Genomic DNA, 144179 nt, shown 5'->3' on the forward strand with positions numbered 1-144179 from the left:
TCACATGGGGCAAATTTAATCTCTAACAACAACACATGTCTGGAGACTTTCAAGAGTGCAAAACTGAGTTTTAAAAAAACAAATCACAACAATGCTATATGTACCAGCTTTCCCTCCATGACCTGCCCCAATTTCTTGTATTCCCTGAATACCTAATGTCCAGAGGAAATAACACCATCTCAAATGAGTTAAGTCTTAAAAATGGATGTTTAACTAAACCCCAAACTACCCCTGAAATTCACTGCCAAGTTTTTGAAAGCTGTGTCAATTCTCATTAGTGATTATGTCTGTCTCCATGAGACTACCATTAGAGTTAACCACTGTGGCTAATTATGTTCTAGGAAAATAACAAGATCATTAATTATTAAATTGAACCATGCATTTGGGTCCTAACTGATGTTAACTCAACTTGTTTGGAAAACAATAGCTTTGATAGAGGCATTTTCACAGGAGTATTTACACTGCCACTCTGAGCAGGATAAAGTGGTTCGATGACTGAATGAATGAATGAATAAATGATCTGTCTTATTTGCCATGTACTATGATGGGATGATACGTTTGCCTGATTGAGGTAATAAGTAAGTTACAATTTTACAGTCAACTGTAAACTTTGTCAGCACTCCAGATGGACCATTTATTGTTGCACATCTTAATACTTAAATATTCTTAATATTCTTCACTTAAATATTAATATGAAAAAAACAACAACAACATACATTTATCTCATTTTCAGCTTTTTCTCATTTCTTTTCTATTTTCTGGTCCAGACAGATTATTTTTATTTTAAAGTCATAAGGTACATCCCAAACCACATACTACTGCACTGAATCGTATATTTAAATAGTACCTATAATAACACAACAAGGTTAGACATACTTCTGTGATATAAAGACATAGATAATTAGTCACAGTCTTATATTTCTCACTAGAACTACTTTTCAAACTTTATTGGGAACATGTACTATATGGCCATTCCAAAACAATGTGTTTAAAATGTAGTTGGTAACCCCTTTGCTGCTATAACAGCCTCCACTCTTTTGGGAAAGTTTCCACTAGATTTTGGAATGTGGCTGTGAGGAGTTGAGCCCATTCAGCCACAAGAGCATAAGTGAGATTGGAGCCGTGATGTTGGGCAAGAAGGCCTGGCACTATTTCAATTGATCCCAAATGTGTTCAGTGGGTTTGAGGTCAGGGTTCTGTGCAGGCCACTTTATGTACCTTGCATTGTACACAGGGGCATTGTCATGCTTGACCATGTATGAGCTAGGCTTCTTCCAGTGAAGGTAAATCTTACAACTTACAAAGATATTCTAGACAACTGTGTCCCTCAAACTTTGTGGCAGAAGCTTTGGGAGGGTTCACACATGGATGTCAGGTGTCCACATAATTTTGGCTATACAGTATAGTGTATGATCATAGGCCACTGTTTATTGGGAGTTCCCTGATGGTTGCAGGGCCCTAAAGTGCTATGCCATGGGACTATAACACTTATTGTGAAGAATAGCCCTTGAACTATAGGCTGTTTTAATGTTTACTTCTTTGTTTGAGTGTTTTAGTGTTTATAAACACCACTTTAGCAACTCTAGGAATACATTTCTGAACACCTTCTTGTGTATAAATGAAGGAGATACCATGTTGACATATTTGTTTATTTATTGTGGTATATTTTACATTTTCAAAGGGTAAAAATAAACCTGAAAATATTAACCCATTTATTCAATAAAATTAACACAGCATTTTTGTAAAAATGAAACCATCCTTTGGGTTGAAAAACAACCAATTTTGGGGTTAAAATTAACAAACTTGATGGGTTAGTTTAGCCCAAAATGTGTTATGTCCTATATTTACCCAGCCGTTGGGCTAAAAATAACCCAATTTGGGTTGTTTTTAACCCACTGTTTTTTTAGAATGTAGGCAACAAAATGTTCGCTAACAGAAAGTTCCCTGTTGCCTCGCATTCTATTGTCAATTTATTAGTGAGACACCTGTGCTAAAGGAGAGATATTAATGGAGAGGTATTAAAGGCTTTTGCACACAGTCAATAAAGGTTGGAAACATGTCAACATTTTTGTTTTCCTGTCGATCATCACACCAAAGATCCAATTTGCCACTGACTGCACAGACTTTGCAAGCAGCAAGATATTTGCATCTCTCTCTTGCATCGATGTATTGAGTAAGCTAATTTGTAAATTTAAGCTAATTTCAAATTTATTCAACCCCCTGAATAGAATCCTTCACAACAGCACAAATATGCAAAACAGGTGTTGACAAGTGCTTCATTTGTTGCACCAGGTGTGCTTGAGCTGGAACACATGAAATACCTGAACTGGCTAAGGGCTGACAATGAATGAAATACCTGGACAGGGCAGAAAAAGGAAATTATCAATGGCTGCAACCAGATTTCTGAGATGGCAAGTTGTGAAAAACCCTCGAGTGACTGCAAAAGACCTGCAGCAACACTTGGATTTTTTCAACACTGCAGTGATTTACATCCTCTCCAAGAATCCATGGTCCACATTATAAAAACCCTTAGTCAACTGTACTTCGGCTCAGAAGACAAGTATCAGAGAATGGAGACATGTTCCCTGACCATCTTAGACTTTCAAAATGACTCCTATACAGTACCCAATACAAGCCTTCATTTCACGTTCCTCCAAGACACAAGGCAGATTGCTTACAGCAACCTGTATCTGGCCCTAAATGCTGTAGGTGTGGTGGACCCAGAAACACAACAACAGATAAGAGCTGGTGGACAGAGCAGGTGCTGACCCTAAAGACAAACAAAAGCTGTATTACCCTCTGTCTATTTGGGCATCTGTCTGTACAAGCATGCTGGGACAAACCTCTATTGTCACTCTTCAGATTACCACCACATATGAGGTGCCCATCAAGCAATAAGCAAACAGCGTCTCCATAGAGTAACAGCAACTGGTTGAGAAGGAGGTCAAGGCTATATAACATCTCAAAGGGCTTACCCTGTCGTACTTCTACCCCTAAAAGGAGGCAGTACCTGGTTATGCATTGAGTACACCAAACATAACATCAAAACCCACCCAGATGGCAATCCAATACCACAGGAACAGGAAATTTTAGAGACAATGCACAGAGCTACAATTTTTAGTAAACCTGAGGTCCGGAGTAGCTACTGACAAGTGGAACTAGAACCTGACAGTATGCAGAAGACAGATTTTACAACCTGCTTTGGATAATTTGAGTTCTGGGTTCTTCTGTTTGGCCTCAAAAATGCAGCTGCTACTTTCCAGAGAATTATGGAGGTCATCATTTCAAAGATCAAAGGCAAATGTTAAGGCAAATGCTCTCTGGAAACTTTATTCCAGTGAAAGCTCAGATACCATATTTCAACTTGTCTAATTCTACACTTATCTACGTTTTCTGTGTATCCCACTCATCTCAAGGATCTCAGGACAGCTCTCTGATGTTATGGCTACATATGCATCGTGTGGGTGGAGTATTCTGTCCATGAAACATTTAAACATTGCTCCTAACAACCCAAACAGAATGGTGACCAATTGGTTTAACCCAAATGGAGTGGAAAAGGCCTTTTTTTTTAGATATTGGAGTCAAGGTAATCTGCCAATACCCTTTGGTTAAGGTCAGTGTTGAATAAAAGCTTGTCCATCTCGGGAACCACCATTACCAGAGTCACAGGAACTGTCTCATAGTCAACTTCTCCAAATCGTTATGTGACCTCAAAGGGTCCTTGTTACTTTGCGAGTAATTTAGAGCTTGATGAGGTAATGGAAAAATGAGCACTTTATCTCCCAGTGCAAATTCCCATAGCTGAGTACCCCGTCCTACAGTGAGGACTGTCATTCATGGCCTGATGCAAATTCTCCTGTGTTAGGTGACTTTAAGGTGTGGAGTTTTTCTCTCAGGTTCAGAATGTACTGAATTTTGATTTTGCTGTTAGAATCTAATGATGTTGAAGGCACCACAAGGCTGGCACCCATACAATAATTTGAATGGGGAAAACCCTGTGGAGGCTTGCAGGACCTCTCATATTGCAAACAGAGGCTACTTATCCCAATTCCGAGCATCATTGTGAACGAAGTTACAAATCATAGTTTTATATCATATTACTCTCTTCGTCCAGCCCATCCTTATGCTGATGGTAAACACTAGTGCAAATCAATTTAATTCCTAATAATTCATACAAAGGGTGTGTGACATTGTGTGACATAAAGGACATGCCCTGGTCAGTCAGGATCTCTTACAGGATCATGACTCAGGAGGCAACACAGAAGAGTGCCTCCACAATGCTGCATGCTGAGATGTTGTGGAGAGGCAAGAATTCTCTGTATCGTGTTGCGTAGTCCAGTGAAACTGACATAAAGTGATGTAGTTCATTCAAATGGCTTCCATGACGTTATGCTTATCCTGGAAATGCCTGGCAATTTGCCTGGGCTTTGCTGAAGTCCTGTGTTGAGAGAGAGGGAACTGGGGAAGACATCAGAGAATGAGGAGGGGGGGGAGGGGCTGGACCTGGGTCCACCACCATGTGATCCTCTGCCATCTGAACAGCTTCATCCAGGGATGCAGGCCTGTGGCACTGGACCCACCCCACCATTCCTGTCAGGAGTTGAATGATGAATTGCTCCAGTACAACAAGCTCAATGATCTGGTCTCTGTCCTGCTCCTCCACCATCAACCTAGTTGGTGCCAACTTCTGGGTGCTGCAGCAAACAGAAGCATTCATGGTGCTCATCTGGCATTCAGCTGGCCTGCTGCTGGACTGCCCTCTTGACTTTGGAAAACTCCAGTTGTGTCCGTGACAGCAGCTGCTGGGTTACAAGCTGGGCTTCCCCAATAGCAAATGGATGAGCACAACTTCCTCTGGCCATTCCCATCTTGGTGAGTGTCAGGGGTGGAATGGTGCCAGGGGACACAGCTAGAGATGTGGTGGGCTGCAGCAGCTTCTGGAGTGCCCATCACCTCTCTGCCTTATTCTGCTTGAGGGCTTCGAAGCACAGCAGTTGCTTGTTATGTAGGTCAAAAAGTGCTTGGTGTTGGATTTGACAGCTGATTGTAAGGTACTTTAGGATCTCGCTGAGTGGGGACACTTCCATGGATTTGTCCGAGTCTTCCAAAATCCCAGTTTTCAGCCACTGTAGTACCCAGTGTGTGAGGGTGCTCATGTTCGTTCACACCATGCTTTTCAGCACACTTTCAAAAACTCACTTCATTCAAGTTCAAGCAAAAAAAAGTGTATCTGTGTGAGTGTGTGTAATTGTGTGTGTGTGTGTGTGTGTGTGTGTTGCATGCTCTGCCAGTTCAGTCTCTCAGTCTTTCTATGATTGCAGCCATCACTGAAAGCACAAAGTAACACAAATGAGTAGACTGACGGTAACAAGACACAAGTGAGAATCATCACCTTACATGCTGGTTCCACGTCCCTCCTCTCTGTCCACAGCTGATGTTCGACCATGCCCCAGCTGTCATACAGGCCTTCTCCATACTGCCTCACTTATGTTCAAGAGAACATTTTCTCATAATCCCATGGTTATCCCTGGCTAGGTACCCATAATCCCACTGTTTCCTGGACTAATAGAGAATACTGGAGTACTTATTTCCTTGTCTTTACACTCAGATTGACAGCGTTAATGCTAAGATGTTTCCCTACCCAAACCAGATCTCAATCTAGGAAATGTCTTTAATAAGTCTAAGGCCTCAGAGTTACCACCCACAATTGCCGTGGGATTGAGCTATCATTTATGTGGTACATCTCCTCCTCACAGTAGAATTTATCCTCTATCTTTAAACGAGACCCAGACCATGAAAAAGTATGTCTAGAGGCCCTAGTGTTAAGATAAATTTGTCCCTCCAACTCTCATGTAACTGTTGAGTTCTTTTTATTATGGACTAAGACACTGTATTGATTATAGGGCCCTAAATTCTGTCATGGTGAAGTACCAGTGTCCACTCCCACTAGTGACTTGTGTATTCCTATTCAGAGACTGAGCATGTGGAATATGTCTGCCAAGTGCTAAAGAAACTCATGGACAATAACCTGTATGTGAAACTTGAGAAATATGAATTTCATCAACCCTCCACGGTGCCCCCATTCTCTGGCTCTCTGTTCCATAATTGTCCTTTGATGTGGAGGTAGATGCTTCAGAAAGCAGTATTGGAGCTATCTTGCCACAGCTTCATGGAAATCCACCTAAATTACCACTATGTGATTTCCACAAATACAGTGTGCTTTTTACTGTAATAATAAACCTTGGATCATAAAGTATCTGAAGAGCCTGCTGAATAGGAATTCGATGGTTTTCAAGGTGGGTGATAAGGAGGAGTTCCAGTCAGAGCCTCAGACAGCTCTGTAAAGGGAAAGACAGTTATCAGGGACAAGATGGAGTGCAAGCTGCTACAGAACAATGGGAAAGATGGTTGAAGTGGAATGAGAACCATCACTGGTAACAAATAGGCTGGAAACCAAATGGTTGAGGGGAGTTTGGAGAGTTTTAAACAGCTGAATCTGTATTGTATCTGAAACAGTATTTGACTCCCAGGCACCAGCCCAGTGGTCCATTAACACTTCATCCATTAATGACTCCTCCATTGAAGGCACCATGACTCTATTATAATAGACTATACAGTCCCTTCCAAAAGTGTTGTAATGGCCAGACAGTTTGTTTTTGCTATAGACTAAAGACATTTGGGTTTGAGCTCAAAAGATGAATATGAGATGATAGATCAAAATTTCAGCTTTTTCTGATTTTCTGTTAAACAACTTGGATCATGGCACCTTAGATGGCAGACCAGACAATTTTTAGGTGAGCAAATGTATCAGAACAGATTAAAGTAAACGTAACATTTGGTTACATATCCATTGCTTGTGATAACTGAATTAAGCCAGCGAACCACTGATATCACCAAACTTTTATTATTTTTTAATGTTTTATTATTTTGTAATGCTTTTCCAGGCTTGTACTGCAGCATTTTTCAGTTGTTGTTTGTTTTGGGGGGTTTCTCAACTTCAGTCTCATCTTCAGGATATTTAATGCATGCTCAGTTGGTATGGTGATTGACTTGACCAGTCTAAAACCTTTCACTTGTTAACTCTGATTGTCTTGCTGCATTATGAAAATCATCCCAATTAGTTTATATGCAAGAAACTTGAGAAGATAAATAGATAATGTTAACAGTTTATAAGGACAGTGAATATACCTTGAATAAGTATGGTCCCTCATGGTACATCAATAGGTATAACACAATAATAAGGTCTATTTTTTGTAAATGCATGAATTTTCTCATTTGTTGAGAGAAGGGAAATGTATCAAAATATATACAAAAAACATCATTAAATATTAAAACTAACAGCAACAACACTGGTAGCTCTGTCATCATAATGACCTGTCATCTGTTATCCCCGTACCACTTGAACAGTATAAATACCAGAGGAATATTATCATGAGGAGGTTCTCTGTTCACATTGCAACAGTTTATGATCTCCATTGACCCACCATTAATGTGTGATTTTCTCTGGTGTTGTATGGTGTAAGTTTTTATCATTTATTATATTTACATCTTTATTTTTACAGACATGAAGAGTGCAGAAGATTATAGTAATTCAAGCAATCATTTATTTAATGTTTCAAAGTATTATTTTGAGAAGTTCTTGTTGTTGGAGGTCCTGGTTGGGATTTTCCTCTATATAAACTGCTTAATGATATTCACATTTCTGAAAAAGGAGGCGTTTAGAGAAGAAACTCGATACATTTTGTTTGCACAAACACTGTTTGTGGACACTGCTTTCATACTGTTATCTGGCTTGCTTACTATTGTGAGTTATTTCCAGTACCCCATGCACATGATTATTTGTACTCTCAGTTTCCTAATTCAGTCTATTTTCACCTGTTGTACACCACTGACTTTGGTGGCTATGTGTTTGGAACGCTATGTGGCTATATGCATGCCTTTGAGACATGCAGACATTTCCACCAACAGGACCAGATTATATGGGCTTCTTATCATATGGAGTGTCAGTTCTATAATTCCAGTGTTCAGTGTTATAGGATATTGGGCAGTAGCCCCAGCTGCTGCTCTATTCTCCTATGCAGTTTGTAATTCAGAGATAATGTTAGTCCAAGAATGGCAGGCACATGGTCGTGCCATAATTTTCATTATCCTTTTCATTTTTATGTCTATTATCATTGTGTTCACCTACATCAAGATAATGATTGCAGCCAGAGCTGCATCTTCGGAGAAAAAGAAATCCACCAATAAGAGTCTCAGAACTGTGCTGCTTCATGCTGTTCAACTGTTTCTGTGCATGATACAGTTTTTTAACCCATATATAGAAATGGCATATTTCAAAGTTGAAGAAATCACATTTAAGAATATAAGATATTCTAATTTTATTGTTTTTTTGTTTTTACCACGTAGTCTTAGTCCATTGATTTATGGTGTCAGAGATGAAAAGTTTTTCCTTGTTTTTAGACATTACGCTTTGTGTGGTACTGACCACCTTTTCTCAACATTGTTTGAAATCAAACAAGTGAAAATAAGACCAATTTAAACACAACACTGGATATCATAACCTTAGAGATTTTTGTATGCAGTGGGGTCCAAATGTATGAGACCACATTGAAAATATATAATTTTTTTTTTTTTTACAAAATTGGAAATAAACAAACTTATGGAGTCCATGCCAGCTTGAGTTGACACTGTCTTTAAAACAAAAAAAGAGAAATACAAAATACTCTACTTTTCAGTCAAGTTGTTGTTGATAATATAATTTGTATATGTGTTGTATTAAATTATTATAAACTTATAAAAATGCAAAATAGAAGCATTTTCACTAGTGGTCTCAGGTATCAGTGCTCTCTCTCTCTCTCTCTCTCTCTCTCTCTCTCTCTCTCTCTCTCTCTCTCTCTCCTATATATTCAGGATATGTTGATGAAGGTTTTTACTAGAAATGTGTTATGGTTTGACATTTTAATAAATAAACTTCCATGCTATTTCATAGGCACCTGATTATTATTGTATAATAGTATATATAAAAAAAGAAAGACAATCATTTTGTATAGATATACATTACTTTGTGTATCTATATAGGACTCTATAATGTATTTTATATATAGTTAATTAGCTGGGATATAAAATTAAACATCATTAGGTTATTAACAATCTGTGTGTCCTTGTGTATAATTTATGGAGAAATACATGTAGCTCTATGATTTACTAAAGAAACTGACAAAATTCAGAAACTGTTAAAATTTGGTAATCTTGTGTCAAAATATATAAATGTTTGTGAGAAAATAAAATATTGTGAGTCAATGTGTCAAACACAGATTGTCAAACAATGGGGCTGGGAGTTACCAGCAGGGGGAGGCTCAAAGGTCACAGAAACACTCAAATGAGTAGAGAACAACCCAAAAGAAAAAAAGAGACCAAATCACTACATCACCTTCATTCACCAGTGCACATGCACCACAAGACTATGAGTCAACACCCCTTGCTCTTGGACATCCAGCTCCTAACAAAAGAGAAAGACAGAAAAATAGACAGAAATGATACCTACCTACAAATCATTAAATACAAAAAAAACCCACTACATAAATACTAATGACCACATACATGCAAAATGGGCCCCCCCAAACCGCATCTGATCATGAAACACTAACCAGTTATCACCTATACTGCTGCAGGGTAGACAACAAGAAAATTCAACCCCCCGCCAATAACAAAACGATAAAGATACCACCAATCCTATAACACAGTATCATGCCAACAGCAATACAGCAGTGCGCCGCAGACAACAAGCGAGTCCCCAGTAACCCCCGCAACGGAATCCTAATTCCATCCACTAATCGAAGGCATACACTGTATGCCTGAAATAACATTCATGATTAAAACAATGACATATCAAACTATGATGAGCAAAATAAAAAGAAACTACATATGTAAGGTGCGAGGAATCTCAATCACACAGACAAGGGAAAATCAATGTGCAGACTGTAAAAGTAACACAGAACATACTTGATATAACCATGTCACCCTATAAGGGAAAAATAAATGCCACAAACAACTACGCTCCTACCTAAGTAATGGGCTGCGGAAGCGTCAACCATGGGAAACAGTCCAAATACTCTCCCACACACAGTAGGAAGCAAACAAGGAGCCCTTCTGCACGCCACGCAGCATGTGAGACCGGAAAAGGCAGTAACTCCATGATGCGATTCTCAACCAGACAGGTCTATATCCACTACCTCTAGCCATGCTGGGCTCACTCAATACCCCCTAACCAACCAATAGTAGCCCAACTGATACCCCTCAATCCCAGAGCCTAAATATTACTTTCACATTGGCCATTACCCGCTGGATGGTAATGCATGGTACAGGATTTCTGGACATTATACAGGTCACAAAGCTGTTGAATCAATATGTTTTGAAATTGCGGCCCTGGTCAGAATGTATACAAATGGGAACCCCGAATTTATAAAACCATTCTACTACCCACACTCGCACCACTGTGTCTGCATGTTGATCCTGTGTGGGAACCGCCAAGGTATATTTACTAAAGATGTCAGTCATCACCAAAATATTCTCTATGTCTGAACTAGAGGGTTCAAGCACAGTAAAATCAATGGGTTATATCTCACTATGCCTTGATGAAACAGGTGCCCCATAAAACTAGAGGCACCTGGTTGTATGTCCTTATTGAGGTGACACCGCTCACACTCCTGGCACCAGCGGGCCATGTCCCTCACCATTCCTGGCCAATATCATCTCTCCCATACCAATTCAATAGTGCGTCCGACCCCTTGGTGTCCATATTCCTGATGCAACCCTGTTAAAACCTCACCTTTTAAAATGGATGGCAAGATCAACTGGAGGCTCTCCTCAGTTCCATCTGGGTGGAAAACATGATGATACATGAAGACCCCATCCTGTTTGACCAAGTGGTCCCACTGGCGAAGAAGAGTAACAGTATCTTTAGATAGCAACTGGAGTTCCTGAAAACTAGAAAACACTCTAGGCCTCCAAAATGGGAGTATTTTCCCAATTACTATATCAGCCCCCCTGCAACCCCTTAATATCTGCCAATGGATAACTATGTAGAGTAGTCACCACAGATTAGATAACAAGGCTTTGGGTAGCCGATGAGGCCAACTCAGCCTCTACTACCTGCTTTACAGACCCAGGAACAAATATAAGGGGAACCACCCCAAGCATTTCCCCACTATTTAGGGGAGGCTGTCGGGAAAGAGCATCCGCATTCCGATTGCTCTTCCCAGGTCGGTAATGCACCTCAAAGTCAAAAGTTGAAAGCAGGGCTGCCCAATGCTGTTCCATTGCCCTAAGCTTAGAGAAGGCCAAATGACTGAGAGGGTTGTTATCTGTAAACACAATACACTTGTGCCCTAACAAATACTCCCCAAATTTTTCCGTCATGACCCACTTGAGTGCCAAAAACTCTAGGTTTCATAGAACTATAGGTGGCAGTGTTGCACTCAGTGGGCCTAAGGCTACGGCTTGCATAGGCAATAGGTTTTATCTTCCCTTCCTGCTCCTGAGAGTGAACAGTTCCCAAACCCTTGTAACTCGCTTCCACCTCTAAAATAAAAGGCAAAGAAAAGTCTGCATATGCCAAAATAGGGGCTTTAACAAGTTTACCATTCAAGGCCTTGAAACTTTCCTGGCAATGGGCCATCCAAGCATTTGCAAAATTCCGCTCTGCTCGATCCTGGGGGCGACGACCACCCCTTTCAGCTACCAACCTATGCAAGGGGGCTACCAACCTAGAGAATCCTTCTACAAATTGATGGTAATAACCAACAAAACCTAGAAAAGAGCGCAACTCGAAAAGGCTAGTGGGGCACTGACACTGTGCAACCACTACAACTTTCCTGGGATCTGTAGCCACCCCCTGAGAAGACACAACATGCCCCAAATACCTTACCTGTTGTTGAAAGAAAGCACACTTCCCTAACTTTGCTTTTAAACCCTCTCGTTTTATGCAACTCAGGACCACCTACAAATGCTCCAAATGTTGGGCCACTGAGGAAGAGAACACCCCTATATCATTAAGATATGAAAGTAAAGACTGTTGCTGTTTATCTCCAAACAATCTCTCCATCAAACGTTGGAATGTACTGGGAGCATTGCAAAGCCCAAAGGGCATTCTGTTCCACTCAAAAAGACCAAAAGGAGTGCAGAAGGCAGTCTTAGCCCTATCAGTCTCTGTGACCAGAGCCTGGTTAAACCAGCTTGCCAAATCCATAGTGGAAAACTAGCGGGATCCAGTTAATGCATCAAAGGATTCCACAATTTGAGACAAGGAGAACGCATTCCTTAGAGTCTTTGCTTTTAGTTGAGGATAGTTTACACAAACATGTGTAGACTACCATCCTTCTTCTTGAAAAGTACAATTGGGGAAGTGTAGGGACTACAGCTTTCCCTTATTACCTGAGCCTCAAGCAGTTGACTGATGTGGGTGTTCAGCACATCATACTCCGACAGTGGTTTGCGTCAATACCTCTGCCTGGCCGGAGTATCATCTATAAGAGGAATGTCATGTGAGAGTAGATTGGTACAACCCAAATCTCCATCATGGGCTGAAAACACTGACTGGTATTGCTTAAGCTCAACTAATGCAATGCAGTCAGAAATATAGGCCAGAGAAACAAATTTTTTCACACCAAGTTTATTACATATGTTGACAATAATTCCTAACGATGCCAGAATAAATAGTCATGTCATGTAATCAGGGTGATGAAGGATGCAAATGCAGTTAAAGCTTTATTAAGAGGTAGGAAGACAAATACAAAACTTTTAGCAAAACAAATCAATCACAGGGCCAGGCGATGAGCAAATGGGCAAAACTAGGCACAAACGAGAAACATTAAACACTGGAACAAAAATGGGATCAATGAACAGAGAAGGCACAGGCAGTAAGGAACTGAACACAATACTTTGTGAAGTGACAATGAAACACAGGGGTTTTTCAATACACAACGTAATCACCAGGGAGACACAGAACAGCTGTGACACATTAGGAGACAACCAATAACATAATAAGAGTGGAAACAGGACAGAAACCAAAATAAACACACGTGTCACAAGTAAACACAGTCTGAGAACCCGGAATTGTGTTCTGTCACGCTTTGGGCTGTTCATGTTCGCTGTAGCAGAGCAGAGCGCATTTTATTCGGCATGCATGTTAACAAATGAGTGCTTTTACACCAGACGTGAGCAGCAGTGAAGCGGGAGTTTCGGCTTCAAGAATTCACTGAAGACTGCCTTCTTTTTCTGTGGCTGCTTTTGTGCAGGATTATGCTGATAGTGCACGCTGTGATGTAGAGAAATTACGGAAGCAATATCTGGACTTTGAACAAGATGTTCCGGGGCAGGTTTGCAGCAATGTTCTCTGTTAGATGGAATAAATACCTTTGGGGGAAAATATGATTTTTGGGACTTTGTAGAGCTTATACATGCAAAGAAAATAGATACATTACACTCCCAAACAGAAGAAAAACATGAAAAATTATGTTATGACCCCTTTATTATGTAAACTGTATGTCAAATTTATCACTAAACATTTAGGGTTTGCAATATGTGTTTGCATATCCTTATGGACAAATAGCTGTTTCCCCCTTTTTTTTTTCTTTTTTTTTTAAATAGAGAAACTGTCATCATAATGTGATCAATCTGGGGTAAATTCAGTTTGTTACCAGTGGACAGTCATGATTCAAATAACATTTTATGAAAAAGGTCCACTAAATAATGTTCATAGTGTTCTCAGTTACAAAAGCAGGTGTGTGCTGCTGAATGCTGGAGTGTGTAATGTGCATGTGTTGAAATTGAAGGACTACCCTCAGCTTTTCAACATTTTGCAATTAAAAGACTTTCTCTAATGCTGTGAATCATCAGATAATCAACGCTACTTTAAAGTGAACATACTGTTGGCACAAGTATTAGGGAGTGTTGCTAACCAACCTCCATCATATCAGTGACAAGGAAATATCTTTGGAGATGTTTAGCAGTACAAAGAAGTGATTCATCCATTCAGCCTAGGCCCCTATGACCCCTACATTAAACAACAGGCTCATTCTTTGCTCCACTGCTGACCTCATTATTTCTTTTTAAATCCAAAATCCGAGTTGCATTCTCCTACATGGCCATGCAGCGGGCAGCTGGCAGTGATGGAAATGCAAAGGTGAAGGTAGAGCAGGAGCTGCTAGAACCACGCTTGGTACTTACACCACAAAACCAGAGGAAAAAAAGTTGGTGAGATCTCTCATGCTTATCCTTTTGAAATGTCAATGCCAATTTATTAATATAGTTATATATAGTAAGTGCATAGGCAGTAAGTTTTCAAATGATATTGGTTGAACATTATCTTAAAAGTGTAGGAGTGTTTATTTTCTAATTTCCAGCATTTATTATTTATTGTTAGTCAAAAAAGCTTTTAATATCATTTTGAGATCTTAAAATTAATGTTTTAAATGTAGTGTAGACATGCACTTATTTATAAGCTTCTCTCAATATCTATATTGTTCTAGCAAATTTCTAATCTCAATATATTTTTACAAGATCATGCAGAGAAATTGGTATATTTAATATAATGCAAGAAAAATGTACAGCATTAGTAAACCTTCATAACACTAATGATGTAAAAAGTTTTTGGAGTTTTTCCTTGCCACCGTCCCCACCGGCTTGCTAATTAGGGATAAATTCACACATTTAAAATCTGTTTCCTGTGTTTATATGTCTCTGTAAGGCTGCTTTGAGACAATGCCCATTGTTAAAAGTGCTATATAAATAAAATTGAATTGAATTGAATTAAAAGATAGTCAAAGATCACACATTAAATTTTTACTTTGCTCAGTGAGTAGAAAATTAGAGGTTGAGTGTTGAGCAGAGCAAAACAATGGTATGTCTCTGGGTAGTAGATATGGCAGCAGAAATAATTACATTACAAAAATTTTACATTAATTAAAAACATTACATTATGAGGTCACTGACCGGACGAGTCTTGGAGAAAGTGCTGTGGTGATAATTGAGAAACTTGTAGTGGTCACACATTCTTTCCGGTCTGAGAGGATGAGCAGGAAAGTAGACATGTGCAGTTCCTGGTTCAGGGAGCTACAGTCATCACACCCAGGTACATACATTACTAACATACATATGCTGATGTAAACATCACATTATTAAGGTTACTGTATTGTGACATCTTTAGATGATGCTTTATACAATAACACCACTGACAGGTTATATCATATAATGCATGTGCATAAATGGGCCAATGTTATGTTTTTTACAAAAGTTTCCATTCAAAAAGCGATTCGGGTTTTGGCAGCTCTGTGTGCCCTGGGACTGCTTGGAGGTGTTACTATAAGTGTGTGGTTCATAGGTAAGACTTTATTCACTCTCTTTTTTTTAAACATAGACAGATACCTTGTGAATGTGAATGACTCAAACACAGCCATTTACCTTATTTTATTTGTCTATTTCTGTATAGTCAAACTGCTCTTAAAGCCTACCTCACATAGTCCTATAGGGTTAGAGGACACCAAGGAGACTTCATTCTGTAATATATCAGATGACAGCAGTGTGACTGACCCAAGGAAAGGTAGGTTCAAGTGCCATAAAGCTCACTATGCTGCCTATCATACCAGATGACAGTTGCACAAACAAAAGTGTTGGAACAATAGACTTTATCGTAGGAAATAAAAGCTTGATACACAATGAGAAAATTGGCATTAATGAAGTTAAATACTGTTAACAGTATTAACAGTATGTACATACTGTATTTAAATAAATGCTATTATACCAAAACAAGTCTGATTGGTCAGAAGGTGTGCACCAGGGGCATTTCTAGAGTTTGATCTCTACTGGGGCACAAGAATTTTAAAAAAGTACTTCAAAATTTCTAGGGGAATATATATTTTTTTAGTTATTATTATTTTTTTCCAAACACAGCAGCAAAGCATTCAATTCTGGTGACTGTGGGAGTAGTATTTATTTTTTATTTTTCAGGTTTAAAATCATATTATGTAATGAACATTAATGTAAGTATGTGCTGCAGATCATTTCATTAGTTCAATTTTACATTTTAATTTACTTTACAGGGCTAAAATTGCCTACATTTTAGCTATAAAAACTGGTTACTGTTTGGTTTAAAACTTCATATTTTTTATAACTTGGAACTCTGTTTTGCCATGGTCATTTTTAAACAATTACTAACAACATTAACTTAACCAATGCAAGTTTACATTTTATTTTATACTTGAACATACCTAATTTCTATTCAAATTCCTGTAATAATTACACATAGGTATACACTCCGTTCAAAGAGACAAATAAGAAATGATTTTTGAAATACAAATCTGGCACCCGAAATTCCATCACAATAATACAAAGGTGACTTTTTAAATAACCTGTATATAAGACAGCAAATATATTTTTAAAAATTAATTACATTTAAAATCCACGTTCTTCAATCGTAGTCTTGGAAGAGGCCTCTGAAACTGTGAAATTAGCCTTTAAACCAGGGATGGGTTCTGTTCCTGGAGGACCACTGCACTGTCCTGCTTCATCCCTAATCAAACAAACTTGAAAAATCTAATCTAAATATTCAGGATTACTTGAAAATTACAGGCAGGTGTGTTTGATAAGCATTTTCATGAGTAAACTAACTAGCTAGCCCCCTAAATGAACAAATCACTTCAAAAAGCTTTCAGTGATGATGACTAAATCACATCCTTTGTGGCAGAATGCCAAATTACAAGAGATAAGTAAGAATTCCTTTAGCAGTTAACAAGCTAATGTTATCGATCAAATCTGTGCCAAGTAAATTAGAGCTGGAAATGGGATGTCCTCATTCAGCTAAATACAAATTCACATGCTACTTATTAACACAGCGATAAGTGTTAGCCTGATAGTTACCTCTCCACAGCTACAATGTCGTATTATGAACTACAGTCTGATTGATAATCAGGTTTTCACAGTGAAAAGTGAAGGGAGGAGGAGCACAGAGAGGGGGCGAGGCATATAATTGAAGATGATGCACAGGATATTTTCGCTTCAGCTGGCGTTACAATCAGCCTTCAAGTTTTAAATCATTTAATGATAAGTGATAACGTCCAATTAATAGAAAGGCCTATTTTCAGACGTATCTACTGTAATCTACCTCATCAGACAATGACTGCGTTTACATGGACAACAATAATCCACTCTTAATCTAATTAAAACTATACTTTGATTAAGAAACTACCATGTAAACAGCAACCTTAATCTAATTATGGTCATAATCTAATTAAGCTCTAATCGAACTAAGACTGGTGGATTAGTCAATGATTTATCAGGAACATTTTTACTGGGACACAGCAAAATTTTACTGGGGCTCATGTACATCATTTGTGCGATACTTGTGTGCACTATTTTCATATAACAACACAGGTAATTCCAGGGACTTGTACGGCAGATTTGCCAAATTATTTAAGAATAATAAATTAACAGACTTAAATGTGTTGTTAAAGAAACACCAGCAACTATTATAAGAATTTTGTTAGTTAGGAGACGTTTATTTAACATTTATGGAAGGAGTTTTGGTTTAAGCGCTCTCAGTCTTGGTAATGCCTTTCTTTTTTTCGGTAAAATGCACTCACCCAGTTGAAAAAAAAAAACAATAGAAACCATCACAGAACTTCTAATGATTTCCATTACAAATGCCATTACAAACCATCAGTTAACCATTAAAACCATTGTCAAATGTGTTCTATTAGTCCTTAATGGTATCCACTAGACATGCCACTATAGAAGGCAACAAATTACCAGTAGAGACTCACAGGGACCATTAAAGTTTCTATTAAAAACAATACAATTCCCATTATAAGCATTAAACCCATTATGTTCTATGAGGGCTTTGATTGTTTTTTCAGCAGGGGAGGGAGAGAGAGAGAGAGAGAGAGAGAGAGAGAGAGCGAGAGAGAGAGAGAGAGAGAGAGAGAGAGAGAGAGAGAGTTTTTATGGTTCCATTAATATATCAGTTTCACATATTTACATGTTTTACAAACCCACCCAAAATAAGTTCAAAAGCCCCTTCAATCTTATACTGATTTCACTTTAAATAAAGCCATAAAGTCCATAGTCCGGTTTAGAGGGTCTTCCATGCTGCTGATGTCCATTTTCTGAATCTGAGAGAGAGAGAGAGAGAGAGAGAGAGAGAGATCCTACCTCAAAATATTAAATACATACTACAAACATTTGACAAGCTATTGAACTGTGAAAAAACACCCCCTCCTACTAGGAGAACATAAAGACTGCTGTATATCAGCAGCATATATGTCACAATATGAGGGACTGTGAGTGATATCCTTTGCCGTTGTGTTTCTTGTAATTGTTATGACTGCTCTTCTTTATTATTATTATTTTATATTTCTTATTTTATACTTCTTACATAGTAAATTCACATTTGTTCTGTAATATTACTCATTTTACCCTTCTTTTCAAATTATTCTGTATATACTGTAGTGCCTTTATATTGTCCTTAATTTATGTACATCATTTGCACTTTTTTTTTGTTTAATCTATTAGTATTTAATTGTATTTTTATTTTATTTTGTCTTTATATTTTATTTTATTCTATTTTATTGCACTTTCGCACTACCCTTCCTTTATACTGGCTTTGGCAATACAAAAGTACAATTATTTGTCAATAAAGAAAATGAAAACTGAAACAGAGAGAGAGAGAGAGAGAGAGAGAGAGAGAGAGAGAGAGAGAGAGAGAGAGAGAGAGAGATGGGGGGGGGACTGGTGAGGGAATGACTGTTTATAGTAGTTAGGTCTATCTCATCATATAGGTGAACAGGAACTAAATTGTCTCACGGACGTTCCACAACGTAAATATAACTATATAACTAACTATAAACCGTTAAAATGCGCCATGTTTTGTTCATTAATAAATGAAACATTATAATCCTTGTGGTATAAGCTGAATAACACACTCCAGACTGTGCTGTTATATGAAAATAATGCATTTTGTGGGGTAGCCCAATATTAGCCTTCATATTAAAAAGTGTTATTACTAAAAAGTTACTATTGTAAGTAACATTATGTATAATTCCTTTCCTAATAGTGTTGCCAATATGAACCTGTTTAGCATTAATTACAAAAGTTTCAATCTTTTGTATCACCCTTCCTATTCCTAATCATTTTTTAATCAAATTGACACCAATGAACTTTCTGTTGCCAAATTTCTGTATAATCTCCACAGTGCTAGACAGTGCTTGGAGAGGTTCTGACTGAAAATGGCTCAGTGTTTTACAGAATCAGTGCTGAGAACTCTCTGCTAGAGATTCAGCTGGAGAAACTGCAAACGTGGCTGCCTGTATGTTACGAGCGCTGGAACTCTTCATTAGGCACCCTTGTGTGCAGACAGCTGGGTCATCTGAGGTGGGCAAAGCTGACAGCTCATCACACACACTTCTAGCTATCAACAGCTTTTATGTGTCAGGCAGCTGTGGCTGCTTTCTGTGGGTTTTTACATCTCTAGTGTTGACCAAGACTTGCAATTACAGAGATTTAAAAAATAAATACACCCACAGAAGCTAACTGAGGAATACCCTTGAAATAAATAAATAAATAAACAAACAAATAAATAAATAACACTGGAAAGGTTTCTGTCAGTGGCAGAATTTTGTAGTTTCTGAGGTTTGGGTGAGACAGGATGGAAGTTTGGAACAAGGCATGAGATATAACAGTATAACCCAGCACTCAAATATAGGCTTTCATTGACTGTTGTGAAACAAACAACAGAGAATTAGCAAACAAGAGTAAAAACAACAGGATATAAATTGTATGTACATTAGTGCCTCTAGGAACACCTGCTTAGTGTATATGCACTAGGGGAAAATGACAAAAAAAAATTGTGAAATAAAAATTTTGATAATGTATTTATTATGACTCCACTCTTTTCTACAATTATGGTGCTCTTTGCCAGGTTACACTACTTGTCACAAAACATTACCAAAAACATTTCTGCCACAACAACATGTGCCAATGCTGCAATCTTATTCTCATGTCTGCATCGGTTTCCACTGTGAACTCTGCTTCCAGGTGTTTATCATGGCCTAACAACATGGCCACATAGGACTCCATTTCCCATTAGCTATAACCCTTGCATCTTTCTAATCATCAGACTCCTGAATATGCACACCTATTTTCAGTTTCCCCCTTGATTGGTTTGGTTATTTTGGACCAAAGAAAAAATGGCAGAGGAGCATTAGCCAATTTTCAAAGATTTAGTTAAAAACAAAGAAAGGGTATGTAAAACATGTCTCACAGTGGAGAGTGGAAACTTTGCCTTTCTCAAAAAAACACTTAAATTACTTTCCAGCTGACACTGAGGAGACGGAGCCCCAGGAAAATTGTAGTCCTGTAAAATCCATTTGTAGGATTAAACTGTTAGTCAAGAAGAATAAATATAGAAACCAAAACCAAACCCAGTAGAATGTGTTCATCCAACATCCAGCAGTTAATAAGCATCTTAAATATTAGGATAAAACATGCTCAGAACAACAAGACCTTTCAGATACATTATCAAATGGAGCTATTATAATTCTGGGCATGTTCTCCCAGTGAAGTATATCACAACCAAATGAACACATCTGACTTGATTAAATTGTCCTCACTCTTCACAGAGAGGTCCTGGTTAACATGGGTTTTTATAATATATTTGGCTATGACCTTGTGCCAAAGATGACCTGTGTGCTCACGGCCTGTGTGCTCATTGGCCATGTGTACCTTTTTGGCTCTTGGTTGCAATTACTAGAGTCACACTGACAAACATCTTAAGGAGGCTAAACAATGAGAATACAGATAAAAGTTACAGAGTATTTCCCACACGTCTCAGTTTTCAAAAAACATTTCATGCATTTTGTAGGCTGACATTTTCTACGTTGCCAACAGTGCTGATAGTTGTCTCAGATGTGTTACTCCAGTTGTAAATTACAGAATCATTTGGTGACAGGAGTTATAGCATGTACATACTTTCAAAGTCTCATGGTGGATGATAATTACTGTTGTAAATCTTGTCACTGACCTAATTGACCACTGTTCATAGATTAACCAAACACAAAGGTGTGAATTTGACAGACATTGGGCAAAGCTACACAGATGGATTTGTTCAAATTACCTCAGAACATCAAAGCAAATTGGAACATTTATGGCAATTCAGGTACTTATTTTAGTCTACAAACTATGATTCATAATCAGACATTATGAAAACAATGGATCCTAGATATAAAATATAACTTCTATTTTATTTTTCTTTTAGGGGAAACTGCAACACAGGGAAGATTATAGCTTTGAAATGTTTTGGTAATACCTAAACTGAAATGATCTACAGCCAGAAGAAGCATATGAAATATTCTTTTGAAGCAACAAAAATGTTGAGCTAAAATTGTGGCTGGTTTGTTTACTCCAATTAGATTGTGGCACCAGGGCAAAGGTATCCAGGATAATTGGTGGTGTAGATGCCACACTAGGCAGATGGCCATGGCAAGTGAGTCTCTACTATAGTAATCGCCACACCTGTGGAGGCTCCATCATAACAAGCCAGTGGATCATTACAGCTGCTCACTGTGTGTCCACGTAAGGTCCTTCAATAACAACTACATTACCACTTACCAAATCCTGCCAAAACTTGCTAATGTGCATTGTGCTGCACCTGGCATCCTTTCTGATTATTTTTCTTATTTAAGCTACAGGCTGCATCAGGTTTCCAGTTGGGTTGTCTACGCTGGGATTGTTACTCTTAATGCAGCTACGTTGGCTCAGTATATGGGCTACACTGTGGAAAAAATAATCTACAATAAGAATTACAATCACAGGAGTCATGACAGTGATATTGCATTGATGAAGTTGAGGAATCCTTTGAATTTTTCAGGTGACAGTACTTCACATGAGTAGTCCCTATATTGCACTTTTTATATGAATCCCATTTGATAGCTAGGACTGCAACAACTCATTTAACAAAATAGATCAAAGTTGATCATAAAAAATAATTGGCAACAAATTTATTTTCAGTTAGTTGGCCTGCGTTATGAAGCATACTATGGTGTGTTACATCACTTCATTTAGACTCAAAACCCATTTGATGGAATTGCCAGTGCTATAACACTAAACTGTTGGCCTCAAGATATAATGTGTTTTCATGTGAGCAATATTTAAATTTTTATTCTTTTGTTTGTAGTCGTTCATTTGCTTCCCATTGGAATACATTATCCCATGCTAGTTTGGCCAAAACAGTAGCTCATATGACAACTCAATGGGTTGAAAATTAACATGGTCTCAAATGAATGCAATATGATTTTTTTTCTCATTTCAAAACTCATGTAATGAAGTGTGAATTATTCAGTGAATAGTGAAGCTATTTGTATCATTTAGCTTATAAGTAATTAAACTGATTTTTGACAGCCAGCAAAGATATTTATTTTGCCTTTGTTTAGAATTTGTCTAGTTTTAATTAAACAAATCATAATAATAATTGTTGGTATTTTAATATATTTTTTAAAACAATCCAACTAATATATTCATTAAGAAAATGATCAATAGATTAATCAATTATCAAAATACTTGTTAGTTGCAGCCCTAATGATAGCACACAGAAGACAAATAATATACAATCAAGAGCTGGCACCCTTCAAGAGAGGGCAATATTTGTGTGTCTATATATTACATTTTTACTATAATTTATTGTCAGATACATGAACAGTAAGGATTTTAATTATCCTTTAAATTATGTTATCTGCATAATTGTTCTCTATTCATATACACAAAAATATTGGAAATGCAAAACCAATTTTTGGGTTTTTGCTATACACTGAAGACATTTGGGTTTGAGATCAAAAGATGAATATGAAATGATAGAGCAAAATTTTGGCTTTCATTTTTTTGATATTTACAGTGGCCTGCACTAATATTGGCACCCTTGGTAAATATGAGCAAAGAAGGCTGTGAAAAATTGTCTTTATTGTTTAACCTTTTCATCTTTTGTTCAAAAATTCACAAAAATACTTTGCTCTCATCAGGGGTGGCACCACTACTCTAAAAGTGGTGGGGAAATTTTTTGGTCTGAGAGAAGAGGTACATCTGTCATGTGTCCATAAAAAAACATACAGACATACATATATATTGCTATGGAGCCAGGGTCTGATTATAATACAATAACAAGGCACAACACACCTTTTAATAAACATCACTGTAGTTTGTTTCGACCTCACACCCATCATTTTGCATTTTACTTCTTGGGAAGCTAATAATGGCAAAAAATCCATTCATAAAGTCAGATAACACTAATGCTAAAATATGATTTAAAAATCAAAGACATGTTCATGTTCTGTGATAGGCTGTTTGTCATTGTCTGTTTGGCTAAACATTTTTCCAGCAAGCCTTACTTACTTTATTTGAAAGATGTAATTTGAGGAATGTCCCTGTAATCAATTCAGAATACAGAATATGTGCATATGTCACTTAAAATATTGAAACATTAGCAATACGCGGTAATGTTGGACATTAAGGGTGGAACTTCCAGCAGGACAATGATCCAAAGCATACAGCAAAGGAAACTCTCAATTGGTTTCAGAGAAAAAAAATCTAGGCATTAGAATGTCCCAGTCACCTGACTTGAATCAAACTGAACAAGATTTTAAGACAATATGTTTAGAAGAATGGGCCAAAATCACACCTGAATACTGTGGCTGATTAATTTCTTCATACAGGAAACGTCTTAAAGCCGTCAATAAATTTCAGTTAGCGTGTTCAGTATTTTTTTTCCTGTGTCATTCCACTTTATTACACATAACTTCATTTATGGACTTTAATGTTGTGAATTCTTTATATTTTCAGATTTCTTGAGTTAATACTGATGTCTGGTGAAAATTTCATGTGAATAGCCTCATTGGACATACTTTTACTGAAAAAATGTTGACACATTCAGTACTTATTTCCCCGTTTGTATCTTGGCAAAGGGAGGTAGCACAAAGTATTGACTAAAAGGGTGCCAATAATTGTTGCACACCTATATTTAACAAAGATGTTTTTTTATAAACCTGTGTTGTGTTTGCAATTGTTTGATATCCATGAGAACAAAGTATTTTTGTGAATTTTTTTAACAAACGTAAACAATAAAGACAACTTTTCACAGCCTTCTTTGCTTACATTGACCAAGGGTGCCATTATTTGTGTTATGTACATATAGATGTGTTAAACATCTTAGATCATGACATCTTTTATTTAAACCTGCCCATTTTTAAATGATCGAAAATATTGGAAAATTAATAGCTCTAAAAGTCTGCTTTTGGTTTGAGCTCTGGGTTTTTGCCTGTGAAGACTGAATTTGATGTTAAAAAGGATAAACTAACATGAAGACCAGAAAGCTGTCTATGGGAGAAAATCAAGCCATTTTGAAGATGAGAAAAAAGGCAAAAATCCAGCAGAGTCATTGCACAAGCATTGGGCATAGCCTATACAGTAATTGGGAATTTCCGGAAAGTGAAAGAAGCCATTGGTGTACTAATAACCAGACATCCAAGCTAAAGAAAAATGGCACCTTTGGTGGCAGACCACCAAATTTTTAGCAATGTTTGAGCAAAAATATAGGAATAGATAGTCTTAATGTAAATAACACTTAATGTTATTGCTTGCAATAACTGCACAAAACTGGTGACCCAGTGACATCACCAAACACTAAAAGCATTATTATTTTGTTATGTTTTTCCAAGCTTGTAGAGAAGCTTATTTTAATTGTTGTCAGATATTACATGAGGCTCAGTGCTGTTCTCTCAAGGGAAGGCATCATCAAATATTAGTTATAGGGATGCTGATTATTTTTAAACCAGTGTTTTGTGGGGGAAAATATTTATTTTTAAAAAAAAGTATGTTCCGCATACCATATGTTTAAGCTTATCATTCACTGCTTTTCTGTTTTGTGTACTTAATTTTATAAAGGGTGCTAATAATTCAGGAGTGACCTGTAAATGTAGGCATTTCATCTTTCAACTAAAGGAATGTAATGGAAAATTACATTTTTTAAATTATTATTATTATTTAAATGCAGACACCATCAGGCCAGTATGCCTACCACAGTATGACCATGAACTTCCAGGAGGAACACCGTGTTGGATTTCTGGTTGGGGATACACACAGCCTGATGATGGTAAGAGTATGTGTTAAAAAATACATTTAAAAGAAATAAAAAAAAAGTATTTATTTGTGCAAAAATATTATAACAATCTAATGTAAGATGGTAACAAGCTTAGCAGTAAAGGTCTAATAAATGGAAGCAGGTTTATTGAAGCAGCTAAGCAAATTTAAGTTTATTTTGCTCTGCACAGTTCGTATTCCTGATACACTGAAAGAAGCTCAAGTGCCCTTGATAAGCACAAAGAAATGCAATAGCTCTTGTATGTATAATGGAGAGATCACGCCACGGATGCTCTGTGCTGGCCACACAGAGGGTAATGCTGATGCCTGTCAGGTAAAGTTCTGATCTGTACAGACTTCAGCAATCTCCTCAAAACACTTTTTTTAATAGCAAAAGGGAAGATAGTAAAAATGTTCTTCTTTCCCACAGGGAGACAGTGGAGGCCCACTGGTTTGCCAGGATGATAATGTTTGGAGGTTGGTTGGAGTTGTTAGTTGGGGAACAGGCTGTGCAGAGCCTAATCGCCCTGGTGTATATACGAAAGTTTCTGAGTTTTTAGGCTGGATTTATGAGATAATAGAGGTATGTTGCAGTAATGAACATAGGGGCTGGTGACTGGTGTCCTTTGTGAAAAGTATTAATTACTGATGCAATTCTTTATTTTTTTTTTATTAATTAGAATTGTGGGTTTTTTCCCCTCCATGCAGACTTACTAAGAAGCTGAGTGAAAATCTACTATAAAAGAGCATAATCTCCTGAGTTACATATTCACGGTATTATGGACATTTTTTAACTTTATTGTTGTAATACCATTACCACTACCATGTCATATCCATCAGGGACAATTGACAGCCAAGCCACCAGAGCATCCCCTACCCCACTACTTATAGCCATTTCCTCTTCACAGACTATTTAAAGCCTTACTCATATTGCCAGTCCTGAGCTATTTCCTATCTATACCTGTGTATCTGATACCTGCCTAGTTTTTGCCAAGATTTTCCGTGTTGGTTTTGATTTTTGTGGATTTTGTGCATGATCTTGGCCTGTGTAACTTCTGATTGTGTCTTTGTAGCCCATTTAGATTTTTTATAATAAACACTGTTGTGTATGTTAAACTTATTTATATTTAATTATTTTATTTATTTACTTCTTTATTTTAGCAGGCCCTAAATCTCAAAAAATGTATATACACTCACCGTACACTTTCTTGGGAACACCTGCACAGTCATGCAGTTATATAAACATCCAATTATGTGGCAGCAGCATAATGCAAAAAATCATGCAGATACAGGTCAAGAGCTTCGGGCATGGATATTGGTACCAGATGGGCTGGTTTCAGTATTCCTGAAACTGCTGATCTGGGATTTTCAGACACAATCTCTAGAGTTTACACGGAATGGTATGAAAAACAAATGCGGAGTATAAATGGGAGTCATTCAAAGCAGTATCAATCGTCATATCAATCTCTATCATAGACCATTAATCGCTCTTATGTAAACACTTACATTGCCCTCCACTAATATTGGCACCCTTGGTAAATATGAGCAAAGAAGGCTGTGAAAAACTACCTTTATTGTTTAACCTTTTTATCTTTTGTTTAAAAAAATCACAAAAATACTCTGCTCTCATGTATATATTTATATATTTGTTCAATATAGGTGTGCAACAATGATTGGCACCTTTTAGTCAATACTTTATGCTACCACCCTTTGCCAAGATATCAGTTCTGAGTCTTCTCCTGTAATGCCTGATGAGGTTGGAGAATACATGGCAAGGGATCTGAGACCATTCCTCCAGACAGAATCTCTCCACATACTTCAAATTTTGAGGTCCAAGTTGGTGAACTCTCCTGTTCAGTTCACCCCACAGGTTTTCTATGGTTTCAAGTTAGGGGTCTGGGATGGCGATGGCAGGACCTTGATTTTGTGGTCAGTAAACCATTTTTGTGTTGATTTTGATGTATGTTTTGGATCATTGTCCTGCTGGACAAGCCAACTATGGCCTATTTTAACCTTTCTGGCAGAGGCAGTCAGGTTTTCATTTAATATCTGTTGATATTTCATAGAGTCCATGGTGCCATGTAAACTAACAAAATGTCCAGGTCCTCTTGCAGAAAAACAGCCCCACATTAACAAACCACCACCATATTTAACTTTCAAAGCAAACAAACCTGCACCCTCATATGACCTGCAGTAATGTATAATCCTATACTGTATACATGAACCCATGAAGTTACATGAACATATAAGCATCCCATAAGGACAGCGAACACACTTTGCATAGCACTATAGCTGAAACCCATACAGTGGTAGCTTAGTTGTGTCTCCACTTGACTAGTGACACCAAACTAGCCTAGTCTCGTGATAGACAGCAATTTTTTTTTTTATATATTTTATCGGTCTGGTAGTCCTGCAATCAGTGATAACATCTGAGACAAGATTTTATGATAAATCCAACTATTCGTCCAGTTTTCACATTTTTAAGTTATTAGCCCTCACATGTAAGAAAAAAACAGGGGGAAAGGACACAGTTTTGACACTGTTCAGCAATTGTAGTGTAGCTCCTTTCTTTATTCAGTTTTCTACACTCTTACAATTGTTTTCAATAAAGAAATGAAGTCTTCAAAACACATCTACTGCGATTCCTCCATGGATGTAAAGGTCACAACAATTTCTCTGGGTAACAAGAAGATATATTAACAACATAAATCTGTCAGAAGGGCCCCATGCATTTAATTTGCCTGGGGTCCCCACATAATCGAAGTTTGCCTCTGGGTGCAATGACTCTGTTCCCATCCTGACTGTAGAAAAAAACGTGATTGGTTGGCGCGAGAACGTGCTACGATTGGTCAATGCAATGTGGCTGTTTTCCGACTGGCTTGAGTAAACGGTGAGTGGAGTCCACCTTTTTGTGGAATTGTGTGCACTCTAGAAATGTTTCAAAATCCACAAATGCACAGGATGCAATTCACAAATGAGAGCCAGGCAGAGTTGTGTTTGTAACAAAAATTTCTGTGTAGAAAAATTTTATTTGCAATCTCATTTTATCTATTTCTTAATTTGCTTAATTTCTGTGAATCTCGCAACATTTATTTGTGGATAGTAATCTATTTATTTGGAATTATGAAACAATTCTAACCCCATACACTTGCATCCTCCTCTACTCTCCATAGGAATAGGAATACAGTCATGTGAAAAAATAAATACATCCCATGGAAATTGTTGGCTTTTTTTTATTTTATTTTATTTATTTATTTTTTTACATATTTGGACAAGCAAGCATTTGATCATCTTTGAAAATTAAATAATGAAGTTGATTTGTTAAAATTTGCATTTTCAATCAGTTATTCAACAAAAATATTAATAGATGTGATATTCTTCTGTGGAAAAAGTAAGTACACCTTTGTCTTCAGAAGTTAGTATTGCCCCCTTTAGCAGAAATAACTTCTTGTAGGCGTTTTGCATAATTGCTGGAATTTTTGGCCACTCTTACATGCAATATTTTTTTAGTTGCAAGATGTTTGAGGGTTTTCTTGCATGTACTGCCTGTTTCAAATCCCCCCAATATATTTCACTGGGATTCAAATCCGGGCTTTGACTAGGCCATAACCCTCCATTTCTTCTTTCTGAGCCATTCCTTGGTGGATTTTCTTAGGACTATTACCCTGTTGAAAGGTCCACTTTCAGTTGAAACAGATGGCCTTACATTATCTCCAAGCACTCTTTGATATGATGCAGAATTCATAGTTGAATCAATGAATGCAAGTCCAGTCCCTGAGGCAGTGAAGCAACCCCAAATCATAGCATTTCCACCACCGTGCGTCACAGTTGGTATGTGGTGCTTCTCCTGAAAAGCTGTCTTTGGTCAACGCCAAACATGTCTGCTGTTACTGTGGCCAAACAGCTGCACCAGAAGTTGCTTTCGCTATTGCCGATAACTGTGTGAAGATGGCACAGGAGAGTATGACATATTACACTCGCTGTTTACAAGAGCTTCCCCAGTTTACCGTGAATGATGTTAGTCGTATTGTGAGATAGTCAGCTGTTACACCTAACAGGAAGAAGGAGAAGGGCTTCAAATTATATATTTTGAGTTACATCGACAACTTTGAGGGTGAGTATTCTCATGCTATATCCAACTAGCGAACTAGCTAAGTCTCCATTTCTGACAATTCATACCTGGCTTTGCATTATTTGTATTTATTTATCTAATTAAAATTTACTTAAATTCAATAAATCATCTGCACTTACATCCAGCTCCTCCTCCAATCCATGACAGCTTGAGTACATGGTTCACTGTAATGGTCCCTTTTTGAGTATAGTTAAATCATAGTACTTTTTTTTATGAGTTTTTTTTAAATAAATAAAATATTAACCTTCCTTACATTTCATTTTATTTTATTTGCATTTTCACGGAAATATGTAGCTAATTTGTGTACATATTTACCTTTTCCATGTGTCTGTTTTTTTTTTTTTTTTAATTGTGAAATTTACTACAAAATGTCGATTTGATGTGTCATTTGAAAGAGTGCATCATCTTTATCAATAGGCACTGTTTCAAAGAGGATCAAATGTGTGCTTGTCCAAATATGTTAAACAAAACAAACAATTTTCATGGGGTGTACTTATTTTGTTACATGACTGTATACGCTGTCATGCATGTAACAATTTGTAAATAAATAAATAAATAAATATATATATATATATATATATATATATATATATATATATATATATATATATATATATATATATATATATTAACATAATGCTTTGGTGCTGATTTTGTTTTGACGCCTTCAAACGCCACCTATTGGACGGCAATAGAAATCGGCTGCATCTCAAATTGCTTACATTCGAACGTAGTGACCTACGGAGGGTGTAAAAAGCCTTCATACCCTACATAGTGCACCAATATAGTACGTGATGATCTATTTGGGATTTAACCGTTAGTGAGTCGTATCTATGGAAACGGCTGATACTAACTAAGGTTGTGTGTTGCCACTGGTCGGCCAATTTAATTTGTTTGATTGCTTAGTTTATTGAAGTGCAACCTAGCTAATTTATCAAAGTTAACGCGGCGTTATCTTACTAGAGATAGAGAATATATTTAGTTAGCCTATAAGTGAAGTTTATACAAGCAGTGACGCGTAATCAACCAACCGTGTTAAAGCATGGATATTTCCGTATGTCAGAATGCTGCCCTTATCCATGTGAACCAGTTTTGGTCCATGCTGGATGATATGGCCCAAAATAATCCTGACGAGTACAAGACTTTCATCGAGCGCCATATGCAAGCCAGCGCCAACTGTTTTTCACCCCCTGCACCGAACAGCTGCCTCCGCGCACTTGTACAGGTAAACAACTCAGAGTATGGTAGGTCAATAAAACCTCTACAGCGGATAACGTCACGTATGTAAAGTCTTTATGATCCTTTCCTGAAGCCACATGATGAGGTACTGTATGTGAACGTGTGCGGTTGGAAGCGAGTGCCTGCACCGGCCTCTCCAACTCAACCTGTTCCTCTGTGTGGTGGAAAACTGGAGACCTTTTCTGAACGCGAAGGTACACTTTTCATCTGACATGTTCAAAATAGTAATAATTTGAAGAAGAAAAAACCCAAAACACTTTACAATAACGGTACATGAATAATTATGCACTACTACCTGCATTAATACTTACTTAAATATGAACTAATGATGTAATGCATGCACTAATCGCAATCTAATGAAGAGCTAACCTTAACCATGAACTGAATTCATGTGTGAAATATACAGGAGCAATCATCGGGGTCCAGGCATTTTGAAAAAGGGGAAATGTCTATATTCTGAAAGAGAATATGTCTATATAAAAACATTGCAATTTGAAAGAATTGTGTGTGTTGTGTATAGGGCATAAAATTCATTTTTGGGGAAAACTTGGCATATAGAATAGGCTGCAATGAATAGGTTTAAAAGGCTATTTCTAGGGGTTTGTTGTTTTATTTTATGTTAGTAATCAGAATCATTATATTTATTATATGTGAGAATTGTCAGGGAAGAGAACTGCACAGGCTGTTGTTATGAACCCAAGTGCTCGGATTGTTATTGATAATATCAGACGCAAGTGAGTAATAGCAAACATGGATGATATCAGTAGAAGATGACAGTAATGGATAATAGTAACAGTGGTAGACAGTTGATGAGTACAAACACAGGTGAGTATAGCAATCTGGAGAAGAGAATGAGGACGTACCACTATGGAAGGGCAGTGCAGTCTGAGCAGTCCTTGTTGAGACTGGATGAAGAGGCAAGTGTGAGGTGATCATTTTTTGAGTCCTTGATGAACAGGGTAATTGATGGCAGGGGTGTTTGTTTAGTAGTCCAAAGGCTGAGAGTCTGGTGGGGGTGTAACAAGAATTGCGTGGGTTATATGAGAATGGTCTGTCTGAATGGACACTTTTATGCATGTACCTCAGCACATAGATATTCATTTTATTATTGCTACTGACACTATAAATAAATGTGTCTGCTCAAATATTAATCTATATATTAAAGAGACAATAATATTGTCTTTTCACTTTAAATGGACAGCAATATATTTAATCATGTCTTCTAATTTTACACTTGTTTTCAAAATTAATGCAAAAATTTAGATAATATTTAATCATCTTTGAGCATTTCACATTTGTTTGCAAACTAATTTTATAAAACTCAGGAAATGTTGTTAGAGTAGCATAGTTCTATGCACTTATTCTAATTTCTATGAATTTTCTTATTACATGTTGAGTTATTCAGCCATTCAAATTGATGGAAACCGATGGAAAAATATTAGACTTAAAACGATTTATTGTCCGCTGGCTCCCTCTTGCGGGCGACATCATTATTACAGCCCTCATCTGTCACACCGAGATATATGACTGATCATATATAATTTGTTGTTAGCCCCCCGAACATCAGAAACATTAAATTTGGCATGTTTCTCAGACTGTCCTACTGTCCATGTGTACCAAGTTTCATGAAGTTTGGACAATATATAAGCCAATTAGTTCACAAGATATAAGCCAATCTTATTATTTGCCACTCCCACAAATATATGGGCATATGGCATATGGCAAATTGCATAAACAATTTGAAATTATGCACGTTTAATTCATGTTCTTTTTTATAGACCATGCTTAATTTAGTTAACACTACGTGTTAATTAATACATTAACTAACAAACATGTACTAACGTACTTAAGGTGGCCGTTATTCACACATGAATTCATAAGACTCGCGGCTTCATCAAGGTTAGCACGTTCATTAGTTTGTGATTAGTACAGATCACAGATCCATTCAAACAGTTGAGCAGATGAACAATGAAGATATGGAAAAGTAGATTAATTTCACAATTTCCCTTAAGGGCATTAGACAAGCCATACACACAAACACACACACACACACTCTCAAAGTGGGACTATGCATTATTCTTCTTGGGGTTGACTGGTCTGCTGTATAATTAGACTTACTTAATTTTATTAGCCTGTTAATAATAAGCAATAAAGGCCCTGGCTATATGTGAAGCCTATTTGTTTTGCAGAGAATTACCATATAGTGGAGGTGGCCTTCAACCCAGAGGTTCTTCAAAGAGCAAAGAAAAACCCACAAGAAAAGGAGCAGATACACCTTTTGGCTCTCAACTTCATCCAGAAACAGCATAAGCTGAGCCTGTCGCAACACTTCACTGTCATGAAGGCCAAACTAAAGGGCACTGTACAGGATATGAAACACCGGCTAATGTCACTACCACATCAGACCAAATCCAGTACATTAAACCAGGATAACCCGCAAACTAAACCAGGTAAATGACAAATAGGTACTATTCAATGTGAATGTTTTTCTCAGTAGCAATTAACCAGAGAAATAAGTTTTTAAAAAATTTACTTACCTCTTTCTAGATCTAAAAAGATGCCTTTATATTTGAATCTATATTCGATTCTTTGATTAAATTTTTTTGTCACTAAGAACTTTGGCAGTGATTTTAAAGCCTATGGCTTGATTTATTTAGATTTGCAAACTTCTTTCCACAGCCCAGTATTTGCTTCATCAGATCTGCTCACTACAAATTGGAGAAGTAACAGAGGAGTACAGCATTCAGCTGAATCAGGGGCAGGAGGACAAAGACAAGGCCAAGCCAGGTCTGATTGAGGTGATCTCTAGCACTGAATTTGTTGAACCTCAGCAGCCAAAACATCAGATGACAGTTTGCTCACTGAGCAGTGACTCAGTTAGGAGGATAAAGCTGCGTGTAGAACTGCCTGGAATAAGCTCTGTCTCCCAGTGCCAGCTCAGCATCAGCCAGGTTAGATGCATTACATTTATATTTACTATACATTTGGTGGGTGCCTTAATCTAAAGCAACTCACATTTGCTCTGGAATGAGTTTATGAAAGGAACTGAAAAGGTAAATTAATAAAATTAAATAATCAGGGAACGGCTGTTTACAGCTGTTTTAATGTAAGACTCTTACTTGATTCCAGGACATTCCATAACATTAAAAATAACTATAAGCATTATTATTATTATTATTATTATTGTTATTATTATTATTATTATTACTAATAATAATCACAATAATAAAATAATAATAATAATAATAATCTACATGTGATCTACATGTGGTATGTTCAGTATTGTTATTGTGGGTCTGAACCTGAATCAGTCATTCAGTATTTTATTTAACTACTGAGCATATCATTTGATCAAGACTAATCTCATTAAATCAGTTTTGTTCTTCCATGGTTGAAACACTGGCTACTTGATAGGTCTCTTTCACGTCCTTAGATTTGCTCCCTTCAAACTATGGTTAATCGTCTTTATCGGATATTTATTTTACTGAGGTTTTCTTGTATTGTCTTATGACACTGATGTTCATATATTTAGGATGACATACTGCTGGAAGTGGAGCAGATGTATTTTCTTCATCTTCATTTTCCTGAGCAAGTGAAAGAGGAAACGTGCCATGCAACATTCAACAAGAAGAAACACATACTGACTGTTACAGCATCTGTACAGTAAATTCAATAAGTAGCTTTCCAACAAACCATCATCTACTGTACACACTCATTTTCACCATGTTGTTAATCTTCTATGTACAGTATATACTGTATATAGTATATATATATATATATATATATATATATATATATATATATATATATATGTATGTATATATGTGTGTGTGTGTATATATATATATATATATATATATATATATATATATATATATATATATATATATATATATATATATATGTGTATGTGTGTGTGTGTGTGTGTGTGTGTGTGTGTGTGTGTGCCTTTATCCAAGTGAAATTTATGATATTTCATTAGCTGAACATTACATTTTGCAAGCTGACACATGTTTACAAAACCTTAACTGTGAAGGAGTTGGTGAATCAAGGTGTACAGGAAATCTTTATTAACACAGTGGACAAATATTAGATGTTTGATTTAACATGGATAAAAACACTGGACAAACATGCACTCTATACAGAAAATTATTTTCAAAACCACATTTTGTATTAAAATTATTTTTAAAAAAAATTTACAAATGAAGTGGTCCCATCGTTCATACTTTTAGGTTCACTTTTCAGAATCACCAATAGCAACAATAGTATGAAATCTAAAACAAAAAACAACTTTAGATTTAAAAAAAATGAAAAAGAATGAATGGCTTCAGCAAGGTACTCCAGCATGACATTGGAAGCTGTGACTTGAAACACATTTGGTGATACATTTACTTAACTGGGATTATGTGCCATTAATCTACATAAAATAACCCATAATACTGAAGTGAAGGGAAAAATCTGTGAACTCCATTAAACTAATTATATGACTTCTGCTTGCAACTGCATTAGAACGAATTTAGCTTCACATCAGAGGGGGGAAACATATGCAATCACAAGTATGCTTTACATAAAATTTTACGTAAATAATTCTGCAAACTATATTGATTTTTCCATTCACGCCAATATTATTATCTATTTAGTGTAATGACATTTAATCCCAATTAAGTCATTTAAGTTCCAGGTTGTAAATAATGATAATGAGTCTTTATTGATATACCCCAGCATGACAGAGCGTAGGGTCAGCCATGATACAGTGCCCCTGGAGCAGAGAAGGTTAAAGGCCTTGCTCAATGGCCCAACAGTAGCAGCCTGGCAGTGCTTGGGCTTGAACCCCTGACCTTACGATTAGTAACCCAGAGCCTTAACCATCAAGCCCACCACTACCTGTAGGGCAGTAGAGCAGAAGGGGGCTGAATACTTAGGTTTAGTACTTAGCATGTTCATTTGGCAAATATGTTGGCAGCTAATATACAAACATTTCTGCATACTGTATCTAGTATCCTTTAAAATAGTGTTTTTTCTAAACACTATGTAAAGCTGTCTTCCAAAAATATAAATAATATTACTAATACTCTCAAAGCAAGGTAAAGAATGATTTTGTAAAAAGATTTTACAATCAGTTGTCACACAGAAATGGACCATTGCATTATATGAGTCGATATGGTGCAGATTTGTGTATAGCTGAGATATACACATGTATAAAATGAACACATTGGGCAAATTATAGTTCCCAGATCACAGGCTGTTCTTCTGTCTTCAGTTACCTGCCTTCACTATGGTCTTCTTCCACCCAAGCAATGATCTTCCCTTCCCATCCAGGTATTATAGCATCATCCTGGAAAACCTGATTAAGGCAATGTAAATAGACAAGACTTCATTATGCTGGACGTTAATGTACTGACATTTTTAAAAGTACTGACTCATAAGCCATCACATACTGAATTATATACTTGCCTCCTCTTTCACTGTTCCAAACTCAGGGTCCAGAGACTTGAAGTGATATCTAAAATTGTTGTGTCTTCCAACAGCGGCCTTGAAATCCTGAAGTGTGACCTCCCCCATTCTGAAAATAATCAGTTTATTTAGAATATTGCACAGAATCTGAGAAATGAGGAAGTTGTCTTTGTTGAGGACTATGTCTTTGATAAGAATCAGGAATGTGATACCTTTTAGGGATGTTTACTAGAAAGGGTGTGAGAGAGCGATCTGTGAAATAGAGTACTTTGGTTGAGGTGGAGGTACTGAGCACAGGACTACTGTGAGAGGGGGGTATTTCTGTAAAAAGAAGAACACAATTCATTTAAAATACATGATCAATTTTTATACCACAGTGCTGTTGAATGCTTGATTCTTATTGGTCAGAAAGTCCATTTGATTTTAGTTAATATGTTATTCTTAATTTTCTGCAAAGCAGCTTTGCCGGTTGCAAGGTCTATATTAACGTGCGGGTTTATATTAACGTGCTAATTCTAATACATTTTTGTTTATATAGTAACAACATACACAGGGTAGACACTCCACAAAAGCACATTGAAAAACTTCTAATAGTTGATATGGTGAGATTTTCTATGAGGGGACATTTATTTGCTGTTTTTGGACGGGTCTCCAGTGTCGGTGCGTTGTAACAACCAGACACAAAGCTGTTCCTTTAGGTTTAAGTTTGCTTTAGGTCTCTTAAACATGACAAGCTACATTTTTTCATCTTATTAACTAATCTAGGAAAAAAGAGGCTGGTGAGATAATGATTTTACAACTGCTTTATCTTCTGTAAGAGATAACAGGAGCGAACTTGTTACAATGATTTCACATCATTAAATATACCTATAAACAAATACAAAATATGATGTTTCATTCTTCAATTGTTAGTGCTGGCAAATTGCTGTGGTACAAGATGAATAAAACACTTCAGGGCGTGCTGTTAGAAAATTATCGACTTTGCATCTGGCTGCATTACACTATCCCGTCACTGACTGTTGGTTATTTTCCTAGAACAGCATGCCCCATTGTGTTTTATTTCTTACTTAAATTGTTAATTAGTGAGTTAAAAGTGTCTCACTTGAACTAGGTGGCCATGACTCTCGATCACTATGGTTGGCTCTTCTCCCTGGTGATTTGTTTGAGCCCTGTGTTCGGACACAATGCGATTTTAATATATCAATATATTAATGTTAATAAATGCATTTGAAAAATGCTGTTTTTTTAAGTAGAGAACTACATGCTTGCCTTTCTGTCCTGCCTCCTCTTAGAGTCAGTGGAATGGAGTTGGTCTATCAGGCTGGACACCCCCTGCTCCAGAGTGTCCAGTGTGTGGTGCTGAGGGTCATGACCACTGAAACTGTTCCTCAGACTGCGCAGAGCATCCCGCACCAGCTGCAGCTCATCACTCTGACAAATATTCATGCAAATACCATGGGCAAATATTCTATCTTTGCCTATGGGCAAAAATTGCAAACATTCACTTAAAGTTATGGTTAAAAACTCTTTATGTTCTGACTTACCACTCCATGCGGAAATGGTGAAGACAACGTTTCCATCATATGGCTGTAGCCATTGTTCTCACAACTAGACATCTAATCAACAAAACACTGAATTAGACATTGAGGCCAAAGACTTACGTTGAACCTTATAGAACTACATTCTACTGTACACCAAGGGATTTCAGTCAAGTCCAGTTGCAAAATAATGAAATAAAATAAGGAGCTTTGTATTTTATATTAGCGCTGTACTTTACCCTGTGATGATTAGTCTCATTGAGTGTGCACACTGACTCTTCCAGTTTAGGCTGATGCTGCTGAAGTTGTCTGTCTTTTTGTGCAAGTTCTTTCTGCAAGAGAAAGGTTTATTATTATTATTATTATTATTATTATTATTATTATTATTATTATTGTTATCAACCTTAAAGAGGCTTCATTTAATCAAATCATGACTTGTAGCTACAAAATTATTTTAGTAACGAGAGATATCACCTACTTTGTATTCACTCAGCAATCTGTCTCTATCACTCAGCTTCCTTTGCAGTTCCATCTGGAAGCACGGACTGTTTATATAAATAGTTCTTCATACTGCATAGCACATCTATGTCCCCATATTTGTATGACAGCATACTGAGATTAAAGCATTTTGCTACAGCAAATTGTACTTTTTAGATTTTCCACTCACATTCTGCCCTGCTAGGTCCTCCTTGTCCATGCTGGATCGGAGTAGTTCCTGTTTAAGCTGCAGTACTGAGTCTTCCTGTATTGACATGCGGTACTGCAAGGCATCCTGGAGTGGCAGGTGGAAGACATAGGCATAAATTAAATGCTAGAGTTCATTTTATTCCAACTCCAAACTTTCTGTAGTTCAAAATTGCTGAAGAACATTCAAGCCAACTAGTCAACAAACTATGCATATTTCTAACTACCTCGATAGTGCAGTATTGACATTGACATGAATGTGCCACCATATTTATCAACCCATCTCCATCTGCTGCATGTTGAGCATATATGTAATTACCACAGACAAAAATTCCTAAGAAAAGTTCTGTTTTTTTCTTTTTTTTCTTTCTTTTAAAAAAAAATAAAATAAATAAATAAATACAATAACCTGGAAATGTGAATTATTGGGACAGAGAATAAATGTTTTTCTACCACATTGCTGTTGAATTATCACATTTTATTGGGTAGAAGGTGTGGATTAAATATCTATAACAGGCAAGACAAATCACAGGTTATGTATAATATAGTATAACATATAATATGTTATCGTTTCTATAGTAACAAGTCATTCACAGGGGGTTTTCACTGGAGGTGCTCCACATATTCTGAGAATAGTAATAAACAGATTTTTAAAACATGATGTTATTTAACAAAGGATTATTATCAATTATATGGTGAAACCACATTTATAGAAGGAGTCTCTGGTGTTCCTTTAAGTTCATCCGTGGGAAAATCAAAAGGTGAAGAATGTTACTCTTATGGGTTCTTATTAAAGCTGATTTTTTTTCTGTCACATTAACTTGAAGAAAAAGTGATGTAATGACTGTTTATAGCTGTTATAATGTAAGTGATAACAGGAATTAAGTTGTTTTGCAGACATTATATGTAACTACAAAGGTTGAAAAATTATGACACATCAACAAGAAGAAACAGGTTTACCTCTCTTCTCTGACATGGAAATGTGTTGAAATTCTTCTCTGTGGTAATCATCCATATATCATACAGGTTTGATCAATAGAAAATAGGTTGAAAAATTTAATGACCATTGACCATTCATAGATAATTACTCTAGAATATTTAGATCTAAATTGTTCTAGTTTACCTTAACTGCCTGAAGATTTCGTGCCTCCTGTTTGTACCTCAGTAACTCCCTCTGGAAGATGGCCAAAGTATTAAATATTAAACACCTTGGCCAGTCTTTTCTGATACAAAACTCAAGCATTTATCTGCTATTAAACACTCACCTTCAGATCCAGGGACTCTTCCATGCTCTGATCGAGGCGACTGCGAATTAATATCTGTAAAGAAAAACGATTAAACTGTAGTTATAATCTGCCTGAAATTACATAAAGTCTATAAAGTATTTCTGTATCACAGAAAAATTAGATAATTAAAAGTGTTTTACATGCAAGTAAATTACCAGCTGCTGCTCTGCATTGATAGCACTGTCTCCAAATAGAGAAGTTGTTTGCTCATCTTCAGGAAGTGACCCATGAAGTAGCAAAGCCTGAATGAAGTAATAAATGCAAAGGTTATATGTAAGACACAAACCAGACACTGGAACTTATGTAGGACCTACAAGGATGCCCAGAAAGCAGCGTACAATATTATACTTTTTAATTAATTTTTCAAAATCCCTGTATGTTTAGGCACTGAGCTTATACATTAAAGAGAACCTCTATAAGAAAACTTATTGTGGGTAAATGTAGGTGTTGCAGGGATAGAGGAATGTCATTGCTGTGTGACAGTGGGGAAAGTTATCGCTTGTGGCCTGTATGTGACTTTTTCACACTTAGGCCCAGGTGGTTGAAGGAAGAAGGTTGAAGAAGAGAAAACTGAAAGGATAACATCTGTATGCATTAAGCATAAATAAAAACCTTCTATATTTTCTAGGTTGTGTGCTTGCCTATATCTTTTTTCTGAAGATCATAAGGAGAGGAGAGAAAATTCTAAAAATCTGGCATCACAAACAGAATATGACTGTGAATGCATTTTCAACAGGAAACTCAGAGGTAAGCCACCTGTTCTCCTCATTTCCCACTGTGGAACATTTTAAAGCTCTTAGGCCATATACAATATATAAAAGAAACTGTAAAAATGATTACAAAAGAGGATTACAAACTATTTTGCATAGATGCACAATAAATGTTAATATATTTTTAATATTTATGGTTGCAGTTTTGGTAATTAGTGCAATATAATTAGTAATGTGTGTAAAGCCACTAACAATGTGTACAAACTTTGCTAATCACCACAGCAGCTTTGGTTGCTAGATTAGGAAATGTAATGGCTCAATTTCAGCGAATATCTCAAAGGAACTAAGTAAACTTGACAGTATTCGCTGTCTTAGTATTCAGTGTTCAGTATAAGACATTACTACTTGTAGGACCTAGGTAAGAAAATGTATTTTATGATGAATATAGAATTATCTAAATATTATATACAGTGGGGGAAATAAGTATTTCTTCAACATTTTTTTCAGTAAATATATTTCCAGTGACGTTATTCTCATGAAATTTGCACCAGTCTTTGGTATTAACTTAAGAAATCCGCACATATAAAGAACTCCAAACATTAAAGTCCATAAAGGAAGTCATGTGTAATAAAGAGGTATGACACAGGAAAAAAAATATTGAAGACACTAACTGAAATTTATTTAATACTTAGTGAAGAAGCTTTTGTTTGTAATAACAGCTTCAAGGTGCTTCCTGTATGAAGAAATTAATTGGCCCTTTCAGGTATTCAGGTATGATTTTGGCCCATTCTTCTAAATATACTGTCTTTAAATCTTGGATTTAAAATTGGATTCAAGTCAGATGATGGACTGGGCCATTCTAACACCTTGATTTTTTTTCTCTCTGAAACCAATTGAGGGTTTCCTTTGCTGTATGCTTTGGATCGTTGTCCTACTGCATTGGTTCCCAAACTTTTTACAGTGGTGTACCCCCCAGGCATTTAATATCCTTCTGCCTACCCCCTCTCTCAAACTGTGTTGTCTGACTATGGCATCTTCTGTATTGTTTTTTTTTGGGGTTTTTTTTGGCCTTTTCCCCAAGCATTACACCAGCTATATCAGCCACAGCAAGAAGAATTAAGTCCTCCACAATAGTATGGGGTTACTTACAAAAGTAAGTAACATGCTTTGTTTCTAAATGTCTGCCCAGAAATGCTGGTTTCATGCAGTCATTAAAGAGTATGTTTGCACATATACACACTGTGGCTGGGGGTTTTCTTCACTGCCAGAGTATGTAAAGCCGAAAGAAATATATTTCTCATCATATTTGTGCCTCTTTGATGGTTTTTCTGCAAATTGCTGGTGAAGAAGAGGTGGCGTTTCAATATATCGCTGTCTGTATATCAGAGTGAACTGGGCTAGTAGCAGTGGGTACACTTACGCTTGCTACGGCTGCGGTGTTAGAGGGACCTGGGCCACTACTGTCAGAGGACTGTGGATCAGCGGTGCTTGTTGTGGTTGTGGGCCAACAGCTTTGTACTTTTCCATTTTAAGGTTATGAGCTATTACTTAACTTCATCATATAGCCGTGTGCTGGCGATAAATGACATGCGGTAAAATGCACACTGATGCATGACTGTGAGTGGATGCAGTTTTGACTGCGAAAGAATAATTTGATTGGATGTTATGTATTTGACCTTTATAACATTGCAATTTTGCTGTTTGTACACTGGAGGGGGCAGAAGTTCATTTTTTGGCCGTGAGAAAAAGATGAATTAGAATGTTAATGTTATTTAGTGAGGTGGAATTAAATGAACAGTAAATCTCAGCATTTTGCTCCCATACCCCCTCTGTCACCTCGCGTACCCCCAGTTTGGGAACCACTGTACCTACTGGAAGGTCCACTCACATCTCATCTTCATCATCCTGGTGGATGGTAGCAGATTCTTCTCAAGAATCTCCCTGTAAAGGCTCCATTCATCGTTCCTTCAATTATACGAAGTCTGCCAGAACCATGCGATTAAAAACAGCCCCACACCATGATGCTTCCACCTTCAAACTTCATTGATGGTCTAGTGTTTTTAGGGTGATGTGCAGTGCCATTTCTTCTCCAAACATGGTGTGTAGTATAACAGCCAAAAACTTCAATTTTGCTCTTGTCTGACCAGACTACACTCTCCCAGTATTTCATAGACTTGTCCAAATGAGTTGTATCAAACTTTAAATGAGCTTAAACATGCCTTTTCTTTAGTAATTACCTATTGTTTTCTCTGTGACGATGGCACCTGCTGCCTCCAAGTGTTTCTGGAGCTCTTTCCGAGTGGTCCGTGGCTCTTGGGCTACTCTTCTGACTACTCTTCTGACTCCCTGGTCAGAAATCTTACAAGAAGCTCCTGTGCATGGCTGGTTGATGACGGAGTGATGTTGTTTCCACTTGTGGATAATGGCCCCAATGTTGCTTACTGGAAGATTCATAAGATTTGAAATACGTCTGTATCCGATTCCATCAATATGTTTTGCAAGAATAAGTTTGCAAAGGTCTTGGGAGAGCTCTTTGCTTTTACCCATCATGAGATGTTTCTTGTGTGACACCTTGGTAATGAAAAGTCTTTTTATAGACCATCAATTTACTAACCCAACTGATATTAATTTGCACAGATAGAAGGTATAATTACTTATGGATTTCAGCTGGTTCCTTGCCTTACCTTGCCTTGCCTTACTCCTTTTTATTAGTGTGCTCAATACTTTTTTCATGTGTCATTCCACTTTATTACGCATAACTTTATTTATGGGCTTTAATGTTGTGAATTCTTTATATTTCCAGAATTATTTAATACCAATGTCTGGTGAAAATTTCATGCAAACAGCCTCATAGGCTATTTACTGAAAAATGTTGATGAGTTCAATACATATTTCCCCCACTGTATAAACAACTCACTTGAAGCCTTGTCACCATCTTCCTAGTCTCCTGCATCTCCTTCTCCAGCTGCTCCTGTTGGACATAAAGCTGTTCCTCCCAGGAGCTCCCATCTCCTGTCCCAGTGTTCTCTGGTCCTGGCGTTGGCTCATTGGATGACAACTTTACTGCATCTGCTAGAATGAGAGCAAAGAAATGGTGGACAGTGCAGAAGCAGAAGCATTAAGGTGATTTTTTCTATACAGATCTTTATCTTACCATTCAGGCTTTGTGGTTGCTCTGTGTAGTTTCCTACAATCTCGCCCTGTCCTTCAATCTGGCCAACAATGTACTCCTCTTTAGGCGTGTGTGTAGGGCTAGATGAGCTGAGACTGTAGAGGTAAACCAAGCAGCGAGAAAACTTCTAAATTATTTATTTGAAGAGCATAATATCAGAACATATTTAGCTTATATCTCTAATGGTTTTATACTACATGCAATATATACATCTCAGAACACATTTCAATAATCAAGGCATCACATTTATGTGCAATTTTATATAAATTTTACAGTGTGGTCTGTTTATTTATTCTTAGTTCTTCTTTTTTAACTTCTTAATTTCATTTCCCTTCAGAGTTTTATATTTAATGCTCTTGTTGCTGTCTGAGAGTTCTCAAACTACATTTCACTATGTAGTATATACAATGACATGTATGTTAGTATGTACATGTAGTATACACAATGGCAATAAAGGACCTTACCTTAAGTTTTTGAAGTTACACACACTCAGCATAGTTCTTTTTTCAGGAGACTGTTGAATGTGAGGTGTTGGATATGCTAAACCTTTTATTGAATATTATATGATTGCTTTGTGCATTCTTAGTGCTCTTTCAATGCTTTTGCAAAACATAAATTCCATTCCCATGTAGGGTTTGCGTTCTAACCACTGTTATATGATGATGAAATATTTCACAGGAATGTGCATTCATACAATTTCAATAGATGTGAAATGGTAAACCCAGAGCTTAATTTGAGCGGTATCCTGCCGGAACAGGAGTCGGCACTTCTAAAATATAGCAGACCAGCTGCAGAGGTGTGGATCCCAGCACCTCTGCAGCTGGATGTAAGTCTCCCGCAACAACATGATCAAAACAAATAGCTTTAGTTTTTAGTTTTAGTTCACAAATTAAGCACTGGGTAAACCCTTTCAAACTACTATGGAGAATTACTCTCATATTACTGTATCGCCATTCATATTTTTGCCATAAAAAGTTATGTAGGGTGATGTCATCCCATAACTACTGTTCATTTCCTAAAGAAACATTTGGTCCATAATTCTTGACCCATTTTTTTCTTGGCATAATAAACTGATTAATGATTTTTCTACCACAAAGCCACTTCCACAAAGTGGTAAATAGTCTCATCTAATAGTCCTCTCATATTTCTTTTCACACTTGCATTGTACAGTTCCTAAGGAAAATAGATTCATGCACTGAAATGACAAAACTATGAAATTCAGCATGTGGCAATGAGACTTTACAGTCAAAATACACAAGATAAAAATTTAAGGCAATCTACTTAGCTTTTTGTGGTGCACTACAATTAATGACTGACAAATATTTGGTGCATAATTGTTCCAGCGCCACATTAGTATACTGATTCTGTGTTTGAATTAAACTGATCTATGAAATCATTATGCAGTTATAAACTGAAAATTTATACAGATCCAGGTCAAAATTCAGTGCATGACTCAGAACAGATGGATGTATACCACTGACTATTCAAGATACAATGGTTGCCAGGCAGTTTTATTTCAGCACCAACACCCACAGCTCAGGCTCACATGGAAAGTGAAGCAACCAGATTATCCATAGTAAGAAGAAAAATGAATGATGTGAAGACTGTTTTACACTTGACAGATCCAAGAATGCTATTATATGAAGGATATATTATATTATAATATTATAATATTATAATGGATAATGAGACCAAGGATTATAACAATAACATTATCATGGTCTACATGAATCTCCTATATTTTGAAGATGCATGATATCACTTTTTCTTTTCCAGTACTGATATTGAAACCTTCAGTATCAGCTAATACCAATACCCATCTGACATGTTTTTTCTTTAAAAACTACTAAGCTTTAAAAAAAATTTTTTACCTGAAGCAATTAAAAAATAAAGGGAAAAAAACCATATAGCTAAAAACCTGACTTACTCAAAAAGACTTACGTTGAAAATATAATAAAGCATAAATAAAATATAAATTATACATATAATACAAATGAAATCTAACAAAAAACACAATCAAGTCTTATTATATATGTGAACATTTATTGTTCCAAACCCATATCCAATCTTTTACATTTGTTACAGAATCTAATCAAATAAAAATTTTCTCAGATATTTGATCCACCATTTCTTGCTGGTATCGGCCCAAACCAATCCTGGGTTTCAGATTGGTGCCATCTTTAATTATAATAATAGTGCTAGCTTTAGTACTAGGGAGATTGGGGTGTGAGGGCAAGAAAAAGAAATTAGAGCAGCCAAACACTTAATGTGTGGAATTTCATTCATACCATTTCATCGGTTTGGCTCCCATGCTTGTAGCTGCTCTCCTAACCTTCCATGCTGTTTCTTCCCAAGGTGTGGTATATGAGACACTGGGACAAGACCATAACGAAATGAAGCAGCCCCAGTCAAAAGTGTGGGCAGGTTAGTCAGTAACACAACAAAAGCAGCCTGCGCTGAGCACTCTGTTCGAGTGATGGGAAGCAGCCCTCAGACACCAGGACAATATCACTGTCAGCATGTATAAATCCAGATCACTGCTTATTTTGGTAAATCCTCCAGAATAGAACACCTCAGTCAACAGGGCGTAAAACCCTGACTAAATCCTCTTTAGAATGAAATGAAGTCACCAGCATGTGTCTGATTATATGATATATGAAGCATGTGGCATTCCTGTTTCAGTTCTGAGCCATAACAAGAAAGAAAAGAAGAACGGAATAATATGCCACGTTCCCTGGCCGCAGAATTCAGGCATGTTCCTTGCAAATTGTGTATCTCCTTTCCTTTTCATTGCAGGCTTGTTGTTTTCTGCAAATAGTAAGAAGGATTAGTTTCATGTCTTCATGTCTCACGCTCTTGTTCCTGCTTCTGTTCAGATGGCTCAGTCTGGTGTGTTTACCCTCCCCCTTCGCCATCATCTCCTCCTTCTCACCCCTCCCTCACATACCAAGCAGCCTCCACCAAGGGGCTGGCCACTGGGACTGTGATCACAAAATCCTCCTCTAGACAGAAAAGCAGAAAGCTGCGGCACTCAATCCTTAACGTTACTAAGAGCTGGTTAACAAGTTTTCATATTCTGTAATGTTTCATATTATGTGCATAATAATGAAAGGAATTTTCATATTCAGACCTCATTCAGACTCTTTCAGAAAATGACACACAACCTCACAGCAAGACTTAAAATGTATTGTTCTTATTGCTCATCAATAATAGTTTTATTTAATAAATTGTTAAATACATTAATCAATCCTGTGCAAATAAAACAGAAAATTAGCTGCATCATGCAATACTCCTAAACTGTGTAAATTCATACATGTCAAGAATATTGGTCAAATGTGTTCAAAAATGTTATTTTTTGGCCATTTCTATGATATAATTCTGGTCAACAAAATTCAGTATTTTAGGCCTGATTTCTTTTTTTTAGAAACATTGGAATTTTTTTAACATCCTTTTTTTCCTCCTACACATGGATAATCCATGTACTTGAATTTAGAATTTTGCAAATTGAATTCGTGAAATGAAATATTTCAAGCCTTTTTGTTTGTTTGTTTGTTTTAATCTTGATTATTATTGGTTACAGCTCATGGAAATCAAAAATTCTTTATTTTAATATTTTCCGATACTGGATTTTTCATTTCCATCAGCTGTAAGCCATAAATATCAAGATTAATACAAAAAAAAGACTTGAAATATTTCACTTTATGTGAAATGAATTTAGAATATATGAAAGTTCCACTTTTTTAATTAAATTATGGAAAAAAATAACTTTTCCATGATATTCTAATTTTTTTAGATGCACCTGCATAGTGGCAATGAGATCTACAACCAAGGTATTTAAAATTTCAATTTGATACATGTCGGTGGTACAGTGGCACAGTGGGTAGCGTTGCCGGCTCACAACTCTAGAGTCCCAAGTTGTGAGCCCAGGTTACTATTTCAGTGCATGTTCTTGTGTCCTCCCACCTCCCAAAAACATGCTGCTGGGTGGACTTATTTCTAAACTGCCCCTAGGTGTGAAAGAGTGCATGAATGTGTGTACCGTTAAACACGTGTCCTCACCTCATGTGTTCCTGGGGTAGATTACAGATCCACCATGACCCTTGCCATGATAAAGCTCTTACTGTAGATCTATTTTGAATGTTTCAGAAGCAGTTATCCTGAATTAGATTCCTTAACTGACTTTCCTCAACTAAAAATGAATCTCTTCCCTATAGAGTGCATCAGCTTCCTTTCCTAGTTAATTTTATTCATACCACATTGCACATTCTCAGGATTGTTTCCATGGTAACCTGGAGGACAAGAGAGGTGTTGAAAATATATCTGCATTGCAATATCTCTATTTCCAGACTTTTCATAACTGGAAAACTTTCTTTGACACGGAACAATGCTTTTCCCATACTGAAGATAAAAGTGTGGGGGGAGTGGCAGTGCTTGCTTTCAGACTCAAAGGTTTTTTGTATCCTGGTTGTTTCAAATGGATCACATAATGTGCTTAGTTTTGCATTCCAACTCATTTTTCTGAGGCATCGCATTATCCTTCTGCCTGAGTTTTCACTTGACACAGACTGGGTGGAAGCGGCCTGCATCCGGCCTTGTTCCATCCAAAATCCCCTTGGCATGAGTCTCCACTGGGGCTCCAGCCAATTTACAAGAGGCTTTGGTCAAAACCATTCGAACAAAGTCTGTGGAATATCTTTCAATAGGTGTGAGTAGATGGGCATCAGTGATATTCAAAGCCCTGAAAGTAATCCATGGTTCTGTTTATGATTGATCCATGGGAGGGTTTAGAAGCTTTGCATCAGTGCAAGTTAGGGCAGAGGAGTAAAAAGCCACCCAAATACTTACTCTCATCATTGGATAAAGACCAGTCTGTGGGTGTGTAGCTGGCAGGTATCTGAAAATCCAACCCTAAATATGAGCTGTGGTAAGGGGCAAGAGCTGTGTATCCATAGACGTAACTGTCAACCAAGACCACTGAGATAAGATAATGGACAGGCTAATTCAGAGTCTTTGGTTTTGCCGGTCCCTTTTCCCCGCATTCTTCCCACTGCGGATCTTTGACCAGCACTTTTGGGATCAGTGGGACAGTGAATTTTTTGCACCTTTCCACTCCCTGTTTTACTACCAACCTTATTTCAGCCGTCATCGAAGTTGGTGGGACACTGGCATGTCAGAGGCAAGTAAAAGGGTTGTTAATAATTACACTGGTAGTGTATAGTTGTTCATTTCTAGTGGTATCTAAAATTAAACTTATTACAAACTAACTAAGTAAATAAATTATTTAGTTTGTTTTTGATTTATGTCAGGTATTTTCCTCTCTGACATGCAGGTAAAAAAAGGTAAAGACCACTTTGTAATTAACTTGGATGTGAAGCACTTCGACCCTGAAGAGCTGTCAGTCAAGATCAGTGATGAGTATGTAAATATTTGTGGAAAACATAAGGAGCGAGAGGTAAGCATAGTCACTACAGAATAGCTGTGTCTATCATATAATTTCTCCCTAGATTTAGAACGAAACTGGTTTAATAAAGATAATACTGTAATAAATATATAATAAAGATTTGCAAAACAGATATAGTTTATCCTTATATGTTTCCTCACAGGACGAGCAAGGATATGTGGCAAGGGAGTTTTTCAGGAAGTATAAGGTGCCAGCAGGAGTCGACTCAAAGACCTTCACCTCCTGTCTGTCATCTGATGGTGTACTGAGTATCTGTGCTCCCCGGAACCTGCAGGATCTTGCTGTGCGCAGCATTCCTATTACCTGTGAGGAGAAGGTTTCTGCACCAAGGTAAACCCCTGTCCAGAGGCTTCTATCTCATCTCATTTACATACTGCTTCTCTTACTGTTCATCGTTCTAATGGTTCACTTCTTCTGAAGCTACAGCCTATACAAACATACATACACATTTCAAATAGAACTGACCTTAGCTTTCACTGGAAGATATTTAATCCCCAAATGCAATTTAATTGAAACCATGTTGCTTTACAATTCAAATAAACAATTCAGTGAAAATATGAAAGGCTAAAAAAATCTTAGAGTGGTGATTGCCAGAGTGCTTTGGACCCAACATGTGGAAATTACTGTAGTGTTCAAAGTATTATAGAGGCTTTGTAGATTTGTATGTCAGTCAATTACAGTGTTTAATGGCACTGCAGCACTAGCAACACTATGCTCTTTAACTAAATCAGTTCAAGTAAGGTCAGTTCTTGTACAAGCTAAAGGCATAACTCTCAAAAACAAATTAGCTCTTCTGACAAGTCTAGACATTAGCACTTTCATGGGCTTTATGGGTTTGGGCTGCAAGCTGGTAATCATTGATTCATATTTGTCTCTTCTGCCATGCATTGTAACCTTTATGCTTTCTTTTCCACCAAAAGTCACATATTAAAACTAACTGGTAATATTAACAGTGTCAGTAGCTAACCATAGCATGTCTGTTATTAAAATGGCTGTGTTTGCTTGAATAATACTCTTGCAGACATTTAAATTTTCTTCCATGATTCCCCTACATTAGCACAATACTTGAGCCAATGTTTTCATTTCAATAGTTTATTCATATCACATTACATAAGTTATAATGTATTCTACAATATTGAACAAAAATAATTAAATAAATGGTTGTAGATGACTGCACAGTGTACCTGTTTGGCATTCAAGCTCTAATTAATGCTCTAATTAATTATTTTATTTCCCTAAAATATTCTTCTCTGCTTTTCTACTTTGTATGCAAAAGGGAAAGTGTATTTTTCAAAATATTCGCCACAATCTGGATTTTGCTGCAATTATTGAGAACGTCTAGACGACCACGTGCCTCTACGTATTGCAACAAAATGCAATAATAATCCATCTCAATATTATGAGACCCATACATGTTCTCCACCACCAGAGTACGTTTTATAATTTTCACTGTTTAGGACAAAGAGTGCTCAATGTGAGTAGAGACAAAAAGTCTTTGATATAAAGAACTTCAGCGCCATCAGCTGCAAAAGCTTGAACTGCATTCACATAATAAAACCAGTACATCAACCAAACTCTTAATCTGAAAATTCCTAATCTGTAAATAATTTAGGTAAATATTATGGATGCAATGCAATGCCCTTATCTATCTGTTTAGTGCTTCAAATATTCATACATGTAACTGTACTTGGATTTAAAAAGGGAAATGTGTACACCACAAGGGGTTTTTGTGAAAACACTAGAGAACAATAATGGGAACAGGCTACTTGAGTTTGTTTTTGGATGAGAGTAGAGGCTTTTTTCTTGAAACCCTTTGAAACAACTTGTGGTGATGTAGGTGACTTCAGATTGTAGTTTGGAGACTTTCTGACCCCAAGACGCAACTAACTTCTGCAATTCTCCAGTTGTGATCCTTGGAGATTTTTTAGCCACTCGATCCATCCTCTTCATAGTGTGTTGAGGCAATATAGACACGCGTCCAATTCCAGGTTGATTCATAACAGTTCCAGTTGACTGGAACATCTTAATTATTGCCCTGATGGTGGAAATGGGCATTTTCAATGCTTGTGCTATTTTATTATAGCCACATCCCATTTTGTGAAGCTTAACAACCTTTTAATGCACATCACAGCTATATTACTTGGTCTTACGCATTGTCATGAATGACTGAGGCCCTGTCCCAAATCGTGCACTTCATGTGGACTTGCAGTCTCGTGGCCTTCAGTTGTGCATGCTCGTGAAGTCTACGAGTCCATAGTGTGTCCCATTTGTGATTTTGGCGCTTGTGAGGGTTCTCACAAGTGCCCCCTTTGCGCCCTCGCTGCGGTCTTCATCGAAGCCCACACTGCTGCAGGCTCATGGCAGTCCACTACCCAAAGGGGAGTTTCATTGACGCGGGAAGCGGAGGAGGAGTTTTGATTGCAAGTTTTAGCCAGCATGACAGAGAAGAGGATTTTTAAGTGTAAGTTTTTGTTTTTATAATTAACAATGATTTACAATGTAATTGAACTGTAGCTCTAGCATTTAGTAATATTTCATTACACAGTTTGAAGATAAAAAAACATGAAATTATAGTCAGTTAAAATGGAATGGAGCTTCAGGCTATGACCATTGTCAATGGTTATTTAATAAAAACGATGCTGATGTCTCTGCATAGCAAGCCAACTTGCTAGCGTCACAATGAAAACAACAACAACTGGCAACATCTTCCTCATCTTCAACATTCCTCAACATCTTCCTCTTTCCGGTATCACAACGTCGAGTCCGTCCCAAAAGCTGTCATTTAATAGCCCCACAAGGGCGGAGTGTGCCATTTGGGACAGGGCATAAGGGAACTTGTCCTATGTGTTACCTCATATTTATGCCCCTGTGAAACAGGAAGTCATGGTTTCCTATTCCAAGTCACCCAGGTGTACAAATTTTTTTATTTTTATTTTTAAATATCAGTGGAAATATACTTCAAATATATTTTTCTCCTATGAATTCATTGTTGCACACCTACATTTAAAAATATATTTTTTTTGGGATAAACTTGTGATGTGTTTGCAGTTGTTTGATATCCATGAGAGCAGAATATTTTTGTGAAATTTTTAAATAAAAGATCAAAAGGTTTCATATATATATATATATATATATATATATATATATATATATATATATATATATATATATATATATATATATATATATATATATATTAGCATCTTATTGGCTGCTTTTCAGAATATTTTGCTCCAAGTCGTCCATTTAAAAAATACATCGTTTTGTAAATAAAATGTTATTTTTTTAATCATAGAAATGAATATGTTGGCACGATTATATTTTTTGTCTACAACACCGATTTCAAACATTTAATCATACATCTTCAGATCAAAAGGTTTTTAAGATCATGAGAAACATTTCATTCAAGTGTCTCTAAACTTTTGACCGGTTGTGTGTGTGTGTGTGTGTGTGTGTGTGTGTGTGTGTGTGTGTGTGTGTGTGTGTGTATGAGCCACCAGAACAGCTTCAGCGCTTTGGAAACTATGCTCTGATTCTTCAATTTTCTTAAATCCATATGTAGGAATTGTGAAAGTGTGGCCTGAGTGTATGTAGACGAGGATAAGTGTTGTGTCTCCTCTCCACACGGGGGCGCTGTTTCAGCTCCAGCCCCTCTCACAAACCTGTTCCAGACTGGAACTTTTTCCGGTTGGAGACGTGGCTCTGCTCTTCTGTACCGCTGCAAGTCTGATTACGTGAGCCTCACAAGAAATAAACAAACACCTTGTTATATTATTCACGCGTTTATTGTTTTTTGAAAGCGGTTGAGTATCTTGGCGGTGGAATTAAGCATCTTAAGACGGATCCAAAATGGTATGGAGTGATTTTATCTCTGGTTTAAAGCGGAACATAGTTAATGAGCTAGCTACCAGCTAACATGGAGCAGGTTCATTACTGACAGCAGACTGCGCAACGGTCACAACTGTTCCTTCTGACAGCATAGCAGTAATATTTTCTGAAATAATTATCCTAAGAACTTTACATTAACACATATTTCGGAAATTAGCTGAAAGCCATAGCGAACTAGTTACATCTGTTAATGTTTGGTAACGTTAGCTAGCTGGTTGTAGCTAGCTAGCTAGTTAGTTAGCTAGCTAGTTAGCTAATGTTAGTCGTTAAAGGTGTAGCCAAATTTGGAGGAAAAAAAGGCTTTATGTTTTAGTTTTCATATTAAATAGTTTTCGTTTATCCAGTTAACCAGGCAGTGTATCAGTGTAAAAGATAGGACCTTTTGTTCATGAAGATTGACAAATGGAAGTTAGCCGATTTTAGCCTACTTTGGCTAACTTTGTTTAAAGTCAGCAGGAGTGAGTGACAGTTTTCTGAATAACACTGAGATATATTTTAACATTCCTCTTTGTTTTCACAAAATTATTTAACGCTGAACCTGGTCAAGTGCACATAAAGCTAAAGGTCAGACACCACGTCATTATGAAACCTGACCTGTTGAAAGTCTACATTAATAAAGTTTGGTTTTTAATGAAAAATGTATTACATTGGGTACATGGGTGGGAATATATGAGGCGAAAGATCTTAAATGTGTACTAAATTACACATCTAATTTTAATGTTATCTGTTAATCTACTTATTAATCAATTAATGCATTTTCCTCAGATTTATTTTGTTATATTGTGATGATGCACTCAGTGCTCAGACTTTTACATAAGAGTTTATTTGTTTGTTTGTTTATTTAATTAATTCCACGGTGCTGCTGAATACTCAAATCTGATTGATCCAGCAGCAGCTCTGACAAATCTGGCTGTAAATCACAAACACACACGCATACATATACACTACCGGTCAAAAGTTTCGAGACACTTGACTGAAATGTTTCTCATGATCTTAAAAATATTGTGATCTGAAGGTGTATGATTAAATGTATGAAATCGGTGTTGTAGACAAAAATATCATTGTGGCACCATAATAATTTCTTTCATTAGAAAAGTAATATTTTATTTACAAAAAAAAACAATTTCTTCAACGGATGACTTGGAGCGAAATAGTCCGAAAAGCAGCCAATAAGAGTCCAGCATAGGTGGAAACTCCTTTAATACTGTTTAAAAAGCATCTCAGGGGGATTCCTCAAGAAATTGGTTGAGAAAATGCCAAGAATACATTTCTGGAAATTCTAGGTAAAAAAGATGTCTACTTTGAATTTTTTATCACGACTTAATTACCATAGATCCATCTGTGTTACTCCAGAGTTTTGATGACTTTATTATTATTCTAAAATGTGGGGCGAAAAAATAAAGAATGAGTGTTTCTAAACTTTTGACTAGTAGTGTAATTTTATTTGTATGCATGTTTTATTTGTGTGCGTGTATATATTACACACACACACACGTCATCACTGCTTTAATTCACCTGAGACAGCTTATGAAGAAATACACAAGTCAATAACTGGAATAAATCATGTGCCACAGGTTCAGTAATCTGTTTTCTAAGGACTGGAATCGTGAACCAGTTCCTCAATCAGCTTGCAACTATGGCACTAAAAAAATTGTAGCAATGAGTCCTTATGAGATCAGAGGATCAGGACTGAAGAACTTCAGTAGATCTTGTTTGCTACTCTACTAATGTTTTGCCTTTTTATTTATATGTATATAATTTTTAAAATCTCTTTGTAGGTGCTCTTGGCAGCTGCAGTGTGCACCAAGTCAGGAAAAGCCATAGTGTCACGGCAGTTTGTAGAGATGACCCGCACTCGCATCGAGGGTCTCCTGGCTGCCTTTCCTAAACTGATGAGCACAGGGAAGCAGCACACTTTTGTAGAGACAGATAGTGTGCGCTATGTCTATCAGCCATTAGAGAAGCTCTATATGGTTCTTGTCACCACGAAGAACAGCAACATTCTGGAGGACTTGGAGACACTACGGCTCTTCTCTCGTGTGGTATGAAATGATTTTCTGCTTTACTTCTCCTCTACATTACCCTTCATCGTATTCTATTCAGTATATTATATAAGTGTGTGTTCATTTTCAGATCCCTGAGTACTGCCGTGTGCTGGAGGAGAGCGAGATCTCCGAACATTGCTTCGATCTCATATTTGCTTTTGATGAAATTGTTGCTTTGGGCTACAGGGAAAATGTTAATCTGGCCCAGATCCGAACCTTCACTGAAATGGACTCGCATGAAGAGAAGGTCTTCCGTGCAGTTAGAGAGGTGAGGTGGCTTGGTTCAGTTTGAAAAGTATGACAAAGGAGCATTCTTGATGTGTTCTCTTTAGTGAGGGTGCATGAGCATGTGAAAGATATAATGTGCTACCCAGTCCCAAGCTTTTTTGTTTTGTTTTTCTCTGGAAACTCAATTCACTCAATATGACTAGCATAAAGTAGCAATTTGTAGCAAGCAAGTTACCTAATTAATGCATTAATACAGATTAAGGATAGAATTTCTCTTGCATTCTGGATTAGTAGTCAGCACGTTTGCCTCATAACTCTGGGGTTGGGGGTTCAAATCCCGCCTCCGCCCTTTGTGTGTACGGAGATTTCGGGGGTGTTTCGGGGGTTTCCTCCAGGTACGCCGGTTTCCTCCCCCAGGCAAAATAAACAAATTTTTAATAATGAGTAAGTACATTGTAAATCCACCTTCCAAACCATGTTTTTGTCTTAAGGTTCTTTCACACTGAGTGCAATTAAGTGACGTGAATATTTAACGTGATGACGCTCTTGAATCGAAACAGTAGATCCCTAAGGAGCTGTTCACACCGGGCACGATCATTCGCAGAGTGACAAAGCGACACTTTTTTTTTTTTTTTTTTTTTTTTGACCAGTGTGTCGATTTTTTTTTCCCTGCTGCTCCGCGAAGAAATGGGCCGTTCAATTAGATTTGAGCTTTAGATCACGTGTCCAGTGACGCTGCTGGTGCACAAAGGGGTGAGATAGGTGGTGCTATAGCACAGAAAGCTGTTTTGATATCCAGTGTAAACACCAAAGAAAAGTATTCCAGAAGAGAATGTATATTGAGTTCTTATCATTTGCCAAGTTTCCATCCACCTTTTGTGCATTTCTGTTATTGACAAAGTGAAAGTGCGGAAAAAAATTTGCAATATTTGCTGTCTCCCGCCTGTTTCCATCCAATTGGCCTTTTACCTATAAAATGGTGTGCATCAGTTACTTATGCATTAAAAAGTGCCGTTTTCTCATGACATTTGGTTCTACGTGTGGTCTTGGGCATTAAACTCGGTTTTGTCCCACTATTGTGTTGTTGCATTATATTCCACGTTATTTCATTCATTCTAAAATAGCTTAATGGTGCTGTTCAAAAAACACGCAAAAAATTCTTAACAGTTTGTGTTGTGGTGCTGTACACTAACATTTATGTAAATAATATTCTCAGTGGTCAAAGACGATAGGCCGATCAGCTGAATAGTGGCTTGCACCATCTAGTGTGCAGGCGTGAAATGCATTCTTGGTCAGCGCCATCTGTCGTGCAGGTGTGAATTAGCCGAAGGCGATCAATTGTTTCGCGTTCGGTGTGAAAGCACTTTCACTTCGCTTTATTGCACCGTGCTCAGTGTGAAAGGACCTATACTGTGATTCACTAAGGTAAGCCTATTATAAGTATATATATTTTAGGGGTGTTTTCCACCTCGCTTATAAATGCCTGTTTGGCTGTGCGCATTTCACTTTCGCTTTCGAATTAGCGACAATTTGTAGGTGGCAGTTGCTTGAATGGTCAGTTCAGTATTATTCTTAATGAAAAACATAACAACTACAAAACAGTACAATGAAAACCTCGCTTATATTAAACATGGAACTTTTGAAACCGATTCTTCCACCATCATCTTGTCAGTCAGCTCACCTCACTCTCACTTGTGATAAATGAAATCTGACCCCTTGCTGATCTGTGCTCCGATCATTCGGCTCATGCTGAATTGAGCAGACGCGTTCAGTTTTTAATTGTATTGTCCGTTCTCTAACTGAACTAAATGATTTTTATTACTATAAAAAAAGCAAAACGACGGTGAGGACAGTGCGGCAGTGGACAAGTGATGTAATTGGTGTGCGGCCCGAACACCATCTATCACAGCAAGCCTAGCCAAAACTTAGATAGTGTATCTTTAACCAAAAGCTGATGTATTATGCATGTTGTGCTAGGAGAGTTATATGGCAGCTTTGTTCTGCAAATTATTTTGCTCAGCTTCATCAGTATTTGCAAATACTTGCATGTTACTGATTCAGAAATGATCTGTGCATGATAATTAAGCCACCATTTTTTTTTTTAAACTTCCTTCAGCCTACTCTCAAATCGGCCGGTGTGTAGTGCAGCAGGTGGTGAGGTTCAGCATAAGCAGAATGAGTATCATACGCCATAGTTACAGCACTGAGGTGTCTCACTGCAATATGAAGAACTTTGACCATACTTACCAGTCAATAGGAATTAGGTTATATTCTCTAGTTGTTGAACTGAACAGTCCAGCAATTACCAAAAAAAAAAAAACCCTGAATACTCCATCATGAAATCCGTTTACTCCCTGAGGTCATGTGCTATGGGATTTGTCCATATCTGCTAATAATTTTTTTGTTTGTTTATTCTCACATTAGACCCAAGAACGAGAAGCAAATGCAGAGATGAGGCGAAAGGCTAAAGAGCTGCAGCAGGCGAGACGGGATGCAGAGCGTGCCGGCAAAAAGGCACCAGGCTTTGGAGGTTTTGGAAGTTCAGGAATGAGCAGCACAACTACCATCATCACAGACTCAGTGATGGAACCAGAGAAGCCTAAACCAGCTCCTGTATCAGTTAGGTATGTGTACCACGTGGTTACATGCAAAACACCTGACTACATAACAGTGCATTTCTTTCTTTCTTATTAGTTTCTATGAACAGAATTAACGTGAGGTTGTCATCTCCAGGCCAAGTGGTTCTGGTAAAGCACTGAAACTGGGTGCCAAAGGAAAGGAGATTGATAACTTTGTAGACAAACTTAAGTCGGAGGGTGAAAATATTGTGATACCCAGTGCTGGAAGGAAAGCTTCAGAAATCTCTAAAGTCCTTCAGCCTCCTGTGAACACTGAAAGGTATGCTGGATATTCTAACAGTAATTCTACATAATTATTAAGCATAAGGAATATTTAAAATCTTCAGAGAGTAATGCGTGGCTCATGTATCGCTCGAACGGCTCAGTGTACATCTAAGGATGGAGGAGAAGATATCTCTGACCTGTGGACGGGATGGTGGGCTGCAGAACATGGAGATCTTGGGTATGATCACACTGAGAGTCTCAGATGACAAATATGGCCGCATCCGCTTGCATATTAACAACAATGACAAGAAAGGAGTGCAACTGCAGGTAATTTTGCATTCTGGTGTTTCAAGATTGCATATGTAAAGAAATTTATTTTACAGTTGAAGGGGTCCCTTTCAAATGTGACCATTTTGAGAACGCCTGGTGTAAATTGGCAGGCTTGGTCAAAGGGGTCTGCACAATTATTTTTAGAGTGAGCAGGAGTGGGATTAAAAAACGGTCCTGCCTACACCTCTACACTGTTGCATGAACTTGCTTGTTTTATTGATTTTAATTTTGCATGAGTAGGACGATTAGAGAGTCGTAAACCATATGTCTGCACAAAACCCCTCATTTAATAATTGTTCATAACAATACAAATGCAAATCTTTATCAAATATCACTGGAAATAATTCATTTTATAAATCTTTTTTTCAGACCCATCCTAATGTAGATAAGAAGCTGTTCACTGCAGAGTCTTTGATTGGACTGAAAAACCAAGAAAAGTCTTTCCCCCTTAACAGCGATGTGGGTGTGCTGAAGTGGAGGCTACAGAGCACAGACGAGTCCCTCATCCCTTTAACCAGTGGGTTCCTCTTGAATTAGTACACGTTTAAATCTGAATTAGTATTTCACCCTTAAACGTGTACCAAAATTTTACAAAAGTTTACACTTTGCCTTTTAACATTAAACTTATTTTGTCTGTAGTAAACTGCTGGCCTTCAGAAAGTGGTAGCAACTGCGATGTCAACATTGAGTATGAGCTCCAGGACGAGGGCCTTGAACTCAATGATGTAATCATCACCATCCCTGTACCGTAAGTTCCTGTTAAAGCACATCCAGAACCCCCTCCCCAACAAGGAAAAAAGCATTTCCACTATTGTCAGGATATCACAAGTTTGAATCCTGATGGTTCTACAGCCTCCAGGCTCCCTTGGCTGGGACCCAAGGGAGCAAATTTGGCCATGCTGTCTGGGTGGGAGGGATGGCATACAATATTCTTTGTCAAACAGTGACACTTACCAATCATGGGCATCTGTGAGCTCATGTTCACAGAAGAGGGCAGATACCACATTCCTCGGAGTGAATGAGCAGCAGTTTGAAAAGATGCTGTTGGTTGACTTCATGTGTCTTTAATTTTTCCGCAATGGGAAAGTTTTTTGTCTTATTAATTTTGAGAGAGAGAGAAAAGAAACTGGTAAGGGAACAACTGTTTTAAGCTGCTTTATTGTAATGAAAAAAAAAAAACACTTTTACGTTCATTCCATAACAGAAGTCTAACTAAAAATGGAAGAAAAAAAAAGGTATGACAAAACATACTTTATTTAACAACATTAGTGTTGGTAAATTGCTGTGGTATAATATGAACAAATGTGCTGTTATAGAAAACTAATTAACTTTGGGATAGTAACAGTAACTAGGTTTTATATCAGGCCACATCTCACCACCCCATTGAGAATTATTTTCGTATAACGGTATGTTCTGTCATGTTTTATTCCTTGCATCATGCACCCCAAATTTGCAGGTCAGGAGTAGGCACACCTGTTGTTGGAGATCTTGATGGCGAGTATCGCCATGACAGCAGGAAAAACATTCTTGAATGGTCCCTGCCTGTCATTGATGAAAACAACAAGAGTGGAAGTTTGGAGTTCAGCATAGCTGGGAGGCCAAATGACTTCTTTCCAGTTAACGTGTCATTTGTGTCTAAACGCACATATTCCAACATTCAGGTGAGCTGGAGTGTTTGGGATGTATGCCCAGTTATTATGATAATGATGGGGGGGAGTAAAATCATGAAAACCAAATCTTTTTTCCTGTTACTATAGGTGGCCAAAGTTACCCAGGTTGAAGAGGACAGCCCGGTGAAATTCTCCTCTGAGACTTCCTTTGTTGTCGACAAGTATGAGATACTCTAAAGACTATTAAAAGAAATGTTTCTAGCCTGCCTGCCTACCTGTGTAACAGTTTGGACACAGTACAACCGGAGTGTCCAAATCTTTCCTGATGGCGTGCAGTATTTGTGTATTTGTTTGTATGGCAAAGGAAATTATATGTTTATATAAAATGAATTTAAGAGGTAAATGAACCACATTATAACATGAACACAGATGGACCTTGAGCTTTGCTACTTGAGGCCAAGGACACTGAGATATCATCACACCACATTCTCATCTTACAGCCTGAATCTGGACCTATGAGTCTTCATGACCCCTGAAATAAATTATAGGAGGAACTTGAGAGCTGCCCCAGTATAATATATTTTCTATATCGTAACCTTATAGAGCCACACATTCTTAAATATGCGACAAATTGTATTTAGAATGACTCGTTTGTCCAAAATGAGAAATAAGAAAAGGAAATTGTTTTTTCTTCTATTTTCATTCATAATGAACTCTGTGTTGAAATATATAAATAGCTTTCATGTGTTCACTCTGTTCTATATTTAGGAGGGCAGTTTTTTTTCTTCTTTTTTTTTGAAAAACTTATTATCATTTTAATTATCGATGCATATAATGCCCATCCAGGACAAAATATTGTTTTCTATCTGCTTCTTAAAGTAATTTACTTTCTGCATCAGTTGTTTTCACAGTAATACATCAGTTACATAAATCTGCAAGGATTTTTGTGAGGTCAGAAACTGCACCAGATTGAAATGTTTTCTTCTGCTCTGATAGCTGCTACTGGTTGTAAAGAGCTTGTAGAATATTTTAAATGTCTTCAACATGCTAGAGGAGAACACTGACACAGTAACGGAGCTGTAAGAGGAGCCTTGCTATTCTTCCCTGATATGTCCAGTCATTTGCAATCTGAAACTCAGACATCTGTTGAGCTGACTTGCACTGGGAGCATGTTCACTGGTTGCTCTAAATTTGTCTGCAAATATAATGTTGATTCAAGTGAAATCTGATAAAACAGAGAAATTTGTAAGATTTTTGCAAATTGAAGTGCTCAGTGCTTGATTTCTACATTCACGATTTAAAATTCTTTATCTAAGCACTTAAATCATGCATTAATAGTAGAAACAACATTCACAATATTTCATGTATTTTGTTCAGCTTACTTTAAGAATAGAAAAACAGTAGAAGTCCTCTGATATGTATTGATTTACTTGAGTGGAAAATATTTTCTCACTGATATCATTTTTGTATCTTCCCAAAAACTTGTCAGATAATACTTTTTGAGGGGGTTATTTTAATATCCAATGAGAGATGAAAATGATAACATTCCAGCTTATAATTACTTGTTTTGATATTAAAGCATATTGCTTGAATATGAATGTGAGGTGTGTTTCATGAGTTGTATTTTAGTCTTGAGCCTTGTGTGCCCATGACCTTGTCACCGGTTTTGTTAGGTACTAACCACTGCATACCAGGAACACCCCACAAGACCTGCCGTTTTGGACATGCTCTGACCCATTCGTCTAGCCATCCCAATTTGGCCCTTGTCAGAGTTGCTCAGATCCTTACACATACCCATTTTTCTTATTTCCAGCACATAAACTTCAAGAACTGACTGTTCACATGCTGCCTAATATATCCCACCTCTTGACAGGTGCCAGTGTAACGAGATAATCATTATTCTATATTATTATATATGTTAAATGCTATATTCATGATAAATGTTATTCACTTGTTATGGCTGATCAGTGCATGCCATACTATCACTTACAGTATAATAACACTTTAATAAAGACAATAAGAAATAGGCCTGAGTATCATTTTGGACTATAGGAAAAGGACATGGATTCTTATTTATTATTAAAGAGAAAAAGCCTCAAATTCATTATTGAAGGATGAAATAAGTGGAAATCTATTTAATATTTGTAACATGATTGGAGGCCTGTGACTTCCAGATTGCAAATCTACATTAATTTTTTACTTAGATACAGTGTGGTGGAGATCACAGACCAACATTCTTAAAATTATTGTATTTATTGTTGTGTTTATAGTTAGTCAATATCATTATTAGCCAACCCTTGTCCTAGAGTAGCCCCTGTTCTGTATTAATGCATAGAATAAACTGTTACTTCAATGTAATACACACAGTTGGCTCATATCCAATATGACTGCATGGGGTGATATGCATACAACCTGTATAAAATGCAACAAATCAAGTTGCATTTATTTTTTATAGTTTCATTACTGCCAACTGGACATAATCCAAATAGTCAAATATTAAGCTCATCATTTACATGTGTACAATACAATTTTGGCTATTTATTTAAGCCATGGAACTTTCTATTCATGAAATTTCCAACAGAAAAATCAGTAAAAAATAAAATAAAATAAATAATAAACATAATAAAACGCAGACTAGCTCTTTGAGAATCACTGCTTTATTATATTTGTACCCTGCTAAAAAAAAAATAAAATAATAGAAACCCTCACAGAATTTGTAATGGTTTGTAATGTAATGGTTCTAATGGAAACTGTAACGGTCTTCGTGGGACTCTACTGGTAATTTGTTGCCTTCTATTGGTGGCATGCCATGTCTAGTGAATACCATTAAGGACCGATAATGATAATGCTGATGGTTTGTAATGGTATTTGTTGTGGTTTCTATTCTTTTTTTTCCCCAACAGGGTAGTTAGGCAATCATTTTGTGGACGTTGCAGCTTTAAGAAATTTAATGACACGCCCAGTTCCGGGTTGTTACTGAACCATGCACTCTTTCTGAACATCTTGCGAACTTTCAATAGTAAATAAGACGCTTTAAAATGATTTGCATTTTACTTGTTGCAGGTCATGGTACTGTTTTAGAGACGCAGATTAAGGTACAGAATTACAGTCTTTATCATATCAATGTTCAGCGTTTCGTGGCATGTAAGTTTGAAGTAACAGTTACCTGTTGGAACAGATGACGTGGAAAATCAAACAAAGTCTGATGTAGGTGTAGGGTTGCTTTCCACACACACAGTTACACTTTCTGTCCTGCTTGTATAGGAATATTTGCGTCCGTACAAAAACACTGATTGAGGCAACATCGTATCACTGCGTCCTAATTTACTTTCTTTTATCACTTACTTTACAAGGGAAGGGGGTGGAAGGGGTGGAGATTTCCATACACTTATGGAAATCTCCAAGAAGCCTCACTCTTCTAGAAAAGATAGTTCACTCATTGTTGAAGAATTGGCCATGTTTGCTTTGTTTCACATAACTATGGTATATTCCATGCAGGCTGTGCTCTGTGTCCTCATTAATTCATCTTCAGTAACCGCTTTATCCTGGTCAGGCTTACATTGGATCCAGAGCCTATCCTAGGTACACTGGGTATGAGGTGGGAATACACCAGTCTATTGCAGGGCATGTTTTGTGGACACACGTTCTGTGGAATTTGGATGAAACTAGAGAACCCTGAGGAAACTTGTGTGGTGGCAGTGATACTGTATATCACTCTGCACCAGTGTAGATTGTTTTGTGGCCATGCAACCGGAACTTAGCTTCTTCATTTGAATCATGCAATAGGCACAAATGATGTAATGTGGAACCTGGGAAATAAAGTGGTTCAGGTTCAGAGGTTGCAGTTTATCAACTGCGAAGTCCACAAATCTGCTGCTCTGAGGTATTTGCAGAACATGTGCATGAATACCAGATGTGCTATTACTTAATTTGCCATTGTAATTAGATGTGAATTGGGTGTGATTTATCAGCTGTATCAATGCATTAGACTCCAAATTTACAGAATGTAACAAATGGTTGCTGGTTTAAAAATGAAACCACCTCTGATTACCTTGCGAAAAAGTTCTGCTCCTGAGGTCTACAGTTATGTCTTCCCTTCAAGTGCTCATCTAACAAACTTCACTTGAGCTGATAATGTGTTTGAGTAGGCCCTAATCAAGTGGCAGTTTATGATCCTGTTCACCATTTTCGTTTTTTATGGCAGTATGATGTCACAGGCTTGTACACACATCTAGCTGGGGTGCCAAAAGCATTACTACCTGGTGTTGGGGGGAAGAAAATCCTAGATTTTTGGTGGGAAACAGTCAACACGTAAGTTGCCTTAAATTGAATTGTTATTATTTTGAAAGGATATGTTTCAGGCAGCCTCATTTAATCTATCTCATCCTTTATAGGCGACAACTCTTCAGTGAAGTCTATTTAGTCACAAATGCAGATAAGTGAGTACATTCTTAGATTTTTTTAATCATAGTCCTAGTATTAAATGTTGAAGCCAATTTACATAGTTTAATACTGCCTGTAATACGACCTGTAAAAGGTAGTTTTCACAAAAGACTCATCCCGTCATTGTAGGTACAAACATTATGAGCGGTGGGCAACTGCCAATGACTTTCCAGTGGAGAACGTGGTGAATGATGGTAGCACCACTTTGGAGGATCGGCTTGGGGCCGTCGCTGACTTGGAGTTGGTCATCCGAAGCCGTCACCTTCAAGATGACATCATGGTGGTATGGCATGGACTATATTTAAATTTATAGCATTTAGCATTTCTCCTTATTTTGCTTGACTTGTTGTGCTTTTAATGTGTCTCTGTGTCTCTAGATTGCAGGAGACATGCTTTGTTCTGACCAGAACTTTGACATTGCTCAAGTTATTCGTTTTTTTAGGTCTAAGGTAAGATCAACTGCTTTTTATGCAAATTATGTGCAACAGCAATGTTGTCATGCATGCCAGTTAATATTCACAAAGTTTTTGTATAGGCATGGCAAATGATTATATCCTGACAAATTATTAATATAATATTGTGAGCATTGCAAAGCCAATATTTTAACAAATTAATAATATTAACTCATTGCTTTTTGCTGTAGTTTCACCTGCAATACTTAGCTTTTTAATGTACTAAAACAGCATGTAGAGACTGCTTCACAACTGAATGGCACAGTTAATCACATTTGCATTTCATTCTTCAGTCTGGAGATTTGGCTATATATTATGAGCTAGAAGAAGGGGAGAAATGTTACTCCAGAGGCATTGTAGAAGTATGTCCAGATTCTCATAGGTAAGGGATTGCTCCATAACCATTTACAGACAAAAAAGTAGTATCCATGCAATGTTTCAGAAAACATAGTCTAAAATGTTCATAAATATATATGAAATGTTTCACTAGATATTTTGGTTAACAGCATTCATCAGGTAACTGCCCATGTGTATCCCTGTACATAACTGTATTATGTTGTGAAATATGAAATATAATATTATTACAACTTTATGCAAATTTAGGACTAAAGCTCAGTTTCACATTTTAATCTTTAGTAGTATGTATTAAGTAATTCCATTGTGGGAGATACATTTATTCTGTGTGTGTATGTGCAGGTGGCGTACATTGTAGCTGGATCATATTTATCTTGCTGTCTTTTAGGATCAAGCGTTTCCTTGAGAAGCCACAGGAGGGCGTCACAGCATCTCGTCTGGCCAGTGTGGTCTTCTACTGCCTCCGCAAAGAGACGCTATCTCACATCTCAGACTTCCTGCTCAAGCAGCCGGATGTGGAATACAGGACGTTCGGCATGTTGTGGGTCAGTGCATTCAGTGCTTCAGTTCATTTTTAAGCAAAAAAAATATATAAAATACAACAACAAAAAAAACAGCTACCTCAAAGTGCTTAAAACAAGAGAAACTCACCTTTTCCTAACACTGAAGTACTATTCCAAAATTTAATTTGTGGATTTATTTGCAGCTGACACTGCTTGTTCTGTTAATGTACTGGTTCTTAGGAATGGCTTATAAATGAAAAACAATTGCCTGTGTTTGGAATGAAGCTACCCACAGGGTTCCAGTTAATTGGACAAGTGGTGAGAACCTGAATATATGTGTATATATATGGATGTATAGCCTTGACATCTGTTTAAAAGTTTATTTAGTGCATTTTGCAAAATAGAATGTTTGTATTAGTGCTAATAATTGCTATAGTAATCAGATGAATCCAATTAGGCAAAGTTAACTAGATTTATGTCTTACATTACAGGGTCTGTCTGACTACACAAAATGGCTTGCACACTACTCAACTAAACAGCAAGCGCTTCCAGCCAAACCCATCACATTCCGCTCTTATGCCAGGTTTGTGATAGCATACCCACCAACATCAATACAGTTTAGCTTCAATCTTTTGAGTGTTGCTTTATCACTGTTTGCCCCTCTACAGGGTTGGACTGATGGGAAATCCTTCTGATGGCTTCAATGGCAAAACCATTGCTATGACCATCTCTAATTTCTGGGCTGAAGTGACCCTAATAGAAAGCCAGTCTCTGGTAGATAAAAACAGTAAAGAATATAAATAGTATGTAACAGACTCTGATTTCTTTTAACCACTCTAACGTGTTTGTGATAAGGTCCTCCTTCCTCATCCACTGAATGATCCCACTGAGTTTGGCAGCCTACAGGATCTGTTTCACATCAGCCACAAAGAAGGGTTTGTTCTTTTTTTCACTAATACTTCCTGTCTCTGTTTGCTGTGTGTGCAGACAATATATCCTGTATGAAATGAATATTGACTCATGTTCCCTCTGGCCAGGTATTTGGGAGGGCTGAGACTGTTACAGGCCACCTGTAAGAAGTTTTATCAGTTCTGCTCAAATCAAGGGTAAGACTGTTCATGTCACACATTTCAAAATGTAGTGGGGATATAATAATAATAATAATTTAAAAAATTGGATTACTTTCTGACACCAGAGGTTTAAGTATTTAAGTAGACTTATTCAGACTGTCTGAGGCACATTCGGCCCATAGTTAAAACTGTATTAATAAAACAGTATGTCAAACCATGCATTTAATTTAAACAAATAATATAGTAGCGCAGTAGATTTTTTGGTTGTAAGTTACAAAACAATCATTTGCTTTACAATACTGACATTGACATTGTCTGGGCATGGAATCGAAAGTTTCTGTAACAGTTGTGCAGAAAGTTTCTTCCAAGAGTCAGGCAATCACACTGGAGCATTGATGACCTGTCATTTCCCTCTCCACTGCATTCCCTGGGGGAGTTTATAAGGTTTATGTCTGGGCTCTGAAAAGACCATTCCCAGGCAGTAATTTTCTTTTTGGCTTTTTTAAGTATTCTTTAAAAAGGCAGGTGGTGTGTTTTGGAGTGTTATCTTTCTGAAAGGTCCACTACTATCATTTGAACAATTTGTTTGCAATCTTCTGCGACTCTGTATTCAAAATGCCTTTGTACACTTCTGAGTTCATGATCACATACAGTCAATGAACACAACCTCACTGACACCATTGTACAGTAAGTAAAAGAGCACCAGACCAGGCTTTTTGATCCTGTAGCAAGTCGTCTGTGAAATTAGTTACATCTGGTATTCCTCGTTGGTCCCAGAAGAAATGCTTGCTGCTGTTTCTTGCCTGCTTTTTTCCCCTCTCATTTTAATTATCCTATTGGCCTTTCTGGGTGTGCCTGTACTGAAACAGAAAATGTGAGACCTTGTCACAGAACTTACTTCACTTTCACTCAGCTATTTTCTCAGTCATTTTTAAACTACTTCTATATCCTTGTGCTTGTATTTTGTCACATGGGTGATGAATCTGATCACTATTATGACTGTAACCAGACTATTCACTTCAACTGCATGTTCAGCTCTTCCAGCATTTGTCTGGGACTGTTGCTGAGCTTGGACAGAACAGAGTGTCCACAACACATCCAATTATCTTAGAGCCAAATACCAAATCCAAAACTAAACAGAACCTCATACATCAATGAATGCCCTTTTCCTGATGCCAATGTTTCCACTACTCTAATCAGTCTTTCCTTGTTACAATCAGTCAGCCTATTGAGTTCAGTATTGTACTTTCTACATTCTATTAAAATATGTTCCACAGTTTCCACAGTTGTTTGTATCCCAACCATAACCAAGCCAGCCTTCAGGAGGCACGGTGGCTTAGTGGTTAGAATGTTTTCCTGTGGTTAGCAGTGTTTTGGGTCGACTCTGGTACTCCGGACCTCTGGGTACTCCCCCAGTCCAAAGACATGCATTGTAGGCTGATTGAAATTTCCAGATTTTCCGTAGTGTGTGAATGCGTGTGTGAGAGATTGTGCTCTGTGATGGGTTGGCACCCTGTCCAGGGTGTCCCCTGCCTAGTGCCCTGAGTTCCATTGGATAGGCTCCAGGCTCCCCATAAAGAAGATGGATGGATGGATTTAGCTTCACCCTCCCACTTTGCCCTTTAATGTACACGTTGCTTGTTTTAGCTCCTTCTTTTGAAAGTGTGTATGCTGTTTTATTTCATAAGACCACAACATGTGCGGAAACCCAGCAAAAATGTACTGTTGAAATATATTTCAATTAATCAGTCTTTAAACTTGAAACTACTGGTCCCAAAGCAATTTATGGCAAATATGTGCAGTAAATTAGCCTCAGAGATGCAGATGAGAACATTGTTTATGGACATGTTCCAAAGGGTTGGCTCATGGTTTATATTTAAAAAAAAAAAAAAAAAGACCTTTAAGATCTATAGATAAGACCTCTAAGACCTAAGATCTTTGTAGCAGAATTTCTAGTATATTTCTAGTCATTTTAGTAGAATCTTAAAGAAATTCTTTAAATAGATAAATAAATATATATTTCATATCTTGATTTCCTTATTATCTGGACAGCATTGCTCTTACCAAGCAGAATTTCACTCTAAAGTACGACACCAACATTCCACGCCAAGTGGTGAGTTCAATTAGTCCTACATTGTTCTCTACAGATCTTTTAATGTATTGATTTGTAAGTTGCTTCAAAACTGAAATTCACATGTAATACATGTTTCTGGTCACTTCCAGGGCCTAGCTGGCAGTAGGTAAGTATTGTTCACCAAGGATGTAAAAAGGGTTTGGTTATTTTACTGTACAAGCTATTTGCCATCAGTGTTCTGAAATAATTAATCAAAAATAACCATGTGTGTACACTGCAATGGACATTTGTATTGATGAATAAACCGCAACTATAATATATTCATAATGATTTGTAATAAATCTTGGTGTGTTAATACTTACATTTATGGCCTGTAATTTTACTGACATTCTTACTGATTGTGTTTTATGTGAAGTGCAATTGTATCTGCTACCTTGAAGTGCCTGATGAAATTTTACAACCTCACTGAAGATGTAAGTTTACCTTTTTTTTTCCCCCAACAAATCTTTAACCTTAATTTAATTCAGATGTGACAGGAAAAATAATATTACAGCCTCCCTCTTTAGGATCTTCCTAAACCAATTCGAGCGAACTTTATACTGAATGTGGAGACAGATGAGCTCTTTATCACGGCCGGGTTGCAGGACAGAGTGGTACAGGTTAGTCTTGCATCACTCAGTAAATTTTTTACTGACATACACTTTTCTTACATTATTGTATCATGATGCTCTTGCAGGTGTATGAGGGTTTGGTGTACATGGACTTTAATAAGGAGCTAATGGACAAGCAAGGTTATGGTACTGACTCTGAAATCTTATTTCTTTGTATAGCTTATTACTTTATTTATTCCAATGACCACAGCTTAATTCCATGGAGAGTGTCATGGTTGGCAATATACTACATAGGTAGCAGTGTTCTTCAAAAAATGTAATCCATTACAGATTAGTAATTACTACTTTAAAATTGTAAAACTGTATGTAAAAAGTAATCTGATTACTAATTCGTTTATTTTCACGTTACTTTCAAAACCTATTAAACCTGCGCAAATACACTACAAAGTGAAACTCATAGTTCTTTCAGTAATTTTAGCACGCATCAATATATGACATGATCAGAAAGAGTTGGATTTATCATAAAACTTGCCTTGGGTGTTATCACTCTTTGTAGGACTACCAGACCGATAAAATATTAAACTTTTCTAACTAGTCAAGGGGAGGCACAACTAAGCTATCATTCTATGGGTTTAGCAGCTACAGTGCCATGCAAAATACATTATTTTCCTGATGCTCTGCTCATATCATGTTCATGTAAACTGGAACTCATATAGACATTTACACACCTTGTTTTCCTGCTTAGCATCAGAGGATGTTACTATTTCAGTTTCAACCCCTTTACTGGTTAAAAATTGCTGGATATCCATATTTCCTCACCCTGACTGTGTGAGCTAGCGTTTGGCAGAATTGAGAGCTGTCAGCTGTCAGCCAATAAGACACAAGTATTTCCATGTATTTTTCCTGTAAACCCTGTCTGATTGGTCTCACCTCCATTCCCTGAAGATGTAAAATTACTGACCTTCAGTTACATAGTGACAAACCGCTCCAAGTGGAGAATTATTCAGGGCTGAAGAAAAAAATCTTTGGGGCAAAATGTAAAATTCAAAATTTATTTTTTAAATGAATTTTACTTAATATTGTTTTCTTAACAATAAATTTGCAACGCAAGTAACGCAAATTTATTGACATCAATAACTGTAATCAGATTACATAAATTTAAAATGCATTACATTATTGTGTTATCAGAAAAAGTAATTAGATTACATTTACACCCAACTCTGTTAGGTAGCCACTCAGAAATCCATCCATCCATCCAGTTTCTGTGCCACTTATCTTATACAGGGTCATGGGGAGCCTGGAACCTATTTCAGGGGACTGTGGCACAAGATGGGGACACCCTGGATGGGGGGCCAGCCCATCGCAGGGCACAATCACACACACATTACAAACTACAGAGAATGTGGAAATGTCAGTCAGCCTACAATGCATGTCTTTGGACTGGAGGAGGAAACTGGACTACCTGGAGGAAACCCCCGAAGCACAGGGAGAGCAGGCGAGCTCCGCGCACACAGGGCGGAGGCGGGATTCGATCCCCCAACCCTGTTTCAGAGATTTTCAGCCGGATATAAAACCAAAAAATTTTTATCAAGACTTTGTGACTACCATAATGAATTTCATGAAGTTCATTTTCATTTGACTTGAAAATAATTTTGAACACAATTCATTTATGGTTATCTTTTTACAGTAAATGCATAGAATATAGAATAATGAAATTTCAAGAGATTATAACCAAGTTTAAAGCTTATATAGGTGAGATAAACATGCCTTTGAATATGTGTATTAAATATGTGTCTGACCATTAGTGTGCCCAGATGCTGTCACAGAGAGCGCTCCAGATGCAGTACAAACAATTTGAATTTAGAAAGCTTAGTGTGTTTACTTAATCACATAAAGAGGTGTCTTGGACTCCACACCTCTGGAGCTTGATATGTGTATATTTGTTTAGGGGAGTACATCTCTATGGATATGAGCAGTCTTCCCACGTTTTGGTTAGCTTACTTGGGGGATCCAAGTGACTCTGGCCGCATTCATAGCAATGTGAGAGAGCGCTGGCTGAAGGGTAAGTACACAGAATGAACATGAATTTTAGTGTAGTTTTCCTGCTCATCTCTAATGCCTTGTTGTCTTTGACTAGGTGAACCTGAAGTGGTAGAAGCCATGAAACGCTTTGCTAATCTCACAGACCAGGCCCGGTTTGTCCAAGCACTGCACATTTACGATACATATAGACCATTAGTTAAGATAGTGTTAATCTTTACAATCTTATAGAGTGTTGCTGCGTAACTAACCATGAAAGTGTGGTTTCCTTTGGGTTTTCCTGTTTCCTCCCACGTCATCCCCCCAAAAAAAGTATTAAGCAGATGCATTGATCCGAGGTATAATTGAGTGTGTATGATTCTAGGGCCAGTGTGTATAATTATAGGGCCAACAGTTTGTGTACACTGGACCAAAACACCCATATGCACTTTTTAATATCCCATTCCCCCTTTGGTGTTATAATAATCTTCACTCTTCTGGGAAGGTTTCCAAGTAGATTTTGGGACATGGCTGTGGGGATTTGCCCGTTCAGCCACAAGAGCATTAGTGAGGTCAGGTGATTTTGGGGAAGCAGCTCTGGGGTGAAATCAACATTTCGTTTCCTCCCACAGGTGTTCAGTGGGGTTGAGTTCAGGACTCCATGCAGGCCACTTGAGTTCTTCTATTCCAACCTTCACAAACCATGTCTTAATGGACCTTGTCTGTCCATAGGGGCATTGTCTTGTTGGACCATGTTTGCCTTTTTAGTTCCAGTGAAGGGAAATTGTGATGCTCCAGCATACAAAAATATTCTATGCAATTATGTGCTTAAACTTTGTGGCAACAGTTTGTGGAAGAACCACATATGGGTGTGGTGGTCGGATGTCCACAAACTTTTGGACGTATAGTGTATCTAAAATTGTTGTTTCTTTTTTCATTGTCTATGATCAATAACACAATAAATTCTCCCTCATCCTCATAGCCTCTCCCTAACTGTTGCAAAATGAACACACTTCTCTTTTGTTTTATTTGTCTTCTGGCGAAGTGCACTGTAACATTAGTGCTTGATCGGCATGAGAGAAAATTGCCATTTTCTTCCTGATTACAAAATTTTATCTCAACATCCATTTGACATTCAATCTCAGCTATAATTTTAGCTGATGTATGGTCAACACCTTCCCACGCCATGTTACTCTCTGAGACAGCCCTAAATAATGCGAGGTGATAGACGGGCGTCCCATCCAGGATGTATCGCTGCCTCGCACGTTGTGTTTCTGGGATAGGCCACAGATAAGAATAAGGCAGTTTCTGAAAATGAATGAAGGAATTATTGCTTACTAGTGAGGGAACAAACTGCAGTGTTAGTAGATACTTTCTTTTCCTGTTACAGGGGAGCCTTCGAATCTAAGGACTGGCCCAAATTGTCCCAGCTTATGGATGAAAACTTTGAACTGAGACGGTAAGATCCTTCACACTTCTATATAGCCATTCTTACTCATGATGTAGTGTGATGTCCATCTTGAACTACAAATTAAAACATCCTTTTTTTCCTGCAGGTCTATTTACACTGAATCTTGTTTGGGCACAGGAAATCTCAGTATGGTACAAATGGCGAGACAGGTAAAGCATTGCGAAGATGGAAATTTACATAGATTTAGTGAAGTCTTTAAACCCACTGTCAACATGATTTTTTTTAATGGTTAGTTATAGATTTCAAATATGTGTAATGTGTAATGTCCATTAGGGAAATATTCTGTATATTCTTAACAAGAATTTAATTATAGCTAAATGCCACAAAACTCCAACTCCCTGGTTGGGCGTGTCAGATTACATAATGACCGGCAATGGGCCTCTCCAGCAGAGTAAACAGTAGAACACAAGCTAGAATATGTCTACAGTGGTTTTGTTTTTCTCGAGTCAAAAACATTGAAGGAATGCCGTTTCTTGAACCTTGCGTCAAGCAGGAACAACAGGGTGTGTGTGTCATTCCTGCAGTGGCATTTCCAAATGGTTTAAAAAGCTACACTGATTAGCATAGAAACTGTATGATGCTTTTGGTTTAAAATGAGCCTTTCTGTCCTTTCTTTTAACTGTGTACTAAAACACAGACAGCACCATGACCTGCTTCTTACAATATTAGTCAAGAATGTAAGATGGTGCATATAACTGTTCCAGCTATGTTGGAACCAGGATGTTTGTGGCACTGTGGTTAAGACTTTGGGCTACTGACTGGATGGTTGTAATTTCAAATCCCATAATGCCAACCTGCCACTGTTGAGTCCTTGAGCAAGACCTTTAACCTTTATTTGCTCAGTTGTCCAAAACAGAAAAGAACCCAATACACACACATACACACACACACATACACATACACACAAGAATATATATATTATTAATTTAGGACTGTAGTTTAATTTGGTGCTTTTTGTGAATCCATAAAAAAAAAATAATGCATAAGTACTTATATATAATATAAATATAATCTAAATAAATAAGAAATTTATATATATATAATATCCGTATATATGCATTATGTTTATGGATGCACAAAAAGCACCGAATTAAACTACAGTCCTAAATTAATAATAAAAACTCACTTTCACTGTACCTTATGTTTTCTGTTACTCACTGCCTTTAGACATATTATTTTACTTGTGTTTACTTTTGATCATAGTGTTTAATGAGACATTACAGATCTTACTCACGCTCCCACTCTGTATCACCGCGTCTACACCGCGCGTGATCAGCAACGCGGCCTAGTTACTAACACATCACTTCCGTTATAATAAACAACAGAAGTTGCTCTGCAAGCACACAAATACAACATATAATGACAATAAACTTAAATTAATTTAAACCTTTTAAGCAACTCGCGACCGCCTCACTGTCATGCTTCCGTGCTACACAAACTCCGCTTTATAAAGTTTGATCTTCTCTGCGGCGTTTAATTTAAAATGCACCCCTGCCTTAGACGACTTAGAGGTCGCACACATTCTTCTTTAGTCACGTGACAATTTTGCCTCCGTGTGATGAGGACTGAGGTCATGTTGGGAATAAAATATAACGCTGACAGAAACAGTAAAGTGAAGAAAGTCATTGTTGGTGAGTCTGGGTATTAGGCTAAAGCTAGTGGTGTCGCATTACGTGAGTATGGAAGCAGCTTATACTTCCGGTTAGTAAAAAAATCCACACACTAGACGGTAGTGCAGAGTACATAATGTAAGTGTACAGTACTTCATTTGGGACACAACTTCAGTATTTACTCTCCGAAGCGTGTTTTTGGAACAGTAGTAACGTAATGAGTAAATTTCCTCTGTGCCACGCACAGACCGACTAATCTATAATGAGATTCGTTGGCAACGATTTTCCTAATCGATTATTATCGATTAGTTGTTGCAGCTCTAAAAGCAACCAATCCAACATAACCAATCCAAACATATTGCTAATTTTGATATGCAGATGGAATTACCTGACGTCTGCAACTTTACCTTCAACTGGCCAACAGAAAAAGAAAATAATGCTAATAAGACAGCCATCTTTATTGCAGATGAGAGTATGTTCACAGTAGCTATGGTAAAAGTAACATGTTAATCATGAAAATAAGTCAACAGCTGCCTCGAGAGTTTTCCTGTCTTTTGTATGTGCATACAGCTTGGCTCTGCTGTGAAGTTACCGGGCAGTGGTGGTGCTGTAGTGGGCCTGTGTATGGATCCTGACCGATTGGTAAACTTAATTTTTTTGTATTTCATATTTACTATATATGCATGTATGTTTTTTTTCTTTCAGAAATAAATTATTTCACATAAACGATTACTTTAGTTGTTTAATTATAATAAATATTGATGAAACCTATCATATTCCTTAAAGCAGTTCTAATATATGTGTAGTAAAGATAATAGATACATTCTGAGTGTGTTTGCTTGTTGAACCATTAGGTGGAGATGAAGAGAGCATTCCAGGAGGCTGGCTATGTTTTCTGCCTGGTTGTGCCCCACAGTCCATCTTAATGCGTGGTGTACAAGTAATTTTCCTATGGACAACATACAACGAATTATATTGCACTTCTGTGCCTACACACTCTGCTATCCAGGCTTAAGACATCATAATATACTAGAGGTCATCATTACTGGCTACAGTGTTGACTGGGGCATGTGGACAGTGTAACCCTGGCCACATATAAGAGTCATTGAACTCCTGTTTCTGTGTTTCAGGCAGCACAAACAATTGTCTATTTAAAGTTCTATCAATGCCAGCATTGTACACCCATCCTGTCCCTGTGTCTCTGTACAATAATGGCCACAGACTCATAACCAAAATGTTTGTTGTAAGGAGTGTAATGTATTCTGTATGAAAACAGTCATGTTTTTTTATATATGTATTATAAACCACAGTGTAGTTGCACATATGGTTGGGCACGCTGGCTTTATTTAAACAGCAAGTGAGGCTATGCTCATAATTTGATGGAAATTTTAATTATAGCATGGAATGACTGAGGATATAATAATAATAATAATAATAATAATAATAATAATAATAATAATAATAATAATAATGTGGTGCAGTTCTCACACTTTTACTGAAAAGTGCTTTCAAGACAAAATTGATCAATTCAGTCAAGGCAGTAATTTGCTGTGTATATTTTTGATCATGTGATTATTCTGCTAGTTTAAAGCATTTACTGTACTGTATTTTGACAGATAATAATCAGAAGATATTTTGAAAATATTTAGCAAAAACACAGTGTAGTTAATGGTCTATAATTTTGGTAACAGAGGTGTACAAAGTATTTTACAATGTCACTGACAATAATGAAAAACGGATGAGAGGATTTATTTTTCGTCTTCCTAAGATCTTCAGGAAATTTGGAGGATGGAACTTCCTGTTGAACATGTGACTTGTGGACTATTTCAGATATTTCATAGAGAAGAAATGCATGAATAAAATATGCTAGAAGAATGCTTGCTAAATGCATGGTTACTCATGTGAAAAGAGGTTGAGTGAGCAGGAAAGAAGTCACTTCAATTTCTTTGACTAAAAGGGTAAAGCAGGTAGCCAGAGAAAGCATACTGGTCATTTTGATGTGCATATGGAATGACCTGATCTGGTTTCCTCCCCCAGTCCAAAGACATGCATTGTAGGTTGACTGGCATTTCCAAATTTGTCCATAGTGTGTGTGAGATTATGGCCTGCGCTGGGTTGGCACCCAATCCAGGGCGTCCCCTGCCTAGTGCCCTGAGTTCCTTTGGATAGGCTCCAGGCTCCCCCAGCGACCCTGTGTAGCATAAGCAGTATGGAACATGGATGGATGGAGTTAAAGTGGACTGGGACAGTGTTATAGATGCATTGATATTTGTAAATTTACTATCAGCGGCACACAAATGGCACCCCAATTGTGGAATCGTCCATATAATCACATATAACTGTTCTGTGGCCTCTTTTTTTTTGTTTTTTTTTTTTTTTTTTTTTTTAGGAATATAGCATACACTACCTTGTTTTTATGGTGTTTTTAGGATATATCATGTGATACAAATAGTCCAGGGTTTTGAATCCTGTACATAGATATTCATTAGTTACTTTCAATATTAATTATCTCTCACCTCAAAATTGTCCAAAAAACTTTTCAAAAATGCAAAAATTAGACTTTTATTCTTAGAAGTATTTCAATAATTATATCTTAGTATGAGTTATAGTGATCTGGGATGGGTAAAAATGCTGCTTTCTAAGTGTTGTAGACACAAATTGACTCACCATGTAAACTGAGTGTTACTGTCTTGTGATACAAATAGTCTAGCGTTTTGAATCTTGTAAATTGAAATAAAACCTTTAAAACAACTGATGATAACTTTTCAATCTCTTTTTTTTTCTACTGTTGATCACGCAAAGGTGAATTTACAGTTGATAAAATGCCCAGGCTACCTCGGTGTTTTAGCATACTACATTCTACTGTACTAAATAGTATGCCAAGCTAGTACGCCACCGTGTGGTGGTGTAGTATGTTGTGTTAGGTTTATTGAGGCTGTATAACGGTGTGCTGCGCCTCAGTAGCGGGGGAGGAGGGAGACCAACATGGTCACACGGAACTCGAAATTCTCTCTGTAGCTGTCTCTGCCGTTTTATCCCCCCGACATACAAGTGAACTGGCATCCTAAGGCATGGCAGCGAAGGAAGACATTTATTCCAAAATTATTCCACGCAGACTCCGGCCACAGCGGCACAACGCTATTAAACACGGCTCGCATTTGGACGTGCTGTTATCGATGGGTTTCCCTCACAACAGAGCGTAAGTGCATGACTCTAACGGTCCGGTAGAGAAATGTCTTTATATTGTACCTGCATTATGGGGTTCTCATGTCTGTATAAGTGCTTATAAGTTTATACATTTGATAAACTTTTACTTTTCATGGCTGCTAAATAATGACAGATTAACGACACTACAGATGATTGTTTTTTGTTTGTTTGTTTTTTCAAACACACACACAAAACACATCACTGTCCAATGCACTCAATTGCTGATCTTCTTACAAGGATGTTTTGATGTTTTTGCGTTGGAACTTTTTTCTTCCAAACTTTGTTTACACAAATAAGTCTACATCAAAAAAAAAAAGGTGCATTCTTCATTAAACCACAAAAAATCTAGTCTTCTGCTGTTGTTAGAATTAAAATATTTATTTAATTGTGAAGATGCTGTGAAGAAGAGAAGGACTTTTATATGAAGGTTTGTTGGAATATAATTTCTAATCAAGAAAATTCCACCCACTGTTATTAAAAATAATGCACTGTATTTATGACATTGTATACAGTATAGGATGCAATAGTAAATGAACATTGAATCCAATTTTTCCTTTTCTAAGGGGGACCGGAATTCACATGTAAAATTTAATGGTGCTGGAATATATTGTGATTTAATGTGTTTCCACTCTAGTTAGTTTGCTTATAAAGTTTATATAAGTTTACACATAAACTTACATACACTGACCATCCACTTTAATAGAAATACCTTTACATGTGCACACTCTTGCAGTTGTCCTGTCAGCAAATCAGTTGGCAGCAGTGCAGTGCATAAAATCATGCAGAGCTTCAGTTAATGGTGACAGTTGAAGATTAGAAAAACATCGGCAGGTGTTCGTACAGGTTTTGGTGAACTCATGCACACTGTAGCCTCAAATTGCTGTTCTTGGCTGACAAGAGTGGGACACAATGTGATCGTCTGCTTTTGTAGTCCAAGGTTTGATGTGTTTTGAGATGCCTTTCTGCTCACTACCATTGTAAAGAGTGGCTAATTGAGTTACCATTGCCTTCCTGTCAGCTCGAACCAGTTTGACCATTCTCCTTTGACCTCAACAATGCATTTCCATCCACAGAACTGCCACTTACTGTATGTTATTTTTAAAAAAATTTTGTTTAAATTTTTATGCAAGATTCTGTGTAAACTCTAGTGTCTATTGTGCATTTCTGAAGTACCATGATCAAAATCACTGAGATCACATTTCCCCCCATTCTGATGATTGATGTGAACATTAACTGTAGCTCTTCACCTGTATTTGCATGAAGCATTGGCACAAGATTGACTGACTGAATTATTGCATAAATGTGCAGTTATATAGCTGTTCTTAATAAAGTGGATGCTGAGTGTATATTTCAGGAAACAAGATTTTCAGGGATATGTGATATGATGTTATCGTGTCAAGCGGTTAGAGATTAAAGCCTTCTTTAAAGTTGCTAAGTTTAGCGCAGTGGTTATGAGTGAACAAAAACAGTGAAAAAAGATTCTGTTGACTTTATATTGCTAAAGCGTAAGAGAAGACATACGATACAGCAGATGCAGTTTATCCAAAAATATAAATAAATAAATACATAAAAAGATTGTGACCAAAATGTGATAAGTGATAACAGACTGCTAACAAGAATAATAAACAGTAAGCACATTTTCACTATTCTCAATTCAACTTATTTTGAATTTTGTAAATGGAAAGGTTCAGCTGTATAGGAGAATGTCGTGAATATTTACAATATTTATTACATACTATATATAGCACACACTCTCGGAAATAAAAGTAACTACTTATCCTTGTCCCTGAGGTGGTACTATTCAGGATACTTTTTTGTATCTTTAGTATGTATCTTTCACTTGAATATGTGGATATAATATACCCTTAGAATAATGTAGATAGATGTACCACTGATGTACCACTTAAAAAACCAACAACAGCTAATTACTCTAGGTTAGATTAATCTAAAACCTAATTAAGGTCATATTAAAGGTACAAAAGGTGACCCAGTGACACACTGCAACAAATGGCATCTTAGCAAGTGAAGATATCTTAAATATAATCAATTTATTTAGTATTTCCTATTATAAGTGTGCAATAAACCAAATATAAAATTATTAAACCTATTTCTAGACATTTTTCCTCATTTAAAGCTTTAAATTTGCTTATTTTATTGGCAAATACTTTTGTATCTTTCTAAAAAATAAATGCTAAAAACTAGTAAAATTATCTGCCAATAGAACAAGAATATTTCATATCTTGAAATTCTATCCTGAAATAAGTTTTACATAAAGGCTAGAAATAGGCTTAATAATCTTCTATTTGGTTTCTTGTACTCTTATAATAGGAAATACTAGCTACATTTGAGTACATTCAAGGTATTTCCACTCAGTGAGATGTAATCTGCACCACGCTTGAAAAAAATATGCTTTGGTTGTTGTTATGGAAAAGCAAAAGTGTAGTGGGTGGTTGACTCTAATCCAGGTCCCATTTCTTGTTATATTGGCACTGTAGGAGATCAGAAATGCCTTCTATTCCAGTTTTGCCCAACTGAAAATGTCGATGTGGATCACAAACTCCATGGTATAGGCTAGCACACAACGTTTGTAGATGTTATTTGTTGTGTTAATACTTTTTTAGGTATGTAATGTTTTTTGGTTATTGTTTTGTAAAAAACTAAAGTGGAGTAAGTGGTTACGCTGACCCAACTCCCATTTCTTGTTTTATTGGCACTGTAGGGGATCAGAAACACCTTCTATTCCAGTTTTACCCAGCTGAAAATGTCCATGACCGTGAGATATGGCAGAACTATGGCAAGTTACATGAGAGAGAATATATTATGCATATAAAACATGAAGGGGTATGCTGTAATAGGATAATAATAATTAATCATCAACTGGGTGGTGTGATTCCCACCTCAATGTTCCTTTTTCCCCCCCATAACAGCACTTGATGAACTATTTAATTCCTCCTATACCACAGCAATGTGCCAATGATTACATGTTTTTATTAATTAAAGAATGACACATTGTACTGTTTATCTGTTTGTGGTCACATTTAATGTTGTGTAACTTCCATTAAATAAATTAGTTCCTCTTATCACTTACATTATAGCAGATATAAACAGTTGTTAATTCACAGTCTCTTGAAGTTAATAAAACAGAAAAAATGCAGCTTGTTACACAGAAATCAGAAAGTGCAGATTCTTCCCTTCTTAGACTTTCTCATGGCAGAAAACCCATAAGAATAGCCTCACCTCTGACTGTTAGAAAAGCCTTGACAATGGAGATGCCTATCAAATTCTTAAATAAATGTCTCCTTACAAAATGATTCACCATGTCAACTATTAGACAGTCCCTCCAGGATTTTGTAATCACAGAAATTAATGCAAAATTAAGCAAACTCTGCAATATATGGAGGAGCTTGCAATGTCATGTGACATCATCACAACACGCATTCAGTCAAAGCCCTCTTTGATTCATGTGTATCGAACATGAGTAGATCTAAAAGGTGTCATTTAAAACAAACATCACTGTGAAAGTCCAATTTTGTGCAGTTGCATTTTTGCCAATTCAAGTAGTTTTCCACAAAAAAAACTCCACAATTTGCAACACACTTTTAAAAAAAAAAGCTGCAACAAAATCAAGCATTGGCTGCAAAAATCACCACAAAAAACTCAGTGAAATTCAGTGTGGATTGATTATACATATTCCTTTGTTTTTCCATGTGTTCCATGTTTTTTAAAAGTCTGTTTATTATGTAGATTGCCTGCCATACAAATCCCAGTAAAGTGACAATAGAAAAAATAACTTATTTTTATGAGAACATTAATATAGGCCATTATAGAAATCTTTACAGGCATTGTAGTTAATTAATTAGCACCTTCTGACTAATCTAATTTGATATTTCAACAGAACTGAGGTATTAATTCTAAGTGAATCCTTTCTCCCTTCTCAGAAAGTAAGGGAGAAAAGTTTTGAAGTTTTGGTTAGAAACTTTTTTGTGTTTTGTGCAGGCAAATGTGGTAGATGTTTCTATTTATCATCATAAATTTATGCTACTAAACAAATATGGATTCCGTTTTGTATAGCTTTTTTACAGCTGCATGGTAGGATATACAAAATTATGCTACCAGCATGCCACGTTTCTACTCTAGCTAGAGTTAACGATTGTGAAATGTTAACAGTGCATTAGCAGAGCAGATCTTTTAGAGAGAGATTTGCTTGTATTCTGTTTTATGGGCAGAAACGTCATGCTTTAAGTGGGCAAAAATGAAAGATTAACTAAACTACTAGTGTTTAAGTTGTAAGTTAAACATTGTACTGCTGTGTGGTATGATTCATAAGAAGATCAGAGTGCTGTTGGAAAAATGTAACGGGAGGAAAATGTGGCGGTTTGGTCTCAGAACAATGGAAAGACATCATGAGCGGATCTCACATCAGGTCTGACTCCACCCACTGAACTAAAAGAAATTCATCTCGAAAGGAGTTTTAGTCCTATAATGAATTACTCTTGAAAAATGAACAGTATCTTGCTGTGGTCATTGCAGTAGCTAGCTTAGACACATCTTGGCCCTTCCTTTTTTCTTTATTACGTTTACAACCAAGTCAACTCATGCTTTCAGGACATGTCAGTAAATGCATCATGAATTCTGACTCACTTTACAGCAAATTCTTGTATGGCAGAGAGAATCATAGTAGGCATTACATCAGAGTCTTTAACTTTAGCCCAGGAAATCTTGCCTACCAGAAAGTTCATTTGATCCCTAAATATCAGGAAACAGATAAGAAAAAGTCAACGTGAAGTAAAAGAATGTCTTCTGATTGCTCTAGGAAATTGTCCTTTGTGTTTGCAGCCTGTGGCTTAAAGGAAAAACCCTGTACAACTTGCATTAATCTTTATAATTAACATATGATCTTCAGTAGCCTAGATTTATTTTTTATAATGCAATTCTGAATGGACTTTTTTAGTTTAAACTTCTTTAGACATGTTTGTCTAAAGACTTGTTTGACTTTGCTTAACAGTTTCCTACATTACCCACAATGCATTTTCGACTACCTGCTGAAAATGGCACCAGTGGGATTTAGCCCTTGTTTTATCTCTACTAAAGAGAGCGATGCAGCAGTCCTTTAGTCTGTCCAGCTCTCTTAGCTCCTCATCTGTACACTCTGCTTAAACAAAGAAGGTTCGAGGGCTTCAACTTTGATCCTAATACAACAGTCAATGGCATCATGCTTGTCATATTGTAGATCGCTAACAAGCTGAGGAGAGTCTCTGCTGTTACTCTGTGCAACTGTTTTGTATAGCTATATTGCTATATAAGGCCAAAAACTTTGCTTTCTCTACTAATCTGTATTGGATTTCTCATTAATATGACATTGAGCATTGCTGGAATGTGGTGAGGAGAAGAAGATCTTGCTCTTATGTTTGACATTTTTTTTTCACCTGTTAAACACCAGAATGTCCCCTAAGAGATCAGTCTAGCAGACAACCACTAAATAACCACTAAATCAGGTGTTATGGTTAGTGCCCCCATTTGTAAATCAAGTGACCCCACATGGGGCCACGATCCCTAGTTTGAGAACTCTTCACATCACAAAAATATCAAGTACTGTAAACATGTTTCAGAGTGGAGTTTTCCTTTGAGCTTTAACACAGAAAGTTATTAATACCCCTTATCACTGTCTCATTTTTGAAATATTGGCCCATTTTATTGTTCGACCCAAAGGAAAATGGAATGTCCCATATTTGTTTAAGAGAACTTTCAGAATTCTCACTTGTTCAAACCAGACATAACTTTGCAGTTTGATGAGAGACATTCAGAAGTATCACTGTGTGCTTAATAACTAAATGCATGCACAGTAGAGTGGAAACACCAGGACACATAGCATCTGTGCTCATCATCCCATGACTAATGTTCAAGTCACAAGGTGCTGTCTTTCAATCTTCTTTTGACACAAGACCATTTGCCATGGGAGGGAGCCTAAAGTCTTGCAGCTGGTTTTAAAGACAGTTATGATCTCTTTGTTTTATGAACAGAGGGCCTCCTGTAATCTCTGAGCCTTTGCTTTCAGCAAAAGGACACTCGTTCAGTTGGTTTTCTTTAAACTTTACATTTATTGTACAATCCTTCAGGGGTTCTTTGTATAGTCAAGGGTTCTTAGCTTCCTAAAATGGTTCAATTTAGAACCCTTATGATAAGCAAACACTCAGCTGTAGAGTTCTGCATAAAACAGTTGAGGGCTTAAGTGGTTCTACAAGACTGAAGATGAACCTGTCTAGGACAATCATTTTTGCAATTTATATTCCTTAATCAGTCAGATGTAGAATCTATGAAAAATACTGAATGAATTTAGAGTTACATCAAAACACATTACTCCATCTGGTGTTCACCATCTTTAGGAGAATTTCCCCTTACATTTTCACTACTGCAAATCTAATTAGCTTTTTGGTTATTATTTAGAATTAATTGTATTTTCACTTAGATGTATAAGGTTTCAAAGCAAGTCTTCTGCCTGTATTAATATTTTTTGCCTCAAGGACTAAAAGTTGCATAATTTTTCTACAAGCAGAGTGAAATTGAGATCATGCTGTCATTATGGTTTAGTTGAGATGTTGCTGTTAGTTTCCATAATGAAACATGATACACATAGCACTGCAAATGGCTTACTTTACTTGGCTTTTATTTCATTAAGTGAACATATCATCTATGTGTTTCTCCAAGTCTGGCTATTTTATTGTCCTTTCTTTGGAACTAAATGGTGTATACTGGCCTTTTGATGACTTCTTGTTTGAGACCAGCTGTAGGCTGGGCAGCAGTCACAGTTGTGTTTGCAGGTGTTATGGTTCATGTTTTTGGATGGACAGCTGTGCGTCTCTTGTCCCCTCACTCAATTGCTGATTCAAACGCATGTTTGGCAGACATAGCAGCTGTTGTATCATGGGCTGTACTTGAGCCAATGGAAATGTGTTTGCACTAGTCCCATTGCTGCCTATGCTCCATCATATGTAATCTCAGAATAACAGAATCCGATGCAGCACTACACTCTGACACCAGAAGCAACTGAGACAATTTTAGCAGGGTTAAAAAAAACACTCAATATACTGACAAGCTCTGGTAAAGGCATGCAGTCTGCATTTTTTTCTGCAGTTTGCTTCACCACCATCAGTGTAGAGAATGTATTCGCCAGAGTTTGTGTGGGTATCCTCTCAGTAGTGAGTCCACCATCTGTGTCTGTTGTGCCCTTGCCAAATAAAGAGCGTGCATCCAAAAGTAAATGTCCTTCCAACCTGCTGCTACACTGCCTCACTCTCAAGCTCTGGGAGATGCACACTCTCAGCCTGATGGATTTAGATTTGTGTTTAGACCTTTTGCCTTTTAAATAATGATACAATTGAGATCATTTTTAAATGGAAAGACTAGTTGTATTTTCTTGCAGCTTGTCACATTCTTATTGTAAGCAAGGCCTCTGAACAAAGCAAAGCATGTTCTTTTATTTCTTCTTTTTCTTCTCCTTTAAAAAACTTTTTTCTTTTTTTATTTTATTTATTTTTTAGACCTTTTGCCATGTTCCTTGGCAGATTTCATACACTATTCTAAGAAATATCTCTGTGAGCAGACCTGATTTGTGTCGATCTGCCAAACAAAAGAAATGCCATATAAATAGTGCCCACTCGGGCTGAATTTAGAAAAGCTACTCATCATATTTTAGTTGAAATTATAATTTCTAACCAACTGTGTATTGTTTGAAATCAAAAAGTTGATTTTTTTTAATATAGTAAAATGGATGAACTGCAAAGCCCTGCCCCACAGTCTTAGTATGGTTCTTGATCAAATCAAATATGTACTCAAATGAAATCTTATACTGACCTCTACCATACTTTACCAGTGCAACATTACAATAAGCTCGTATTACAGTTATGAAGGGAAACCCCTTTGGCACAACTTGGTTTTTGTTTGCATTTGATGGAACTGTACTGCCATAGAGCCTCCAGCATAATACATATCTGTGTCCAGAAATGGAAGAAAGGAAGCTTGCTATTTGTTTTTTGAAAACATAGCTGGTGCTGATAACCAAGTATAATACATAAAAGTATTATATAAAAGTATAATAAAAAAAGTATAATGGTACAGAGGGCAGATTTATTCACACTTTGTGACTGCACAGTCTTTCAGATATACTGTACTCTAGTGTAGTTGTGTAGTTGTGAATTTCTGAATTCTGAGATTAATATGACTTTGATTTCATAGAACAGTTGGGAACAGAAGAACATTATACTATTTGTCTTATATATTATATATGTGTGTATTCAGCAAAAAAAAATGTCCTCTCACATTCAACTGCTTTTATTTCCAGCAAATTTCTTAACATGTGTAAATATTTGTATAAACATAAAAATATTCAACAACTGAGACATAAACTGAACAAGTTTCACAGACATTTGATGAACAGAAATGGAATAATGAGTCCCTGAACAAAGTGGGGGTCAATATCAAAAGTAACAGTCAGTATCTACAGTGCATCTCATCCTCATGGACTGCACCAGATTAGTCAGTTCTTGCTGTGAGATGTTACCTCATTCTTCCACCAAGTCATTTGTAAGTTTTCGATCATGTCTGGAGGGACAAATGGTTAGCAGGTGAGCAGGCACCCTAGGCTTTCTTCTGGTGTTTTTCAGAGTCAGTAGAAAGGTCTCTTTAGTGTCCTAATTGTAACTATGATATTAATTGCCTACCGCCTGTAAACTGTTTGTGTCTAAAGGACTGTTCCACAAGTGCATGTGCAATAATTGCTTATGGTTCACTGAACAAAAATGAAAAACATAATTTAAACTCTTTCCAATAAAGATCTGTAAAGCTTATTTGGATTTTACAAAAAAATTTACAAAATTTTACAAAATCTCCTGAAAAAGGGATGTTTCTTTTTTTTGCCAAGTATATATCCAGAAATAACATATAATCCTAATGTGATGCGTATGTGGTGTGGTTATAAATAGAACTGCTCTTTGATTTATCATAAAACATCATTATAAACAGGAAGCATAAGGATGCTGGGCCTGATGCCGAGAGATTTCCCTTCTGAAGAGTAGCGGGGAGATGGTGTGATAGCGTCTAAATGGACAGCTGTGTGGGGGTGGAAAGACATAAACGTAAACGTAGGGTGAAGGTCAGCAAGCTCTAATAGCACACTGAAATATGTATAAAGCCAAGTGTCCAACAAACAGTCAGTTAGTGTAGCGTAGCTCCAGCAGATGATGCTAAATTAGTTACATTTGAATTGTCACCTTGTTAAATCTAAAATGATAACACTTTGATGCTACAGATGCAAAGTGCAATTGCAGTAATTTAATCATGTGGTTCACAAGAGGCTTGCATATGGATTGAAATCGTCTTGATGTCCTCCATCTGTAGAGCACGGTTGTAATGAGGCTTGCATATGGAGACAAATTATGTGAAGGTTCCAACCATCTGTTCAGCCAGGTTCTGATGATGATAGACACTCTTTATGATCACATTATGTACAATGAAATCTTAGTTTTGGAATCAAATCCTTATAATGAGAGGTATATGTATGGTACATTGCTTTTGAAGGATATTGTTATTCACCTTTGCCAAAGACAAGGATTTTAGGATTTTATTTTATTCAAATATCCTCAGCCTCAGCTGCCCAAAGCTAACGGTGTGTCTAATACACAGTAAATTCATTACAAATACTTCAGAAGCCTGTGTGGTATTTTGGTGTATAAAAACTGTAACATGGCTATAACTTTTACTGTTAATACTATGCATCATTTAGTGTAAATCATTGCACCAAATAAACTTTGCACTTCAATAATATAAGCAAACAAGGTAAGGAAAGGAGACGTGTAAGCCCTGATAGCTAATGTTTGCTAGCCACATAATAGCCTGCTAGTTTAAATAGATAATCCACATTGCTGATGGTAGTTACTTCAGTATGAATTCAAAATATAATTAATAACCAACAGCTCCATGTTGGTGTGTAAAAAAAAAAAACATTGGCAGGAGTCTTTATTTCTGGAGAATTTGTCTGTCTGCTTAACCCAAAATCTCCAGTTACATTTATTCTCTGACAAATGCTTGAATGCAGCTCATACTCAAACCAGATTTGCGAAAAGAACGTGTGTGTCCACATCCAAAACCCTTAGTGTCTGACATTAGGGTAAGACTCTGTAAATTATTCTAACAAAAATTTTAACTCTAGATGACTGAATGAATTTAATCTATTTTTATAGTGGTGGATGAATTCTTCCTAACCCAAGTTTTTAATTCAATTAAATTCGGTTTTATTTGTATAGCGTGTTTAACAATGGACATTGTATCAAAGCAGCCTTACACAAATGTGGATATAATATTTTAATTTAAAGTCATCCCTAATGAGCAATCCAGAAGCAATGGTGGCAAGGAAAAAATCCCAGAGGTAACAAAAGGAAGAAACTTTGTGAGGAACCAGACTCAAAAAGGAGCCCATCCTCATCTGGGTGACACCGGATAGTGTGATTATATATATTTCACTTGTATGTGTGTATAAAGTCAAGCAGTGCTAAATGAGTTAAAAGAAACTTGAGTATGAGCATCATTCGAGTTTCTTTAACATTTTTACCTTCTTGTGTGAACAGAAATATGCCACATAACTGATCAGTACACAGCAGTGTTGGGTAAATTACTCAAAAAAAAAAAAGTAATCCACTACAGATGACTATTTACTAATTTAAAATTGTAATCTGATTACTTTACTGATTACTGCATGTAAAAAGTAATCAGATTACTAATTACTTTACTTTCACATTACTTTCAAAACCTATCAAACCTACAAAAATACACTGTGAAGTGACACTCATAGATTTTTTCAGTAGTTTTAGCATGCATCAATCTATGACATGATTAGAAAAAGTTGTATTTTTATCCTAAAACCTGCCTTGGGTGTTGTCACTGTTTGTAGGACTACCAGACTGATAAAATATAAAACTTTACTAACTAGGCTAGTTTGGTGTCGCTAGTCAATGGGAGGCACAGCTAAGGTATCATTCTATGGGTTTAGCTGCTACAGTGCCATGCAAAGTACATTATTTTCCTCATGCTCTGCTCATTTCATGTTCACGTAAACTGGAACTCATATAGACATTTACACACCTTGTTTTCCTGCTCAGCATCAGAGGATGTTACGGTTTCAGTTTCCCCTTTATTGGTTTAATAAATAAATAAATAAATTGGCGCATATAAATTTTTCCTTTCCTTTACTTTGATTGTGCCCTGTGATGGACTGGCACCCTGTCCAGGGTGTACCCTGCCTTGTTCCCCATGCTCCCTGGGATAGGCTCCAGGTTCCCCGTGACACTGAAGAGGATAAGCGGTATAGAAGATGGATGGATGGAACCTGTGTATATATCAGCATTTAACAACTTAGCATACAAACTAAAGAAAGATGTACAGATAAGCCATTTGCTAGCTGAGTAAGCTAGACTACTAGCCTCTGTATTATACTTAAGTATATTATACTAACTATGCAGCTAGAAACATGTATGAAGTAAAATGAGATAACTAGCTCTAGCTAGCTAAGGAGCCTAGCAAGCTACTAAAACCCTCACAGATTTGGGTAAATCAGCTAGCCAGATCATATTTCTTTATACAATTTTACTCTTACTTGAGTAATTGACTTGATCATTACTTTTATATTTACTCAAGTGAATTATTTCTACACTATCAGTAGAGGTTGATTATGACCCTTTAAACAGTGTTTACTGTAGTTTCATGTGCTTTTTATCTGATTTCATGTTTCTGTGTTTAGTGTGAGCAAGGCAAGAGAGTTCTCAGAGTAATCAGGAAGTGTGGCCTTTCTGTCAGTGCACTATGGTTAGCGTACCACTGTGGTGTACTTAAAAATGAGAAATTACTGATGTAACTGTCACATGATGAAACCTCATGCTTAAATTGAACTTCTGGTAATTGTGCATTTCATGCTTAATAATTTCCCCCCTTTTCTGCACATTAAACAAGTTGCTTGCCACATATCCATCCATATTGAATTTAGGGAACAGGTGATTCACAGCTGTTTTAATTGCATTTCTTAATTTAGCCATATGAAAAGTAGCATACCAGTGTTTTTAACACATGACACCACTATCTTTCAGTGTAACATGGGCTGTGGTGTTCTTTACTAATGTCAACTCTGTCTTTGGGCACTGTGAAGAATCTATTCTACACTAGGCTAAAAGTGTCTGGATGGGCTACTGTTGAAGAATTACCTAACTCTGTTTAGGTCTTCGTTTCAGAGGCATTAGTAGACTGACCTTAAGGGGAAGTTGTAGCAAACTATGAGGTTTCACTTCAATAGTTAATAAAACCACTGTGAAAGAGATCTCTGGACACCTGTCTCACAAGCCTGAGGTCTTAATGCACTCACGCAGTGTGTATATGCACATGATGATGTTTTACATTAAGGTTCCCTTATCTAACATTATGTACTGCACTAATTAGAATTAACAAGTATTACATTTAGCACTAATAAACCATAAATAATAAATGTAAATGTTAATTGCACTTTGACATATTTTGTAAATGTTAATTGCACTTAGTGTTTATTCTATCCATTGCTAAATATAAGTCCACCTAAATTAGCAAAAATTATGCCCCTAAATGTTGATAATTACTGAACTTGATTTACGTTGTGTAAATATTGGAACTTGCTATTTATTTGGGTTTATTTTTTCCAGTGAACAGTTGTTTATTGATTATTTGTTTTATTTATTTTATTATTTTTAAAAAAGCATCAATTAATATGAGTTCTACTTTACTTTAGTAATGCTATTTAAGGTTCATTAATGTTCACGATTTTAGTTTGTTCATGTTAAATAATGCTTAAATAATGTCAGTTAAGGGAATCTTAATGTAAAAGCTTTACCATATTACAAGCATTACCAGCATTTCACCAAAGTATTCTGCAAAAGAAGTATAAATGTTCAGCTATAAATATGCTGTAAAGCTCATACCCTTGTTATTTTACTGGGGCGGTGGATATGACACACTTTCTCATGACTCAAATCATTCTTTGCTAATTATCTCATTAGTGAGCATGCATCAGGTCAGACGGCATTAATTATCCCAGATATACAACATCCACCACGAAACAAGTCCCTGTTGGACACAAGGCAGTTCAGGCAGATGTAGTTGTGGTAAGTGAAGAACACGTATTAAAACTATTTCCTGGTATGAACATAGGGCTTTTTTTTTTTTGGTGGAGCTAAAGAATAAGGCTTGCACTTGAAAACCCTCAATTCAACTGAAGTTTGCCATTGTCTACTTTATTTTTCCATGGGGTATGGAATAGCATATTACTTTGCAAACCCTAGCTGTCAGTATTCTAACATTAGGTAAACCCCTTCTAAGGGTTTCACATGTTATGCTGGTTTCACTGTTACCCCAAATGTACAAAAATATGATCTTCTATTATATCAGATGCTAATAAGTGACCAAGGAAGACCGTTTGCAATTCTATTATTTTTAAACCCTTAATATGCAAAGGAACAGTATACTCATCTTCTCTCCCACATAGCTTAACTGTTTCCACACACTCTTATGAAATCATCAGAGCGGTGTTTTATCCACCATACAGCTCTTTCTGTTAAACGTTCTCCATTTTGTCAGCAGTCATGTTAAAACACTGTATACAAGCCCCAGTATGTCATGTATTTGTGATTGTGAGTCACATCATGGAACACAGAGTATCACTTCTTAGCTCTGTAGCTTCATGTACGCCCACATGGTTTTAGTCAGCTCAAGCACGAACCCCTCTCATGATAAGCTATGTGCAACAAGAAAAAGAGACAGTGTTACAATATGCCAAAGAAACATCAATGTACTTCATATTTTCCCTTGTGTTATACTGTTTATGCTGTTCATTGAGGGGGTCAGAATTAATGTGGTGTGACAGAAAATTAATGTGGAAAATAAATATAGTTCTACAGTGCAAAAAAAGAAAAACCATCAGCTTATTTTACACCAAACATTTCCATTCTCTTTGAATGAAAGATGGTGAATGATTATTTTGCTGTTCATTGACTGGGCGTGCTGTCACATCATCTATCCCTGTTGATTGCAGGTTAAAGGCACTGGTTTCTACAGGAGGCCGGAATGTACAACTTGCATGTGACTGGTAAGACCCTTTTTCATTTCCTTAATGCTGTAAACAGTCATACCAAATACATACCGCCCTCAACATTGATTCCTTCCAACTGTGTTCTGCTGCCTCCCACTGGCAGTACTGTATTTGTGTCCCGTCTTAACGCTCCAGGAGGATCATAGCACAACACTGTTCTTGCTTTAGTCTAGCCTTAGCCTTAGACGTGCATTTATGACTTGTATTTATTCAATGCTGTTTTCCTGCATTAATCCAAAAAGCCTAGGAAATGTGTTTTGATGCATTTACATTAGGGCTAAAAGTAAATTATAAGATCTTACATATTTCATTGTTGAGTTTTTGCCCTTGAATGCATTATATATATATATATATATATATATATATATATATATATATATATATATATATATATATATATATATATATATGAACCATTTTGAAACTTGCATTTTAAAAAGTGTTTATACTGTAAAGAAAAATTTAAATGCATTAATAATTGTCTTGGTACTCTGAATCAAAATCAGATTGAATCATGAGGTCCCTAAAATATAGATAAAATACATAATGCTAACTGCTAAAACATATTGTTCTGTCATGTAAAAATGACAAAAAAAAATTACAGAAAAATATGATGGATCATTCGTATGTCAAATGCCTTGAATGTCACGTTATGATTTTGCGTTCTGAAAATGTTGTTACATATCCACTCTAAAGTCATTTGGAATGTGTATCTTGCACTTTCCTGGCGCACATTGCATAAGAAGCCCATTAGAAGTGGTAGCCACTCTTCCAGCCAATTAAAAACAGCAGTGTCACTTGGTCCCAGTCTTATTCACTGTCAGTGGTGGAAGGAGAGGATTTAGAGCCATGGTCTTTCAGTATTACTGTTTATTGTGATTTATGTAATGAAACTGACATTAGCATGCTCTTGAGCAGCATTGTGTATATACTCCCCATGTCTGTGTAAGTTTCCTCTGGATTCATGCAAAAATTGCTAGCAGATCAACTGGCAACTCTAAATTGAGAATTAATATGTAATTAATAATATATATATATATATATATATATATATATATATATATATATATATATATATATGTATATATATGTGTGTGTGTGTGTGTGTGTAATTAATAATAATAATATGTAATTAATATTAATAAATATGAGAGAATTAATTAAAATTCTTTGGGTTACCTGTAGTACCATAACTATAATTTTCTGTAATATACTGTAAAGATACTTGAGAGATTTGTGATCTGTTGATCTCCCCTCTGCAGGCTTTTCTCCCATGTAGATGACCCTTTTCTGGACGACCCCTTACCCAGAGAATATGTACTGTACTTACGGCCGAGTGGCCCTCTTCAGAACCAGCTGTCTCACTTCTGGCAGCAGTCACGCCTCACCTGTGGCAAGAACAAAGCCCACAACATATTTCCTCACATCACGCTCTGTCAGTTCTTTATGGTGAGCTTTTTATGGTAGTTTATTTTCATACCTTTTCTTTGAGATAATATTTTTGTTCCATGCTATATGTATATAGGTTGGCATGGTGGTGTAGTGGGTAGCATTGACAACTGATAGTTCCAGGTGCCCCAGTTTGATCCCCAGCTTAGGTTACTCTCTTTGTGTAGTTTTGTATGTCCTCCTCATGTCTATATGGGTCCCCTCTGGGTTCTCCAGTTTCCTCCCACTCCCAAAAGCATGCCGCGACTATAAATTGACCCAAGGTATGAATGGATGTGTGATCGGACTTCAGCTTATATATATATAATATATAAATATATATATATATATATAAATCACCACATAATAACAAAATGACACCAAACATTACATGCAAATATACTGTAATGGCATACTTACAAATCATTGGCAGCTTAAATGTTTTGATGTGGGAATGTCATTTTCTCTGCCCCTCGTTCCTAAGTGCATATTACTATTATATCCAGTCCAACACAGAATTTCTGCAAAAAATCCACTGAATGTCTAACACAAGTTTGAGGAGAAGTGATGGCCTCATTCATACTATTGTACTAAAAAGAAACAAACTGTGTTGCTAGAATAACATACCTCTAACAGTATTTTGGTTCTAGATTGCTGGTGTTCATTTGAGTAGTTGACCATTACCATGAGTATGCTCATAATTTCTCATATTTCTCTCTTGCCCCAGTGTGCAGACAGCAAGGTGGAAGCTCTGTGTGGGGCTTTGCAGTCCACAGTTAATCAGTGGAGAGGCCGCTTCCCTAGCCCTTTGCCCTTAGAACTCTACACCTCTTCCAATTTTATTGGCCTCTTCGTCGAGGAGCAGGTGGCTGATACCCTGAAGAAATTTGCTTTCGACTTTGCTACAGAAGCTGCCACTAAAGCAGGTAGAACTAGGGTGTAAAGAGTAATTGATTAGACACCATCCAGCAGTCTATATTTGCTGGATCACCAACCTTAGTCTATATTTGTAATTATAGTAAGTTGCACCGATTCAGAATAACATGTATCAGGCAACAGTTTGGAGAAATTCATGGCTGAATCATTACAGGGATCTTTGGTAGCCCATTATGACTCACCCACCTCTTTCAAAACTGTTACATTTATTGAGACATTATCAAAGTCATTTTTTTGCCCTGTACATTTCTATTTCCCTCTCTTTCTCTCCTTCCATGGTTCTCTGTTCTTGAGAGTCCTGTGAAGAAGGCCAGTCCCATTAACTTTTTTTTCTGGTTAAAATTTAGCTGCTTGCAAAACACTGAATAATATTACTTCTCATTGTAAATAACCATCATGATGAATCACATAATAATGAATTGTTCACTGATTTAAATGATCACTGTACAACTTCACCACATTTGAAAGGAAATGAGCTTGAAAGGATGTGAGCTAATGGAAATTTCTCATCATCTTACAGATGTACAAGTGGAGCCACAGAAGAAGCAGCTGCATGTGACTCTAGCCTACAACTTTCCAAGCAGCCATTTGGCTTCCTTGGAGAAATTGGCAAGAGGAATTGAAGTCAAGCTCAGTTGTGATTGGCTTGCTGTTCTCTTCTCGCGGGATATCAGATTTGCAAATCATGAGGTAGGTTTTGGAGAGTAATCCTGAATGTGAAAGACCGTTCAATGACTGTTTGCATCATTCTGGTTTTATTAGACCCAGATTACACAATAGCCTACACAATTCAGGGCTAAATAACTGTTGATGTAACATACTAGCTATACATAGTCCATGTCTTGAACAAAATATGGATATGTCTAAACACTCTTCTCTCTTTGTTCCCAGACTCTGAAGGTGATGTACCCATACATTCCCCAGAATGAAGATGAGCTGGAGCTGATACCAGGGGACTTTATTTTCACCTCTCCAGTGGAGCATATGAGCACCAGTGAGGGATGGGTGTACGGCACCTCTCTGAGCGCAGGGCTTTCTGGGTTGCTTCCTGAAAATTATGTTAGTCGGGCTGATGAGTGTGACACTTGGGTCTTCCATGGGTGAGCATGTTTAACACTCACAATCTGTCTACATAGGAATGAATAAAATGATTTCACTTAGAGAAGTAATTCATTCAGGGTTACAGTCAGGGTTACAGTCAATCCTTAACTTATTCCAGGAACACTGGGCATGATGTGAGAGACATTCACTTACTCATTCACACACACACACACACACTCACATACTCATTCACACAGTTTAGTGTAACCAGTCCTCCTAGTGGCATGTTTTTTGGGCAGAACCTGAACGAAATACATGTGGGCGTAGGGGAGAATTCGCACAGAAATTCTACACCTACAGTAAATCAAGCTTAGGATCGATGTTTTGTATGATAAAAAAATCTGTTACTTTTATCAATATAAAAAGAGCTAAACATAATCTCAGATCCAATGACTGTTCCACTGTTGTAGTATTGTCTCATGTTTAAGAATCAGAGGAAGGTTACTGTTTTTCATTATACACAGGTCACACTCATTCTTCAGTGCCTTGCCTTCAGAAAAAAGCAACAAAGAGAGCAAATCATTGGATGGGCTGCTCAGCATTCAGTGCCTAGATAACTCAAAAGCTGGAGACTCATCTATTATGAATGTGGTCTGCCAACCTATGCAGGTGCCATTTTTATTAAATCACTTGCTATCAGATAACATAATAATTATGATGTTAAATGTATTGTATGCTATACACACATATAATTTAACATTTCTTCAACAGCCAAGCATAGTATTATCAAATTCATCTTAGATTAAGAAAGCTCGCAGAGGATTCTTGCACTGAGGTAAATAAACATTAAAGTGAAGCTGTGTAGTTTGACTGCTGAATGCTTTGTGTTGGTGCAGGTACTCAGAGTTAACAGTCACTCTCAGGCCCCTAAAAGAACCCTGTTTGTATGTCGTCATGGAGAGAGGATGGATGTGGTGTTTGGGAAACACTGGCTCTCACAGTGCTCAGATGCCAAAGGTAGTGGGACCTATACCACTCACACAAACTCTCTCTCAAGCACACATACACATACCATAGATAAAGAGTGTCTAATTTGGTCTTTCTGCAGGCAGATATGTGCGAAGTAACCTGAACATGCCCCCTTTTCTGCCTGCATGGGGTGGAAAGCGAGATTATGACATGGACGCTCCTATTACAGTGTTTGGGGCAATACAGGCCAGAACTGTGGGTATGTGGGAACTTTTCGTCCTACAGTTTTTTTTTTATTTGTTTTTTTACATAAACAGTTCAGAGAAGCTTTGAGTGTCTGAATGTGTGTTGCAGGTGAAGCATTACTGGAGAATAATACTATTATTGACTTTGTGTACTGCTCGCCCAGTCTCCGTTGTGTCCAAACAGCCCACGAGATTCTCAAAGGTAATTGTTTAATTAGTCATTTTTATCCATTTTTCCACTGCAGCATACAGTGTTGTAAAAAACTACCACAATTTTACCCACCAAATATGTATTTATTGTATTAAAATATATATAGTCACACATGTGGATATTATGACAAATTTCAGTCAGTAGGCCAAATATAAGCTCTGGGGTTACTGGGTCATTGTCACAGCTCAGTCAGATCAGAACTCAAATTCCCAAGATGCAACTCTCACTTCTCATGCACGCATGCGCTCACCATCCCCAGAGTTCTGATCAGACACACCTGGCACCAATCACACACACACACACTCTCACCGCTAGTACTTAGGGAAGTCATTCACCCAGAATCTCTGCGAAGTATACGCTCAGTCAATTCGTTTCTCTGCGATACCAAGCCATTCTAGTTAGTTTGTCTTCGTGTTATCCTCGACCCTTGTTTCCGGTTTCGACTACGCTCTCTGCCTGACCCCGTTTGTGTTGTTCGTCCGATCGCTTGACCTTTGCCTGTCTTACGACTACGTTTCTTGTACTTCCCGATACCACGCTCTACACCTGCCGCCCGCTCCTGCTTCCGTGCCAATTCGAGGTTCGTGACAGGTCATAATGCATCTTTTAACACAGTTGACTATAGAATACTTCTAGCCAATTTAGAAAATAGTGTAGGACATTCTGGAACAGTCCTTAAATTGTTAAGATAGTATTTTGAAGGTCAGGGTCACTTTGTCATCATTGGCATGAATCCTCCAAGGATCAAGTCCCTTTCATTTGATATTAGGACAAATCCTACACAACAAAAAAATTACTTACCATAATTATGGTATATATATTCAAATATATATTGCTGTCTCACCAAATGATTATGGCCCAGTAGATTTGTCTGTAAGTCTGGGGTCACTGTGGAAAAAAAATATAACTAATTAAATAAATCAAGAGTTGTTCCACTTTGTTTCCAAATACACAGAATATTCTATTTGTCAGCAAAAAGGTACAGCTTGGAAATAGTCCACATACAGTGCTGTGAAAAAGTATTTCTTTGATTTCTTATGTTTTTGTGTATATCTCATACTAAATAGTTTTAGATCTTGAAACGAATTTAAAACAAAGGCAACCTGAGTAAACACACAATAGTCTTTTTATTTATTAATTTTTATTTAAGCAAAGAAATTTATCTGACACCCATCACCCATGTGAAAAACTAATTGCCCCCTTAAACCTAAAATCTGGTTGTGCCGATTTTAGCAGCAATAACTGCAACCAAATGCTTCCAATAACTGGAGATCAGTCTTTCACGTACTTCTAGGGCTAGGATTTACTCCTATGCTTTGGATCATTGTCTTGCTGCATAATCTGGTTGTGCTTGAGTTTCAATTTACAGAATGAAGACCGGACATTCTCCTTTAGGACTTTCTGGTAGAGAGCAGAATTCATGTTTCCCTATTCATGTTGGAAAACTTTTTTGCTTCAATAAATAACATTATCATTTAAAAAATGTATTTTGTGTTTACTCAGGTTGCCTTTGTTTTATCTTAGATTTTGTTTTAATTCCTGAAACAATTTAGTATGAGATATACACAAAAACAGAAGAAAACAGGCAAATACTTTTTCACTGTAGTCCCTAAAAACCACAGACCAAGTACAAAATTGGTGTTATAATAGACTGAGATCTTACCAAATCAGCCATCCTGTGTCTTAAAACACATCTAGAATCAATAATGTACTGTATTTTACCAACAAGACCTAGAGAAATGCATCCATGCTTTTATTACAAGCAGGATTAACTTCTGTAACTGTAACTCTTGATTGAACTTTCCACAAAAAAATAAACTTATTTGAAATGTTACTGAAAGATTTCTAACCAGTTTCAAACAAGCAGAGCACATTACTCCAGTTGTAAAAGGTTAAAACAAACAAACAAAAACACTATTTATTTTTGCCTACTTTGCACTTTATTTTCTGCATTGTCCTTTCAATAAATTTTTCATTTATCTTCAGTAACCACCTCAGGTTCATGATGGATCTGGAGTTTATCGAGGGATACTGGGTCAATCCATGCATTTAACTGTGCACACATACATTCATATACACATATTCACACCTAGAGTCATTTTAGAAGAGTTAATCCACCTACTGTCATGTTAACTGAAGCTGTAATAGCCTAAATGTATAATTACATGGACTTGGCAAGAAATAAAATGAAAGAAAAAAAAAAAGTGTTAATGAATGCACATAAAAGAACCTTGCAACTAGGCAAAAGTACTCATCACGCCACAGATAAACCCATAATATTGTTCCTCAAGGTGGCACTATAGGTTTTATTTTAACACTTGGAATCTAAAATGTTGCCCAGTGTAAGACCATGTCAGGATTACATTAACATACAATATACCTTATTGTATACCTTTTTTAATGATGGATGATATTTTGACTTATCCATGAATGCCTTTAAAATATAGTAAATGATGGAAAATTCTCATTTTGAATGTGTGTAATCAAATTAAAGAGTTTGACTATGCACAAAAAAACCCTTTTTACCCCCTTTCCAACGTACAATGATTTTGGCCTCGTTGTTCCTTTCCATGTACAGGTATGAAGCAGGAAGCGAAGTTGAGGATGCGAGTGGAGCCGGGGTTATTTGAATGGACAAAATGGGTCTCTGGAAATTCTTTACCTGCATGGATATCACCTATAGGCCTTGCTGCAGCCAATCTCAGTGTTGATACAACATACAAGTACAAACAAATCACCTGATTATTATTTTATAGTACTGTATTTTTATATCTACATGCCATGAAACTACTATCAGAATCAAATATAAATCATCAAAGGAAATATTTATATATTCACAGACCTCATATACCCATTACTAAACTAAATGTGTCTGAGTCCTATGACACCTACATGAGCCGCAGCTACAGGGTGACCAAAGACATTATGGCAGACTGCAAAAATAAGGGTAAGTACCAAATAAGTGTGCTTCCTTAAACAGTTTATGGTTGTGCTACAAGCAAGTGCTCAGCGTGCTTGTTTATCTGCTGATAGGAAACAACATTCTCATTGTGGCCCACGCTTCATCTCTAGAGGCCTGCACCCGCCAGCTCCAAGGCCTCACCCCACACAGTGCCAAAGAGTTTGTCCAAGTCGTCAGGAAGGTGTTTATGTTTCTTTTTTTCTTTCTTTCAGAATACTATCTGTAGCTTTTGACAACCTTTTTAAACTCAACCTATCTATGAACATCAATTAAGAAAATAGCCCATGGTGCACGATGCGTCAGACATGCCCACACGATTCCAAACAATTGATTTGACTCTTGTGGTGTTGCTTGCCTGTTTGGTGGTTTGGGATCAGCCTGATTATTTGATCATGACAAATCTTGCCTTTAATAGACATATTTTCCTGTTTGATGTGTACTGTAGCCAAATTCCTGTTTTCCTACCAAAATTATGCTAATATTAAAATGTTAATTTATCTTACCAGATTCCATATCTAGGTTTATGTGCATGTGAAGAGCAAGACACTGGTGTGTGGCAGCTGGTAGACCCACCTATCCTCCCCCTCACACATGGACCCAATCATAGCTTCAGCTGGAGAGAGACTCTACAGCAGGAATGACATTCCCTGACCTTTCTGCTAACAACTCTGGAGGGCTGTGCATCCTGCTGTCTTAGGTGCACTGGAACGCAGATCAACATTTTTGTGCTTGTGTGATTAATCTCTGGGAATTTAACATCATGTTTTATGTTTACAAGTGGAATAGGGACAGTAAACTGATGGTTGTATTTTATTTAAACATGTGATAAGGTTATTTTGGATTCAGGATATTCTCAGGGCATTGGTAATCACTCTTAATAGGTGAGGCACAAGACCAATGGCACAAATGGCATAATTCACCCAGACTGTCTACAGACATGACTTTGGGATCAGAAGCATAAAACTGATAAAAACTAAATATGTTTTGTGTAAAATTGTTCCTTGGTCTCTCAAAAATATGATTGGGAGGGTAATATCTGCACCTCTCTTAGCACTTTTGATAATCATGCTATGCATATTAACTTGATCAAACTATAACATGGTATTAAGGCACTGCTTTGTGATTTACATTTAATTTCTGTAAGTAAATAAAGGCACTTCACTAACAAGCAGCCTAACAATCTTTTGAATGCACAAATATGCATAAGGTCTTGCTAGCTAAAATGTTGGTTAATTATAGGGGAAAAGGGACCCTGTTGTCCTTCATTATTGGATGAAAAGTTGCATTGACATGTGACAGCTGGATGAACACCAAGAAGAGCGCATGCCTTTAATGCAATGGTTTTGTTCGGTCTGCATGCAAAATCCAGACAATTATTTTTTACTAGTTTTAAGTTTCCTATATCATTTGGTGCCTCATTGAATATACAGTTAAATGCAAAAGTTTGCATTGGTTTCTTTGTGTTTTGCTATTGAAAACCTGGAGTATATTTTAAAGCAATTGAATTTTCTTTATTAGCAAAATCAGAAGTTGTGCTCTGGTTTAATCAAATGCACTTTTCGATTTAAACAAAGAGACCTCTGAAGGCGTGTTGTGGTATCTGGCACCAATATGTTAGCAGCAGATCCTTTAAGAGCTGTAAGTTGCGAGGTGGGGCCTCTGTGGGTCAGACTTGATCGTCCAGCACATCCGACAGATGCGTGATCGGATTGAGATCTGGGGAATTTGGAGGCCAAACAACACCTTGAACTCTGTCATGTTCCTCAAACCAGTGTGACAGGGCACATTATCCTGCTAAAAGAGGCCACTGCCTCATACCACTGCAGGTGAAGTGAACGGGTGTACTTGGTCTGCAATAATGTTTAGGTAGCTGGTACATGCCAAAGTAACATCCAGATGAATGCCAAGATTCAAGGTTTCCCAGCAGAAGATTGCCCTCTGCCTGTTTGCCTTCTTTCCATAGTGCATCCTGGTGCATTCTCTTCTGGTCCATTTATTGACATTTACATTTATGGCATTTGTCAGACGCCGTTATCCAGAGCATTTATCTCATTTATACATCTGAGCAGTTGATGGTTAAGAGCCTTGCTCAAGGGCCCTGTGACTACTTGGCAGTGCTGGGGTTTGAACTCATGACCTTCTGAGTAGCCCAACGTCTTAACCACTGAGCTACCACTACTACCTGTCTTACCCAGGTAACAGGCCACCTTTTTCCATTGCTCCCTGGTCCTGTTCTCATGCTCACATGCCCACTGTAGGTGCTTTAAGTGGTGGACAAGGGTCAGCATGGACACTCTGACCGGTCTGAGGTTATGCAGCGAGCTGCAATGCATTTTGTGTACAGGCAGGTTTCTGTCATAGCCAGCATTAATTTTTTCAGCAATTTGTGCTACAGTAGGTCTTCTGTGGGATCGGAACAAACGGGCTAGCCTTCACTCCCCACGTGCATCAATGAGCCTTGAGCATCAACTTATAGAACTGACTGTTCACTACCTAATATATCCCACCCCTTCACATTTGCCACTGAAATGAGATAATCAATGTTATTCACTTCACCTGTCAGTAGTTTTAATGTTGTGTCTGATCGGTGTACATCTTGTGACCGCTTTCTGATAATGAAAGGACATTTGTAAAACTGTAAAAAAAAAAAAAAAAAAAAAGGCTATATACAGTATTTAAGTCAGTTTTACGGTAGGGAAAATGTGCTTCTTACTTGATAAACTTTGGGTTTAATTACATATGATATTATTGATCTGTTAAGCTGTTAGGGCTCCAGCCAAATTTGACAAAAATTCTTTACAGATCTGCACAATGCACAGCAGTCATTCAAGGCTTAAATGAAAGACATTTACATTTACATTTATTCATTTAGGAGACGCTTTTATCCAAAGCAACTTACAAATGAGAAAATACAAGCAAAGTGATATATCAAGCAGAGAACAATACAAGTAGTGCTACCATACAAGATCCATTAATTGAGTTCCAGAAGAAGCAAAGGGCACAGAGTAGAGTTGTAAGTGCAGTTGATTTATTTAAATTTTTTTATGAGTTGGTTAGGTGTTCACGGAAGAGGTGGGTCTTTAGCTGTTTTTTGAAGATGGTGAGAGATTCTGCGGTCCGGATTGAGGTTGGAAGTTTATTCCACCACTGAGGAACAGTTAGTTTGAAGGTTCTTGAAAGGGACCTTGAGCAACGCTGAGTAGGCACTACTAAGCATCGGTCACTAATCGATCGCAGGTTGTGTGAGGGAACGTAAGCCTTCAGGAGAGAGTTGAGGTAGGAGGGTGCTGTTCCAGACAAGGTCTTGTAGGTGAGCATCAAGACCTTGAATTTGATGGGAGCGGCTACAGGAAGCCAGTGGAGGGAGTTGAAGAGGGGTGTGACATGGGTTCTTTTGGGCTGGTTGAAGATGAGGCGTGCTGCAGCATTTTGAATCATCTGAAGTGGTTTGATGGAGCTGGCTGTGAGGCCCGAGAGTAGTGAGGTGCAGTAGTCCAGTTTTGAGATAACAAGAGCCTGGACTAGTATCTGTGTAGTTTGTTCGGTGAGGTAGGGTCTGATTTTCTTGATGTTGTTCAGGATGAACCTACAGGACCATGCAGTTGTTGAGATGTGGTCTGAAACACAGCACTTAAAATTAAATTGCGTAATTGTCCGAGTTCATATTAATTAATTAGTCCTATTAGTTAATGTTAATAAACTGTAATTTATTCAGTAGTTAGGCATTTGTGGAAAAGCTATAGCCGGTCATAAAAAATATTTGTGATTAAAATACAAATGCAGACAGAAATACACTCAATGTCCACTTTAATAGGAACACCTGTACACCTGCTCAGTTATGAAGTATTCCAATCATTCAGTCGTGTGGCAGCCGCACAATGCATAACTGCGTAAATGAGCAGGTGTACAGGTGTTCCTATTAAAGTGGATGGTGAGTGTACAACACTAATACTGTATACTATTAGTTATAAAGTAAAAACAAAACAAAACAAAAAACACTCCAAACATGACAGCTAGGTCTAACGTAAATAATAAAATGAACAGAAACGTATGTCAAACTATAACATTTGCACATTGATACTGTCTTTGCCACCCCACACAAGCTCTGTGTCCCACCTTTGCCACCCCACACAAGCTCTGTGTCCCACCTTTGCCACCCCACACAAGCTCTGTGTCCTACCTTGGGCAGAATTTTGTGGCTCTGACATTGATTCTACCCTCAAGTCTGTTACAAACTTGCTGAGAAGGGTTTCTAACATGGAACTCTTTAAATGCAAAAATGAGGAATAGACGTTTTACACATCACCCTCAAAGGGTTGCAGACCACTAATCAGGGCAAGCCTTATGTATTTTTAAATCTTAGAAAGAGTTGGATTAGATTACAAGCTAGATGGTAGGTTGTCTTTGCAACCAAACAAAATCCTGTGGTAGGGAGAGAGACAGGTGAAGCTCTTTTTGGGATTTCTTACAAATGTTTGTACACAGCAGTCTAAATATTCATATGCAAAGGATTTATTAAGAATAGGAGAATTTGAAGAGACTACTGAAATTTCCTGAGCATTTGTTCTTAATGTTTGACCTACTTGGAAACCGGATGCTGGAGTCAAAATCTCTAGAGGGCAAATATGATTTACGTGAGGAGCTGTCTGAAGAATATTTTGCTTAGACAGGAAAACGTTATTCTGCGTTCATGTAGCTGTCCCAGGTGATGTAAATGGTAAGGGATTTAAACACAGCCAGGACACTTAGTCAGGTTTTCAATTCTGTATTATTCTGTATATTATTCTGTATATGTTCAGCAATCATTAAAAAAAACATCCTCATACTCAACTTAGAAAGTTGTAGTAAAAGATAACATATATATATATATTGTATGTATTTCATAAACTGCTGATCTCCTGTGAATTTCACACACAACTGTCTCTACAGGTGCGTCACAAAAAATTTGAATATCTTGGAAGTTCATTTTCTGAGCCTTTAATCTCTCAGTCTGGTTCAGTACACACAACCACAATCATGGGGAAGATGAAAGTAAATTTTGCATTCCATTTGGAAATCAAGGTCCCAGAGTATGGAGGAAGAGTGAAGAGGCACATAATCCAAGATGCTTGAATCCAGTAATCCAGTCTCGAAATGACAAGAGACTGAGCTAGCACCTGAGTGGCCTGTATGGATAGAAATGTATGAATCCTTCTGATGTTGTAAAGGAAAAATCAACATGAGCATGTCAGATTAGCAATGTGAGAGGAAAAGGACAGTTGATTGTCCATGGTTACCCCAAGGTAACTGAAGGTGGGATTCCAGAGTTGTCCAGGGAGATCACAAGATCCTGCTATGGTGATGAATCACCTGGGATGAACAGTAGTTCAGTTTTGCTTGGATTAGTTTCAGCTGATGAACTGCCATCCATGGTGAGATGTCTGCCAGACATGCTGAGATCTGAGCAGAACAAGAGGATCAGAGGGAGGGAAGGAGAGGATGAGTTGAGTGTCATCCGCATTGTTGAGTTGAGTGTCATTTGCATAAATTAACATACTTTTCAGAAGGTCGACATTTCTGTATTATAAATTCTTTATTCTAATATTATGAGATACTAGATTTTTGATTTCCATGAGCTGTAAGCCGTAATCATCAAGATTAAAACAAAAAAGGCTTGACATATTTGACTTTATGTGTAATGAATCTAGAATATATGAAAATTCCACTTTTTGAATTAAATTATGGGAAAAAAAAAAACTTTTCCATGATGTTCTAATTTTATGAAAGGCACATGTAGAGTTTACACAGACCGGTGCAAAAAACATTGCGTAGGCAACAGTTCTGTAGGTTGAAACACTTTGATGATAAGAGAAGTCAGAGGAAAATGGCCAGGTTGAGCTGCCAGGGAGAATATAATAATGCAAATAATCACTCTTTACAACCGTGGTGAGCAGAAAAGCATCTCAGCATGCACAAAACAACAAACACTCAGGTGGATGGGCTACAACAGCAGAATACCACATCAGGTTCCACTCCTGTCAGCCAATAACAAGAATCTGAGGTTATAATGGTCACTAATATAATATAATATAATAACGTTTTACCAATGGAGATAAATAATGTAAAGTAAATATAAGCCTCAAGGTTCAATGTGTTGTGTTATCTGAGATGATTTTTTGCTCACTGTGGTTGTAAAGAGTGCTTATTTGATCATTCTCCTCTATCCTCTCTCCTCAACAAGGCATTTCTGCCCACATAAGTGCTGCTCAGTGGATGCTGTTTTGTTTTTTTTCCACCGTTCTGTGTAAACTCTAGAGAATGTTGTACATGAAAATCCCAGGAGATCAGCAGTTTCTGAAAACTAGCCCATCTTGCACCAACAACCATGACGCTCTTGGCCTGTATCAGCATTGTTTTATACATTGCACTGCAGCCACATGATTGACTGATTGGATAATTCATGAAAAGCAAGGATGCAGGTATTCCGGTTAAAGTGGCAAGTGAGTATATTTAGAGACAGCTATAGAGTCATCATGATATACTTTAAACGTGATAAAAGAATGCAGGAATCTGAGGACTGATTTTCTTTTCTGAGTTGTATGTACACTATGCCCTAAGGTTGTAAAGGTTTGAAGGCTCTTTAATCACATTGTAATGAACCTGAGGCACTTTGATAAAATCCTTATAGAGTAATTACACAAGATGTAAGCAGCCTTTTTCTCCCTATGGGTCTTATTTGACACCTGTAGTATGGGCAGTTGGAATTTTCTTTAATTTATGCAGTGATTGGTGAAAGAAGTGGCCGATAAATGGCTGGGGACTTTCATTCCTCTAAAAATTCAAGTCATTATCTGAGATCTCCGAATCCCTGCAATCTAATAATGCTCTCAGTGTTCTTTTCAAGCTTTGAAACTAATTTGTGATTGATTGCTAATTATCAGTGATGGAGCCTCTCGAGACTGCACTTTCCCATTCCAGGCATATGTTCCTATCTTTAAACTGTTTTAAAGGGCCTATAACTTTCGAACGGTTGACTTGGCTCCCCCGGCAGAGAGTCAATACAGACCGGCCAGACAGTTGGGTGATCGTTGATGGCCTTTGCCAATACTGGAAATTGCTTCTCAACAAAAATAAACCAACTGACACATAATGTCTAGCCTGGTTTTGATAGTACTGTACTCAACACTCAACATGGTTATTGCTGTTATTGAACTTTGTATTGGGTATATGCTTAATACCTTCCTTCCAATGCACTTTGCTTGACAGATGCACATTCCTTAATTGTGTGATCATTGATTTCAGCTCCGGTCAGAGAAAGGGAGAAAGTGGAAGAGAAAATACCCTCCTAACGAGTGGACATATATAAGTCTTTTCAAAGCAACAAGAGCAGTGAGTGAAAAGGCTCTGAAGCACTAGGTCTCTGAGAATGAGGTACCAAGTGGCTCTTGGTTTCTAGAAATTTTCTTTTGCAAATGACATTTTTTTATCTGACAGTTCAGGCACCTCAGAAGTTAGTTATGAATCATGTTTTATGTTGGTTTATCACAGGTTAGGGCAGTCCCAGCTGTATTGGGACTCATTTGCACTGCTCGCTCAAGTGGAACTTCAGCTTGAGAAATGCAAAGGCTGTTGCTGACATGCAGAACATGAATGGGTGAGTGGTTTAAACATTTTGAATTGTTTGCACTCTGTGCACTTATATGACCAGTAAATCATTTGAGTAGTAAATGAGTGATAACCTGTACATGTGAATATTCTGTCTATGCTTAAAGTTCTATGTTAAGAGTTAAAGCACTGGTCTATTCTTCATATGCATATGTGTGCAAATGTGAACTACAAAGCGCATTTCATTTACTTATCAAATCCCACAGCTTCTTAGTTACTAATTTCAACTAGACAATTTGCTGTTTTACTTGACAAAAATTTATAGCTTTCACAGTACCGAAAGATACCAGCAAACCCAGATTTTGCTAGTAGTCTACTCAGAAGATCCAGTACCTTACAGTACCTTCAAGCCCCCTTTTTAAATTCAGTGCCAGTAGGAGGCAGTAGGGAATTACAGCAGCAGTGCTGGACCACTTTGTGTTCTTGCACATAGAGCAAAAGCATATACACTCACAGAGCAGTTCATTAGGAACCCCTGTACGCTCATTTATGCAATTGTCTAATCACGTGGCATCAGAATGTCTGGGGAAAAATGAGCTATCAATGATTTTGACCATGGCATGATTGTTGGTGATGATTGATCCTTCTGTCAAGCTACACATGACACTCCTGAGATGTCCGTAATCCTGACCCTTTCTGCTCTCCGGACCTGCCTGATCCATCCTGATGCCCTATTTCTGGTTGGAGTTCTCATAAACGGGAGGCTGCATTCTGCTACTGAGGACGGCCCCAAGCGTTGCAGCCTGGAGATTGCTGAGATTGCTGAGGATGGCACCTTAGGACTGTAATTACCACATACAGTTTCCTCGAGTCTCCTTTAGTGAACAGTGGATCATATAAAAACTATAATGAACTTCCCTTTACTTTCACACTATCCATTGTTGCACAGATGAGGATGGGTTCCATTTTGAGTGTGGTTCCTCTCAAGGTTTCTTCCTCATATTGTTTTAGGGAGCCGTCATCATTGAAGGCCATAATGAGTGTTGAATGGTCTTAAATTGATAAATGAATAGAACCTAATCTATATCTGGTGCATCTGTAGTGTATAGTGAGTTACCAAGGACAATAATGTTTCCCAATATTTATAAGATAAAACAAATTTTATACAAGATACAGTAAACTTACTGCACAAGCACCACATCAGTGCTGCATGCTTTGATGCATTTCACATTTCTGGTAGCATTGTTTATATTAGTCAAAGACAGCGACTTGTCCTTCATGTTTTTCTAACTATTATTCCTAGATTTATGTAAGGTATTTATGAGTTATATATAAAGGTGCTTTTTCTTTCCTTCATTTGATGAAGCATATAGTTTGAAGCCTTTCTTCAGCTTGATAGAAAGGGCTATGCAAGTATTCTTACTTATCTGTTGAATGTCATTGATGTTCATCTTGGGAGCTGTCATGGAAATTAGACAACACTCACAGACTCATCCTCTGAAGGTAAAAAGGTTTATTACAGAAAGATGGTTAATACAGGATAAAATAAAGCAGGATAGAGTAATGAGAGCGCTCTGAAGCCCTCGTACTAAACCACTACTATATATATGAAACGCAGAGTATGACATGGTTCTGTGTACCGATAAGAAGCAGTTTGAGGTAGATCAAACAGGCTTTGTTTTAGGATCTTGGACAGACGAACCTTGAACAGAAGAACATTTTTTTTTTTTGTGTCTCTGTAAGCAGATAAACATTCTGTACTGATCTCAGTGACATGACATGGCCTTCTTAGGCGTTATCGTCAGATGAACATGAACAAGAACAAACTTAATACAAAGTAAAAATTAGTAATTTCCTCCATTTTATCATTATAAAATATGATAACTAAAATTAACAGAGAAATTACATTGCTGTGAGTACATCAGAACTTCAGAATCCTTTCATGGTTCAACTGACTTCATCATAAAACAAATATAATGAAGGTGCTCAGGCTGTTTTTGTGGATATAAAGTATCCTGTAGTCAAGCAAGCTCATTTAGGGTGAAATGAGAATCGTCATGGTCAAAGGAATATTTACAATAGGTGTGAAATGGATGCCAATGGGTCATCATCGTCAGTGTCACTGGGAGAATCTGATACCCAGTCAGGTTTAGGATACAAGTCTGGTTGATCATCACAGGGATAGTAATCAGTCTTTGTCAACATCAGCATTTGGTCATTAGTGATTTCAATGAGCGTGAGAGACTGCTCCGAATGAGAGAAACAATACAAGGCAAAATGAGCAAGACAAGAAGAATTATTGCACCTATTGGTAGATAGACGGTTAATATCCACGAGCCCCATCCCCCGAATACTAAGTTCAGTCAATCAAACCCCATCTCGCTAGTCTGTGGAGGGTTGCGTTTTGCAGACCGCATGTGTTCAATGATAGAATAACCATTATGTAACTGCATGACGAGGGGACTTGTGACGTTGTGTGGGTAGCACTGTCGGCAATGATTCTTATGACCAAAGGTGATACAGAACGGTTTACAGAGGCGGCTAATATCTTGGCACATGGTCTTTTAACTACTAATTGTTGTCCAATCTGCAGCAATAGTCTACTAAAGAACTTTGCGGGCTTATGTGGGACCTATAGAAATCACGATGCCTTAGGCACTTAGTCCCGTCACCATGATCAGCTAAATACCAAATTTTGGTAAAAATGTGTGTGTCGTGCATTCTTTCTGCTGCAACGATATGATTGCCATGATTGATCATTAAGTGTTCCACCCAATAAACTTCAATATCGCGCTTTGGTTTATCTTTCCAGCCTAAGGGTGTACCCAATATCCCACCCCGCCCCCCCGATGTGCAGGTCGACATCTAATGATTTGTGTCTAGTCTGCTACAGTAGTTTGTGGTCAGGGAGCTTTGGGGCGTAAGAGGTGCGGTAGCAAACTCATGTCGTCTAACCTCTGTCCTGGTCACGTGGCTATATAGTACGTACTAATGAGGTTCAGTCCTCCTAAGAGTACAGTTTCCGTGTTGTCAACATTTTCTCCAAAAACTACATGTCCGTGATTTCGCAGGCTACTAGATACAACTTGGTGTCTTGTGTTGTGTAACCACCAAGAACTGGTATGAGAATGTGTGTTTGAGTGCAGTGTGTCATGTGTGTGGGTGTGTATATATGTCCTCCTTGAGGCCTCTTGATAGAGAATCACTTTCTAATCCTCCTGTTGAAGTCCCGTCTTCTCCAGCTCAATGCTTGGCTCTGGCACTCTCCTGCAGTGGCTTGCACGCATCCATGTGGATCTCTGGTTGACTTTCACTGCTGAATGAGTGACAAAGAGAACCTGGAATGGCCCAGACAACCTTGGTTTGTTCCACCTGGTCCTGCGGAAGTCCTTGATCACGATCCACTCTCCGGGCTGCAGATCATGCAGCGGACCTGTGGCTGGAGCTGGAAGTGCTGCCTTTACCTGCTTGTGGATAGAGTGCAGAGCAGAGGACAGGGTTGCACAGTAATTTAACATTACATCATCACATGCTGCAGCATCAGGAAGAGGAGCTGTCACAGGTCCAATTCCTGTATGTGGAGGTCTCCCAAACAGTATCCCAAAGGTGCTAAGCCCATCCTAAGCCTGTTTTAGAACAGCATTTGCTCAGTCTGTTTTTTTCTCTCTCTACCACCCCACCACTAGCTGGATGATATGCACAGTGCTGCTTTAATTCAATACCCAAATATTCACCCACCTACTTAAGGGTATGGCTCACAAAAGGTGTGCCATTATCACCAGAGATTATCATTATCACTACCGCGTCTGAGTCCTGTTTGAACGTAGGGATGTGGCCTTCTCTAGCATCAAACATCAACCCATGTTATGAGTTGCGCAAACAGCGTAAACAATTTTTTTTTTTTTTTAGAGTAATTTTAGAAACCAATGCTTTACCGCAACTATCATTCCCCCTTTTTTTCATTCAACTTTGAAGACTCGGACAGTCCTGGGGGCACCGCCGAACTCCATCAACAACCGTACAGCCTGCTTTGCGCCACACAGCCTTTTGCTGGTCCGCATAGCCTGTGCTTGCAGGTCTGAAAGCTGTAAAGAAGGAGTGATTATTTTCTTTTGAGTTTTGGGACCATAGATGCAGCTGCTTGCTTTGCTGCACTGTCCGCTCGAGCATTTCCTAGGAAAACATAGTCTAATTTGTTAGTGTGTGCATCACATTTGCATACTGCAATAGTTTTGGGGAGTAGGACTGTGTCCAGCAGCTCAGAGACTGGTTTTTGGTGAGCTGTGTGTGTTCCTGAACTCGTCAGGAAGTTCCTGTGTTTCCACATTGTCCACAAATCATGTACTGCCTCAAAGGCATATCTACTGTCTGTGTAGATATTTACTGACTGTCCCTCAGCATGTCTTTATGCCTCTATGAGGGCATTCAGTTCAGCTGCTTGTGCTGAAAGGTTTGAGGGGAGACTTCCTGACAGACCGTCTCGTGTGCGGTCACTACTGCATAGCCCACTCGATTTTTACCTGTCTCTGGGTCACGTGACGCTGACCCGTCCACAAAGAGGATAAAATCTGAGTTTTCCAATAGAACATCTTTCAGGTCGACTCTAGGAGAGCAGAGTTCGTTAGTCAGTACAACACAATCATGTGGTTCCCCGTCTCCCTCTGTTGGAAGAAGAGTAGCAGGGTTAAGGACAGTATATCGTTTTATAGTGACATTCAGCATGTTTAGTAGTATAGTGTTATGGTGCAGCCACCATTGGGTGGAAAGGTGTGAGGTTTTCTGTTCAAGTAGGAGTAACAACACTTCACATGGAACCAAGAGGTTCAATTCTAAGTAACCTACCAGGTTTGTGGATGACACCACAGCTTTCTCAGCTGCTGCTACTGCACTCTACTGTACACATGGGGGAAACTCTGCAGTGACTGGATCCAACTTACCTGAGAATGAGCTGTCCAACCTGTTGCATATGCCATCTCTCTGAGTGGTGCTTCTAGACTGGAATAGTTTAGAATGAAAGTTCTGCGATATGAACATATACCTAGGAAAGAGAGAACTTGTTTCTTCGTCAGAGGCTTGGGAATCTTCTGGATTGCAGATACTTTGTCAGCTAAGAGTTTCTTTCCCTTTGCAGAAATGTCATGACCCAAGAAATCTCACTTCTTTTTGTACATACTATAATTTGGAGAGACTGGCTTTGTGGCCTTCTTAGGCAAGATGCTGCAACAATTTAATGGTGTCAGTTTCACACTGTGCCCTGGAGAAAGTGCTAGAGGTGCTAAGCTGTCGTTTAGCATTTGGTTATATATTGTTAGTGACTCTCAATACCCTTAACACAAGCGAGTGAAAGTGTAAGGACGTCCGTCAAATATGAATGCAAACCGAAACTGATTGTCTTTATCAAGAGATATACTGAAAAAACACATTAGCTAAATCTACGACTGAAAACCATTCGCTATTTGCTGGAACCTGGCTTAATATAGTGTAAGAATTTGGCATGTCTGGAGCTCTCTGTTTGACTGCTGCATTAACCGCTTGCAAATCTTGTACAAATCTCCATTCATCAGGTTGTGGGGGTTTTCTTGCTTTCTTTACTGGAAATATTTGAGTGCACACTGACAAATCAGTCCAGGGAACAATGAACCCTGCCTTCAATAATGAATTGAAATCTGGTCCAATGTCCTCAATAGCTTCTGATTTAAGAGTGTATTGAGATTGTCTGGGACTAAAGTCAGATTTGGGCATGATCACGACTGGTGGTGCACTTTTAATCAGGCCTACGTCATGTTTCTCTTGGGCCCACAGCCTGAGAGGCACCTTCTTCAACTGTGGGTGTATTTCTAGGGGTGTAGGGCTTGTCCCAAGGTTCAGAAAAATTCCCTTTTCATGACAAATGACATCCTGGTTAACCTTGCACAATTCCTGAAAGAATTTTTCATAAACTCCCAGTGTTGGGCTGTACCACATGTTGGAGGTGGGTTTCTGTTCCCAATTTGTAATTTTCCCACTCTCACATAATCTGACCCACGGTCCCATGTTTTTCTACTGTTTGTTCTCTATTTTGGCTAATGACACGTGGGGCGCTGATTCTAGGATGAAAAATGCATGCAACTGAGTGTCACCCAATATAGTTACAGCTCTTCACTTTTTGGTATAGCTATAAACCATTCTTTCTCAAAATTAAAGTCTTTTCCTTCATGCACTTGCGCTGTGCAATGGAGGACAGAGGACAGCATAAAATCAACATAGGTGTCCTTCATCTTATCATGTGCCAATGTCAACAAACGAGCACAGGCCCTAGGCTTGTTATGCATGGACCATTGATAAACACAGCGCTCTGTTTCTTTAACAAATTGAGTCCCCAAAGATGAGTCATCAGTTATTGTTACTCCCTGGGGTGTGGACATAAAATTTAAGTGTAAAACACACATTGAGTCCCTGCCCAGTAGATTGACTGGACATGAAGATGAAATTAGGTCTAATACTGAATGTCCTGTTACACCCATGGAGTGCAGTTACCGTGAACTCGTTTTCGGGGATTCTTTTAATTCGCAGTGTTTTATTACTGAATACGTTGCTCCTGAATCTACCAAAATTGTGACACTTTGCCCATTAACTACAAGAGCTATACATGGTAACTGTGTAAAAGGAGAGACATTATAATTTAAAAGGTTAAGGGTCATGACTGGTTCAGACATTTGTGAATTGTCAGTCTGACTAATGTCGGATGTGGGTCTGTGCATATATTCCTGTTCTTTGTGAGCTAACTGATAGTTTGGGTGTCTGATGTCACCTCTTCTGTTCCCAGGTGCCTCACCCTTCCCTTAGCTCCGGCCTTCAGTTCGCTTCTGCTCTAGACAGTCTCCTGCAAAGTCCAACTTTTCCGCAGTTTAACAGTTTAATGTTGGTCCATAGCTCTGACGGCTGGGTCGTCCTCGTCTGCGTGCTTTTGGTCTTCCTCTCCTCTCCATCTTTCTTTCCTTTGCCTCTCGTAGGAGCTTCGCGCATGGATTGCATACCTCTCCACTTGTATGAGATTTCCGGTGTCACAGGTGATACATTGTTGTTTGATTATAGCGGCAATTTCTGGTTTAATGCCATTCATAAAGCTGTTTCTGAGATGTGCCTCCCATGCTGTCAGGTTTCTCCAAGCCTGAGTTTGCATATCTGAAGTTCATCCCCAAACATTTGTCTTCCTACTTTGTGGAGCGCCAGCAGATGCGTCATGCTGCTCCTGATGTCTTCCAATGTCCAGGGTCTGTGAACTAGCATAGGGCCTCCTTCTTTGGCCACTTCTAGCATTGGGGCATTTACCACGGCATGCACTGTCCCTTCTCTGTCTGATTTTGTTGGTCTGAAGCCCTCAGGCAGCAATGTTGTTGGTCCCTTCACTTGGGATCTCATGTGTAACGCCAACGGTGAAGCTAGGACGGCTGGAGTGTAGTTCGGTGGGGGTTGGTGGCTCAGTTCTGACAGGTTCGGATGGAGTGGGGTAGGCTGGGCCGCTTCATCATGAGGAGGTGCCTCTGAAACTGAAGGTTCCTCCCTCCTTACTGGCTGTGGGCGTCACGGTGGGGCGGAGTGCAGATCGGGATCAGCTTTCTGCAATTTAGCACACTGAGAAACAGATGAGGGCCCTGCCTGACATTTTTTCTTTCTTTTAAGTGCCTCGCTCTGCCGATTCAGCAAATGCCTTCCAGTCAGCCAAAAACTGCACTTTGCTCTTTGTTTTAGGGGTCTCTCTCTCTCTCCTTTGTCTCCAAATTAAGTTTCAGTTGTTCTAACTGTCTGAGGCTAAAACTACCTTTTTCTGGGAAAGCACATTCTTTAACCCATACATCATATTGATTCAAACATCCTTCCCCATAATTCACACGCATAAACATGATATTAGGATCAACATATGAGCACCCTGTCACAGGATGTCCGTTGCTATATGTTTTCCCCATATCATATTTTATTTAATTTTTTATTTTTACAGCTTCCATAACTTTCAAAGTTTTAATCAATTTGACGTGCTATGAAAATCAAGTGAATATGCATTCTCATGCACAGACAGAAAAGGTTCAAAATGTGTGCAAATCTCTAGACATTTAATTAATCATATAACTTATAGGTTCAATTGAGCAAACCTTAAGAATGTAAAAGAGTTTACCTGCGAGTCCACTTACAGCAGTTTGGTAGGACTTACAGTTTTCTCTTCCTTTCTTTTTTAATTATTATTATTATTATTATTATTATTATTATTATTATCTCAGTAAAATTTACTTGTGCATCAAATTTGCCAAATGTATCATGTACCGCTGATTTGATGGAATGAGTCAATGGGGCATGCCACTTGATAATAATCCGCCGTAAAAATACTGCGCCTCTTGCGCTTCTTAATAAGTACTCTCTTTACTTAATTATTCCTCGAAACGGACTATTTCCATTTATTTTTACCATTATCATCTCTCTCTCTCTCTCTCTCTCTCTCTCTCTCTCTATATATATATATATATATATATATATATATATATATACATTCACACACACACACATATATACACACACACACACACACACACACACACACACACACACACACACATACATACATACATACATACATACATATATATATATATATATATATATATATATATATATATATACCCGTCGGTATATATCTTAGTTTGGAAGCTGTGATCTAAGAAACACTAATCTCTCTGCCGTCGAAGAGGCAAAGTTCCTTGGACTTCTTTTAAGAAATTGCCTCCATGTAATACTTCTCTCAATGTAATACACACATTTCTTATATCATTGACTCCCTTCCATACAGACAGTAATACACAATGACTTTATAAAATTCTAATTTACCTTAAGGCTGTTTTTTTGATGATTTCTACCGGTCAGTGGTAAGGCTGCGTCGGTCTTTCGCTCTGCACATAAAGGGCAAACCGCCTGTGTGTCAATAGGGAATTCAGGGTGAAACTTCTCCACGAACGTCCTCCGGTTTGCTTGTTGTCCAGAAAAGCTGAAAGACTGGAGCAGCCCAGCCTTTGTTTTAGGATCTTGGACAGACGAACCTTGAACAGAAGAACATGTTTGTGTCTCTGTAAGCAGTTAACAATTCTGTACTGATCTCAGTGAGAGGACATGGCCTTCTTAGGTGTTATCCTCAGAAGAACTTGAAGAAGAACAAACTTCTTACAAAGTAAAAATGAGTAATTTCCTTGTGGATGGTGCTCCATCCACATCCTCGTGGATGGATAGCGTTTACCATGGTCTCTACAACCTCAGTTGTGAGACCAGAATCTATGAGCTGGTGCCCCTCAGGGGCCAGACCCATAGTTTCCATAGTTCTGTCCGAGGGTGCTAAATCAGCCCTCTGGCTTGAGACAGTAGATCCCTGTGGATGGAAATCTCCCAAAGAGTACCGTTGAGCAAGGAAATTATCTCGAAGAATCATATTCAAGCTGGCCAATAAGGTGCTACTAGCAGCAGATATAGACGGTCTTGGCGAACTCTCGCTAGAACTTGTGGGAGCAGAGCGATTTGGGGAAAAGCATATAGACGTGACCTCGGCCACGTGTGCACCATGGCGTCCAGCCCCAATGGTGCGGGAGGAATGAGGGCAAACCACAGCGGGCAGTGTGTTGTCTCCTCGGAGGCAAACACATCCACTTCCGCTTGTCCGAACCTCCGCCATATGGACTCCACCACTTGTGGATGGAGCCTCCAACCCCCGGGCACTGCCTCGACAGGATGTCTGCTCCTACATTCCGGCTGCCCGGAATGTACATTGCACTCACTGACAAGAACTTTCCTTCTGCCCAGAGAAGGATTAGTTGCACTTGCCTGAACAGGGGGCGTGAACGTAACCCTCCCTGGTGGTTGATATATGAGACCACCGCTGTGTTGTCTGACACAACTAGCACATGTTGACCTCTCAGCTGAGGAATTTCAATGCTAGGAATACGGCCCGCATCTCTAGGCGATTTATTTGCCACTCCAGATGAGGGCCGCTCCAAAGACCGTGAGGGACGCGTCTGTCATTACCGTCTTGCGGTAAGGAAATGCCCCTAGAGTGTGACCCGAGGCTAGAAACTGCGGGAACCTCCAAATACTCAGAGCACGTAGGCATTGCCGCGTCACACTAATTACTCTCAGAGGTTTCATCTGAGGATGAAACTTTTCAGCCACCACTGAAACGGTCTCATGTGCAATAGGCCCAACGGTATGACGTTGGCTGCTGCTATAAGGCCCAACAGTCTCTTGTAGAGACTGGAGGGGATACCCAGACCTAGCTTTATCTTGCTCAAAGTTGATAGAATCGATCCTATGCGTGTTGGGGATAGAAACACCCTCATCATAGTAGAATCCCATATAAACCCTACAAAAGTTGTCCTCTGCACTGGAGAAAGTATAATTTTCTTGAGGTTCAACCTGAGCCCCAAGGTCCTCATGTGGGCGAGAACAACATCTCGATGTTGAACCGCTGTTCCCTGAATCGTGCTAGAATTAAATATTCATCCAGGTAGTTTAGTACACGGATGTCCTGGAGTCGCAACGGAGCCAGAGCAGCATCCATGCACTTTGTGAAGGTGTGAGGGGATAAAGCTAGCCCGAAGGGAAGAACCCGAAATTGGTATGTGTTGTCTCCAAACGCAAGCCTCAGGAACTTCCTGTGGCTGGGTGATATTCCTATGTGGAAATATGCATCTTTCAGATCTATCGTCACAAACCAGTCCTCGAACTGAATCTGTGGCACGATAAGTTTGAGCATCAGCATCATGAACCTGTATGTCCAAAGAGTACGGTTCAGATGACGCAGATCTAAAATTGGCCGCATAATCCCATCTTTTTTGCGGACCAGGAAATAATGGCTATAAAAACCTCCCTCCCTTAGGGAACGGGGTACATGTTCTATGGCCCCTTTGTCCAAAAGTGAACTTACTTCCTGCCATAACGTCAGGCTCTGGTCTGTGCTGACTACTGTGGTGAGCACACCACTGAACCGGGGGGTTAAGCTATAAACTCAACCGGTAACCCTTTTCTACGGTAGACAGAACCCTTGGAGACACATTTGGCAGTAGTTTCCACCCTGCCCTAACAACCTCATGTCCCCTGATACGTCCCTCCACGGCCCCTCAGGACCGCTCTTCTTTGCCTGCTTGGCCTTCATGACCATTCTCAGATCAGGCCTAGTAGCAGAGCTGTGGCCGCCCGGTTCCCCTGGCTGTCTGCGGGGGTTGGCGGGCTGCCATACTCACCTTCTGGGTCTCCCTTGCACTAGTGCTGGCCCGGGCTCCACTCGTGGATGCCCAGGTGAGCTCGAGACAACAGGGAAGGAACTGGCTTTTTTGAATGCCGCCATATGTCGAGCTCACTCAGCAGGTCTGCTTGGTAGGCTTGCAACACTGTCATTGTCTGCAGTGACCCACAAGCAAGACTACTACTGCATAGGCTTGCCCACCAATGCCACGGTGGTCTTACACGGTGGTTTGGATGGCAAAGCCGGCCCCCCTAATTACCTGCCGTCAATAGAGAGAGGTGGCTCGCAAGCGCCTCCTCCACCTTCAGCATAGCTAAATAGCCATGCCGTTTATTCCCCACAATGGCCGAATAATCCAATATCGTGGGGTTATAAATAAGACATGCATGGTTTTCCCCCAGAAGCCTGATATTTTGTCATGCACTTCTGGAAGAAAGGGGAGTTTCTGGAGTGTGAGGGATTTGCTGGAGTGTGAGGGATTTTGTGAGGGATTTGATTTACTTTCACTGGGGAGAAAAAGGCTCATCCAGCCTTAGTAATCACTTCAAGCAGCTCTTTATATGCTGTTCTCAGTTTTTAGCACATCCTTCTGGCTCCTCGGAGTCAGAGAGGAATTATTACTATTTTTTGGTGTGTGTGTGTGTGTGTGTGTGTGTTTTTTCCACTTTTTTTCTTCTTCCCCTTTTGGCTTTCCATAGCGGAAGGAGGAGTCGCGACGCGACCTCCAAAATCCAGCTGAGAGCCGAACCCGGAAGACAAAGCAAGAGACAGAGCAGCGTTCCTTTCCGGCTCCATAAGCGATCCCGCGAACCTGAGCCGGCCCAGATCCGCGAGGCTCTGAAACCCAACTCGCTTCGGCTTCCGAGAAGAGCGCGAGTCGCGAGCCGAGCTGTTTAATGTAGCCATTACCATGCGCAGCCTCTCGAGGCTGCCATCGCATACTACACTCCTAAACACTTCACCCAGAAATTGTGCGCTTTTCCCAGTGATGAAACGGGAGCAAGGCGTAACATACTTCCTCGTTACTTACGTCTCTTTTCTCTTATGGCAGGACTATAAGTAGAGGCATGATTTTACACAAGCTTCAGATACCGTCACGCGCAAGGCGCTTCCCATACTGTTCTGGTAAATGCGACGTCGAAGAAGGGAACAAGAGGCTTATCCATCTCTAATATCATTAGCTAATTGAAGTCTATTAAATGCACAAAGCTAAATGTAAGTACTACTGTAATTGACACGGTGACTGGAATTATCCTGCATTAGCAAAGCTGCAGCTAGACAGCTAGCATGCTACCATCTGTGCATTTATTGCCTAAATCTGCCTCATAAATGTTCATACTGCATAGTCACTGCCAGCTAAAAAAAAAAAAAAAAAAAAAAGAGGAAGAAATGGAATTGGAATTAATTGCTTGGCCATTTGTAAAATCGTCCCCTCTGGAAGTATTTGAATGGCAAGGCCAATTCTTTTTTTTTTATTATTATTATTTTTTTATTTGGGCTTGATACCAAAAGATGACTAGGAGATGATGGATCATAATTTCAGCTTTCATTTTCTGGTATTTAAATCTAGATGTGTTAAAAAACTTAAGACATAGCACCTTTTGTTTGAACCCACCCACTAGTGATAAAAAGTGTTGGAACGTGACTGACCAGTGTTACTTGTTGCCCAGGTTTGCCCTATTAGATTGATTGTTTAAACAATTCATAGCTCTGAATGTCTACTGCATTTGTTGTTAAAAAAGGATAATCCAACATAAAGACCATAGAGCCGTCTATGGGAGAAAAGCAAGCCATTTTGAATCTGAGAAAAGATGGAAAATCGATCACAGCAATTGCACAAGCATTGGGCATAGCAAATACAACAATTTGGAATGTCCTGAACACAAAAAAAAAACCCAGTGGTGTACTAACAACCAGACATCAGACAGGTTGACCAAGGAAAACAACAGCAGTTGACAGAAACCTGCTGAAGTTGTGAGGAAAAACCCAAACACAACAATCAGTGACATCACCAACAACCTTCACAGGACTGGGCTATAGGTATCACAATCTTTTTTCAAAGTTTGTTTGTTTGTTTGCTTGTGTTTTAATGCCATGCCAGCTTCTATGGCTATTTTCATGGCGAGAAATGTCATATCCCAGCAAACCAGTGACTACATTTCCCATCCTGCACTGTGGCCTACAAACATGGACCGCAATTCCCAGAACACTCAGTTTCATTCTAATCACGCACACCTTCATCCAATCTCACACCACGCATAAGAGACTGTTTGAACACTAAGTCTCTGCAAAGTATTACGTGTGTTTTCCTTATACCAAGCCGTTGTTCATTGTGTTTTGTGTCCTAGTTTTGATTTTGTTTTTGCCCTCGTTTTTGATTCTTATTTTGCCTCGTTTATTCCTGTTTGCTGATCGCCTGAACTATTGCCTGTTTGTGACCACATCTATGTTTCACATTTGGATTTGTCTGCCTGTCTCTCATATAATAAAGATCTTATCTACATTTGTATCCCTCCTCAACTCCATTACGTGACAGAATACTTTGCCTCACCATGGATGCAGCAGGAAGAAGGAGGAACACCCTCCTTCTTACCGTTCCTGTAATAAGGAACACCCTCCCAAGGCTCAACTCCATCAAGCTTCCTCAATTTGTTGCCATGTATCCCCCAGAGCCATATGATGGATTTTCGGCTACCCTGAGTATTTTTTGTTCGAATGCCAATTATATATTTTAAGCCTGTAAGGGTCTGGCCCGTACAGAATCCAAGGGTCTTCACAATGTAACTCAGTTTGTGGGACTATTGGTAAAGGAGTTTGGGAGTTCAGAGTACACCCCCAACCTGGATGAGTTTTTTGGGGAGAGCCAGTCTCATGAATGAACCTGCGAGGCCATTCAACACCTACCACAAGACGACCTCCTCCCCGGAGCTCCAGCTCGAGACCCACGAGGTGGTCTCACCTGCTGAGCTCCAGCTGGAGGTCAACGTAGCGACCTCCTCCCCAGAGCTCCAACCTGAGACCCACGAGGTGGTCTCACCTGCTGAGCTCCAGCCAGAGGTCAACGTGGTGACCTCCTCCCCAGAGCCCAGGTTGGAGGTCAACAGGGCGAACTCCTCCTCAAAGCTCCAGCACGAGACCCATGAGGTTGTCTCCTCTCCAGAGCTCCAGCATAAAGTGAAGTTCCTGAACGAGGTCGACGAGACGGCCTCCCAAGCCACGTGCCTGTCCCAGGTCAACGAGACGGCGTCCCAAGCCACGTGCCTGTCCCAGGTCGACGAGACGGCCTCCCAAGCCACGTACCTGTCTCAGGTCGACGAGACGGCCTCCCAAGCCACGTGCCTGTCCCAGGTCGACGAGACGGCATCCCAGGTCGACGAGACGGCCTCCCAAGCCACGTGCCTGTCCCAGGTCGACGAGACGGCCTCCCAAGCCACGTGCCTGTCTCAGGTCGACGAGATGGCCTGCCAAGCCCTGTTCCTGTCCCAGGTCGACGAGACGGCCTGCCAAGCCCCGTTCCTGTCCCAGGTCGACAAGACGGCCTCCCAAGCCACATTCCTGCACGTTGCATGGCTGCTTCTGGCTCACAAGTCTAGAGAAATCTACAGAAACATTCTATATACCAATTCACAGAGAAGGACATACAGTCTAACTGAGAGGAACTTCATAATGCAGCAAGACAATAACCCAAAACACACTGCCAAAACATCAAAGGATTTTATGAGGGGGGAAATGTGAAAGATTTTAGACTGGCCAAGTCAATTTTCAAACTTTAACCCAATTGAGCAGCATTTCATTTCTGAAGAGGAGACTGAAGGGAGAAACCCCCCAAAACAAACAACAGCTGAAAGAAGCTGTGGTACAAGCCTGGAAAAAAAAAAAGAAAAAAGGATGCAACAATTGATGTTAGTGGGTCGCCAGCTTGACGCAGTTATTGCAAGCAAGGGATATGCAATACTTTTGGAGGGGACTGTATATGGAGTGTGTAGATCCGGGAAGGTATGGTACTTTACTTTAAAACTTTACGCTTGATTATATAATCATAGATAATCAAGATAAGTTGCTTTAGACATAGCTACAAAGATGAACATAAAAAGATAAACAAATTGTTAATCTCTACAAAATGCATCAAATTTCTGTAAATGCACATTAATGTTTATTAGCAGCCAGAGCATATTCAGATATCTAGAACTACTTTGTGATCCTTCCTGTCACAAGGCATACAAATCCCTGGAATTCTCATTACTTTGTCTGCTTTTGTGATCTAAGTTTTTGTCATTGCTAAACTGGGGAAATATTAAATGGATATATAAACTGAGGTAATATTGCTTGTTACAAAGAACGTATAGTGTAAATTGCCATTAGCTGGAAACAGACCAATATGATCAAAATTTGACTTTTTCTGACAGTAGTATATTTTGAATCTCTATTGAAAAAATATAAAAACTTTCTCAAAATGACAGTTTAATTTGTTATTTTCCAACAAATGTCTAAATACAGATGTTAGCTAAAGAGCCAGTTTAACAAGTACAATGGTAAATGCATTCAGTGTGAGTAAGATGTCTTAAGTTCTCATGATTTGATCATGTTTTTAGTCACATGTCACAGTAAAACTCATAATCCTAATCAGATATGTTTGTGAACAAATTGTGGCTGTCAAAATGTCTGCAATGCTCCTGTGGCATCACGTCATCATGAAATAAGAGAAGAGCACTGTACAGATAACAGCATAAGTTTGAAAAATCTTTAATTAACAATACAATGACGTTAATAACAAGAAATTTAGTCAGCAGAACAGAACTGACTGAATTAATTAGAGATAATTTCCCCAATTGTTTTAGCATGAACAGTGATCAGTTGAGTGAAGAGATGATGATGATTCTGAGGCTTATATTTAAATACTGTGAGTGACTTTGATAAGACAGAGACCGATGTAGATGATGCTGATAATCATTGTGATAACTTTGTGATCATTTCCCATTGTAAACTTTTAATTCTTTAAAATTTGGCAGTAATTTTATTTTCCCATAAGTAGGTTAGGTTGAAAATGTTGAAGTAGGTGAGCGTGTCTTTCAGTGGAATTGGAATGAAATCTTTAAGTGTGATTTTTCGGAGTAACCAGATTTTAAAATGCTACATGCAAAAAAGAATCATTTTGCTTACATAGTTCTCAGAACTACCTATATTGCAGATAATGCCAACATTTGACCATGTGTGAAGGGTTTCCCAGACATCCACATAAATGGGGATGGTGTTAATTGGCACATCCAAATGCAGAATTGTACTTAACCATTCACTTTAAACTTACATTCAATTTAAAACATTTTTTTGTGTCACACCTTGTCTGGCAACAGTATGCTATGGAAGGTACAACGTTCATTAAATTATATGGAAAAAAGTCAGATGACAGTTGTAACGAGATATAACTGAACATTCTATTTTAACCTCAAACATAAGTTTTTTAATGAGATTCATGGGTCATTGAATGTTGTGGAACCTGACCTTTGTAAAGCAGTAAATTTCCTAGATTTGTTCTGCTTGTAGTTTTTGTATTGAGACAATGGAGCCTGTTTGACTGCTTATGGGTATACATTAAAAAGGGCCGAGGGCTAAGGGCACTGGCTGCTTACATGCTAAGATCTCTTAAAACTTTTAATAGCCTTTATATTCAGGCTTTGAAGTGTCTTGAACTTAGTGCTTTTATTTTGGGTACCTTGTTGACAAGCCTCCACCCCCTTCCTCACCTCTATAGGTTGTATTATTCTGGTGCAGTCTGTGCACCACCTTCAGATCAGTGCAAGTGCACTCATCTGCCTTTGTTCCCTGTGGCCTTTGACCTTTCTGACAGATCTGCGGGCAAAGCAAAGCCCTCCATTTTTTAATTCCCCTTTTCTGCAGTCAAACAGAGGGAACAGACTGCAGTGGTGTCCAGCTAACCCCTTCAATTCCTATCAGTTTTTGTCACTTCTCATCTACATACCCCTTTCTACTGGTATCATATAATATGCTTTACTAATAAACCAGGTTTTTAAGGGGTTAAACTTGGGTTTACATTACAGAATTAAGTAATAGTAGTAAAATATTCAATGATGTGTCTATATATAGCAAAGTTCAGAAGTTGTTCTATTCTATATTTTGAGAGATGCTATAGGCTCTTCACATTTAGAAATGTTCAGTCAGTTCCATTGTTTCACTTCTCATGAACTTCTGCCATGCAAGAAATTCAAGCACTTACTTTTCAAGTGTTCCACCACATAAAGAGAACCAGGTTGATTAACAAGAGCTGATTAATGTGTGTACATCAACAGTGGTTTCAGTTTTATTTTAATGAGCAGCTGTGAACTGACAAACTGAGGTCAGGAAGAGGGGTAGAGAGAGAGGAAGTGATGAAAGTGGCTGGCTCAAAGAACACATGCTTCTAGAAAATTATGCCTTCACTGTACAACTTGTTTTGATCTGACAGTAAAAAGAGCCTTACGCCCACAATATACAGAATACACAATATGCAGTCAGAAGTGTGTAGAAGAAAAACCAAAATCAACCAATTACAGAAATATCCAAATAATAGATAAAAAGTAAAATAAGTTATTGGATAGCATTACTGCTGAAAAAATGAGTGGTTTTAGCATGTACTGTTTCATATCCATGGTGTATGTGAATGTATGTCATATACTTATGTCATATACATATACTTATATAACTATTAATTAGTAACATTTAGTGTGTTTAATTAATAAAACCTGGCTGCTAATTACTCTGTTAATGACTGCAGCAGTAAGAATTGGAAAGCTAGTTTGGAATTTGCAAAGAAATACCGAGATGAGCCACAAAAGTTCTGGAATCAAGATTAACCCCCAAAGGGCACGGTGTGGAGAAAGAAAGTCTCTGCTCATGATCCAAAACATATGAGCTCATTGGTCATGGTGGAGGTAGTGTCATGGCTTGGGCTTGCATGGCTGCTTCTGGAACAGACTCATTAATCTTTATTTATGATGTAACTCATGATGGTAGCAGCAGAATGAATTCAGAAGTCTACAGAAACATTTTGTCTCCCAGTCTACAGAGAAAAGCATCCAGTTTAATTGGGAGGAATTTCAGCATGCAGTGACCCAAAACATACTGCCAACATAACAAAGGGAAAAAGTGGAAGGTTTTAGACTGGCCAAATCAATCACCAGACCTTAACCCAATTAAGCATGCATTTCACTTCCTGAAGAGGAGACTGATGGGAGAAACAAAGAAACAACTGAAAGAAGCTGCAGTACAAGCCCAGGAAAAGCATCACAAAAAAAGAATGCCACAGTTTGGTGATGTCAGTGGGTTGCTGGCTTGATGCAGTTTTTACAAACAGGAAATGTGCAACCAAATATAAAGTGTTATTTACTTTAATTTCCTTTAAGACTATCTGCTTTTGCTATAGATGTTTATTTTATGGCATGTTCATTATTGAGTCAGTACAAAAAAATTTCCAAATGTTATTTTTCCAACAAAATTAAATGTTACAGAATAACATTTGCATGTCAGTAAAAAAAAGCTAATTTTATAACATTTTTCAGACAAAAAAAACCATAATGAAGCAGTTTTATATTAAAAAAAAGGAAGTGCGACGGCGAAGGTGTACAAAGTTTCCAGTAAAACAGAACACTTCAGTCAAATCTCCTTTGTCAGCTGTGCAAGTAGAGTGCTTCTGAGGCTATGGTAAAACCAGACTCTGTTTTAAGAGTCTGTATAAAGCCAAATTTACCTGTCTTGTTATTAATTGATTATAAAACATCTAACACATTTAAAGCTTTTTTCTAGATATTTAACTAATCTTAAGCTTGAAATTGTCTAATTTGTCACCTTAGTAATATTGTTTGACTTAAATCAAGATTAAAAAAAAAACCTCTCTAGGACACCATGAATTGATTAATCTGTTGAATGACTAATCAGCCTATGATTTTTATCCATTCATAGTTCAGACTGAATGTTGCACTTAGCTGTACTGCTGAGTCCTATTAAGCCTGCGAAGCTTGTTTGCGGGAAGGGGGGGCATGTAGGGAGGGACAGAGGCAGAGAGGAGGTGGGACCCAGAGGCTGGAAAGAAGGAAGTCCTATGTGTATAAAAGTGTCTTTTACTTCAGAACATGCTTGCTGAGGCTTGCTTGCCTCCCCTGAAACCCAGCCTCTAAATAGGGAGGTGAAGTTCTCCTGTATATATATATATATATATATATATATATATATATATATATATATATATATATATATATATATATATATATATATTGTGTAGCACTCTTCTGTCTAGCTCGCTCTCACTGTGCGCCTCATCTTTTTTACATCCTGCTGAGTGGGAGGAGGGATGAAGAGTGGATTCATCTAAAAAGGGACAAACAAATGAAAAAAGGAAATAGAAAACAAGTGTCTGAAGAGGTTTACCTCCCTTACACTGCCTCTGCCTCTGAGAAGAGGGAGAGAGAAACTTCAAACCAGAAGGTGTGAAATTTGAGGAAGAAGGTGAGGGACCAAACCCGTAGTCTACAATTTTGGTCAGTATTTTGGGTAGGGGGCTTTAAGGGAAAAGAAAGTCTGCTGGGAACATTTACACTGGAAAAAGATTCTGTGCTTCAGGTGTTTTTAGGACTGTACAATGTGTTCTGGGATGTTTCTGTGTGAATAGCTGTGATCTGTGATGTAACAATAGATATTTGACTTGACTATGGCTGTGTGGGTGTGACACGTGGTAGTGCCATGCTTATTTCACAAGCATGATAATTCTAGATACATTCCTACTTAAAAGTGTCTGAGCCTTCAAATCAAATCTTCATCAATTTTATATTTTATGTAGGGCATTGTTGTTGGAAATGCAGTGTATTAGTTAGATGTAAAATAACTATAGTTATCTGTAGAACTGTTCATAATTACATAATTAACAGAAAAAAGGATTTTTATTTATTTATTTACTTACTTACTTACCTCCCTGTGAAATGTCACTGCCTCAGTTTTTAGTGTGGGATCCTAAACATTTTTATAGGTCTGGAAGATTTCATTAATATGGGGATTCCATATAACTGTAAGATCTCAAACAATTGCAATACTTTTGCATTCTTAATGCAAACTCTCTGTGAAATAATGTATAATTGTGTGATATTCTCTCCAGCTACCTTGACTAATCCAAACAGATTTGTAAACAGTATGTACTGTGCTCTTTACACCTAGTTTGTAGTTATAACAAATAAACATATCAATCTGTTGGTTATACTCATTGTGATATTAGCACTAGCGTGCATATACAGTACAATATACACCAATCTGCATAACATTAGAACCACCTGCCTAATACTGGGTAGGTACCCCTTGTGCTGCCCAAACAGCTCTGACCATTCAAGGCATGAACTCCACAAGATTTTTGAAGGTGTGCTGTGGTATCTGGCACCAAGACATTAGCAGAAGATCCTTTAATTCCTGTAAGTTGCAATGTGTGGCCTCCATGGATCTGACTTGTTTATCCAGTACATCTCACAGATGCGTGATCAGACTCAGATCTGGGGAATTTTTGTCATGTTCCTCAAACCATTCCTGAACAATTTTTGCAGTGTGGCAGGGTGCATTGTCCTGCAGAAAGAGACCATTAGGGAATACTGTTGCAATGAAGGGGTGTACTTGTTCTGCAACAACGTTTAGGTAGGTAATACATGTCAAAGTAACATCCGCATGAATGCCAGGACCCAAGGTTTCCCAGCAGAACATTGCCCACAGTAGAACTGCCTCCGCTGGCTTGCCTTCTTCTCATAGTGCATCTTGGTGCCATCTCTTCCGCAGGTAAGTGACGCACACACACCCGGCAATCCACAAAAGAAAATGTGATTCATCAGCCTAGGCCTATTGTAGGCACTTTCAGTGGTGGACAGGGGTCAGTATGGGCACTCTGACCAAGCTGTGATGCACTGTTTGTGCTGATATGTTTTTATCATAGCCAGCATTAACTTTTTTCATCAGCTTGTGCTACAGTAGCTCTTCTGTGGGATCGGACCAGTTGGGCTAGCCGTCGCTCCTCACGCACATCAAAGAGTCTTGGCTGCCCCTGACCTTGTCACCGGTTCACCGGTTGTCCTTCCTTGGACCAATTTTGGTGGGTGCTAACCACTACATACCAGGAACAGCCCACAAGACCTGCTGTTTTGGAGATGTGCTTACCCGGTCCTTTAGCCACAACAATTTGGCCCTTGTCAAAGTTACTCAGCTCCTTACACTTGCCCATTTTTCCTGCTTCCAACACATTAATTTCGAGAACTGATTGTTCACGTGCTGCATAATATATCCCACACTTTGAAAGGTGCCATTAAGGTGCCACTTTTTAGCTAAATGTCTTCAAAATGTTTCATGCTTAGATTATGTTATATATATTTTTTCAGATAGCCTTTAAGAATGCCTTTGACACAGAGGAAGTATTGAAATCATACTCATGGATCAGGAAGCTGTCACAATGTTGAAATGGACTTTAAAAGGAAACATTGCAAGCACATCACACACGACACAGTTGCCAAACGTATTAACAAATTCAAAAAGACTGGCAGTGTTGCGGACCAACCAACCTGTGTATGGAGACTTTTGTGACATTCTGTAGTGAAAATACTCTCCATGAAAATACCAGATTAATAGATGCATCAAAAGAAATTGGAGAATCCTAAAAACCTCTGGAGGTGATTAAAGTTTTGCGATGTCTGCCATTGTGTAAGTGCACCAAATTTTGTGTCATCCATGATAACCCCCTCTTTACTAATAATGACACCATGACAGGCATTTTGGGCATTAGAAATTGGCACTTCAGCTTTAATGAGCAATTTAACATGTTGAATATGATCTTTCATATCTTCCATGTAGGCTATGACAAACTTCCCCAGAGGACATAATTATCAAAGGCCTGGAGTAAGGGAGTGTTGAACATGCCATACGGCATTACCAAATATTTGTAGTGCCCAGAAGCGAATCCCCCTGATCAATATCTAAGCACTATAAGGTCGTCTTTAGTGGCAATAATAGCTGATAGGCTTGTGTGATGATAATATTGTCAGCTATACATGATCATGATATCCAGTGATGTTTATTGTAGGGATGTCATGATACCAAAAATCTAGTAGTTGGTACCGATACCACCAAAAGTACTCGATAACAAAATCGATACCACGGTGTGGTATAAAAATGAAAAAACAAAAACCTCTCCTGGAGGATATCCTCCTCACAGAGACATAGACTGTCTGATAATGAGTGTGACGTGCACTCCTGAACGCATGCATGCACACACACACACAGATGCATTAGTTTAAATTCACTGATATGGTGGCAGACCAAAAAGATTTATTAAAAGCATGAACATGTGATTAATTATAAGTGTCATTAGGCTACATTTTCGCTGACAGGACATGGGCTGAATGGCGATCCATGGTGGCCCATTAGGAGGTAGTTTATAACACTGCAATGCGTTAGCATTGTTAACAAATAGCTGGCTATCACAAACATTATGGAGCATAACGTCAGCTGGTTTCACGGCCACAATGCCAGCTGCCTCAAACAAACATAATATAGGACTGTCTTTCAGGTGCTTCACCAAATTCCAGGTTTTTCGTCGCTTTGTTTGAAATGAACTATAGCATCGGTTGCACACTGTTAACCGATACTAGCTTTCCTCTCTTTTCCTCTCAAGTCGGAGCGGAGCTAAGCTTGTTAAGCTAATCTTTTGTAGTTTTTCCCCATGTTCTTGTAGGCGTTCCTCTTCTTCACTTGTGGACCGACTAAAACACTTGCGCGTATTTGCTGCCCCAATCAGGTCCGGAAGAATCGCAACGTCGGTACTTTCGTTACAAACGGTACCAATGGAAATGTCGAAAAACAAGTACCGTCACGTTTTAAGAATGTTGGTACCGACCAAAGTATCGATTCTTGTGACATCCCTAGTTTATTGCCCATTATATTATATTACCAGACCTACCAACTGCTACGCATTTTGCATAGGATCTTCGCAAAAATATTGGAGTATGCTTTTACAAATTATCACTTAAAAAACAACAAAAGAGGAGTATTTTTCCTCACAAAAGTATCATGAAAAGATGAGCAGATCAACATCTGAATCTGGAATGATCTGCATAGGTATTTTGGACTTTCCAATATAAACAGACACAAGCCCCACACTATTTCCTCAACTAATGCGCTCTTGCTTACTGTCGAGGTAAATGGTTAATGTTTTGTGTTTTATTAATGTAAAATTAGATCGTTTATGTTTGACTTAGCTAACATATATTACACACACACACTGCTGATGAGTGGTTTGCATCTTGTGGTATGGCCTCTATATTTCTGAACTCTTCTTCGGATGGTGGATTGTGAAACCTTCACCCCTGCCCTGTGAAGGATGTTGGTGAGGTCACTAGCTGTTGTTTTTGGTAAATGGTCTGCACTTATATAGCGCTTTTACCCAAAGTGCTTTACACTGTGTCTCATTCACATATTCACACACACACTCACACACCAATGGTAGCAGAGCTGCCATGCAAGGTGCTAACTTGCCATTGGGAGCAACTTGGGGTTCAGTGTCTTGCCAAGGAAGTGTATGTGGAGTCATGTGGACCGGGACTCAAACTGCCAACCCTACGAATAGTGGACAACCCGCTCTACCACCTGAGCCACAGCCGCTCATTTTTGGGTTTTTCTTCACAACGCACCCAGGGTTTCTGTTGTCAACTGTTATTGTTTTTCTTGGCTGACCTTTTCTATGTCTGGTTGTTAGTAAACCAGTTGTTTCTTTCTTTTTCAGGACATTCCAAATTGTTGTATTTGCTATGCTCAATGCTCGTGCAATGGCTCTGATCAATTTTCCGTCTTTTCTCAGCTTCAAAATGGCTTGCTTTTTTCCCATAGGTAATTCTCTGGTCTTCATGTTGGTTTATCCCTTTTAACAAAATAGACATTCAGAGCTGTTAATTCTTTAAACAATCATTTTAACAGGGCACATCTGGGCAGCAAGAAACACTTAGGTCACATGTTCAAATATTTTTGATTTCTTGAAAAAAATTGGTGGGTTCAAAGAAAAGGTGCAATTTAAGTTGTAGAAAACATCTAGACGTAATTATGAGGAAATGAAAGCTGAATTTCTGATTTGTCATCTCATATTCATCTTTTGATCTCAAACTCAAATGTCTTCAGTGTGTAGGGAAGACAATTTTGTTGTATGAATTGACCTTGCAATTCCAATACTTTTAGAGGGGACTGTCTAAGATAATGGACCATTTTAACATATTTATATTAGTACCTGCTTTAAGGCTAGTAAAATTGCTGCCCTGGTGTTGTATCCTGTATGGCCTGATGGATGGAGTCTGGTAGGTGAACAATATAGAAATGATCTACAGCTCCACTGAATGATCTCCCAATTGAAAAGATCAGCGGTGAATTAATGAGTCTGTCTATTGAGATGTCAGAAAGCGTCACTAACCAGCTGCATGGGTTATTTTGAAATTACAGTAATTTATAGAAGCTCTGTGCATACACTCTAGCAAACTTGAATAGATAATTGACACTATGGATTTGGGGAGGTCAGTTTCTTTTAGTTCTACACCACAGTCCCTACCCCCTGTTGATCACACTGTATGCATCCTTGTTTTCTAAATGCCAGAAAATTATCAGATGTCTCATTTCAGGGTGCCAAAGACAAGCACAATTTTGCATTTTATCCTGGGGTAAAGAGCATTCAACTGCCCAAAAATTGCTACTGGCATCTGCAGAATGAGGCAACCATCTTCAAAATGGTTGGAATGGAGGTATTAATCTCATAGTTTGTTTTCACCTGCAGCCCTAAGGCAAACAGGATCAGTGAGTAGATCTGTGATCAGGGCCCATTTTGGTCATTATATATGTAGGACAATATAACACAGTCTATTCAACTGCATATATTTTGAATACAGTACACAGTATACAGTACATGGTGCTGACTTCATACTTTATTACCATAAGTTAGAAAAACAACATAAAATCAGCATTTTTCCCAGTAGACAGTGTACTGGGATGACAGAGTTATGATGTCAGTTTATCAAGCTTTAGTCCAAACTATGTCAGGTAGATCAGATCTCGTAGTTGGTCTAGCACACCAGCATCAGGCTTTACATGATTATCTAACTGATGTCAGCCTTGTGTTTTGAATATGGGGTGATGCAGTTCAGTTGTTATGCTAAAAGCGTACAATGTGAGTGCACAGAGGCCTGTAGGAAGGTAGGCCTTTCCTATGTGACTGGTATTAGGCCCGGTAAGGAGCTTCCTTTCTCACACTAGTAAAATGATGTAATCTCACTGAAAAGAAATATTAGTTTTAACCTCTTTGTTCCTTCACAGCTTCCGTCTGTCTCAATGATGGATTTAAAAGCTAAATGGTAAGACGGTTAATAAAAATGAACATAAGCGGAAACACTGTTATTGTTCTGTGTACATGGTAGTGCAGGGTCCATATGAAGTTGATAAACAACTCACAGATTTTATTTGGTTTTAATAGATTTGGCAACTTATTACATAGATTCTCACCATTTATTGTAGCTTGTTAGAATAATATAAAGTTGTTTTTTTATCTCTAGAATTAATTATCACACTTGTAAGTTATTAATTAAATTCTGGTTTCTAATTTATTTTTATAATCTATGCAAAAGGAAGAGAAATTAGAGTAAAAAGTAAAACACTTAGCATCCATTATCTCACTTAAACTTTTGCATGTCTCATGTTTAAAATAGCATCTTTGAAAACATCTAATTAAATGTCACCTTACTGGCCTGCTGAATACTCTGTGCTCAGTGGGCATTGAGTTGCTTTTGAATTATATCTTGATGAATAGTTAAATTTGATGGGAGCTGCAGTAATCATTCCGACCAGGTTTCAGTTGAGACAAATGGTTGTCATTGCTATTAGTCTGTATAAGAGTGCCTTTAACTATCAATGCTGTCTCTCTGTTGGGTAAAGTGAGCAGCTGATATTCACTGGTTGCCTCTTTATGGGATAGCACTGCTGGAATAGATTTATTGGGATGATAAAAGCTGTGCAGGGCAATAATGACAGAGGAGAATGCTCTGGGTCATAATAATCTACTGCAAAAAAGAGAGAGATAAAGGAACAGAGACAGAAAGGAGGATCCTTAAATCCGTTTAATGATGCTCTATATATAGCTTGTCTGGGACAAGTAGTTCATCACTATGCTACTGTTACAGATTTAATTATCAGAGTGCTTACTACAGGCATGTACAATCACATAGGCTTGCATTGCACCTTCACAATGATGCTCCCTGCCTATAAGAGCCATTCTCTTTTATTAGTCTCAGTTAACATCAGCCATTCATGACTGTAGTATAAGGGAGTGAAACCAACTGTAATTCTGGCCTGACAGGCTGGAGGAAAAACAGGAGAGGGTAAAAGCAGGAGAGGACAATAATGGCCTGTCAGGCTGCAGATTGATGCTGCTTTTTGTGCTAGATATTAAAAGGCTAACAATGAAAAAATATCGCACCCTATATCTCCAGTTACTAGTCTTGGTTCACTTGTTACCTGAATACACACACACATACAAACTTTAGTTGTTTATGATATTCTACAACCTTGCTTGTTTTCAAAAATAACCTATACTTGAATATTACCTAGAGTATATTTGTAAGAAAAATGTTCAGGATGCTAGGACGTAGATGGTTATGGAAGGAATAAAAACACAACACAGTGTGGAGGTAAAAGAAATTAAATGGCAGGATGCTGTGATACAGCATGCATAAAGCGAATTCATGTTGCCACCCCCAGTACTGATTATTCTATTATAAAAGCACATCCCAAAGTGTTTTATTCCTCTTATCTGCATACTATGCACTGCTGCGTTGTACAGGCATTCCTATTAAAGTGGCCAGCGAACAAACCGGTAAACATAAAATTAACATGATGATATTTTTTCAATGTTCTGTACACATTTTGTAGCGCCTCTTTCAGCTGTATAACACATAAAAAATAAATAAATAAAAAATTACATATTTGTTTTGATTGTTTTATTGAGGTCACTATAACATGTTATAAATTTATAATGTTCACTATAATTTTATATGTTCAATATACAGTTGCAATCAAAATTATTCAACCCCCATTGCAAATCAGGTTTACTGTCAACATTTACAGACGTTCAGCGGTTTGCAATTAACAAATAAAAAAAAACCAATTGAAATAGTTCAACACAACAAATGCTTCAAGTGGTTTCCCCAAATTCAACTGAAAATGCAACTTATGACTTCTCCAGTCTCAAAATTATTCAACCCCCTGAATAGAATCCCTCACAACAGCACAAATGTGCAAAACAGGTGTTGTCTCAAGCACACCTGATGCAATTAATGAAGCCACTAGATGTTCTTGAGCTGGAACACATGAAATGTCTGAACTGGCTGGGGGCAGAAAGTGTATGAAATACCCGAACTGGCTAGGGGTAGAAAATGTATGAAATACCTTGAACGGGCAGAAAAAGAAAGCTATGAACGGCTGCAACCAGATTTCTGAGAAAGCAGGTTGTGAAAAATCCTCTAGGGACTGCAAAAGACCTGCAGCAAGACTTGGTGGCAAAAAGCACTGAGGTTTCAGTGAGGACGGTAAGGTGCGTACTATGCCAGAACTCCAAGACTTACACCATTACTGACCCAAAAGCACAAGAAAAATCGCTTCAAAATCATATAAATAAGCTACAGAAGTTTTGGGATTCTGTTCTGTGGAGCAATGAAACAAAACTAGAACTTTTTGGCACGATCAGCAGTATGTCTGGAGGAAGAAGAATGAAGAAAGAACAATCTGTCTACAGTCAAGCATGGTGGTGGATTGGTGATGCTCTGGGGCTGCTTTGCATCCTCTGGCACTGGAAACCTGCAGCATGTGGAAGGCAAGATGGATTCATTGAAGTATCAGGAAATCCTAGGAGAAAACATCAGGCTGTCTGTGAGGAAGCTGAAGCTTAGGCATCATTGGATCTTACAACAGGACAATAATCCCAAGCACACCTCAAATTCCACCAAGGCTTGGTGGAGAAGTCCTGGAAGATTCTATAGGGCCATCACAGTCACCTGACTTGAACCCTATAGAAAATCTCTGGTGGGATTTGAAGAACGTGATGGGCTAAGATTCCTCAATAACGTTGCCAGAAGCTATGCATCTCATTTGTAGCAGGTCATAACAGCAAAAGGGTGCTCTACTAATTGCTAAAGATGTTTGCCATGAAGGGGTTGAATAATTTTGAAACTGCAGAAATCATTAAAAGTTGCATTTTCAGTTGAATTTGGGGAAACCACTTGAAGCATTTGTTGTATTTAACTATTATTATTATTATTATTATTATTATTATTATTATTATTATTATTATTATTATTATTATTATTATTTGGTCATTGCAAACCACTGAAAGTCTGTAAATTTTGACAATAAACCTGATTTGCAATGGGGATTGAATAATTTTGATTGCAACTGTAATATTCAAAAACCTTCCCTCTGTTTTTAGGGCTCTATACTATTTGTAACATAATTCGTGTTACTATCCTTGATAGAATAAATTGTTATTCTTTCCAAATGTTATAAATTACAAAAGTCTACTCTTAGAAATATTGTAAAGCAATTAAAACACCAAATATATATACTTTTCCAATTTTAGGTCAATCAGTGAGATTTAATGGTTATTTGCAAATTTATCCATAGTCGTGCAATAGGTATTCTGGATGTATAAGCGGCGGGGGTGGGAGGGGGTGGTTTATATAAAGGGCTATTTAAATAATCAACAAAGACACATACATTACCCGAGACATAAACCTTTGTGAAAAAAAAAAATCATATTCTGAGGTTTAAATTGCTGGTGTCAATGGGGAAAAAATATTATTTGAGGGTAACAGGAGGGTTAATCAAGAATTATGTAGCCATGAAACATGTTAGAATGAGTGCATTAATATTCACCTATGATTTGCCTTGAAGCTGACACTATTATCAGAGCTGCTGTTATAGAAAAATTATTGCCATCTTCTAACCAATCAGATTCTACAGCACTGTGATATAAAAACAAATATTATATTGCCAAAATACCACATATTCTTTATTTTTGTACATTCATGGAATCATTCCAGTATTATGTGACTGCCAGGTTAATTTGTTACATGTTCTGTTATTTTTGTTCTGCATTAATGGCAAGCACTGTCTCTCTGTGCACAGCTGGAGCCAAGTGACATGTTCAGGGGGCCCATTTGTAACTGCAAAGAGAGAGAGACAAGTCAGGTCAGTACAAGTGTTTTCATTACTTTTCCTCTCTGTCTCAGACCCCAGCAACAGGCCAGAAGCCCTGCACATGGACCCCTGATGAATGGGGTCAATCTGAGGGCTGCCTACAGATTAGCTGCTAAGGCAATAAATTATCAAATTTAAGGCAAGCTTTAGGCCAACGAACAGGCTGAATCTTGTTTGGAGAACAGTGTCCTTCAGGATGGGCGGTAGCTAATATCCAAATAACTGTTTTGTCCTCAAAATGATCTTGTAGTAGTATCTTGTAATTTATTCTTGAAGTTTTGTTTTTGAAACAAGCTTTTTTAAAAAAAATTGTTTAAAAGATATTTATTTTTTTCCGGTACATATGTATAAGACTATAATACCATCCGTTGCTTGGTCAGTGAAAAATGATTTAAAGTTGTAAGCTTTGTTCAATTAAAATGCATCAAAATCTTGAATGCAACTAAACTTCAAACACCGCAGTGTTGTTTTTCTATGAATAATTCCAAATGCTCATTTCTTCTTTAGAAAGGCTGAACAAATTTCAATCAGAAGTGGGAAATCTTGTGTGTGATTAGAAAATGGCAGGCACGCTTTGCTCTGTGTTCTATCATTCTCTCATTTGCAATCACCCCTCTTTCAGTTCCATCATTTCTTTATGGTTATTCATATGTAGATGGGGGTCAGGAGATGAGGTGGTTCTCACGTTCAACTTGAAACCCTGGCCTTTGTGTGGCTGGAGCCCAGGCTGTAGCACCAAAGCCAGAAGTGAAATTAAGATCTTCTGAATGCCCCAGCAGGGAGGGGAGGAAAGGGGAGGGGAGCAGTGCAGGGAGGACATGCAGCTGCTGATGCTGGATAAATGTGAGATGCCCACTGTGGCATTCCATGCCCTCCTGAGGGATCAGCCAAATGAGGCATTGCTTAGTCCGCCTTTCATCTTACTACAGGCCCATTCCTCCCTCAGCAGTCAATGTTCACGGCATCTTCTGAACTCCCTCATTTACCAAATAGTCTCACCCCATTTTTAATGCTTTAATTGCTTTACCTTGGAACTTTTTTCTTGCACTCCTCATAGGGGGACCTGCAACTCATGGGGGGCAGAAATTAATTGACAGTCTTTGTGTCAGTGTACCTTACTGCCTTTAGTTGTGAATATGTGGCATATGTGAATATTTTTCAATATTACATTATTATATTCATTATCTAGTACATCAGGTAAGTAATAGCTCCAATGTGTAGCTCAGGCCCAAGTTTTTGTTGCCTGGAAAACTAACTGACTATTTTAAAAAGTGGTAGTTAAAATAATACAATAGCATAAAGTGAGATTACGTTACATGCATTAACATCTACACACATGCATGTGTGAATTCCCTGTGTAAGCCATAGTCATTATTATCTTCTCACAAAGTTTCTACTTTGCATCTTTAACAAAAATCTCAGCACATTGTTTGGCCTACCTTTTGGTTATGAGCTGTGGTGTTCTCTCATCGCATGTAAAAGATATGATTTGAGTCTGGATAGAGTTTTATTTTCTCCCCATTTTATCTCAGCAAGGATACTGAGCATTGCACTACTGGGAGAGTTATATTACAACTTTGTACTGAACTTTATTTTGCTGGGTTTAGTCAGTGGTTCCACATACTGTGCATGCCTGTTAATGCTTCTGAAAAGGTTATCTGTCGTGCAGGCTAATTACAAAAAACAATCAATAACTAATCAAGGTGTTCTTTAAGTTTAAAAGGTTTATGAGTATGTTCTTTCTTTCTCTGGTTGTTTAACCGCCAGCTGCATATCCCAGGTACCTGGGCTAGTGATTTGTCCACTCTCATATGGATTTCTTTATTAAGGCCAAGTAAAATATAAATGTCTCAGTGGATAAGTTATATATACAGTTAAAGCATATGGTTTTTCAGGGGGTATCACAGTACTGCTCAAATGACATCTGTACATTCAAGGTCATCGTGTGCAGGTGGAACATATGTCAATAATTTCAGCTGTCCCCCACCGCCCCAACTGTTAATGCAGAAGTGTGCTTAGATCTCTACTAATACTGGCTGACAATTATGGATAATTTAGAGGAAATGGATCATAATTGCACAGTACGTGCACATGTTTATTATTCCCTACTCCTGTGATTGCAGTATATAAATTACAGGTAAAGGTTAGCAATGGAGTTTAGCTTTCGGTCACTTGAGCTTCACGATAAAAGAATGTGATTTATACTCCTGGAAGCTGGTACATAATGCATTTTCTCTCTGCCTTAAACCAACACAGATTTCCCTGTAATGTAGTGTGTATCAGGCTTATTTTCTTTATTCCCTTTTGGTTGTTACCTCAAAAAATCCATTTAATCTATGACATGGGCAGTTGGTATTTGTCTAAAGGTTATAAAAAATTAAGTCATTTAAGAAATACTTTCTAAACCCAGACTGCACAGAGCGAACACTGTTTATGTCTTCTTAATCATCACCTCCACGACCCTGGAATGCTGTGGGAAGTCCCTCCTCAGATATCAGCTTCCAGTCTTAAGACCTGGCATTAAGCCTTGAATGTAAAGTGTTAGCCATGTTAAGCATAACACAGATAAATTGCCTGGAAGCCTAAAAGCACAGGTCTATGTTCATTCCCATGTTTTCTTATTTGGAGTGGACTGGATTGTACACAAATGTGTTTGAAATGTTGTTTCTTAGAAAGTCCAGTAATTCAAACTTATATAAAGTTTTATTTATATATATATATATATATATATATATATATATATATATATATATATATATATATATATATATATATATATGTATGTATGTATATTTGTGTATATATAGGTATGTGTGTGTGTGTGTGTGTGTGTGTGTATATATATATATATATATATATATATATATATATATATATATATATATATATATACACACACACACTGTAAAGAGCAGTAAACAGTAGTAAATGAAACCAAGTCAATATTTGCTGTGACAAAAAAAATGTAAATTAAAATAGTAGTCTTTGGTACAATTTGTGCAGTTTTATAAGGAAACGTTTTACTGAGCATCTTGGAGAACCAACCACAGTTCTTCTGGAGACTTTGATTGTCGCACTTGCTTCTTATTTTTGCAGCAAAATCCATCAGTCTTCATTGTGTTTTTTGACTGAAAAATGACTCTTACGCAATATGCTGCTTTCTTTAATGACAAACAGACATTTTCTGTAACATTTAATTTTGTGCTAGAAAACTAATGCTTGGGAATCTAAAATGTTTTTGGTACTGACTTGATAATATAGAAGTCATAAAATGCTAAATCTAGTGCCTAAAACTTTTGCACAGTACTCAACTCAAGAGAGAGAGCGAGAGAGATGGATAGATTCTCTATTTCATAGGGATATGAGGTAAAGATGTAAATATCCTAAAAATATTATCCTAAAATTTTCTCCCCTTAAATTCCTAGGACTCGTTACTTTCATTCCTCACTCTGTAGTCTTCATTTAGTCAGCTTTCTTGAGTATCTACTGAATAGTTTATATAATATGACTATAATAATTTATAGTTGGACTTGAAGTGGTTGAGTTTCCACTGTATTGAAGCCAAAACAATGACAATTATACTGTACTGTGTGACAACAGCATTAAATCATATTTAATCGTATGTGTGGCAGCCTAAAAAAAATTCTTCACATGGTGAAATTTCGACATTTTCTACTATATACTACATATGGCCAAATGTTTGTAGACACCTGGCCATCACACCCATATGTGGGTCTTCTCCAAACTGTTGCCACAAGTTGGAAGCACACAATTGTATCCTGTAGCGTTACAATTTCCCTTCACTGGAACTAAGGGGCCCAAACATGTTCCAGCATGACTATGCCCCTATGCACAAAGTGAGTTCCATGAAGACATTTGGAGAAAACAAATGGTTTGGTTGGAGAAAAATTCGTGTGGCTTGCACAGATCCCTGTCCTGAACACCCATGAACTGAAAAGCTGACTCTGCGCCAGGCCTCCATGTCCAACATCAGTGCCTGACCTCACTAATGAACAAATCCCCACAGCCATGTTCCAAAATCCAGTGGAAAGCCTTCCTAAAAATGGACTAACAACAAAGGTGGACTAAGTCTGTAATGGGATGTTCAACAAGCACATATGGATGTGACAGTCAAGTGTCCACAAACTTTTGACCATATAGTGTAAGTTAACCTGAAGTAACGTTAGCATTTTAAAGTCTGATTATGCCTAAAAGTGAAAAGGGAGAAAATTACATTTAAAGATTCCAATATTATAATATTATATATCTGATATCAAACTGAACTGATTAAGTATGGCCATTTTGCTACAGCAGGTAGCTATCCACCAACTTCATCAATGCATGACATTCACTGTGTGAGTATAGTGCATTTAGCTAGCAAGGTTTTAGATATCTTTAGCCAGACTGACTGCTTTTACAACCATGTTTGTGAAACTGATTCCTTTCGGAACATAATCATTGCAGGAAGATAGCCTAGGCAAGATTAAAAAGCAAATAAAAACATTTTTGTAATATTTTGCTAAAGTATGTTAATTTTAAAAAATTGACGTGTAAAAGTATGTTATAGACAGAAAAAACTTTTTTTTTTTGCTCTATTTTGGCTAAATTCACACAGTGACATCTGATGGGTTTTCCCAGACTACCACACAAACCTCTGACATAAAATGTTTAGCTTTATTGTGAACTTGTGTACAAACTCAGTGTAGAGATGCATTTGTCAATATTGCAATAACAAAACTGCAATAACCACAATTTATAGCCAGCTGTCTTACAAAGCACAGAAAGAAGAATATTAGTTGCTTAGCCTTTGTCAATGGCTCTATTTATAGCCTTTCAGCAATTCTGCTGCAAAATGTAAACTTCTGCAGCTGTAAAGCCATCATTTGCAAGTATGAGTAAGATCATTCCCTTATCATACCACCCACTTACACTCTATAGATTCATAGACAGATAGGACACACTTGACAAGTCTTTAATAGGTCTCTTCTCTGCCTGGCCCGAGTTTGGATGGCAGACTGTAGTGACTGGCTGACACCCATGGGATAAATATGAAAGTCATTATATAGGAGCACATACTGTGTCTTTGGTCAGAGAACAAATATACCATGCAATATATCTGCATCAGCAGAACCCCCTTTCTCTTCATATAGTGTGATTGGTCAAAGGAGCTTTCTCCACCATTTCTCCATTTGAGACAGTAATTTAATTTGCTTGCGTACTGTATTGAGCAAACAGGGGTTGGGGTGATGGGGGTAGGGGTACATGGCTCTCAGAACACTAGCAGCTTCTGGGGAGGATGCTTGCCTCTGATGGAGGACCATTTATTTATTCTTTTTCTCCCTCTAGCCTCAGAAAGTTGGCCATGCTCCAGTCATCACAGATCTTGTTTGTTTTGTCATGGGGTGTGATGGCTGAATGTGTCTCGGAGGGAGCTGAGGAATGACTGCAGCTCTCCCCAAGGCTGGGCCCCTCCACAGCTGCTCTCAACACTATTCCATACCACAACTCAGCTGCGCGTGGATACATACCTCACACGGGCATACCACAGTGTTACCCCATAAAAGAAAAAAAAAAAAAGATTTACGTTTTCATTATTTTCAAAAGAGCATTTCTAACATATGAGAAAGTACATTTATATTAATGCGTGTCTAAGCAAATAGTATATTTGTGTGTGTGTGTGTGTGTGTGTGTGTATGTGATGCCCTGCGTTGGACTAGTGTCCCATCCAGGGTGTATTTCTGCCTCTCAGTCTATTGCTTTATGACAGATAATTATTTTAATCTTTGTGATTTTTTGTTTGTTTGTTTGTTTTGCCAAACTGGGCATCCCCCTCTATTCTCTTCGCCATTACATCTCATTTTTTTGAAACTTTTGTATTATTTGACTAATATAAGTGATGGGCACGTGGGCCAGTGCTTTAAGGCCCTGTTTACACTAGTGCGTTTTCGTTTTAAAATGACGTTTTAAAACGAAAACGATCCTCGTCCACACTGGCATTTCTGCTGTGTTTCAGAAACGATCTTCGTCCACACTACATGACCGAATATACATGTCACATGACCATTCATGCACACTTAGCATACAGGTGTAAACAGGAAGTTGGTTACTAGTCACCAGCAGGCACAACAAACCGGTGTTCCCTGTAGGGCTTACGCCACTTGAAATAAGATTTGTTGCCGATTGCTCTAATCATAGCTCACCTCTTGCGCATGTAGGCAGCTGCACTATTATAAAATACAGAATTTAATAGCACAATGGCTGTTAAGAATGACAACGAAGCCAGCAAAGCTTGCGGTTCAGTCTCTGTCTTGTTGTGTATACGATCAAGGTAGCGTAATGGTCATATGGTAGGGGCTTGACAAATCAGGGAAGGACACGTAATGACCCAGAAGACCCAATCAGGGGGCGAATGTGGGAAGCCACGTCTTCGTTTTCAAAAGACTGCGTTTTGGTCTGTTTACACTGAAATGCGAGCATGGAGTTTTCAAACTAAAACGGGGTCTTCAGTGTTTCCAAAAGTCTCCGTTTTTGAGGGTCGAAAACGCCGGAGTAGTGTAGACGACAGGCGTAACCGTAGAAAAAGTTTTGAGTTTTAAAACGAGAACGCACTAGTGTAAACAGTGCCTAAGTCTTGGCCTATTGGCATGCATCACCATATTCTCCTCCTCTTCACCTACTTTCTTATACTGCCTTGTAAAGCTGCAAGAACTTGTGTTTTATAACATGCTCTGGTCAACTAAGTTACTTCATGGCAGCAAGGAGGATCAGGGTAATTGCTCCTGCACATGAATTTGGGGACAGTAAATAACCAGGAATGTTTATACTTCAGTCACCATAGGCTTCCCACAAATTTCATTGGTCACGTGTCTCTATCTATGGTTATGGTTTGAAGTTAAGACATCTACTGTACCATCCAGAACCATAAAATGCAATCAAACATTGATGTGAATGTGTGTAATATGCAGTAGATAATCAGCAAAATTCAATAATAAAATCAATTAGAAATAAATTTCATTATGAATTAGTTGAAATGTGGTATGGATGTCACCTCACTCAGATAGAAAATGCATTTGATGGAAATGGCAGCAAAACCTTGTCTACAGTATGGGAATTCTTTACATTACACTATGCTGTTGGCCTAATGACAACTTGTGTTGTCATGGGAATAATATTTCTATTCAGTCATTTGTGTGAATGTGAGAAACAGTAGAAGAGCAATGTACCAGGTTGAACCATACTTGTTAATTGCCATGTATTCTTTTCAGTTGGCATACCTTGTCCTGTTTTCTATCTGTATTGCACATTCATTGCTATATTTATCAATCCTTCCTACCCTATCAGACATTATCATATTTTGATACACTACAGGTCCCTCCAAAAGTATTGGAACAGCAAGGCCAATTCTACTGTTTACGCTATACATTGAATACATGTACATCTGAGATCCAAAGATGAATATGAGATGATGGATCAGAATTTCAGCTTTCATTTCCTCATAT

The 144179-nt window shown here is 38.0% G+C and overlaps 9 protein-coding genes and 3 long non-coding RNA genes across 13 annotated transcripts in view; 8 read left to right on the forward strand and 4 right to left on the reverse strand.

The window, feature by feature from the left end:
* Nucleotides 1-7564: 7564 nt before the first annotated feature.
* On the forward strand, nt 7565-8539 carry LOC108277602 (odorant receptor 131-2-like). The gene has a single exon (XM_017490415.3). It carries the CDS (start codon nt 7565-7567, stop codon nt 8537-8539), a length of 975 nt encoding a protein of 324 aa, XP_017345904.3.
* Nucleotides 8540-14495: 5956 nt separating this feature from the next.
* Nucleotides 14496-26265, forward strand: tmprss5 (transmembrane serine protease 5). The gene is made up of 10 exons (XM_053687534.1): nt 14496-15379; nt 15488-15598; nt 19287-19422; nt 21092-21205; nt 21305-21348; nt 21459-21621; nt 21732-21916; nt 25088-25186; nt 25365-25507; nt 25604-26265. Exons 1-10 carry the CDS (start codon nt 15250-15252, stop codon nt 25787-25789), a joined length of 1311 nt encoding a protein of 436 aa, XP_053543509.1. The 5' UTR covers nt 14496-15249; the 3' UTR covers nt 25790-26265.
* A 3813-nt stretch (nt 26266-30078) lies between these two features.
* Nucleotides 30079-34276, forward strand: pih1d2 (PIH1 domain containing 2). Its single transcript, XM_017491252.3, has 5 exons — nt 30079-30530; nt 30618-30738; nt 32734-32994; nt 33224-33495; nt 34077-34276. Exons 1-5 carry the CDS (start codon nt 30348-30350, stop codon nt 34209-34211), a joined length of 972 nt encoding a protein of 323 aa, XP_017346741.1. The 5' UTR covers nt 30079-30347; the 3' UTR covers nt 34212-34276.
* A 1508-nt stretch (nt 34277-35784) lies between these two features.
* Nucleotides 35785-46272, reverse strand: dixdc1a (DIX domain containing 1a). Its single transcript, XM_017491250.3, has 15 exons — nt 45677-46272; nt 43371-43483; nt 43134-43288; nt 39662-39748; nt 39486-39539; nt 39344-39394; nt 38204-38308; nt 38015-38068; nt 37776-37868; nt 37543-37614; nt 37268-37429; nt 37101-37167; nt 36211-36319; nt 35999-36107; nt 35785-35888 (listed from the first exon to the last, which is right to left on the reverse strand). The coding sequence occupies exons 1-15, from the start codon at nt 45697-45699 to the stop codon at nt 35805-35807; spliced, it is 1338 nt and encodes a 445-aa protein (XP_017346739.1). The 5' UTR covers nt 45700-46272; the 3' UTR covers nt 35785-35804.
* A 2103-nt stretch (nt 46273-48375) lies between these two features.
* LOC108277601 (alpha-crystallin B chain) lies at nt 48376-49621 on the forward strand. Its single transcript, XM_017490414.3, has 3 exons — nt 48376-48564; nt 48718-48840; nt 48992-49621. Exons 1-3 carry the CDS (start codon nt 48376-48378, stop codon nt 49181-49183), a joined length of 504 nt encoding a protein of 167 aa, XP_017345903.1. The 3' UTR covers nt 49184-49621.
* A 2904-nt stretch (nt 49622-52525) lies between these two features.
* Nucleotides 52526-61385, forward strand: arcn1b (archain 1b). Its single transcript, XM_017491249.3, has 10 exons — nt 52526-52701; nt 54516-54779; nt 54871-55050; nt 57435-57634; nt 57744-57908; nt 58015-58180; nt 58553-58700; nt 58823-58931; nt 59640-59844; nt 59941-61385. The coding sequence occupies exons 1-10, from the start codon at nt 52699-52701 to the stop codon at nt 60028-60030; spliced, it is 1530 nt and encodes a 509-aa protein (XP_017346738.1). The 5' UTR covers nt 52526-52698; the 3' UTR covers nt 60031-61385.
* Nucleotides 58555-97168, reverse strand: LOC128635257 (uncharacterized). Its single transcript, XR_008398192.1, has 2 exons — nt 96950-97168; nt 58555-58630 (listed from the first exon to the last, which is right to left on the reverse strand). It is a non-coding gene; the product is annotated as an uncharacterized LOC128635257 (long non-coding RNA).
* Nucleotides 62736-77155, forward strand: gkup (glucuronokinase with putative uridyl pyrophosphorylase). Of its 2 annotated transcripts, XM_017491486.3 has the most exons (23): nt 62736-62888; nt 63998-64104; nt 64188-64232; nt 64366-64519; nt 64614-64685; nt 64982-65070; nt 65431-65587; nt 65786-65863; nt 66037-66128; nt 66214-66319; nt 66401-66480; nt 66583-66651; nt 68668-68728; nt 68839-68855; nt 69105-69162; nt 69256-69348; nt 69426-69486; nt 71249-71362; nt 71438-71495; nt 72710-72778; nt 72876-72939; nt 74971-75042; nt 75255-77155. In XM_017491486.3, the coding sequence occupies exons 1-23, from the start codon at nt 62832-62834 to the stop codon at nt 75324-75326; spliced, it is 1845 nt and encodes a 614-aa protein (XP_017346975.1). In that variant the 5' UTR covers nt 62736-62831; the 3' UTR covers nt 75327-77155. The 2 variants fall into 2 exon arrangements, 1 of the variants encoding a protein (XP_017346975.1); XR_006983932.2 differs by lacking the exons at nt 72710-72778; nt 72876-72939; nt 74971-75042; nt 75255-77155 and having other exon boundaries at nt 70585-71362; nt 71438-71472.
* ubash3bb (ubiquitin associated and SH3 domain containing Bb) lies at nt 77344-100722 on the forward strand. The gene is made up of 14 exons (XM_017491732.3): nt 77344-77599; nt 91706-91759; nt 93025-93211; nt 93918-94116; nt 94647-94816; nt 95018-95226; nt 95692-95836; nt 96064-96184; nt 96276-96395; nt 96491-96583; nt 99171-99315; nt 99433-99539; nt 99626-99735; nt 100061-100722. Exons 1-14 carry the CDS (start codon nt 77472-77474, stop codon nt 100193-100195), a joined length of 1923 nt encoding a protein of 640 aa, XP_017347221.1. The 5' UTR covers nt 77344-77471; the 3' UTR covers nt 100196-100722.
* A 7914-nt stretch (nt 100723-108636) lies between these two features.
* Nucleotides 108637-115600, reverse strand: LOC128635266 (uncharacterized). The gene is made up of 2 exons (XR_008398204.1): nt 111659-115600; nt 108637-110605 (listed from the first exon to the last, which is right to left on the reverse strand). It is a non-coding gene; the product is annotated as an uncharacterized LOC128635266 (long non-coding RNA).
* A 197-nt stretch (nt 115601-115797) lies between these two features.
* Nucleotides 115798-117107, reverse strand: LOC128635267 (uncharacterized). The gene is made up of 2 exons (XM_053687263.1): nt 116329-117107; nt 115798-116203 (listed from the first exon to the last, which is right to left on the reverse strand). Exons 1-2 carry the CDS (start codon nt 116824-116826, stop codon nt 116027-116029), a joined length of 675 nt encoding a protein of 224 aa, XP_053543238.1. The 5' UTR covers nt 116827-117107; the 3' UTR covers nt 115798-116026.
* Nucleotides 117108-126674: 9567 nt separating this feature from the next.
* The window catches only part of LOC108278377 (uncharacterized), a 99033-nt gene continuing 81528 nt past the window's right edge, over nt 126675-144179 (forward strand). The window contains exons 1-2 of the long non-coding RNA XR_001815322.3: nt 126675-126888; nt 136609-136671. This is a non-coding gene — a long non-coding RNA (uncharacterized LOC108278377). The remainder of the gene's footprint in view (nt 126889-136608; nt 136672-144179) is intronic.

The sequence above is a fragment of the Ictalurus punctatus genome, chromosome 17 (genome assembly GCF_001660625.3).
Source record: "Ictalurus punctatus breed USDA103 chromosome 17, Coco_2.0, whole genome shotgun sequence".
NCBI lineage: Eukaryota > Metazoa > Chordata > Actinopteri > Siluriformes > Ictaluridae > Ictalurus > Ictalurus punctatus.

Bases quoted from the DNA above. Each gene is read 5' to 3' on its own strand.
- LOC108277602 (XM_017490415.3), top strand. From the start codon at position 7,565: ATGAAGAGTGCAGAAGATTATAGTAATTCAAGCAATCATTTATTTAAT.
- tmprss5 (XM_053687534.1), top strand. From the start codon at position 15,250: ATGCATGTGCATAAATGGGCCAATGTTATGTTTTTTACAAAAGTTTCC. The intron at 19,423-21,091 runs GTGGGCAAAGCT...CACTGTTCATAG, and splicing joins AGACAGCTGGGTCATCTGAG to ATTAACCAAACACAAAGGTG. The intron at 25,508-25,603 runs GTAAAGTTCTGA...TCTTTCCCACAG, and splicing joins GTAATGCTGATGCCTGTCAG to GGAGACAGTGGAGGCCCACT.
- pih1d2 (XM_017491252.3), top strand. From the start codon at position 30,348: ATGGATATTTCCGTATGTCAGAATGCTGCCCTTATCCATGTGAACCAG. The intron at 30,739-32,733 runs GTACACTTTTCA...TTTGTTTTGCAG, and splicing joins GACCTTTTCTGAACGCGAAG to AGAATTACCATATAGTGGAG. The intron at 32,995-33,223 runs GTAAATGACAAA...TTCTTTCCACAG, and splicing joins TAACCCGCAAACTAAACCAG to CCCAGTATTTGCTTCATCAG.
- dixdc1a (XM_017491250.3), bottom strand. From the start codon at position 45,699: ATGGGAGCCAAACCGATGAAATG. The intron at 39,395-39,485 runs GTGAGTGTTTAA...GCCATCTTCCAG, and splicing joins AAGAGTCCCTGGATCTGAAG to AGGGAGTTACTGAGGTACAA. The intron at 37,430-37,542 runs GTAAGTCAGAAC...AATATTTGTCAG, and splicing joins CACCATTTCCGCATGGAGTG to AGTGATGAGCTGCAGCTGGT.
- LOC108277601 (XM_017490414.3), top strand. From the start codon at position 48,376: ATGGACAGGCTAATTCAGAGTCTTTGGTTTTGCCGGTCCCTTTTCCCC. The intron at 48,565-48,717 runs GCAAGTAAAAGG...TCTGACATGCAG, and splicing joins GGGACACTGGCATGTCAGAG to GTAAAAAAAGGTAAAGACCA. The intron at 48,841-48,991 runs GTAAGCATAGTC...GTTTCCTCACAG, and splicing joins GAAAACATAAGGAGCGAGAG to GACGAGCAAGGATATGTGGC.
- arcn1b (XM_017491249.3), top strand. The intron at 54,780-54,870 runs GTATGAAATGAT...GTTCATTTTCAG, and splicing joins TACGGCTCTTCTCTCGTGTG to ATCCCTGAGTACTGCCGTGT. The intron at 59,845-59,940 runs GTGAGCTGGAGT...CTGTTACTATAG, and splicing joins GCACATATTCCAACATTCAG to GTGGCCAAAGTTACCCAGGT.
- gkup (XM_017491486.3), top strand. From the start codon at position 62,832: ATGATTTGCATTTTACTTGTTGCAGGTCATGGTACTGTTTTAGAGACG. The intron at 65,864-66,036 runs GTGAGAACCTGA...CTTACATTACAG, and splicing joins TCCAGTTAATTGGACAAGTG to GGTCTGTCTGACTACACAAA. The intron at 71,363-71,437 runs GTAAGTACACAG...GTCTTTGACTAG, and splicing joins GAGAGAGCGCTGGCTGAAGG to GTGAACCTGAAGTGGTAGAA.
- ubash3bb (XM_017491732.3), top strand. From the start codon at position 77,472: ATGGCAGCGAAGGAAGACATTTATTCCAAAATTATTCCACGCAGACTC. The intron at 95,227-95,691 runs GTGAGCATGTTT...CATTATACACAG, and splicing joins GACACTTGGGTCTTCCATGG to GTCACACTCATTCTTCAGTG. The intron at 99,540-99,625 runs GTAAGTACCAAA...ATCTGCTGATAG, and splicing joins GGCAGACTGCAAAAATAAGG to GAAACAACATTCTCATTGTG.
- LOC128635267 (XM_053687263.1), bottom strand. From the start codon at position 116,826: ATGGCGGAGGTTCGGACAAGCGGAAGTGGATGTGTTTGCCTCCGAGGA. The intron at 116,204-116,328 runs GTAAGAAGTTTG...CTTCTGTTCAAG, and splicing joins AAATTACTCATTTTTACTTT to GTTCGTCTGTCCAAGATCCT.